This window comes from Tamandua tetradactyla, chromosome 3 (assembly GCF_023851605.1).
Source record: "Tamandua tetradactyla isolate mTamTet1 chromosome 3, mTamTet1.pri, whole genome shotgun sequence".
NCBI classification, from domain to species: Eukaryota; Metazoa; Chordata; class Mammalia; order Pilosa; family Myrmecophagidae; genus Tamandua; species Tamandua tetradactyla.
The window spans coordinates 19214579-19358757 of record NC_135329.1 but is presented as its reverse complement, the minus strand read 5'-3'; the positions used below and the strand labels follow the sequence as shown (position 1 = coordinate 19358757).

At 41.0% G+C, this 144179-nt stretch overlaps 1 protein-coding gene and 2 non-coding genes across 9 annotated transcripts; 2 read left to right on the top strand and 1 right to left on the bottom strand.

The window, feature by feature from the left end:
• Positions 1-59811: 59811 nt before the first annotated feature.
• On the top strand, positions 59812-143833 carry SH2D4A (SH2 domain containing 4A). Of its 7 annotated transcripts, XM_077152661.1 has the most exons (11): positions 60204-60277; positions 61985-62097; positions 64920-65304; positions 76687-76846; positions 78319-78490; positions 94928-95008; positions 98825-98936; positions 111511-111721; positions 114360-114493; positions 141825-142045; positions 142546-143833. In XM_077152661.1, the coding sequence occupies exons 3-11, from the start codon at positions 65124-65126 to the stop codon at positions 142636-142638; spliced, it is 1365 nt and encodes a 454-aa protein (XP_077008776.1). In that variant the 5' UTR covers positions 60204-60277; positions 61985-62097; positions 64920-65123; the 3' UTR covers positions 142639-143833. The 7 variants fall into 7 exon arrangements, with proteins under 7 accessions (XP_077008775.1, XP_077008779.1, XP_077008777.1 ...); XM_077152660.1 differs by lacking the exons at positions 60204-60277; positions 61985-62097 and adding an exon at positions 59812-59962; XM_077152662.1 differs by lacking the exon at positions 61985-62097 and having other exon boundaries at positions 60170-60277; positions 114363-114493.
• Positions 65599-65729, top strand: LOC143678581 (small nucleolar RNA SNORA42/SNORA80 family). Its single transcript, XR_013173362.1, has one exon. It is a non-coding gene; the product is annotated as a small nucleolar RNA SNORA42/SNORA80 family (small nucleolar RNA).
• Positions 101697-101803, bottom strand: LOC143678389 (U6 spliceosomal RNA). The gene has a single exon (XR_013173201.1). It is a non-coding gene; the product is annotated as a U6 spliceosomal RNA (small nuclear RNA).
• Positions 143834-144179: the final 346 nt, after the last annotated feature.

Here is a 144179-nt window from a genome sequence, read left to right as displayed (position 1 = left end):
TTTAAAAGCACACCCTACATCTTAGCAGGAAGTTACAGATTAATAAACAGCTGACAAAACAAACTGAATAGCAACCAGTGAATCAAAAGTAGACCATTCAACTTCTGTTAAGCAGAACTGAAGGAGAAACAGAATAGGTTGAAACTTCCCTTCTTGATGGAAGAATCTGCAAAGGTTCTGAAGGTTCCTGAGCATGGGGGCTCTGGGTATTTCCTTAAACAGTGGTAAAAATTCAGGTACAGGAAATGGCAAAAATAAAAATGCTGGGCTTTTTGTAAATACAGAAACTGCATTAATACCAAATTTGTGACCACAGAATGTCCACCACACCCTACCTCTTCCTCTTGAGTAACAAAGAGGCTTGGGTGGAATGTACCGTTTTTCAGCACAACTCCATGAGAATATATGGTGAGTTTTCTATAACCTCTATAAAAAATTCTGCAGCGGAACTGGGGATGGAGAAGAGTGGGTGAGGGAACTGATGTCACAATTTTTAAATTAAAAAAGCTCAGCTACCTGTCTTCATTACAGAATTAGGGCCTGCGCCCTGGGCGCAGTCTGGGTGCAGGTGATGCCTCCCACTTGAAGCATTTCTCTCTCAGGACACGCTAACATCCAGTGCCTAGGCAAGCCCTGACCCCTGCAGGATGGGCCTTTTCACCTGGAAGTTTGTTAACCCAGAGGAAATGGAAGGGTATCACTGCTGAGAGACTGGATATACAAAGGGACAATCGCCAGATCTGGTACAAAAGTAGAACTGACCCCTAACCTCTGCAGCAACCAGCCTGGGAAGCGGAGTCATACCATCTGCAGTAATCAGCTCAAACCGTGAGCCTATGACTGCCAGCTTCCTGAATTTGTGCCGGGTTGGGGACAAGGGGTGGGGGCACGAGGGGTGGCCCCTCTTCCGATTCAGCACCACCCGGTAAAAGTCAAATATGCTCTCCAAACACAGGATTCCAGGCTTCGAGTTAGCCACCTCCAGCTTCTCCCTGCCAACAACCTTCAATCAGAGCAGACTTGAAGCCTTTTTGTTCACATAAAGCTTTCCCATTTCTTTGCCTGCCTTGGAGTATCTGCCAAATGCAAGTGATGGTGGCTGACTCTCTTGCTCTAGCAAATTCTCAACAACTAGTCTCTACTTATTTTCATGTGGGTGGTCTTCCTTTTTCCAAAGTCTCTTTGAAGCATACCGGGCGCCTACCTCACGTGAAAGAACTTGGACTTGCATGGAGAGGTGGGAACTGGAATTGGAAAAATGGTGGGGGGTGGGTCCTTTAAAATACGGTGCAAGTAAAGGGCACCAGGGACTCCTTGGGCTGGGCCTTGGGAGCCGCTGGAGAAAGGCGGGGAAAAATAACGCCGCCCGCAGGGAGCCAGCCGCGCCCGGGAAAGCACTTCGGGAAGCCCGGGAAAGCGCCGGCCTCCGCTTCCCTCACGGAAAACGCCGGGGATGGTCACCCGCCCCGGCCGGAGCGAGGCCGGCGGTAGAAGCGCGGCCCCCGTGGAGCCCTGCCCGACCGCTCGGGAGCCGCGGGAGGGGGCGGAGGGGCGCGGCGAGGAGGCGCGGGGGCCGCCGGGAGACGCACGCAGAGCGCGGCCCGCGCCACAGGAGGGCGCCGTCGGCAGCCGCGCGGTCCCGCCGCCCTTTCTCAAGGCGCGCTGGAGCTGGCGTGGCGCGTCGCGGGGCTCCGACGCGGCCGCGGGTGAGGCGGCGGTTCCTGTCCTACGAGCCACGTGGGCCACACCAGAGTGTGTCCTCCCCAGAGAGGCGGAGATGGTGAAGGAGACGCACCGCCCCACCTTGCCTCCGGGTCCCCTGTGCTGGACCGCTGGCCTTGCAGGTCCTGTGACCGCGCAGGCGGGACTCCACGGGGCTCTGTTGACTTTGGGAACAGAAAGTGTAAAGAAAAGAGATTCTCAAGAGGAGCAGAAACAAAACTAGCCAAGAGCGAAGACAAACGCAGCAGGTTCAAACATTCCTGATGCCAAATAAAAATGATTTCTTCGAGCAAACCTACAGAGTTATCTGTAAGGACTGGCAGGTGTGGTTTGCTAAGGGCTCATCTTCACATTTGTCTCATTAACGTCAAACTTGTAATTCTGACTTTTGGGGCCTGGGAGAATAGTTGAACTAAGAAGTTGCAATTCTGTTTTTGTTTTTTAATTGGAATCGCACTTGGGGTAGTGGCTTTCCCAGAAGGTTCTCCTTTTTGCGGTTACTCTTTTCTAGCCTTATTCTGTATAAAAAATGGTGAAAAATCATAGCTTAGTGAGACTTTTGGATGTTTGTGAAACTGTGGAAAATGCCAACAATCATTTGCTCAGATAAAGCAGGAATATTGATTAGTAACAGAATGACAGTTCAGACTTACATTGGTGAGATTTATTTGAATGCCTTCAGATAAAACCAATGGATTTTTCAAAAATTAATTTGCTAGTTTCAGTTTTTTAGAATGGCTTAAAAACAATTAATGACTTTTTAAAAATCGATGTGGTAATGGAATTTATGTTTGAAAGTTTGGGAGAATCTTCAACTCATATGTCATGTAATGGGAAGTGCTTTACTATATGTATAGAGAAATTAAATCCATAATTTGTTTTTGGTTTCTGTTCAACGTGTCTGCTACTATTTAATGATTTATGAATGAAATAATTAACTTATGAAGTATCTTTTGAATCTTTTTATAACATCAGATTGTCAACATAGTAACCATGCTTCTTAATTATCCTCCTTGTGTCCAAAGAGGTGCTAGCACGACATTTTCCTGAGCAGGGAGAAAGAACTTCTCATTCTGCCTCTATGACTATCAGTTTTTCACTTCCTTCCCTAATCAGTACAGAGTCTAATGTCAAAGGAGGAAATTCTTCCCTGTCAGCAGCCCTCTACAGCAACGATGTCAGGCTACTAAGCCCATGACCCTTTGGCTCATCTGTCTACATCCTTTCCTCACCTTCCAGGTGTAGGAATCAAATCCCTAGTGGCCTGGCAATAATTTCAGGGAACTAGTTCCAGGCAGAAAAATCTCATTGGTGATAAAAGAAGGCCTAAGGCTCCTATCCACATGATTCTAATCCTCATTGTAACAAAGTGAATGGGACTGTCCTCTTTTTTCTCAGCTCTCTTCCGTTACTGAATTATGTTTGTTTTAACCTTTTGGTGTCCTTTCTCTTCTTTCCTCCTTCAGGGTTTAAATCCAATTTATTTCATGACATACAGTCATCTTGGAGGAGGGGACTTGGTGTCTCTGTGCCGTTGTCCTGGATGTGCCCGCTCTTCCTTGCCCCTGGCTCAGCCCCCCAATCTGCTGGGGAGCTCTTCTGGTTTGCCTCTGACAAGAATTTACTTGTGTCACTTATGGTGCGCTATAATCAAGTCCTTGCCAATAAGTTTAGCACAACAGAAAAATGAATCCCAGAAACACTGAGGTGGGACTAGTGGGGTTTTTGACAAAGAGGGATGTGTCATTAGCTTAACAACCCCATCTCACCCCATATATAATCAAGTATGCACCCCTTTATTAGATTGATGTTCCATAATAAGCCACCTTTCCTTATCCTTTCTTCAAAAACCCTCAGTGGGTCTTGTTTCCTCTAACACTAAATATAATTGAGACTTGGCTTTTAAAGCCATCCAAAATTACCCTGCCTCTCTACCTTTACTTCCCAATATTATGGAACCCTGAAGTAGAGTCTCATTTCTGTCTAAATCATTTCCATAAATTATCATTGAGCATCGACTTTCTGCCAAGCACTGCACTATGATGAAAATCTCTGCTCAGGATGTATCGGGGAGACATACAGTTATGTAAGCATAATGTCACGGCAGTAATAATAATTAATCACTAACATTATTAAGCCCTTTGTATATTCTAGGTGTCATTCTAAGCATTTCACACTCATTCTTTTAAACCTCGCTTATGATAGGTATCATTAGTGTCCTCACACAAGGCCTGCAGCTTCCATCTGGGCCCTGGTGACTTCTCTGGTTCCCCCTCATGCCACCGGCTGTTCTGTCTGGAAAGACACTGTAGATGAGTGAAGGAAACCAACTTGCAAAATAGCTTTATTAAGATAAACAAATGCCCTGAACGCAACAGAAAAATCACAAAGTACATGAAGAGCCAAGGAGAAATGACCCAGCCGAATGACTAAATCAAAACATTGGAAGGGACATAGAATACAGAACAACTACTCAGGGATATTTATAATGAAGTAAAGGATATCAGGAAGACACTACAAGAGCATAAAAAAGAGTTCAAAAGTTTTAGTAGAAAGATGGCAATTCACAGAGATGAAAGATACAGTAGACCAAATTAGAAATATACTGAAAAAACAATATAGCAGATCTGAAGAAGCAGAAGGAAGAATAAGTGGGCTAGAAGACAGAACAATTGAACTAGAGTTCACAAAAAAAATGGTAAGAAAGATATAAAAAAGGAGCTAGACCTTAGGGAAATGATAGGCAATAAAAGGAGTGCAAATATGAGAATTATTGGTTGAACCAGAAGGAGAAAAGAAGAGTAAAGGGCTGGAAAGATTAGTTGATGATATAATCAGGGAAAACTTCCCAAACCTTATAGAAGATATAAATATGCAAATCAAAAAGACTCAATGAGCCCCAAATAGAAGAAGCCCCAAGACACATACAAATCAAACTATAAAATGTTGAAGAGAAGCATAAAGTCTTGAAAGCAGCATGAGAAAAGTGATCTACTACATACAGGGAGAAATACATAAGATTGAGTTTAGACTACTAAACAGGCTCCTTGGAACCAAGAAGGCAGTTGTATGATATTTTTAAGATCTTGAATGAGAGAGACTTCCAGCCAAGAGTTCTTTATCCATCCAAGTTGTCCTTTAAAATTGAGGGAAAGATTAAAATCTTCAAAGACAAATAGAGAATGAGAGAACTAGACAGCAAGAGACCTGCCCCACGAGAAATACTAAAGGAATCCTGTCAGCTGAAAAAAAAAAGACCATGAGAGGGAGGTCTGGAGGAGGGCATGGAATTGAAGACTACCAGCAAGGGTAATTTAAAGGACAAAAAGAGAGAGAAGGAAAAATATGTATATAGATCTGACAGATAAAAGCCAAAGGATAAGATGGTAGATTCAAGAACTGCTTTTGCAGTAATACTTTTGAATATGAATGAACTAAACTCACCAATTAAAAGATACAGGTTTGCAGAATGGATTAAAAAATATGATCCATCTATATGCAGCTTACAAGAGACACGTCTTAGACCCAAGGATACAAACAGGTTTAAAGTGAAAGTATAGAAAAAGATGTCCTATGCAAGCTATAAACAAAAGGCAATAGGAGTAGCTATACTAATATCAAACAAAAGTCTTTAAATGTAAAGATATCATAAGAGACAAAAGGATACTACATATTAATAAAAGGGACAATTCACCAAGAGGAAGTAACAATCATAAATGTTTATGCTCCCAATCAAGGAACTCCAAAGAATATAAGGCAAATATTGGCAAAACTGAAGGGAGCTATAGATGTTTCAATAATAATTGTGGGAGAGTTCAATACACCACTCTCCACTATAGACAGGACAACTATCAACAAGGAAATAGAGACCCTAAATAATGTGAAAAATGAATTAGACCTAATACACATATACAGATCATTACATCCCCAAACACCAGGTATACGTTCTTCTCTAGTGCACATGGAACATTCTCCAGGATAGATCATATGCTGGGACACAAAACTGAGTCTTCATAGAATTAATAAGACTGAAATTATCCAGAGCCCTTTCTCTGATCACAGTGGAATTTTAAAGTTGAAGATTAATAATCACCAAAGAACCAGAGCTTTCACAAATATATGGAGATTAAAGAACACACTCTTAGATAATCAGTGGATCAAAGAAGAAATTGCTAGAGAGATTGATAAAAATCTGGAGATGAAAGATAATGAGAATATAGCATATTAGAACTAACAGAATGCAGCAAAGGCAGTGCTGGGAGGGAAATTTGTTGCCCTAGATGCCTATATTAAAAAACAAGAAGCAAAAATCAAGGACTGAACAGCTCCCCTGGAGAAATTAGAAACAGAATAGCAAACTAACCCCAAACCAAATAAAAGAAAAGAAATAGCAAAGATTAAAGCAGAAATAAATGAATTAGAGAGTAGAAAAACAACAGAAAGTATCAACAAAACCAAAAGTTGGTTCTTTGAAAAAAAAATCAATAAAATTGATTGACCCCTTGCTAGACTGAAAAAGAAAAAGAGAAAGAGATGATGAAAATAAAATTAGAACTGAGAAGGTGGTTGCTCCCATGGATCCTGAAGAAATTTTTTAAATCATAAGAGAAAACTTTGAAAAACTGTTTGCCAAAAAACTAGACAACTTAGATGAAATGGACAAATTCCTAGGAACACATGAACTACCTATACTAACCCAAGAAGAAGTAGAATATATCAACAAGCCAATTACAAGTAAAGAGATTCAATCAGTCATTGAATTATGAAAAATTTTTCTCATAAAGAAAAGCCTAAGAAGAAGTAGAATATATCAACAAGCCAATTACAAGTAAAGAGATTCAATCAGTCATTGAATTATGAAAAATTCTTCTCATAAAGAAAAGCCCAGGACCAGATGGCTTCACTGGGGAATTTATCAAACATTCCAAAAAACCTAATACCAATACTATTCAAACTATTCCAAAAAAAAAAAAACTGAGAAAAAAGGAATGCTACCAAACTCATTTTATGAAGTTAACATCACTGTAATACCAAAACTGGATAATAACTAGATAAAGAAAGGAAAACTACAGACCAATATCCTTAATCAATATGGATACAGAAATTCTCAACAAAATACTAGCAAATCAAATCCAATAATACATTTAAAAAAATTATGCATTACAACCAAGTGGGGTTTAGACCAGGAATCCAAGGATGGTTCAACACAAGAAATCAGTCAATGTAATAAAGCACATGAATAAATTGAAAGGGAAAAATCATACATATTGATTGAAATTTTCAATGTATTAAAATTTTTCAATATATTGAAAAATGATATATTGATTGATGCTGAAAAAGCATTCAACAAAATTCAGCATCATCTAATAAAAACACTTCAAAAGTTAGGAACTGAAGTACACTCCCTCAATATTGTAAAGGGTATATATGAAAAGCCCATAACCAGTACCATTCTCAACAGTGAGAGAGTAAAAGCATTGCCCCTAAGATCAGGAATGAGACAAGGATGCTTATGGTCACCACTATTATTCAACATGGTACTAGAAGTCCTAGTACTAGGAGTGACTAGACAGGAGAAAGAAGGAAAAGGTATCTAAATAGGAAAGGAAGAAGTAAAACTTTCATTATTTTCAGATAGCACAATCCTATACTTAGAAAATCCTGAGAAATCTGTGACAAAGCTACTTGACCTAATTAAAAAATTCAGCAAAGTGACAGGATACAAGATTAATGTACAAAAATCAGTTATGTTTCTACATACAAGTAATGACCTATCTGAGGAGACAATTAAGAAAAAAAATCCATTCAAAATAGTGACTAAAAGAATCAGGTATCTAGAAATAAGCCTAACCAGGGATGTCAAGTACTTGTACACAGAGAACTGCAAAACATTGCTAAAGGAAATTAAAAATGACCGAAAAAGATGGAAAGACATCCTATACTTGTGGATAGGAAGGTTGAATTTCTACCCAAATTGATATACAGATTCAATGCACTACAAACCAAAATCCCAGCAACCTACTTTGAAGATTTGGAAAAACTAGACATCAAATGTATTTGAAAAGGAAAGAGACCTTGAATAGCTAAAGATTTGCTAAAAAAGAAGAGTGAAGTGGGAAGACTAATACTTCCTCACTTTAAAGCTTACTATAAAGCCAAATCTGGTCAAAACAGCATGGTAATGGCACAAATAATACAGCCATCAACTAATGGAGTTGAGTCAAGAGTGCAGAGATAGACCACCAAATCTATGGTCACTTGATCTTCAATAAGGCCCCAAATCCACTGAGCTGGAATAGAATAGTCTTTTCAATAAGTGAGCATGAGAAAATTGGATCTCAATAGCCAAAAGAATGAAAGAGGACTCCTACCTTATATCCTACACAAAAATTAATTCAAAAATGGATTAAAGACCTAAATACAAGGGCCACTATCATAAAACTTCTGAAAATAATATGGGGAAATATCTTCAGAATCATTTAGGAGGCAGCTTGTTCAATTATTCCCAAAGCACAAGTAGCAAAAGAAAAAATACATAAATTAGAACTACTTAAGATCAAGAGTGTCTGTGCCTCAGAGGATTTTGTCAAAAAGATAGAGGCAGCCAATTCAATGGGAAAAAATACTTGGAAACCGCATATTAAATAAAGACTTAACATCTTGTGTCATTAAGAAATTGTACAGCTTGACAAAAATATAAACAACTCAGTTACAAAATGAGCAGAGGATATGAATAGACAGTTTTTGAAAGAGCAAATACAAATGGCTAAAAAGCACATGAAGAGATGCTCATTATCATTAGTTATAAGGGAAATGTGAATCGATTCAACAATGCAATATCACCTCACACCTGTAAGAATTGCTGTTATTAAACAAACAGACAACTACAAATATTGGAGAGGATGTGGAAAAATTGGAACACTTAGTCACTTTTTGTGGGAATGTATAATAGTGCAGCCACTGGGGAAGACATTTTGGTGATTCTTAAGAAAAGTTATGTATTGAGCTGCCCTACGATCTGGCAATACCATACTTGGTATATACCCAGAAGAGCTGAAAGCTGTGACATGGACAGACATTTGCACACTGATGTTCATGGCAGCACTATTCACAATTGCCAAAAGATGGAAACAATCCAAGTGCCCATCAACAGTTGAGTGGATAAACGAAATGTGGTGTATATATATTACACATGTATTATGCAGCAGTAAGATCTACAAAATGGATAAACCTTGTGGACATAATGCTGAGTAATAAAAGTCAGTCTCAAAAAGATACTGAATGATTTTGCTATTATGACTTTTGCAAAGGTAATCAATCTCAGAGGTTACACTGTAGAATATAGCAGACCTAGAGGTAGACAGAAGCTAGAAATAGGGGAAAGGCTAGCCAATGAGGTTGAACTTAAATGCAAGGAAATGGATAGAAGTAATGGTAACTAATTAGTGGGTTATAAGTGACATTGCCATATTGAAGGTGAATGTGATTGAAAGGGGATGTATAGTGCCATGCATCCCACTGATTAAATCTACAATTACAAATACATTCTTACATGAACTATTTCAAAGGTTTGACATTGGACAAAGCGTCATACTACAGGGGTATGGGGGGGAACTAAAAACACATACTATGGCCAACAGTGAACAAGAAGACCAACAGTATCACAGCACTACCAGGGGCAACTAATGCGGAGGAGGTGAACAAGTGATAAGGGGTAGTTTTGATTTGATATGTGGTGAAGCTGTATTTATCAGTTCTTTGTCACTAAGGACCAATGAAAACTGTTTAAAATTGAGAGTGCTGCTGACTGTACAACCAAGTGAGGACACTGTAATACATGGATTGTTTATTTTGAACATTATCCATGATGCCCAATAGATGGAGCCCAAGGGTACAATGGCTGTGAAGAGGACTGGTGAACTGTGATACATTTATTTGAAGGAATATGGTGCAGCTGCAAAAAGGAAGGATGTTGAGAGGCACACAACAAACTGAATAAACTTTGGAGACAGTGTTGGAGCATGGATTGTAAGCCCTTATAGTGGTCACACTTAGCCTGAAGTTATAAATGTATTCCTAGATTCTGAGACACTGAGCTATTGGCATATTAACTGATATTTCCCTGGAACTTTGAGTAATTCTGTGACACCTAAGATGCAGAAATGGAGGGCTGCAGCCCTGAAAGATAGCATAGCTCTAAACAGATACAGTTAGAGTAACTGCAAAAGAGATTAGGCCTTAATTAGGGATTAAAAAAAAAAAAAGTCAATCTGGCTGGGACCAAGGTATATCAGAATACAGGGTAAAAGATGATAGTGGTGTACCCTAGACCTTCATCTACTGTATGAAACCAAAGGCAGAGAGGTGTATTATATCTAGAACTAAATTTTCTGTAACACACAATGTAAATCAACCTGTCTGGATAGCTCATTTAAACAACCCAACCTTTGGGAGTCCAGAACGGGAATGAGGTCTTGTAATTCTGATTGGTTAATGTAATATCAGGATACATGTCAATTATGGTGGGCTAATAATTAAAAGTACTTGTAGAGTCCCTTGAGGGTCTGAAGAAAAATAAATATGTGGAACAATTAAAGTTTTCCATATGGGAAACCCCAGGGACCCTCTCAACCATTGGGGGATCACAAGAAAATAGGCCTAGCCCTTGATTTTGAGGTTTGCCCTTATGAAATTTATTTCTGTAGTGGAGAAGCTAATACTACCTGTAACATGGACTAAGAGTTGCTTCCAGGAAAACTATTCTGTTGCTCAGATGTGGCCTCTCTCTCTAAGCCCAACTCTGCAAGGAATATCATTACCCTCGCCCTACGTGGGGCATGACATTCAGGAGTAAAAGTCTCCCTGACAATGTGAGGCATGGCTCCCAAGGATGAGTCTGGCCCTGGCACTGTGGGATCAGCAACACCTTCCTGACCAAAAGGAGGGAAAGAAGTGTAATAAAATAAGTCATCAGTGGCTAAGGGAGATCAATAGAGTCAAGAGGTTATTCTGGAGGCTACTCTTATGCAATACAAGCTTCAGTTAAATGTGCTAAATGCCATGGTTTGCTAAATCCCAACCAGTATCACTCCTGTTAACTCTTAAGAGCACCTAGGGCTCTCACTGAGACTCTATAAAAGTTTCATGCATTAAATTTGCTTTCATGAAACCTATAGTTTCCAGATGGTTCCTAATTCAAATAAACCCTAAAACCCAGAGAAATCAGCCTCTCCAAGATTATCAACTAATTATATCTCCCTATCCTTTAGTGTTGACACACTTTTGCTATCCAGAGCCTCTGCTTAAACAGAACTTCCATGTCATGGTCCTGCTGGGGCTCCCGCCTTCCCAGGCATCAGCCTTATATGAGTGATCTCACACCTCTGCCCCTTGTGGGACTGGAAATTTTACCTCCTAGCCCTGGGACAGTATCTACTGAAACTCCTCTGATTTCCAGCACCCTTTTCATTCTTCATACCTGAGCTTACCCCTTCCTTTTCTGCGCACTACATTGACCATAGGAGATTCATTGCATGTATATTCCAACATATTCCACAACAGTATAAAAGACAACAGAACAGAAGAGTCCCACACTCACAGAGATAACAACCCCACAAAGAGATGCCACCATGGCCAAGAAAGGGAAATAAACCATGTCCAGTTAAGGTACTGGGGATATAGGACTGTCCCCATGTACAATATCCTGTAAATGAGAAGATTCTTTTTCAGATTTTCTAATGCTTTGAATTCTGCCAATTCAGCCAGTTATTCCATGCAGTTCAATTTGCAGGGGTCACAGTCCAAGGAAGGCCAGTGCACCTGAAGATGGCAAGTCTGTGCAAACCCAACATTGGGTTCGATTGTGGGCATGTGTTACCACTAAACCAGCTGTAGGAAGGCGTTTGATAGGGTGCTATGGGTGAAAAATAAGATGTTCATGGGTAACAATAAGGGGTAATTTCTGCTGATATAACAATACGCAAGCTAGAGTTCCATTGATTGACAACAATGTACCAGGCAAAGGAACATAATGGGAAGGTTTTAAATACAACATATTCTCCCCCTGCAAATTTTGAGAGTCCTCCACCATGGCATTATTCATTAGTCTAGGTCCAAATAGTTATATGTAAGATTCTTATGGGAATATGAGGCCCTGGATTGGTGATAAAAATTTTAAAAGAAAGTTTTTTGTGTGTCAGATTACAATGTTTTGGGTGACTCATATTCCTCATGGGCTAAAGATTCCCAACGACCATAGCGGCTTAGCACTGAGGCCAAAGGACCTCATTTTCCCCCATTTGCATGTCTGAGGCATAGGCAGCAACAAATTATTATTTTTCCCCCTTTTTAGTCTGTAAAGCAACTGGCACTTTAATTTATATTCTTAAACCTGAATACATCCTGCGTTAGCATTTCAATTGCAGCTGGGGCTGCAGCCTATGGCATTGCATTCAAGTGAATTAAGGCTTGATAGAATTTCTTAGTCCACTGTTGTGAGGACCTTTTACCTTCTTTTAACTGTTTCTTTAACAAGCCATTCATTCTTTCAGTAACGACTGCACCTATGGGATTGTAGGGCAGATGGAACATTCACATGATGTTCTGATCCATGGCCCAGGATTGGGCTATCTGCCCAGTAAAAGGGGTCTCCCAATCACTGTCTATCTGTGTAGGTAGGCAGTCAATACAGAATGCTCACTTTCTCCAAACATCTTAGGGTGGCCTGTCAGTTAGCCTTCCCCACCAGGAAAGCTATCAACAGTCTTATAGTCATGTCCACGGCTGTAAAAGCATACCTCACCCACTCCAAGAGCAAAAGGAGACTGATGTAACCTACTTGCACAGGGTCACTAGGGTCTGTGACCAGTGTGTCCCATATGGTGTGGTAGCCTACATTGTCAACTCAGGGAGCTTTAAAGTCACTCTCTAGTGGGCGGGCCGCGGTGGCTCAGCGGGCAAAGTGCTTGCCTGCTATGCCGGAGGACCTCGGTTCGATTCCCGGCCCCAGCCCATGTAACAAAAACGGAGAAACAGAATACAATAAAACAAGAAAATGTTTAAAAAAATGTTTCCCTTCCTTCCTTCCTTCTCTCTGTCTTTCCTTTAAAAAAAAAAAAAAAAAAAAAAAAAAAAAGTCACTCTCTAGTGATGTCCAATGGCTGCCAATGCCCATGATTGGTAGCTGGAACTTTTGTCATTGGAAGGCATCACAGATATCTTACCACAATTCTTGTCCCCAGAGAGGGGTGACTTATAACTGTCCATTGTTCCTATTTCCAGGTTGCCATCCAGGTCATAAGGCCTTTGTAAAGAGCCCAGCTCTCAGTACAGACAGTTAGCACATCTGACTCATGCATTAATACTATCCCTATTTTTCTTAACTTAGATCATTAAAGACTTTTCATAGCACCAGTCTCCCACCATATAGTGTCAGTACTGGGTTGTATTGCCGCAGCTATCCATGTGGAAGGCTTCCTGCTAGCAGACCCACCAGTGCACCAAGCAGACTTGGAACTGGTACCCATGCCTTATATAGAGTGCATTTCAACAGCTATTTCAGGTGCAATAACTTGAGCTGTTGAATAGGACACTGGTCGAAGAATCTCATGCAATTCTGCACTCAGAGGAGTAGTATTGGAAATGCTGCACTGTAGCAGGTAGGCTTTTCTATTTGGTCAGCATGCCCAATCGGGCACTGCCAGAATGTGGCTCAGAAACCATGTCGGTTATCTACTCCTAAAATAGGGATGGCTGTTTTCAAGGTGACGGGGCATCTGTGCATCAGTCCCTCCACTTGCAATAAGGCATTATATGCAGCCCACAATTGTTTCTCCAGGGGACTGTATCTCAGTTCTGCCTCTCCATAATGGTGACCAAAAGCCAAGTGGCATTCATTTAGAATGTTACCTCTGCTAGAGACCCCACCCAAAGACAGTATCAGTGCTGGCTACATTCAAGTCACAGGGCAGGTCTGGATTTACACCCCCCAGTGTTTTTCTGCCTGTGCTATTGCCCTGTTTGCCTTTTCAAAAATAGCCTGCTTGCGGTCCTCTCATTTCCAAGCAAGACTTTTTCTAATTAGCATATACAAAGGTTTAGCATATGGGTTAAATGAGGAACAAAAGATTTCCAATACCCCACAACTTCAAGAACGCCATTAGTTGTTTTGATGTATGTGGCATAGGAAAATATTTTACCTCATCAATGATTGCAGAAAGAATAATTTTTGTCTTACCCAACCATACAACATTTAAGAATTTAACAGGGCAGCCAAGGCATTGCAGTTTGCCGTGATTAATTGTCCATCCCCGACTGTCATGGTGAGATAGCAATGAGCCTGAAAACTTCTTTTAGTTCTGAAACAGAATTACTGGTTAAGATGACATCATCAATATATTGAAACTAGACTTTTCCACTTAGCCAAATTCTTTGCCATGAGGCTGTGGCAGATGGTTGGGTTATGTAAATAGCCTTGTGAAAGCACAAAAGGTGCTTTCAAAAGGTGAAAGCCTTTTGTTCTTCTTCCCAGGTGTGCCAGTTTGAAACTGGTGCATATCACTAAAAAGCTGTGTTCTTTAATCTTGCTTCAATATTGTTTGGGTAGGACATTTTCATTAATTTGTTTCCATGGAGATTTGGCCCACTGGATTGGGACTGGGATCCTTTGATTGAGTGGTTTCCATGAAGCTGTGTCTTCACCCATTCAAGGTGAGGTCACTTACTAGAGACCTAAAGAGAGAACCATTTTGGAAAAAACTTTAGAGCTGACACAGACAGAGATGTTTGGAGATGCAGGAAAAAAATGCCCCTGTGGAAGTCATTTGAAACAAGAAGCCAGGAGAGAAAGCTAGCAGATGTTACCATGTGCCTTCCCAGCTGACAAAGAAACTCTGAACATCATTGGCCCTTTCTTGAGTGAAGGTAGCTTTCTCTGAATGCCTTAGTTTGGACATTTTTATGCCCTTAGAACTGTAAACTTGTAGTTTAATAAATTCTCTTTATAAAAGCTAACCCATTTCTGATACATTGCATTTCCAGCAGCATTAACAAACCAAAACACCAGGTGAAGGCGAAAGCATGTTGACTGACCTTTTATAAAGGAATACTAAGGAAAGCAATAGTTAAATTTAAAACAAAGTGATAATGACACAACTGAGTACTAATTCTTTGTAGTAAATAGGTTAATATGCTTATTTATTTTCCAGAAAGTAACATTCCCTCTGTGCCAGTGTCCCAAAGACATAGTAGCCCATTTGGCAGGACTTCTTTAGATTTTGTCTGCATTGATTTCAAATTTCACGTAATTCAGTGGCAGTATAGTCCCACATGGTAACTAAGATCTTTTAGTCAGGAGAGGCTGCAGGAGCAGCCACAGTGGCAGCAGCACCCTTCGTGTCACCCTCATCTGCTGGGGGATGAGAGTGTTGAATATGTTCTGACTTAAGCTTTTGTTGGACCAGAAGATGAGCAAGCTTCCTTTCCTCATTTTAATATTCCAGTCAGACTATGGCTCATCATAATCTGAAGAGAAATAACAGAATCCCATATTTTAGGGTCCTATTCATGGGAAGTCAGGATATGCCTCACTTGCCCCTTGAGCAGTCTATGCCCTCTTATTCTAGCATACCAGCATGCTAATATTTCTAAACTCTTATTTACATGCAATAGCCTCTCATTCAATGTGTTTTGCTTGAAGGATGCATTGAATGCTTAGACTATATGCAAGTCCCTTTCTAACTTAAGTTCTTCTTTTAGGCGGCAAACTGAAGCTTTAGCAGCCAAGGCCTCTTCCATGGCCAAACATGCAGCAACTAACGTGGGCCATGCAATGGCCACAGTGGCCTGACGACTCTCCTTTTCCTCATGAAATCCTGTCTTGTGGCCTGCTGCCGGAGTACTAATACTACGAGGGTAGCCACCTCTCTCCACATAGACAATAGAGACCAACTTGGAATTTCCCCCATGGATTCTCCCTTATCAAGATTCATATCCACTATTGCTGGTGGTTCATTGGTCTCTAGGCTGGCTCACCAACAGTTCCAACCCAGTTTTTGGAGGGTTGGATCAGGGCAGCCCAAAGACCAAAAGACATGTCAGGCATGGAGTTAGACATGAATTTTAATTAGGATTTATGAACAGGAGAGGATCTTCCATGGGGCAGCCAGCTATGAAAAATGGGAGTTAATGCCCCACAAAGGGGGCAGGAGGAGTGCAAGGGCTTATAAGGGTTTAGGACAAGGGTGTGAGAACAGAGTTTCAGCAGGGTCTCATGACACAGGGGGTTGGTATTTTGTTATCAAAAGTGACCATGGGAGGGGAATTTAATGAGTTGTTTATGATACCATCTATACATTCTTCCATCCCCATCCCTCCCCTGAGATTTGATGCTTTAATTTCTGTTTCGGTTATTGTAGGCAGCTACATGCAGTAACGTATTCTCAATATGGAAGAGGGGCTCAGGCCATGAGTCTTCATAGACAATTACAATATACAGCACAGCACTATAAAGTGTTTGAAGTAGAAGGATTTCAGGAAATTTTGTCTTTTGTGTTGCATTTAATTGGAACACATTCAAACAACATAGACGTGTATAAGATGAAAGTCCACTCCTCCCGTGTCAGTAATATCAGTCTCTAGGGGCAATTAACCATTAGGAAGAGTTTGGTATTTTTTCCACCAGACATTTCCCTAAGCTTATACAGACCTAGGTGTTTGGGGGAGTGGTGAGAGAGGCCTGGATTCAAGATCCAGCTCTGTCACTAACTATCTACCTGTGCAATTTTGAGAAGAAGCATTGACTTCTGTAGGTCTAGCTTTCCCCTTTGGGAAATGAAGAGGTCAAGGGGCTATTACTCAGATGCAGTATTAGTAAGCTTATTGTCTCCCTGACTTCTTATTTAGTCTATCCTTTTTGGGTTTCTGTATTTGTATACTGTGGTTAGTTATGTACAATTTTCTGTAATTAAAAAGGGGAAAAGTAAGAGGATTCAGATTCTCTCTAGAGTTCTTTATAGCACTAAAAATACTCTCTGCTTCTCTGTCTGAATAGTCCTGATACCAAAGACAGGTAGTTCCCAAAGTGTCTCATGTCAAAATTGCCTAAGAACACTTGTTTAAAATGCAGATTCATGTTAAGAATACAGACCTTTGGTTTTGAAAAAAGAGCCCTAGAGGATTCAGATGTGCAGCCAGCTGAGCACTGACGAGAGCTCTGGCATTTGGGAATGTGGCCTTGCCAGCTGCACCTGGTTACTGCACAAGGTTGTTGTCTGCGTCACCATGTAAAATATTTTGCATTGTTGATTGTAAAGTCCCCAGGCTGACCTTGTCAAGATCCTTCACCTCCCTGGACCCCAGCTTCTACAAAATGAAGGTTTGGATTCTTTTCTACTCATTTAGAATTCAGCTGTCGTGTCCCATTGTACCAAAACCTTCTCTTGAGGGACGTTCCTGAGCCCGGGGCTGGTCCTCTGCAGAACGGCGAGGTTGACACTCATACCTTGTGTTCTCCAGGCAGGATCCAGTGAGCTCACCCAGACTCTCCCTTTTCTCCCTTTGCAAGAAAAGGTCAGGGAATGGCATTTATTCCAAGGAGATGGTCTGCCCTTCCCAGGAATGGTTATGTTTTCAAACAGGCCCTTAAGTATGGGCAATGTTTAACCTGAAGAAATAAATTATTGGTAAAATTAAACACCTGCTTGGTGGATACACAGGATGTTGGGAGGTAGGGGTGTTGCAAGTTATCTTTAGGACACACCCTTAAATGATCAGCCACATTCCCTGCAGATAAGGAAAGCCCTAACTGAATATGAATCTTGCTTCATTAATTCAGATATTCAACTAACTTTGAATGAGTCAGAGTACCTACCCCAGGGAGTTCCCAATCTAAGGAAGAGACAGGCAGTAAATTGACCACATAAATGGACCACCGAGATAGGATCAAAATGCTGGGGGGAGAGATAAGTCACCCCAGAGGAGCTGACCTTTGACTTTCTCTTGGAGGGTGTGGCAGAGGGTGTCAAATGGGAAGGGCAGAGGAAGTGTGGGGAACTAGCAGGCTTGTGCAAAGGCAGAGGGGCTGGCTCTTCTAAGCAGCTGACAGAGGCAGAGCCTGAGCGAGACTCCACCCCTGAGTGTTCAGACAATCAATGCCATTTCAGGGGCTCTTTTTCTAGTTTCTTCTCTTAAAAGTAAACGAAATTACTAATGTCTATATATTATTTTCTTCCTATTGCGAACAGACTTAATTATGCCTTTGAGGAGTCTCTGAGTCCCAAATCATTAAATAATTAGTGACTTAATAAGCACAGCTTTAAGACTCATTTGCTACTTCTTAACTTATAGAACGAAAGAGGCTCAATATTCTAATACTTGCAAAGCTTGAGGAAAGGACCATGTTAAACCCACTAAGGACATTGTTATATGATAATCGCTTACCGAGGAAAGCAAGGCTCTCAGCAATTGACGTCTCTTTCGTCAGCATAGTCACAATCCTTTTTATTTGGGGGTGGGCTGGGTAGGGGGTCCAGGCTTCTCATCATAGCTAAGGTCTAGTCTCTGGGTTTTGAGAAACGAATTAATCTCTGCAACTTGCCCCATTTTACAGATGTGTAAACTGATACAGAAAGCAAAAGCACATGCAGGTGTAACTTACAGGGTAAAGAATAATACAAATGAGCTATGTATAATCGTGCTAGATGCTAGATGCATAGATCAGAATCATCTATGGAACTTAACAAGATACAGATGCCCAGATGACCCCCAGACTTATCCAATCAGAGTGTTCAAGGATGGGATCAAGAAGTGTTTATTTTGTTTTAAGTTCTTACGGTGATTCTGACAAGTACCTCTGATTAGAAATCAATGCATTATAATATGCCTAGTTACATTTGGGTTATTTGATTTACATGGTTGGTTTATTTTTTCCCCTCCCTTATTCAGCTCAGTTTCTGTTGACATGGCGTATCTGAAGCCAATATTTTGATACTTCACTAGGACTATTATCAATGAGCCCTTTTGGCTGACTCACCCTTCTATTTGCTGGGCTTTTAAGCTTAGGGTGGCTGTATGCACCAATTTCCCATATGACCTCAATTTTTAGTCACATCTGTAAAAGGATCACACAACAATACTTTTGCATTCGAGGTTGAAATTTGGGGCAAGCAATTCTGTCCTTGGATGGTGTAAGAAAGCAGTGATTCCTGTCTGTCCATAGCCTTCCTCAGTCTTGGAGCCCAAGAACTCTCACAGCCTCTTGAAGCTTACAGTGACACCTGCTGGAAGGAAAATTTTATTTCATTTAACTTTAGAGAGGCAAATGTGGGGAACCCAGAAAACTTGGAAACGTGTGTCTTTTGTAAGGCTAACACACAAAAAGCAAATGCCATCAAGGGCCAGCTCCCAGAGTGGAATGCTACCAAAAGGAGAGGGAGGGAGGAGGAAAGGGAGAGAGGCCAGAAGGAAGGGGGAAAAAAATCCATGATTGCACTTTGGTTAGGAACAGTCTCTGCGTTAGGCGTCCTACGCGTGCTAAGTCAATCCACAACAAAGCAGCTTTATGAGATACCTAGAAATAGCAATGTCAATATTATGGAAAATATATGCCCATTAAACAAATACAACAAAAGCAAGACATTATAGAGCCCATGCGCTTGCTGTATAATGAATAAATACATCGTATGCCAACAGGAGGCTTGCAGCCAATCCAAACAGCTCTCGACTCAGTAAGTCTTGCTTCAAATGAGAATAAGGAAGTTACACAGCCCTAGGAACTGCTCCAGCTAGAAGCAAAAGTTAACCAGTGCAGGCAAGTCTGGAGGAGGGGGAAAGAAAGGTGCTATTTCATTGGGGGCGGGGGTGTCTGGGAGGCAATGACACCCCCATTTTACACATAAGAAAATTCTAATCTTGGAACAAGCCATAGACCTTATATAAAACACAAACAAGGAATCCTGCAAATCTTAGTCTGGGATTTTTCAGTTCTGTGAATATAGATGGACCTGGTGCTCCCCCCACCCCCCATGAGCCTCAGGCCACCAGGCACCCTTCCCATCAGCCCCATCCCCCACTAGAACTTTCTGACAATGATGATTCTGTGCACAGGGGAGCATTGAAAAGTGAAATGTGTTTACTTCCTTAGTCCACATCTAGTAAATTCCCTCTTCCTGTTTATTCTTTTTCAGTAGTGTAGATTTGTTGTTGGGGTACCACGGCAATAACAAAATCACCTATTAAAAGCAAGGCTGATACTGCCATCAACAGCAGAATGAGTTGGAGAGGGTGAAATGTTGGAATTTTTCAAAATGAAGGATCCTGAGCTCTCAGTGCACCCCAGAACAGTCTGAAATCCTTCAACAGTTATGTAGAGGTTCCACAGAGGAAGAGTCAGGGCCTGTGAGATGCCTGTACAGTCGGCCTCATCTCTATAGCCCCCTGCCTATAGGGGGCCCCTCAATTGCTCATAAGAACCTGGAACCCTCGTCAGGCTTTTACGTGACTTGGGACGTGAGGGTTGCCGGTGGCCTGGCAGCTCTAGCCTTGAAAGGAAAGGCAAGGGCAGAAAAGGAAAAAGCTTTTCAAAAAGTATAATTCTAGTGTTATTTTCTCTGCCATGCTTAGCCTAAAGTGTTCTAAAGTCCACATGGAGTGATATGAAGGAGATAAGCCTTGGAGTCAGGTCAACTCAGGTTAGAATCCCAGCCCTACCATTCATCAGCTGGTAGGCAAATTCTCTCAACCTCTCTGCGTGCTGGTTTCCTCGTATCTAAAATAGGAATACAATTTACTTCATAAATTATTCCCAACAAGTCATGGAGAGTAAATGAGAAAGCATGAGATATGCCTAGTCTCATGCCAAGCTCTTAGCAGGAGCTCAGAGAAGGAGATGTCAGTGGTCAGGAGGATAAGGAGTTAACATGGAGGAGGAAAGTGCCAAGGGTTTTCTTCCTCCTTCCTTGCAGGGCAGACATGGCCAAAGAATCAAGAGAGGGCAGGAAGACATACAGACCTTTGCAGACCTGGTCAGACCTATAAAGACGACCTATACAAGCTTATGCAGACCTATACAGACTGTTCTAGTTTGCTAGCTGCCAGAATGTGACATACCAGAAATGGACTGGCTTTTCAAAAGGGCAGTTTAGTAAGTTGCACGTTTATAGTTCTAAAGCTGTAAAAATGTCTCAATTAAAGCAAGGCTATAGAAATGTCCAATCTAAGGTATCCAGGGAAAGATACCTTGGTTCAAGTAGGTCGATGACATTCAAGGTTTCTCTCTCAACTGGAAGGGCACATGATGAACATGGTGATGTCTGCCAGCTTTCTCTCTAGGCTTCTTGTTTCATGAAGCTCCCCCGGGGGCATCTTCCTTCTTCATCTCCAAAGGTGTCTGGCTGCATGGGTTCTTGTGGCTCTGCTCACAGCTCTCTCCAAAATGTTTCCTCTTTTAAAGATTCTAGCAAACTGATCAAGACCCACTTGGAATGGGTGGAGTCATATCTCCATCCAATCAAAAAGTTAATACCCACAATTGTGTGTGTCACATCTCCATGAGATAATCTAACCAAAATATTCCAACCTACATTATTGAATAAGGATGAAAAGAAAAGGTTGCTCCGACAAGATTGGATCAGGATGAAAACATGGCTTTTCTAGGGTACATAATCCTTTCAAACCAGCACACAGACCGACACAGACCATACAGACCTGTACAGACCCAAAGTGCCATTCACTCTGGAAGCTGCTCACACAGAGCGAGGGCAGCAAAAAGTGAGATCAGACAGGGCGGCTATTCTGGCAGCCACATTAGCTTTCTGTTGCATCCCTGAGCCTCTTAGGGGTGCTGCATTACTGCAATACCTCTGTTCCTTGCTCTGAAGTCTGGTCTTTATCCTACATAGGCCAACTGGCCCCATGGCTGAGGAGGGAGAAAGAAAGACTGTGTTTCCAAAAGTAAAAGATCGGCAGAGTGCAGGATGATGGGAAAGCATGGGACCTTGGCAATTTGCACTTTACCGATCAATGCAAAGGGCATTATAGACATTCGGTGGATATATGTTGGAGGGATCCGTAGTTCCAGGGCACATGGAACAGAGGCAGCCAGGCCCCAGCTACTCTCATGTTTCCTTCTGTCTGGTTACTCACCATGGCGACTGAGGGCAATGGCTTCACACTCGGTCTGTACCCTCACTTGGTCATTTACCAGCCCTAAGGACCCCAGGCAGGTTACTTACACACCTAAAGCTCACTGCTCATCTGTGAAGCAGGTGGTACCCATTTTCTAGAGCTGTTGAAGGACTGAATTAGGTAATATAAATAAAACACACTGTCTTGCACACAGGGAAAACTTTAATACGTGGCAGCTGTTTTGGTTGTCATCCACATGACTATCCATATTGTCACCATTATTATTCTGGCTTCAGAGCTTTGTCCACTGTCTAACAACTGTCCCACTGGACGCCCAGTGTGAATGGTGGGCAAGCGCATTCTGTGGTCAGGTCATCCATGGCTCTCCTTCCACAATATTGTGTTTAGTCAAGGTTTCATCTTCCTGCCAATCCATTTTGGGCTACCTGAGTCACCGAGGTTTGAAATTGTACTGAAGTTACTGTGTGCACAAGCAGGGCTGGTGGAAAAGAGGCTGGGATTTACACAGCCCTTCTGGAAAGGGTCTCCCACAGAGAGACTGTTCTAGTTTGCTAGCTGCCGGAATGCAATATACCAGAAATGGAACGGCTTTTAAAAGGGGGAATTTAATGAGTTGCAAGTTTACAGTTCTAAGGCCGAGAAAATATCCCAATTACAATGAGTCTATGGAAATGTCCAGTCACAGGCATCCAGGGAAAGATACCTTGGTTCAAGAAGACCGATGAAGTTCAGGGTTTCTCTCTCAAGTGAGAAGGCACATGGTGAACACATTCGGGGCTTCTCTCTTGGCTGGAAGGGCGCATGGCAAATACAGCGTCATCTGCTGGCTTTCTCTCCTGGCTTCCGGTTTCTAATGAAGCTCCCTGGGAAGCGTCTTCCTTCTTCATCTCCAAAGGTCGCTGGCTGGTGGACTTCCGCTTCTTGTGGCTATGTCGTTCTGCTCTGCTCTCTCTGAATCTCTCATTCTCCAAAATATTTCCTCTTCTACAGGACTCCAACAAACCAATCAAGACCCACCCAAATGGGTGGAGACATGTCGTCCTTTAATCCAGTTCAACAACCACTCCTGACTAAATCACATCATCCAGGGAGATGATCTCACTACAGTTTCAAACATACAGTATTGAACAGAGATCCCTCTACCTTCATGAAATGGGACCTATACTAAAACATGGCTTTTCTTAGGGGGCATACTTCCCTTCAAACCAGCACAGAGACATTCTCTATCACATCTATAATTCATCCCATAGAGGCTCATTCCTTCCACATGGACTGGTTTTCAAGAAGGCACCATTACAAAGCAATGGTGCTTGGTGATCACACCTTCAGCAGCAGCAGCAGCAGAGTAGGTAATGTTTGTTACATGCCTCATCCCCTGCATGCCCAGTGCTGAGCCCTTTGGATACATTATCTCATTTAATTCTAACAACCTTGAAAAATGGTATTATTCTTCCCATTTTGTATATAAGGAAACTGAGCCTCAGAGAAATTAAGAAACTGTGCATATAATTAATAAATGTGGAAGCAGGCACTGTGATGTCTCTAGCATATTTGATATTCAGAGGAGGTGATTTTTAAACTCTCCCCTCCTCTATATGACATAGTTATATTTTTAATAATTATGAAATGATTCAAGAATAATAAGTATCTACTCAGAGGACTTAAGGGCAAAGACACAAACGGACATTTGCACACCAATGTTTATAGCAGCGTTATTTACAATTGCAAAGAGATGGAAACAGCCAAAATGTCCATCAACAGAAGAGTGGCTAAACAAACTGTGGTATATACATATGATGGAATATTATGCAGCTTTAAGACAAGATAAACTTATGAAGCATGTAATAACATGGATGGACCTAGAGAACATTATGCTGAGTGAGTCTAGCCAAAAACTAAAGGACAAATACTGTATGGTCTCACTGATATGAACTGACATTAGTGAATAAACTTGGAATATGTCGTTGGTAACAGAGACCATCAGGAGATAGAAATAGGGTAAGATATTGGGTAATTGGAGCTGAAGGGATACAGATTGTGCAGCAGGACTGGATACAAAAACTCAGAAATGGACAGCACAATACTACCTAACTGTAATGTAATTATGTTAAAACACTGAATGAAGCTGCATGTGAGAATGATAGAGGGAGGAGGGATGGGGACATAAATGAAATCAGAAAGAACGATAGATGTTAAAGATTGAGATGGTATAATCTAGGAATGCCTAGAGTGTACAATAATAATGAAATGTACAATGTACAAATTTTAAAAATGTTTTTGCATGAGGAAGAACAAAGGAATGTCATTATTGCAGGGTGCTGAAAATAGGTGGTAATTAATATTTTAAAATGTCACCTTATGTGTGAGACTAAAGCAAAAAATGTGTATTTGTTACAAAATTTATATTTTGACTAGTGCATTTCCTAATATAACTTATGTAGATAGTTTGATTGAACGCCATAAGTACTTGGAATCTCAGGTAGGACAGGAGATTTTGTCGGTTTGTCTAGAGTGATGCCCCGATGAATCCCAGAGTGATTCGATCAGTGAGTGGAAAAGTATTTGCAAAGCCCCCTTCGGGGAATAGTGAGAGTGGGGAGAAATTCAACTTCCCCAAGTTGAATTCTTGATATTCTCACAAGCAGTGTGGACAACCAAAGCTATAGGCTGAACCCCCAGTCTTGGGGTTTGTTCATATGAAACTTAACCCCACAAAGGATAGGTCAAGTCTACTTAAAATTTAGGCCTAATAAGTAGATATCACCTTGTTGTTCAAGACGTAGTGGAGAGGCTGGAAGGAACTGCCTGAAAATGTAGAGCTGTGCTCCAGTAGCCATGTTTCTTGATGATGGTTGAACAATGATATAGCTTTCACAATGTGACTCTGTGAATGTGAAAACCTTGTGTCTGATGCTCCTTTTGTCTACCATATCAACAAAAGAGTAGAACATATGGAATAAAAGTAAATAATAGGGGGAACAAATGTTAAAATAAATTTAGTTTGAAATGCTAGTGGTAAATGAAAGCGAGGGGTAAGAGGTATGGTATGTATAACTTTTTTTCTCTGTTATCGTTTTATTTCTTTTTCTGTTGTCTTTTTATTTCTTTTTCTAAATTGATGCAAATGTTCTAAGAAATGATGAATATGCAACGATGTGATGATATTAAGAATTACTGATTATATATGTAGAATGGAATGATATCATACTGTTTTGTTTGTTTGTGGTTAATTTTTTAAAATTAATAAATAAAAATAAAAATAAAAAAGAATAATAATGTCCAAAAAAGAAATATACAGTAAAAAAAGTTTCATTAAATCCATATATATTTATGGCATTTAAAAAGTTTTTAAATAAATGAAAATTGAAATGAGTATTAGAGTTACACAAAGGGAAAAAAGCAATAGATTAATACTAATTATATTCATGGATTTTTCTTAAAGGTGAAAAACTTAGCTTGATATAATAAATAACATTGAAGTTTAATGACAAATGAGAAAAGTAACAATTTCTTAAAGGAAGGAAAAATTTTAATTTTAAAGTTATTCAAGTTTGGTAAAAAATTTTGCTAAAATTTGGATTTACCAAACAAAAGTATTATAGCTTGCAGTTCACACTCTGTTTCACTCTTTTAAATTCCCAAAAACAAATAAAAATTCCTAACTTGTCCCATAGGATGTCAAGATTGAAAGACTCATGTTCTGTTTTGTCTTTACAATCCCCATGATATCTTTGTTTATATCAAATCTACCATCTAATTCACAAATGTATACTCCCACCAACGTGGGAAACACAAAGTATTCCCCAAATGAACTAAAATAATCCTGAACCATTAGGAGCTCATTCTGCTAACAAAAGCATGTAGCTGCATCCTCATGCATTGGGACCTGTTCTAGTTTGCTAGCTGCTGGAATGCAATGCACCAGAGACGTTTTGGCTTTTTAAGAAAGGGGATTTATTTCGTTAGTTCTTCAGAGGAAAGGCAGCTAACTTTCAACTGAGGTTCTTTCTTATGTGGGAAGGCACAGGTGGTCTCTGCTGGCCTTCTCTCTAGGCCTCTGGGTTCCAACAACTTTCCCCGGGGTGATTCCTTTCTGCATCTCCAAAGGCCTGGACTGAGCCGCAAGTGCTGAGATGAGGTATGCTACATTGTGCTACGCTGTGCTATCTCATTTAAGCACCAGCCAATTAAGTCAAACATCATTCATTGCAGCAGGCACGCCTCTTAGCTGACTGCAGATGTAATGAGCAACAGATGAGGCTCATGTCCACAGCAACAGAACTAGGTACCTTCACCTGGCCAAGTCGACAACTGAATCTACCTACCATAGGACCCAACTGTTTAATTGGTAGGACTGCCAAAAAAAATGCAGGACACACACAGGGCAACTAAAACTTTCACAGTTTACCTGAAATTCAAATTTAATTGGACATCTTGTATATGTATTTGCTAATTCTGGCAATCTTAACCCGGAGATCACTGCATTAATTTCCATGTAGAGTACGAGGGTTAACAAAGGATGAGAATGAAAATGTGCTAAATTGGAGCTTACATATATATTATTAAAATTCATTGTACTTCAACAACTATTTGGGATTTAGACCTAGAAAATAATTTTTCAGGCAAGAATATTTATCACTGATGTTATTTATAATAAATCGCAGAGTATGGTGACAATAAAAACAATGGACTTTTAGTGGGGTTTTATCATTGTTTTCAAATTCTCTACTGACAATGCACCCTTTTATTGTCTGCACTTGAGGCTGACCAGTGCCACTGCCCTGCCCTTGGTACATCACTGACTGGACACATTAAAAATCTTACATTAACATATTGCTTTACAGTTTATAACAGTTTATAAAACCTTCTCTCATAGCCATTATTTAATTTGATCCTTGCAGCAGCTTTTGGATAGGCAGAGCGAGTTTATGTGACAGATTCACCCAAAGCTTTGCACTTAGTAAGAAGCAGAGCTGGGACTGGTATCCCTGGTTTTTGACTTTTTCTCCTTGGATAATTAAGTTATATGGTTGGTTTTGCCACTAGCAGATGAGTAATTAATGAGTCAAGTCACATTACTTTTCTTGGTCTTGGTCTTCTCAGCTATGAAAAGGAAATGGGTGGCCTAGGTGATTTTCAAGATGCCTTCCAACTCTGAGCATCTACATCTCAGACCTGGGGCTGGGGACAGGTGAAGGCATTCATTTACCCTTAAGTGACCACAAGAGATATGGGTCAAGACATGACAATCGGGAAGTGAGGGGAGGGGTTGAAGCATCAAAGACAAATGTCACCTCCTTTTCTCCATATGGCCCTGGAGCAATGAAGTATCCTTTCTGCAAACAGTACACATTTCTCCCCTAAGCTAGAGAATAATGCCAAAGGAACTGGGCTGGCCACTCACCTCTCCTAAATTCCAGACTTTCAGGCAAACTCTCCCTTCGACACACACACACACACACACACACACACACACACACACACACAGGCAGACTCTTTTCAGGAATAGTGGTCTTCCGTAAACTCCACCACCACCTCAGTTTTGCCCATATACCTCCCTTGAGGATGCTCCACAGTTCTCGGCAGCCAGTGGACTGTGACTCTAAGCCCTGTCCATCTAGCTGCAGGGTTGGTGTCATCTAATGGACAAACATGCAAACCCAGTGATTCAGCCTCGAGCACAGTTTTATTCATGCCTGAATGCACTTGCTACCTCTGCCACTCCGTTACTGTGTTTAATTATTATCAATAGGAAGTGTTAAGAAGCTATGTAATGTCTTGCAGGAGAGGCGTGGAGGGTATGCTGTGCTGAGAAGAAGACAGGGGTGCAGGTAAGGGACCAGAGAGAAGATAAGAAGGAAAGCAAATGTGAGTAACAAGCCAGGGCCAAGGCACCCCCTTACTGCCTGCATCTGAGATTTTATGTATGTGTAGTGTGTGTGTGTGTGTGTGTTTATATACACCTGTGTGTGTCTGTATACCAAAATAATGGATGCAGACTGCAGCAATAATAAATGAAGCAATAGATGTATTTCTTAATTGCAAGAATGAATAGACTAACAATTTTTCTTCTCTCCAAGGTAATTTAAATATTCAATACAATTCCAGAGCTGGCAGTGGTGCTGTGAAGCAAACTGCCTCCTATACAAAATGGTGGCTTTGTAAATTGGTACAAATTATGACAAGTAAGTTGGCAACATGTGTAAAGAATGATACACATTTGGCCAATAATTCTACGTCTTGGACTCTATCCTAAAGAAATAATCCAAAACATCAGAAAAATCATGTGCTTGTAGTTGCTCGCTGCAGTACTTATAATGATGAAAAATTAGAAGCAATTTAAATGCTAATGGGGAATGGTTATGGTACATCATAGAAGGAATATTATGCAGACATTAAAATCACTGTGCAGGAAATAATTTTAAGGAACAAAGCATCACACAAGTTTCCATTGTTACAATTAAGTAAAAAGCTTAGAGGCACATATAAAAAAAAAATTGGGCTTTGTGAGTTAGGATAGTAGATGACTTTTTCTCTTTTCTCAATGTTCTGTAATTTTCCTGCTATAATAAAAAAAAAGTAAAAAGCAGGGCATAATTGAGAGGAAAAGTGTACTTTATTCTTTGTGACTTTAACTACATTAAAATGAAAGGTAAAGGCAAGGAGTTTGGGCTTGCCAGATATCCCTATTCACAGGATAGCTTTTTTTTCTTAATTGTAGGCCCCATGCCTAAGAAGAAAAAGACATTTCTGGAATATTAATCTTCCAAACCCAAACCAATTAAATGATAGCAAGCATTATATCTCCAGGGTTGCCCCTTGTAGAGCAGGCCACGCCACTCACCCCCTCCACATTAATTCCAACCACAAGACCTGCACCAGCCCCCCACCTGGAGGAATGTGGTGGGGGGTGACAGTCACAAGGAGACCTGTCTCATGGAATCTGAGACTCTGCGGTGTCACAAGAGGACCCGGTATAGAAAGGACCCAAATAAGAATCATCAATGAGATAAAGATGCGGAAGAGTTAAGGAAACTGTCAATATTTTCAATCTGTCACTATAATTTCCCTATTAAAAAAAAATCGCACTGTACTTGGTGTAGTTCTGTAAGCCATCTCAAATTGTCTTTGGAGCTGGATGGTTATCCACATGAATTAAAGACAGCCAGATTTAAAACCAAACCAAAAACAGCTGCGGGAATGGCCCATGTGTCCAGCAGTACAGCATCTGGGGTGGGGTGGTTAGGATTCTGAAACATGGTACCTGCCCTCAATAAGCCTAACTTCTGGCAGAGGCGACATGGGGGCGGGGAAAGGGGCAGGAGCATGGGCATGTGAAGATAAATCAAGAGATGAGAAGGTGAAGTCGAGAGTTCTAGTTGATGAAGAAGGAGACGATTAAAAAGAGAGAGAGAAGGGACAGGGAACTGAAGGACTGGAAGAGATACCAAAATAAAAGAGGCATGTAGGAGAAGATAGCCTCGAGCGTAGACCACAGAACTGCAAAGACGTAGTACCCCCACTCTAAAATAAACCGAGTTTCTGTTCAGCTTCATAGCCCTGCTTTCTCTTTGAGGTACCTGGAAACCCCATTTCAATTCACATCTTGTTCGTTTTGATTGATTTATCTGAGAGATTTCAATCAAATCTCTCAGCCTGGTAGAGTAGTCAGGGTGATGTTCCTTAGGAAGGGCTGAGTGATGGAGGAGAGCCGCAGACTTGGTCTGCTGCCAGCTGAGGTTCTCGGCAGCCCTGCCAGTTTTCGGGCAATCTTGGCCCCTGCCTGGCACTGCCAGCCTCGATTGTTATGTGGCTGCACATGGCTTCGGTTCAGGTCAAAAGATGATCTGAAAGCTTAAACAGATGCTGAAATAGTTCGTTTTTTCATTGCTTGAATGATGAACTAAGACATCATTCCTGAAGGCTATGGCCTAGGTTTTGTTTGTTTGTTTGTCTTGCCTGGGCAGGCACCAGGAATCGAACCCGGGTGCCCCGCATGGCAGATGACAACTCTCCTGCTGTGCCAGCATTGCCTGCCCTGGCCTAGGTTGTTATTACTATGCAGATAAGCTAAGGTTACTTCACTCTGCTGTCAAATTGAAAGACTGTTATCTTTTTATCTTTTCCAACAGTTTCACCTGATGCTGGGACAGGGATATCACTGAATATTTTACTGTAAGTTAAAGACAGATGGGGAATTTCTGTATCAATCAATCAGCAGCTAATTGGGCATCAACTTGCTGTGAACCACTATGCTAGATAAGGCAAGTTAAGAAATAGACAGAGGATGTAAGTCTTCTTTCAGAATGTTCAGAATGAGCTTTTTAGATCAAACAGAAGCTTTATGCCAGAAAAGAAAGCATTAAATAACAGTTTGGGAGGACACTGTGAAGTATTCAAGGCTGTAGAGTAGGCAACATCATTACTGTATAGTGAATACAAGCCCTACGTGATCTGCCACCCAATCACCACATCACTTCCCTGACCTCACCTCCAGGCCTCCCCATCCCTCTCTCTGCCCCAGTCTTTCCAGCCTCCTCCCTGTTCCCAGAGCATGTCAGGCACACTTCCAACTAAGAGCAATTGTACAGACTCTTCCTGATGTCAAAATGTTCTCTAAATGTCCACATGGCTTGCTCCTCTACTTCCTCATTTTACCCTCTGAAGGAGGCCATCCCCGGCCACCCTAGGTATATTTGCAGCCCCCTTCCTATCCTTATTCCCTGCCTTATTTTTGTCCTTAGGACTTACCGTCTAACGTAGTATATGGTTTACTTATCTATATTGCTTATTGTCTTTCTCCCCCACTAGATGAAAGCTGCATGAGGGCAGGGATCTTTGCTGTTTACTACTGCTATATCCCCAATGCCTGAAACAGTACCCAGTGCATTCATAGCCATCTAATGAACGAACACACAGCCTCTTGTGTTTCTCATGCTGTGCTAAGTCATCTGTGTAAGTTATATGTTTGATACTCTCAGCAATCACACAAAGCAGGTATTATTTGTAGGATCTCAATGTTAGTCCCTAAGCCCATGGTGATATTCTGGAGTCCTCAATGAGGTGAGGACAGTGGGGCATTTCTCACAAGACCTCATGGGATAGTATTATCTCTTTAGTAAATTTATTCTGGTCTAGGATGTGACCTTTCGCCTTGCAGGCTCAGAAACACTTGGCCAAGGTTTTCAACCTGTCAGTGTGTTCATTGACAATAAAAGACTGTCTCATGAGCAGGAATGTATATCACATGTACATTCTTTCTCTGTAGCCAGACCCACGTGGAAAGCCAAATCACCAGCAGAATCCCTACAACTCTCCTGCACCCATCCCTCCATTAAGGCTGCCCTACGCAAAGCTCATTTCACACTCGCGTGAGTTCAAGTCTCCCTCTGCCCTGGACAGCGCTTGGAGGGAGAGCTGATCACTCTGCTTTGCCGCTCAGTTTCCATGCTCTGCCCTGCTGTTCCCTGCCCTGTGCCCCAGGAGGTTGGCCTTTACAGCCTGCGTCACCCACGTGCCATAGCCCTCAGGCTTCTGGTCAGGTGCTGGTGTGAAAGGTGGGTTGGAAGAGAGTTGGGGTATTTCCCCAAACTGCCCACTGTAGGGCTATCGATTTGGCAGTGGCTGCTTTCCTCTATGGCCACAGGTCTTGCCAGGATCCAGTGAAGTCATTCCTCCCTTCAGGCCTAAGGCTGGAGATGGCTTCCCTTGGAGGCTTCCCATCTCTTGCTGGTTCTCTTGATCCTATCTGCATTTTTGTAAATAATCTCTTTATTAAATCATCTTCAATTAAACTCTTTAAAGGTGCTGTCTCCCAAGGACTCTAAAAAAAGATTTGGCTTGAAGATTCTCCATTGTCTGTACTTAAAGAGTTGCTCAACTGGCCAACTACCATTTAACTGTCCACCAATTAACTGGAGCTTTTCTAGATCAGCAGTGACCAATAGAGCCTGCTGTGCTGATGGCAACATTCTCTCTTTGGACTGTCTAACACAGTAGCCACTAGCCACATCGTGCCATTGAGCATTTGAAATATGTCTAGTAAGACTAAAGTTTTTATTTTATTTACTTTTATTAATTTTAATTAAGCTTTAAATGGCTACACATGGCCACCATATTGGACAGAATAGCTCTGGCCACTCAGTGAAGTCGGCCAGGTAGTTATTCTTTTTCCTTCAAATGTCATATTGGTGTTTTTATCTTTTATAGGAGCAAATATCCTAGTTTCCAAGTTCTTAGGGGGAAACCCACCATAGCCCCCCGGATTTACAATATGATGTCTGAGCAGTGAAACAACTTGCCAGAGTGAACTGTGTGACAGGATTAAATAAGGAGATCTTGGATTCTGGGGTCAGAGGGAAACTTTATCTTTTTTTTTTTCACATGGGCAGGCACCGGGAATCGAATCTGGGTCCTCTGGCATGGCAGGCAAGCGTTCTTGCCTGCTGAGGCACCGTGGCCCGCCCAGAGGGAAACTTTAACAATGCTGCACAGCAAATTGTTTCATGGGAATTCCTGCTTCTGCTGTTTCTGTTGGGGAAGTGGAACAAAACTTTACCCCTTCAACCAGAAAGAAACTAATTCAGAAAATAGATAATAATAGTAAGTTCAGGCAGGAGGAGTAACTTATTGACTGTGAATTAGGGAGAGGAACTGGACGTACATAGGAGCAGCCACCTGTGGGCAGCGTGAACCTACTCTGCACCTCCACCAGTAACTGGTACAGGGCAGGCTGCAGGGGGAGAAGCCTGAACTGACCCTGCGGGAAGATGTGTCTAATTCTAGAGCTCAGTATCAGAAACCCATCTTGTCAGTAGATTCAAACTATGCCGTAGCATTTATTCATGATAAAGGAGACTTTTGGGTCTTCCTTCTACCTTACTCTTTTGTTTTATTTCTTAATTGGTTCAGAACCTGGAAAAGAGAGTGGCACTATTTATAGGAACTTTTCAAATGCTTCAATTTAAGAGTTTGGCCAATTTCATTGTGATAATGAAATGACATCTGATCTGGTAAGGAGACTATCTAAGGAATAACACTGCCCCAAGAGGGGGCTCTGTGAAATGAAGTGTGTACAGAAAAAAAATGCAATAGCAAAAGAAACACAAACAAAAACCTAGACTTATCATCATGGGTCTGATTCAAACATCATTTTGATTGTTACCTTATCAATTAAGTATGTAGCTCTATGACGGCAGGCACTTTGTTTTGTTCATTGCTGAATCTTACTCACAGAGTTCTACTTGGCACATAGTTGCTCAATAAATATTTTTTGAATGAATAAATACAACCCACTAGCCAGGGGAAGAACCACAGCCTTCCCTTACAGGTGAACTCACTAAAGCCGAGGGAATTCCTTGTAGGCAGCAGAACCAGCCTTCTTGCCTCCCACTCCCATCCTCTTTCCATATCAACACACTGCCTCCCCTACTCCAAGCTACCTCCCATCTCCAGGCCTAGACTGATGATCTCACTTGAATTTGTCAGTATTTAATTCACCCGAATGCTTTTTAATCTCTAATTTTATATTTTTGGATAGCCATGCAAGCCGTTGCTCTCCCCAAAGCATGACTTGTTCACTTGAACTTCTGAGCCTTTGTGGGGCCATTCCCACCACCTGGAGCAGGCAATGCCTTCCATGCCAGGTCCCATTAAACCTCTTCACATCTTCTTGCCTCTACGAGCCCCCTCCTGATCAACCTTAGTCAGCTTTACGTGTACCAGCAAAGCATTTATTTTACCTACTTATGTAAATATTCTGGAAAGCTATAGTAGTTTAACTTCAGGTAGAACTGGGAGATATTGGCACAGCTGCTCAGCTCTCAGCTATGTGCCTTCTCTGTGAACTGCTCCTCTCCACCTCCATTCCCACCCAAGACACAGTACAGGCCCCAACAGCTATGTTTGTGCTCTAAGATCAGTGAAAAGTGATAACCCCACTGAATTGTATGCTTGGGAGGGGGTGAGATGGGAAAGTTTATGAGATATATATATATATTTTAGTTTGCTAACACTGAAGAAATGCAATATACCAGAAATGGGTTGGCTTTTACAATGGGGTTTTATTAACTTACAAGTTTACAATTCCGAGGCTGTGAAAATGGCCAAACTAAGGCATCAACAAAATCATGTATTCTTCCTGAAGAAATGCTTCTGTCACATGGAGAGGCACATGGTGGTGTCTGCTGGTCCTTCTCTCCCAGTTTTCACTTCTTTCAGCTTCCGGCTGCTCTCTCAGCTTCTCTGGGGCTTTTTCCTGTTTCACTCTCTTCTTGTCTTTTATCTTCTTATAAAGTACTCCAGTAAGAGGATGAAGACCCACGCTGAATGAGGTGGGGCACATCTGAACTTATTAAGGTCCTCCTCACCAAAAGATCCTACTCACAGTGGGTCCACACGCAGGGGATGGACTAGCTTTAAGCACCTGCTTTCCTGGGGCACATGCAGCTTCAGAATACTACAATATGTTTCCACAATTTAATAAAGAGAGTCAGAAAGTCTAAAGAGACACTGGCAGTTAAAGGCAATACTGAATCTAATAATGGAGGAGAAAATGCCCAAAGAATGTTACTGGGGCATCTGAAAAAAAATTGGATTATAAACTGTAAGCTTTATATCAATGCAAAATTTCCTAACTTTGATAACTGTATGTTGGCTACAAAAGTGAATTCCTTATCCTTAATAAAAGTACATGGAAGTGTTATGTATTCAAAGAGTATGATGTACACAACATTCTAAAAATGTTTAGAAATCATGTTGACAGATAGACAGGTAGGTAGATAGATGATAGACAGAAATATAGATAGATAGATAGATAGATAGATAGGAAATGACAGGGCAAGTGTAGGAAAATGTTAAAAGCTGGTGGATCTAGATATTTGGGTAGAGAATATGTTAAAGTTCTATGTATGGGTTTTGCCTTTTTTCTTGCAACTGCCCTGTAAGTTTGAAATTACTTTGAAATAAAAAGTTTACCAAAAACATCCTGTCTACCAGGTCATAGATGATTAATCCAGGCATGGATAACTGATCCAAACTAGGCTAAGAAGATTGTCTCTCCCAGAAATTGGAAATTTGGTTTGCGAGACACAGCTCAGAGCTGAATCTTGAGCAAGGCATTATTCTAGAGAGAAAATCCACAAATACAGCCGCTGAGCTTCCTGGAGCTTTATTGGTCCATGTTACTTCTGAGATGTGCTTCCCAATCCTTCTTTGGATTCTATATACCCCAAGAATATAGAATCTTCTTATCTCAATAAATAAAATCTTGTTTTTGCATTCCAGCTAGAGTGAGTTCCTATGAGTAGCTGTCAAACTAAGAAATAATCCAGTCTTCTCATTTTGAATATAAGACTAGCACCTGGAGATGACTTGCTCAAAGTAGCTTTCTTTTGGGGGTGGGTGGAGGGGTGGGGGGGACCTGTCCTTTCTCTCCCATTTGCCTCTTTTTTATCTCTTTTATCTCCCTTCCACCTCCCGGTCCCGCGTGCTGCCTGCCAGGAGAGCGTGCTACGTATGGCCAGTGCTGGACTCTCCTTCAGCTCGATGAGCTCCGTCTCATCCCTCTCCCCACCTCTGTTGCCCTGTATGCTATGGAGATCCAGAAGCTGGAGATGATTATATAAGTATGTTTAGTATTTTGAGTGAATGGTATCCTTTATGCTCATTGACAATTTAGCCATATAAAATAGGACGTCCATTCAATGAAGGGAAGAATTATGCAACGACTCTAAAAACTGACATGTTTCATTAATGATCTCTTTATTTAAATCAAAGAAGAATAATTTTCAAGCCGAGTTTCACAACCATTATTCAAGGACGTTAGAAAAGTACAGAGATGCCTTAAAAAATTATTTCTCTGCATGATGTCAATTGAAAAACCAGTTAGACAACTTCATTTCCAGACACGTACAATGGCCTGGAAGGTGTAAGCACCAACCAGATAGACACTTATGCCGTGAATGACTCAGGGACGTGCTTGTTGGTTTGTGGCAGGGGAGGCTGGCATTGCAGATACATCAACTTCTGCGGATGCCAAGTATACTTTAAAGATTGCAACTCGATTGACTCAAATGCAAGAGGAATATGAAAGTTAACAAAGACAAATCCCAATCTATTTTTTCACTCCAACATAGCAAAATGTTTAGTGGTTAAGGAATCTAACTTGGGAGTCAACCTGTTGGATTGTTATCTTTGATCTATCACCTTTTAGCTGTGTCATCTTGGGCAAATAACTTCTCTGCTTCAGTTTACTCATCTATAAAGTGGAGATAACGAACGGTTTACTGTGATGGTTAAAATAATTAAACATGTAAAGCACTTTGTGCCAGGCACATAGTAAATGCTCAATCAATGCAAGCTTTTGTTTGTTTGTTTTTAAACAAAGGCCACTAAAGGTTTCTTAAAACATGCAACAGTCCACATAAGGTCACAGCCAGTTGTATAAACCATCTGGAGAAAAGAGAGGGCAAGGAATGAAAAAGTCTATGTGAATATGCCATTTCTATCTGCATGTACACCTATATTTTCGTGCATATGCATGCTATGTGATTTAGAACCACCCAAGTTACAAGGTCAATAACCTCCAGGATGGAGGCAATGAACTATAGCAATTTAATCCATTTTTTCCAATTTGAAGATATACAGTAGGCAGAGGATAAAAATAGAGCCAGGCAAAGAGGAGAGCATAGGACCCTAAACAGGGTGAGGCTCTCAGAGAGATGAGGAAAGATGTTACCTCATCAGTACTTTGAATATTAAATCCATCGTGTGACATTTCCATGGCCACAGGGCCTTTCAGGGAATGACTTATAAAAGAGTAGCAGTGACCAGGTCACATAAAGGTTGAGTGATCTTTTTATGGAAATGATCCTGGTCTCTTGATATGGGATCCTGGTGGAAATCTACTGAAGACTTTGTTAGGGTGGTCTTGAGAATGTTCCCCTTTCCTACTGGACTGTAAACTTGAGGGACCAGCCTTGTCTACTGTGGTCCCTTCCATATTCTCCTATGTACTACTGTGTTTAAAACATGCTCACACACAGCACATATTTTTTTATTATTAGAAGATCCTAGAAACTCGTAGTTGGGAAAATAGTCCAAATAGTTCAGCCCACATGGATATCCATGCATTTTTAATGCAATTTTATTGAGATATATTTACATACCTTATAATCATCCAAAGTGTATAATCAAGGCTTCACAGTTTCATCATGTAGTTGTGCATTCACCACCACAATAAATTTTTGAACATTTTCATTCTTCCAAGAGCATAAAAACAAAAATAAAAAAAAATACCCAAAACATCCCATACCCCTTATCCTTCCCTTATTTATTTTTTGCCCTTATTTTTTTCTCATCTTTCCGTATACTGGATAAGGGGACTGTCAGCCACAAGGTTTTCACAATCACAGTCACACTATAAAAGCGATAGAGTTACACAATTTACTTCAAGAATCAAGCCTGCTAGAGTACAGTTCAACAGTTTCAGGTATTTCCTTCTAGCTATTCTAATTCACTAAAAACTAAAAAGTGATATCTACATAAGGCATAAGAATAACCTCCAAAATGACATCTCAACTCTATTTGAAATCTCTCAGCCACTGAAACTTTATTTTGTTCCATTCTCTTCTCCCTGTATCACTCATTTTTGAAGGGTTGAAGAACAAGCTTGCGAGACATGCCATAGATCTGTAAAGGCCATCCGAATCTCAACAAGGGTGCTGTTCTTGAAAGCCTCATACTTCACCAGCCTCTCCTTAATCATCACTATATCATGGGAACTGGATCTGACATCATTTGATCTTTGGCATATGGCAGAGTACTTTTGAAATGCAGCTAGATGAATCACCATGAGAAATGCTAGGAGGACCTCTCCCAGAGTCTTGTTCTTAGTGAGGCTCCAGCAAAATGTCCCCTTTGGTAATTTTTTACTTGACAAACCAATAACTAAACATAACTGGCCTGCTTTTGAATTTCAAATTGACCTTTAAGAATTAAGAAAGTGTTAAATGGGTATAGGAACACGACTTTAGTACTACTGACACAACCAGAATTTCTAGTCTTGAATCATTTCACACTCAAACCTCTAATCATTTGTTGCCAGATTTGTGAGAGGAAAAAAACAGATTGACAACTGGATAATTCCTGCTATGGGCTGGAAGAATCAGACTATTGTCATTTTCAAAATCTTTCTCATTTATTCTTTATTACAAATGTACATAGAATATTTGTTGGAACTTGGAAATTTTTTGCATGTGCCTTTAATTACATTTAATTCAGATCCTCAGTATAATTCATGACCTGATTCCCAAGAGTCATGGAACTGTAGAATTCTGGTGCTGGAAAGGAATTTTAGACTCTTTTCCTTCTAAGTCTCTCATTATGTAGATGAGGATTGATTGAACTAGTCTGTGTAAGTTGTATTAGAGCCAAGAAAAGACTCCAGGTACTCCACTCCTTGTGCCATCCTCTTTCCATTTTTCAGTTGTTCATTATTTGGCTCCACACTGTCATCTCTCTTTCAATTATGAGTCATCTCTACAGAAGAATAGATTTCAGTCAATAAGGACTAATTTCCAAAAGCATTAGTAATAACGAATTCTCTGCTTCTAAAAGTGGGAAGTGGGGCTACAAAAATGTTCTTTTGTCTTCTAATGAAGTTAGCTCCATGCCAAAGGACACAACCACACTAGATGGGGGGAAACAGAAGCCAATATTCCAATGCTGCCTATTGCTATGCTTAGACTTACCTAGAGAAGAAAGGAAGGTTCCCTAACTGGGGATGAGGACAGCATTACAGTTCCTACAGTGCTGGGTAGGGTATAGCACATGCTGATAATGCAGGAAGAAGAGGAAGGTAGGATTAGGCCAACAGGTGGCATGTCTCCGGGCGGGGGGAGAACAGCATTTTTACCAGGAGTTTCAACAAGTTTATCAGAAACAGCATGAAACTGAGTGTACATCATTTCACAGGCTGCCCTAGAAAGAGAACCAACCTAAGGTCCCCCTCTCTTATGAGGCTAATGGATGCAGCCGTGGATTTTATTAGAAGTAGCCAGTCAATTATGAACTTCATGGCACATAGATAAATCCTTTTAAATTACCTTAGTGAAAGCCAATTATATGCTTGCAATCCAAAAGTAACATTTCTGGCTAAAAATTTATACTACTGCATTGCCATAAATTTTGTCATATTCATTATATTGTAATATCTACAGACTGCAGGCTCTAGAAGGGGACAGTTTATTAAGTAAGGGGAACAAGTCTGTTTACGTGGTAACATTTGCTTGGAGAGCCTAGATTCCACCAATAGGCAGATTTCCCCTAGAGACCTACAACAAAACAGATGATTCATGAAAATAAGTAACTCAACATTTTCCTTGATTAAGATCTAAGGAAACATATCTACTACACATTACCATTTCATTCCCCACTCCCTACGTATGCATCTATCTTGAAATTTAACAACTGATCTTTCAAACTCTCGCCAGTTATAATTTCAGCCCAAAGTTTGCAAGACATTAGATATTTGACTTTCCTGTGGCATGGTCTTCCTTCTTATTTTGCCTTCCAAGTGTGGACACTCTCATTATTAGGTGAGGTCCACAGGTCAGTGTTAGGGTTGATTCTTAATTTGAATCAATCGTTGATTAGACAATTGGCAGTCTCTATTCTGCCGTGCTTCTGGTACTGAAAGTGCAACCATGTAAAACAGTGTTTAAAGTGCTTTTAGGAATGAGTGGCAGTGGTCTTATAAGCCTTAACCATAAGATTATTAAAGGGCAGACCCATTGTTCCTATGCTATCAGGGTGGTGTTAGGAGAAAATGAGAGGGTTAGCAGCTTGACACCACAACCTGACTCCAGACTTTGTAAAGGATTATCTGTTAGGCTGAGTCATTTGTCAGATGTTAATAAAGAACCTACTAGATTCTAGGTACTTTACCCAGTTCCTGTTTCACAACAAGGAATGAGACAAATTTTGCCCTTAAGAAATTTATAGTCTAACAGGGCATAAAGATCTATTAAAGTTGATGTTATAAAACATAAGCAAGTGCTTTGAAGAGTACATAACAGCCATCATGGGAGCATTCAGAAGGAGTACTTGCTCTGTGATGGAGAAGAAAAGAGCTGAGTATTAAAGGATGAGAAAGAGTTAGCTGGGTTTTCCTTTTGAGGGAGGGGGATAGTGCAGAGGGGGAGAAAAGCAAGAGAATTCCATGCTGCTGAGATGGCATGTAGAAAGACAGAAAAGCCAAAATAGCATAGAGGTGCAAGCAGCTGATAAATTATTTACTGTTGTTGAAGCCTAAAATGTGAAACATGTAGTGTAAGGGATACAGTTTGGGATTAGAGAGCTTTGACTTTAGCTTCTCTGTGATGGGTTTTGAAATACAATAAAACATTTGGTTTTAAATTGTAAATATATCCCTTTCGTAACTATGTAGAGAGAAGATAGATTTGGAGAGGATAAGATGGGAAGAAAGGAATTGGTTAGGTTTTTGCAGAAATTCAGAAAGAAGTGTTGACAACTTGTTCCAATGGCAGCAAAGCTGGAGAGGCTCTGATTTTGTTTGAGAAATATTTTGGCATTAGAATTCACTTTGTCTAATTAGAACTGACATGGGATGAGGGGTATAAAGGAGAGGGAGAAGCCAAGGATAATTTGAGAGACTGATTGGCATAACTAGTTTGGAATAAAGGAAGAGAAAATATGAATTCCCTGTGTGCTATGTGGAGTTAACATTCAGGTGGGATGTTCAGGTAGAAATGTCCATCATGTGGTTTATTATCCAAGTCTAAATTTCTGAGAAAAGATCTGGACTAGAGGTATAGATTTAGATCCATCAACATGGATGGATGTGAAGTCAAAACATGCAAGTAGATGACGTTACCCAAAAAGAGCCTGGAGCGTCGTCAGATGCACAGGAGTCCTGTACTGAAGGACAGTGCTCTGAGGAACCCCAGCATTTAAAGGAAAAGTGGACAATGAACAACCCATGAAGAAGGCAGAAAAGGACTTCTCAGGAAGGCTAAGAAGACTAGGAGAATAGGGATTCACAGAGGCTAAAGGGAAAGTGTGTTTCAAGACAAAGGAGAGAGCTGTAGGGTTAAAAGCAGTGGCTAGACGTTATGAATTAAGGATTAATCCATGTTCTATAGATTTGACAAATTGATAGTCATATGTTTGCCATAGTAAGAGAAGTTTCAGTGGGGATAGGGTTGGGGGAATTGAGTCATGGGCAAGAGTTTAATTACAACAGGTCAGGGATAAATAGTGGCTGAAGAAATGGGAATAGTTTATTATTTCAAGAAACTAATCTGATTGGGAAGGAGAGAGAATTGAGGAAGTCTAGGGGGTAATTTAGGAAGGGAAGGGGTATAGTATATTCAATGCTGAGAATAGTCAAACCAGTGAGAGAAAAAGAATATCGGGAAGAGGGGATATGAGAAGTAGATTGGTACATGGAGGAGGCAGAAAGGGGTAGAATGAAGTGTAGGAATGTAGAGGTTGAACTTCCACAGAAGGCACTTTTGACTGATGGAAGTATAGGTGGGTATAAAGTTAGATGAAATTTTAGGTAGGGGCTTAAGAAGCTGAAATGCATTGCAGGGGACATTTATAGTGTTTGTAGCTCCCAATCATCTTTTGAACATTTCTCCTATATTTGGAGAGCTTTCCACATTACGAGACTCTTGCCTCCCCCAAGAAAAAAGCAGTATTCATTCTCCTGTCATCCTTTGCCACTAAGGTGCAGGCATATAACCTAGCTTCCACCATGAGATTTTGACCTAGAAGAGAAAAATGTGAGGATGTAGGCACATGTAGACTCCATACTTTGGAAAGTGATGGGAAGTGTTTATTTCTCCAGAAGGAAGAGAGTAGAAGAGGTCTCTGGAAATAAAGGGACAGATATATGCAATCCATGTAATAGGATGGGTCATCCATTTACATAGACGGTGAAATTCCTCAGGAGGATGACGGACTTTGTATCAAGTCTCAAAGTCTTTATGAATGAGGGACAATGTTTGGGAGTTGGATAGATGACAGTGGTGAAAATGCATGAATGGTATAGACTGATGATCTGAAACACAATGTGGAAAGGACTTTCATACAAGTATTGAATAGGAAGAAGAGAAGTAGCAGTGGTGGAGGATGAAAGGATATAGAAAGGAGATGACCCAGGAGTAAAAATGATGAAACACAGTGCAGTAATAAAAGGAGGAAATGGCTGAGAAAAGTTGGAGGTGGTGGGGAGGTCCTGTTTGTCCTTCATTTGGTAAGTAATGATACCAGAAGAGAGATGAGAGGCATGGTTAACAGTAACTGATCTCAAATCTCAAATGACCTAATTTGTACAAGTTTTTTTTAGTTCAAGAACTAATTAAGCCATGCCTGAGACCATGCAAGACTCCTTTAGATATCTGAAACTCCCACGTGCCCCCAAGCCTTCTTTTATTTAGGCCAAACTTCCTTGGGTCCTTTGACTATCCCTCTCTTAACTTATCATTCTTCTCTTATCTTAACATTTTCTCTGGAACAGCTGTGCTTGGTTGTGATTGATGTCATCTTAAAATGTGGCACTTAAAATCAAATACAATTCTCCAAAGATAATATGACCTAGGAGAATACGGTGAGACCATCTACCACCTTTCTTTCTGACAGCCTGAAATGGCCTCAATTGAGCCAAGGAAAGAATCTGACGTCACTCTCTGTTGCCCTCCTTCCTCTCTCCATCCCCTTCAGATGTACTTGTGCCTGAAGTACCTTGCTTACTGAGGACAAGGCAGAAAATAATGTGGATAATGAGGAGGTTGATGATGAAGTTTAAAGCAAACTGCAGGTGACAGGTGTCTCATGAAGCAGCACCAGCACTCATGAGGTACCTAATGAGTAGGCTGTTTTCAATCTGTACCTTATATATAACAAGGAATATGTGACTTGCTCAGGGACCAGTTATCTTAGTGCCCAAGTTAGTTTCTGGCTTAAACCAGGTAGCACAACTCAGGTGTTAATGTGGCTTCCAGAGACACCTAGTTTATTCTCATTTAATGGCTTATATATTCTACTCATCTAAAAGGCATAGCAGAAAACACTCAATATCCTGTTCCTATTTAGAGGTTATTGTTTATTATATTACACCCTTAGGCTTTGTGAAAAATAAAATCTATAAAAACATACTTTGAACTCACTTATGTTTATAGTTTGAGGCTTGTTGGAGGTGAACTGAAGTCTTCTTTTCTGAAAAACAATCCAAATGATCATATCTTAGATATGGTCTCATAGTCAGAATACCAGCTAAAACAAGTTAAATAATAGTTAATAACAAACAAGAAAATACATAGTTTGGGGAATGTGACTGGTTTAGTGCTGCATGATCTGGTTTGATGGCCATTCCTCTTTAGTGTTTTTACTAGTTCATTTAATGTAAAACACAGTAAAAATGAAACTATGAAATAATGAGGAATTGTTCATAGCATCGAAAAGTAGAGGAAATACCAAATAAAATAATTAGAAACATGGAAAACCACATAAAATGATTTTCAAATATATAGTTTAAAATAAGTGAATATGGTGAGAATATCCACAGGGGATTAAGAGGAAGACAGCATGTGGAAAGATCACTAGATTGGAATCTGGGAGTTCTAAATTTTAATCTGGAATCCCCACAGGGAAGTCCTTGCCCGTCTTGATCTTCAGTTTCTCCATTTGTCAAATGAGGGGTTTGGTGGGGCTAAATCCTAATACTTGGCTCAAATATCAAATGACTCCATGAAAAGACAGCAAAAAGAAAGGAGGGAAGAATGAATAAAAGAAAGAAGAAAAAGCCACACATGGGAAGAACCAGGGTGGTTTATTCTCATGTATGATCTGTTCACATACTCCATAGCAAACATATTCAGAAACAAGATATCCCAGGACGCAGGAGAATAAATTCCTACATAACCCTGAGCTCACCTGGACATGTTGCCAACATTCTGGGCCATGTGGTGGAGTTTTTGTGTTCCTGGAAACGTCTAGCTTTCATGTGAAGAAGCTGGTCTAGCCTCCTTGGGAACACGCAGTGAGAGGCTCGGCCATTGTAGCTGGTCCCATCTGACCCACAGAAGGCAGCCCAGGCAGGACCAGAAAAAGAGTCACTGAGCCAAATCATAGACTCATGAGAAATAGTTAAGTATTGTTGTTTTAAGCCATTGTGGCTTTTTTTTCAACAATTTTACTCACATATCATAAAATCCATCCTAAGTGTACAATCAGTGGTTGCTTGTATAATCACATAGTTATGTGTCCACCACCACAATCAATATGAGAACATTCCCATTTATTCTGGAAAAAAAAAAAGAGCCCCATACCCCTCCTTTATAACTCCCTGTTACTGATATTTAGCTTTGGTATAGTGCCTTTGTTAGAATTAATGAAAGAATATTGCAATGTTACTGTTAACTATAGACCTTAGTTTGCATGTATTGCATTTTCCCCCATATATCACCCCATTATTAACACCTTGTAACAGTGACATATATTTGTTCTGGTTCATGTAAAAACTTTCTTATATCTGTACAATTAGCCACCATCATCATGTACTCCAGGTTTGCTAAGTTATACAGCCCCAGTTTTTATCCTCTAGTTTTCCTTCTGGAAATGCACATAACTCTAGCTTTCTTCTTTCAGCCATCCTCACACTCAACTTTGTTAATTATTTACAATATTGTGTGACTATCACACAGTATTGTGTTATCCATTTCTGAACCTTTACATTCAACCTTATTAAACATTCTGTATCCTTAATCATTAATTGCCCAATCTCTACCCTCTTTCTACCTCCTGATAACCCATGCTTTTGAATTTAATTCTCAGAGCTTGCTCATTATAGTTCGTTCATAGTAGTAAGAGCACATAATATTTGTCCTTTTGTTTTTGACTTCTTTTGCTCAACATAATGTCCTCAAAGTTCATTCACATCACTGCATGCATCATGACTTCATTCCTTCCTGAGGTGTACAGTACTCCATCGTATGTGTACACTGCAGTTCACCCATCCACTCATCAACTGATGGACCCTTGGGCTGCTTCCATCCATTGACAACTGTGAATAGTGCCACCATAAATATAGATGTGCAAATGTCTATTTGTGTCCCTCCTTTTAGTTCTTCCAAGTATATACCTAGCAACAGGATTGCCAGATCATATGGTGATTTTATACGTGACTTCCTGAGGAGCCGCTTGGTCCCTGAGCAAGTCACATATTCTTTGTTATATATAAGGTACATACTGAAAACAGCCTACTCATTAGGTACCTCATGAGTGCCTTTATGATATGTGAATAAAATTGTTAAAAAAAAAAACCCACAATGGCTTAAAACAATAACACTTTAATATTTCTTCCTTCCTTGACTAGCCTTCCTTTAATAGCCTTCCAGAGTGGCTGCACAATTCTCCTTCTCACGGCTATGTCGTTCTGACATATGTCGCTCTCTCTGAATCTCCTTCATTCTCCAAAATGTTTCCTCTTTTATAGGACTCCAGAAACTTATCAAGACCCACCCAAATGGGTGGAGACATGTCGTCACCTAATCCAGTTTAACAACCACTCTCGATTAAATCACATCTCCAGGGAGATGATCTGATTACAGTTTCAAACATACAGTATTGAATAGGGATTATTCTGCCTTTACGAAATTGGATTTTGATTAAAACACGGCTTTTTTAGGATCCATATAGCCTTTCAAACCAGCACACCATGCAAGTAGTAACCAAAAGAGAGCTGGGTAGCTATACTAATATCAGATGAAACAGACTTTAAGTAAAAAACAGTTATGAGGGACAATGGTCATTATGTACTGATAAAGAGAACAATTCAGCAGGAAAATGTAACAATTATAAATATGTATGACAACAATTATAAATTTATATAATATAAAAATTATAAATATATATATGAGAGTCCCAAAATATATGAAGCAAATATTGACCAATGTGAAGACATAAATTGACAGCTTTACATTAATAGGACAATTTAACATACCACTCACAATAAGCGATAAAACTCTAGTCAGAAGATCAGTAAGAAAGTATAGGACTTGAATGATACACTAAACCAACCATCCCTAACAGACATATATAGAACACTGCACCCAACAAAAATAGAATACACATTCTTCTCCAGTGCTCATGGATCATTTTCCAGGATAGACCATATGTCAGGTCACAAAACAAGTCTTAATAAATACAAAAATATTGAAATCATACAGTGTATATTCTCTGACCACAGTGGAATGAAACCAGAAATCAATAGCAGAGGGAGAAACAGAAAATTCACAAATACGTGGAAATTAAACAACATACTGTTAAACAACAAATGAACTAAAGATGAAATCAGAAGCATAAGAATTAAGAGCTCAGAAACCAATCCTCACATTTATGGCCAACTTAGTTTTGACAAGATGTCAAAGAACACTCAATTGTGAAAGAACAGCCTCTTGAACAAATTGCGCTGGGAAACTGGATCTTCATTTGCAAAATAATAATAAAAATAATAAGGAAGACCCCTACTTTACACAATATACAAAAATCAACTCAAAATGGATCAAAGACCTTAATATAAGAGGTAGAACTATCAAATTCCTAGAAGAAAAATAGGGAAGCATCTTCAGGACCTTGCGTTAGGCAATGGGCTCTAAGAATTTACACCCAGAGCAAGAACAACAAAAGAAAAAAGATAAATGGAACCTCATGAAAATTAAAAGTTTTTGTTTCTCAAAGGACGTTATCATAGTAAAATGACAACCTACACAATGGGAGAAAATATTTGAAAACCACATATCTAATAAAGAATTGATATCCAGAATATATAAAGAAATACTTCAACTTAACAAAAAGACAACTTAATTTAAAAATGGTCAAAAAGCTTTGAACAGATATCATTCCAAAGAAGACATGCAAATGAGCAAAAAGCACATGAAAAGATACTCAACATTATTAGCCATCAGAGAAATGCAAATCAAAACCACAACAAGAAACCATTTCACATCCATGAGAATGACTGCTATTTAAAAAATGGAAAATAATAAGTGTTGGAAAGGATGCAGAGAAATAGGAACACTCAGTCATTGCTGGTGGCAATGTAAAATGGAATAGCGGCTCTAGAAGACAGTCTGGCAGTTCCTCAGAATTCCAGGTATAGAACTACCATATGACCTGGCAATCCCACTACTAGATAGATACCCAAAAGAATTGAAAGTAGGGACTTAAACAGACATTTGTACACTGATGTTCATAGTGGCATTATTCACAATTGTCAAAAGATGGAAGCAACCCAAGTGTCCATCAGCCAATGAATAGATAAATAAAATGTGGTAAAAATGAATGAAGTCCTGATACAAACAACAACATGGATGAACCGTGAAGACTTCATGTTGGGTGAAATAAATCAGACACAAAAGGACAAATACTGTATGATCTCACTGTTTTGAAGCAATTAAAATAAGCAAACTCATAGAGTCAGAATCTAGAATACAGGTTATTGTCCAGCTTGGCAAGTGGCCCCTAAATTCTGGAGAAGAATCATTTCATATATCAACGAGGAAGTCAGACATTCAAGCAAAAATGAGAGAAATAGCTGCAGATGATCACATGGCAACTCACCTGTGCTGCCTTCAGTGGTCCTTTACCCCAAATGCAAGGACGATGAAGTGGCTTATGATGTTGTAAAAGAGCCCTCTACTAAATTAACTTAAAACACATGAACTAAAATGGTTTCCCCCTTCTTTCTCCCACTGGGCCTCTCTCCCCATTTCTAAATATAGTACAGAAGCACAGCAGCTCAAGCCGCTAGTGTCTTTTGCACTCTTCTCCTCTTTTCCATTCCTGCTAACCTAATTTAGACTCCTATTTCCACTTGTTTTTAACTGTTTACCCTGCCTTTAGTCTCTTCCTATACTTGGACATATGCTGCCAGATTCCTCTTCCAAAGAATTCCCACTAAAAGCTCTTCAATAATGAAAACAATTCTAAGACTTTTACCTTGTATTCTTGGCTCACCTTAGTCTAGTTCCAGATTCCCCTCTGGCCATATCATCCCAACTCCCCATCTTCACATAAGATCCACAATTCTCTCTGTAAGGTGGTCTTTCTCATTTTCAGGACTTTCTTCTCAGAATCTCTTTGCCTGCAATACTTTTGCTTCTTATTTCTGCATGACTCCTTTGAGGCCAGCTCAAATACCGTGCCCTCCAAGAAAGCACCACTGGTCCCTCCCTCCAAGCTTCCAAGTTGGAGTAATTAGTTTCTCTTGGAGGTCCTTTGTGGTGTTTATTACTTACTCTCCCTTTATTAGAAGTATTATACTTGTTTTCACTGGTTTTACTCTGGCTTTTCCCCTTGGGCACTATTATTGTGGTCAGGGACTATTTCAGTTCATTATCCCCCAGCAATAACGGTCTTCACTACTTGTCTGATGAGCAATCAAAGCAATCGTTCATTTTTCTTTCACTTTGTGAAATTTTGTATTTGTAGGGTTTAAATATGTTTTTGAATAGGAAGAGAAGGAAGACCAGGAGAGCCATGTGTGGCTTCTCTTCTTAATTTAAATAGCCTAGAAGTAGCCTCCTCAATTCTGTTTTGTACCCTAACAACAAAAAGTTTCATTACAAAAATATGTAACTTTTTGGAAAACCATGAGAGATTTAATAAAACAGAATTTTATTCTAAGCACAATATCTGCTAAGTCGGATTGATGAAAATAAAAACAAAATAAAAAATTCCCTCATGAGCATTTTCAAACTACACTAAGGGCTGCATCAAGGGAATACTACATTCTTTGTTTTGATTTTTCACAGAAATCCATTTTTGGGCAGTCAGTCCCTCATTAGATTTGAGGGGAATATAAAATAAATAAAATGTGCAAGTCTTGATCCAAAGGAATTTTCAGTCTAGTTGGGGAAGCAAGAATGATGAAAATATTGAGTAACAATTCAAAATCGTGTATTACTAAAATTGCAGATCAATCATGTAAACACTAACTGTACTGGGTCAGAATTCTAGAAATGCCCAATTTCAAAACTATAGTTACTCAAACATATGCCACTCACATCTTAGAGACAAAAGATTTATATCATTTCATGTAATGAATGATAATTTGAAAAAGAATAGAACTTCAAGGGAGAATACACTAAAAATAGAAGCATATGATTCTACGATAGACTCATAATGTAATTCCCAGGAGAACTCATCACCGCCTTTCATGCAGAACAGCATCTCATCTCAGAACATTCAAGTAACATGAGCCATTCTTTGGTTAAGATAATTCCTCAAAACATATTCACAATTTTTTGGCTCTAAAGCCACTTAAGCTTAATTTCCAAGAGCTTCAACCCGTCAGGGCCTGAGAAAAAACTAACTTATTCAGATCACTCAGAGAGGTGCTGATTCCCTCTGGACCATCCTGAATTTGTCTTCATTAATTTCTTCAACAGACATGCATGAGGTACCTACTACATAGCATGCATGAGAGTACATTCTGGGAATATAAAAATGATGAGAAAATCTAGTGTTCATGGTACATTCAGTCTAACAGAGAGAGATGGTCAAGTGCCAGAGTAGTATGGTATAGTGGAAACAGCTTTGAATTCAAAGTTAGAAATCTTATGTACCAACCATGGTTAAACCACTGAGTTATTGTGTAAACTTAAGGTAAAGTTATTGAATGGCCCTTAGCGTCTTCATTTGTCAGTTAAGATCAATAAGGTCTACCCCACCAAACATATTGTGAAATCTGAATGAAAAAATAGCTTGAAAGTACTTTGCAAAACTAATCTGCACAGATTTATGGTGTCATTACCATTTATAGCACATTCATGGGCTAGAAACTAATTATACCTGACTGTTAGGAGTCATTTCTTTAGTGACATATGTTACCTCCTTGGAGTCTAAATAGGAAATATTATTTTAAAAACAGCATGATTTGTCTTTTTTCCCTGGACATTTAATTAGACTTCCTATTCAGCCAATTTAGGAAGGCCACCAATCACGTGCCAAAACAATAAAATTCATGCTTTTTAATTTTTCTATAAATCTATAACTTCTCTAATTAAAAAATAAATGGGAAAATTAAAAAAATTAATGCTTTAAGCTCAGAATTGAATACAAATTCCTCTTCTGCCATTAAAGATTTTCACAGTCATTTCTAGACTCCAGATATCTTCTTCCTTCATCTCTTGTGTGAACAGTTCCTCTGTGAGAAAGCAGAGTGGATTTCACGGGAAAGCCATTAATGACAAACTAAAGCTCCCTTTAAAAAATCAATTATTACATATTCATTAAAAAAAAAAACAACACTTGCATTCTCTCCATCCTTTGGTGTTGATCTCTTTATCCCTATTGGTTTCCCCTGTCCCTCCCCCTTCTCTTTATCCTTCCTCCCTCAGCATTTGACCTAAAGAAATACTCAGGATCGATCTGTTGTTGTATCAATACCTACTTATGGTATTTAAAGGAAGTCACGGGTCTGGCTTTGTTTCCTCCAGAGGAGGCGGGGAAGCGTGATGTGTGACTTGCATGTCCACTGTGTCATGAGCCCAGCACTGCAGCAGAGACCCAAGTGGCCTCCTACACACCTCACTGCTAGCGTCTCACTGGTACAGTCTTCAGGATACCCTGTCTGCCTCTTGAGCAAGTAACCGTGGTTTTCCATTAGGAGAGAAACACAGAGGGTGCTTTTCTCCATTTTTAACTCCTGAATTCAGCAAGGGAAATGAACTAGTTAATTTAATGTAGCATAATTACTATATAAGCACTAAGACCCAGTTTTGTTTTAATTCTCGATATGCTACTAACTAGTTCTGAGACATTTAACCAGTCAACTAGCTTTCCTTTTCTCCATTATTTTAGCTACAAAATGAAGGCCATCTGAACTGGTTTGAAAGGACGTATGTACCCTAGAAAAGCCATGTTTTAATCCTAATCCCACTTTGTAAAGACAGCTGTTTCTTCTAATCCTTATTCAGTACTGTATGTTTGAAACTGTAATTAGATCATCTCCCTGGAGATGTGATTCAATCAAGAGTGGTTTATTAAACTGGATTAGGTGGAGACATGTCTCCACCCATGCTAGGTGGATCTTGATTACTTTACTGGAATCCTATAAAAGAGAAAACATTCTGGAGAAAGCTGGAGATTCAGAGAGAGCAGAGAAGAATGACAGAGCCACGAGAAGCAGAGTCCACCAGCCAGTGACCCTTGGAGGTGAAGAAGAAAAACGCCTCCTGGGGAGCTTCATGAAACAGGAAGCTGGGAGAGGAAGCTAGCAGATGAGGCCATGTTCGCCATGTGCCCTTCCAGCCGAGAGAGAAGCCCTGACTGTGTTCACCATGTGCCTTTTCACTTGAGAGAGGAACCCTGAACGTCATCGGCCTTCTTGAACCAATGTATCTTTCTCTGGATGCCTTTGATTGGACATTTCTATAGACTTGTTTTAATTGGGACATTTTCTCGGCCTCAGAACTGTAAACTAACAACTTATTAAATTCCCCTTTTTAAAAGCCATTCTGTTTCTGGTATATTGCATTCTGGCAGCTAGCAAACTAGAGCACCATCTAATGTCAGATTCCTCCTTGACTTAAACATATGATTTTTGTTTGTTTGTTTGCTGTATGGCGGGGTCACATTTCATTATTTTTCCATGTGACTACCCTGTTATTGCAGCATCATTTATTGAATTTTTTTGTTTGTTTGTTTTAGTTTGTTTGTTTGTTGGGAAGTCCATAGACTGGGAATTGAACTCAGTTCTCCTGCATAGCAGGTGAGAATTCTACTACCGAACTACCCTTGCACTCTAAACGTATGATTTTATTGTCTTTTACTAGGTATTCGTAAAGATGCAGTGTGCGTTCCCAATAACCATTGTCAAGTGGGGCTATATAAATTCTGTGTGGATCTAGAGTCCTCTCTGCAAAGGCTCCAGGGGTCTGCTGTCTTTCTCTTTATTCTGTTTGCAGAGAATGATCTGTCACTTATTGACAATCACTTTCCACTAGAGGCTGTAGCAGCTACTGTAAACATTCCTTGGCCTTAAATTATCAACATACCAATTAAATCAACTTTCTGTCTCAAGCTTAAAATTAACAATGAGACTCATGATTGAGACATTAGCTGGTTCTTAACTCAGACATACACTTCGAGGAAAAGGCAAAGTGGCTCAACTTGATCCAAGGATAGTATGAATTTCTAGTTGGAGAAGAGACTTCAGGAAAATTAAGTATAGCGGAAATAAACGGTTCCATGGGGAGGATATGCATTCTAAGGGTTGGACCTAGCGCCACCTCCAGGAAAGACAAGGAGGAGGGTGAGAATACCTGGAAGAGTGAAGTGTCGATGGGGGAGTCTTTGGGGTCAGAGAGGGAAGGGATTTCATCATCCAAAAGGTCAGAAGGAACATCTGGGTTTCACAACCAAGAAGCAGTGAAAGGAAGAAAAGCAGTAGAATTTATATATGTTAGACTCTACATAAGACAGATCTTATTTAATTCTCGCCATATTAAATGATCGGCTGGTCATATCTCCATTTTGTAGATTTGGTAGACTTCTTGAAGACCAGGGAGGTAGCCCAAGGGTATCAGCTATGCATAGAACTCGAAATCCCACCAATTCCATAATGGCACCAACACATGTTTAATTTGGGCAAAGACTAGAAGGTTGGTGGAATATTCATCCCAGACTACGTTATGGGACTTACTTAAGACCTGAATCAAGAAGTCAAATCTCTAATCTCATTTATATTTTAGAAAAGACCAGGACCTGCCATTATTACTCCTTCAAAAATTCTCATAACCAGTTAACTTTATTTCTGTACATTGCAATGTTAATATTAACTATTCCAGGACGGCTTTGTAAAAAATACTAATGTCTGTGTTCCATCTCATATCAATCACATAGGAATGTCTTGGGAAAGGGGGAAGAGAGGCAAGTGTGAAAAAAAAAACCCTCATGAAACCAAGAGGATAGATAGAGGATAAAGACAGAGGCAGCATACTTCAGGAATGCCTAGAATGGACAATGATGGTGATTAACTGTACAAATAATAAAAAAATGTTTTTACATGAGGGAGAACAAATGAATGTCAACATTGCAGAGTGCTGAAACTATTTTCTGTTTATGGGAAAAAATACAATCGGTGCAAACCGGGGTCTATAGTCAACAGCAACATTGTAATGTGCTTCCACTGAGTGTAACCAAGGCATGATGCCAAAACTAAATGTCAACAGATGGGTGACATGGGGGACGGGTATGGATTCTTTGTGGAAGAAAAGTAAATGCCTTCATACAGATTATGGTGGCGAAAGCATGTCTATACACTTAGGTTGGATGGTATGATGTGTGAATAAAACTGTTTAAAAATGAACAGAGAGAAACAAGTGCTAGAGGAAATATAGAGAAAGAGACGTACCCATTCGCTGTTAGTAGGGAAGACGAGAGGTGGTGCCCCTTGGTGGGCAGCATGGTGGTTCCACAGGAGGCTAGGGGTGGGGTTGCCACATGACCCTGAAACCCCGTTGCTCAGTATATACCCAGAGGAACTGAGTGTGGGGACAGGAATGGACACGTGCAACACTGTCTGAGGAATGGAAGGGGGAACTATGGTGTATACACACAATGGACTACTAAGTGGCTACAGAAAACATGAAGTCATGAGGCATGCAACAAGGTGTATGAACCTAAAGGACTGTATGTTGAATGAAATGTCAGAAACAAAAAGACAAATATTATCAGGCCTCATTCATATGGACTAACTATAATCTAAAAACTCAGTGAACAGAATTCAAGAACATGGGTTATCAGGTTGGGGCCTATTGTAAAGAGTCCTAGACTGTAAGTTTTTATAGCAGTCACCTATATTCAGGAGTTGTAACTGCTATTTCTAAATTCTGAGGTCCTGAGCTGTTTGTTTATAACCGGGTCATTCCCCGAAACTCCGGGTATTTATGTGATACCTGAGACTCAAAGTCGGAGTTCTGAAGCTATGAAAGTCAGCAGTACTCCAGATAGGAGCTGTTTAAAAAGTTGAAAAAGTGATCAGACTTTGAGCAGAGATATGAATGAAGCTGATCTGGATAGGACTAAGGTAAATCAGAATACAGAGTAAGAGATATGTTCCATATTTTAAAACTTCTGTGTAAGACCAAAGGGAGAGAAGTTTATTTGGTGCCAAATTTACATTTTGGGTAGTGCATTTCCTAATTTAACTTTATGGTCAGTTTAGTTGAACACCATAAGTACATGGAATCTTGAACAGGGTGTGAGATCTTGTCAGTTTATCTAGACTTGTGTGATGCCCCCATATATCCCAGAGTAATTTGGGCAGTGAATAAAGAAGTATTTGCCAAGTCCCCTGGAGGAGAAAAGAGGAAATATTCGACTTCCACATTTGGGGAATTTCTGATATTCTTATAAGCAGTGGGGACAACCAAATCAATAGGTAGAACCCTCGATCTTGGGTTTTACCCCTATGAAAATTGTTCCTGCAAAGGATAGGCTAAGCCTATTTAAAATTAGGCCCAAGATTCACCCCTAGACAATCTCTTTTGTGGCTCAGATGTGGTCTCTCTCTTTAAGCCAACTCAGCAGGTAAACTCACTGCCCTTCCTCCTAAGTGAGACATGGGATATAAATCTTGGGTCACATGGGACAGAAATCCTGGGATGAGCTGGGACCCAACATCATGGGATTGAAAAAGCCTTCTTGACCAAAAAGGGGAAGTGAAAAATGAGACAACAGAGTTTCAATGGCTGAGAGATTTCAAACAGAATTGAGAGATTATCCTGGAGGTTATTCTTATGCATTATATAGATATCCCTTTTCAGTTTATGGTGTAATGGAGTGGCTGGAGGGAAATACCTGAAACTATTGAGCTGTGTTCCAATAGCCTTGATTCTTGAAGACGATTGTATAAAGATAAAACTTTTACAGTGTGACTGTGTGATTGTGAAAACCTTGTGTCTGTTGCTCCTTTTATCCACGGTATGGAGCGATGAGTAAAAAAAATATGGATAAAGAATAAATAAATACATAATGGGGGGACAAAGAGTAAAATAAATTGGGTAGAAAAATATTAGTCATCAATGAAAAAGAGGAGTATGGAGTATGGTATGTATGAGTTTTTTCTTATTTCTTTTTTGTGGAGTGATGCAAATGTTCTAAAAAATGATCATGGTGATGAATACACAACTATGTGATGATATCGTGAGCCACTGATTGTACATCATGTATGGAATGTATGTGTGTGAAGATTTACCAATAAAAATATATTTTTTAAATCTCCTTACGTGATTTTAACATGCACTTGAGGACTAGTGCTCTATCACTTGCAGTAAATCCATTATACAACTAAAAATGAATTTGTGTGATTTTTGCAAAGATTGTGGGTAAGGAAGAAGTTCTGGATCTGATCCAAAAAAAGAGATGAAACTTTGATTTTATTACCCTTGAGAGACCCACTCAGAGCTGCCTGGGAAGATCAAGGTATGCCAGAACATTAGAATAAGTTTGCTTCTGCTCCTTCCTCACAACTCTGACCAGTGAAAAAGCCCTGGCTACCCCAGGCTATTCTAAGATGCTGTATCACTCGGGGTAGAGGGTTGTCCAATTTCAGCCTCAGCCTTAGGACAGCAATTCCTCTGGGCCACACGTTGCTTCCACAGCATTCAAGTGATCAAGAGCATGGATTTGGGGGAAATAATTCTATAAATGTAGCTTAAGGAAAAACATTAAAAAAATCAGAGTAAATGAATGGACTCAAAGATGAATATATAGATCAAGAATTTATTTTGGCATTCATAAAAATGAAGAAATAAAGGCCAGTATAAAATCATAAGGGAATGAAAATAGTTCATACTAAAATCTACCACCTGGTAGAAAGCTGAAAACATGGAAGACTGTCATTACATTTGTTATGGTTGATGAATTGAGTGCGGTCTATTTTGAGATTTGATCAGTTTTTAGTAAAGTTTAAATGCTTTCATTCTTTTCCTTTCATATCCACCTCACACTCACTGCGGAACAAGCATTTAACTTACTTCCTTGAGTTAAGACTTTAAAAAGTGGGATTTCTGACCTTGACAGCAAAAATGATATTGGTGCATATCCTATTTTCCTTTATAAAGGATAAATGTGAAGAGAACCTTCATTTTCAGTAGAACTTAAACCCAAATTGACCTTTAATTTATAAGAGCTGAAGAGCTGCTTCTCTAATCTTTCTGGCAGCATCAGAGCTGCTGTTTTGTACAACTCCAGGGGGTGCCTCACATATCAGAGTCTCTACGTGTGGTCCCTCTAGTGACCCAGTGCCGGACAAGACAGCCCTGGGCGGCATGGTTCCCAAACAACATTCTAAAAGGAACGCCCAGAAACATGACAACTAAAATTTGTCATGGTGTCCATTACTACAGGTAATTGACAAAAAATATTTAGTGTATAGTAAACAATATTTTTAGCTTTTCTCTTTGAGCACCAGTAGTAGATAGAGGAAGTACTCCCACACACTTGTGTGGTGACACCCATCTATACATCTCTGCACTGCCAGTACTGCCCAGTCTTCAGGAGAGGCTCAGTGCCTGTCCCCTGCCCAGGCCCTGGGTGCCCAGACCCCACACGGTATGAGTGTGGCTGGCACGTGAACCCCTCATCCTTCCCCACTCCTGTGACTTTGCATCCAAGATCATTGGGTGGGGAACTGTTTTCTCCAGAGAGCCACTAGTCCAAAGTGAGTGGAAAAGTAACTAACAGCCACACCAGGAAATAAAAAGGCAATTCGCTTTCTTTTGGAGTAATATAAAACAACCTTATTGCCTGCTTTTGGAATTATATTTTAAAGTATTTTTTGATTCCAGATTATGTCAATTAAAAGAGGGAATACTAGGAGATGGCAGAGGAGACTGGGAAACAAAGTAAAGATGATGGAAAAAAAATATGGACATAAAAGACGAGGAAAGAGTTAAATATAGGAAAGGCACATAACATGGATGAAAAGGGGACAATGAGAGAAAAGGAACAAGAGACTAGGCTCCAAATGATTGCTCTGTTTCTGTACAGTCTGCATTCATTAACACACAGTTATATGCACAGCAATCATTCATTGAACACCTACTCTGTGCTTGGGCATGGGTAGATTCAAACTTCCATAGGACATGGTCCCTGCCATCAAGAGGTTTGATTTCAAAGGGCATAAAGCATACACATAGCTAACTTTGCATGACAGCGCTGCATTGCAGATGGAGCAGGGACCCTGCCTGTCTACTTTTCTAGATCCCAGTCACAACAGAGCCTGGTACCCAGTAGGTGTTCACTAAATGTTTCTTGGATGTATGAAATGCTAAACTATGATACAAGTGTTATAACCCTATGGGAGAGGGAAGGACCATTTCGGGCTGGATTTGGGATAGTCAGGAAAGATTTCCTAAAAATTAGAGTTTGAAGGGCAGGTGGAGTTTTCATAAGCAAAGTTGTGAGGCAAGACATTTTAGACAGAGGGCACAGTGTGAAGCTGTGGGATCTGTGTAGGTTTAGGGTCTGGAAAATGCCAGGTTATCTGAATGTAGGGTTTATATTAGGAAGGCGATAAAGCTTAGGGAGATTAATGTCAGATTGTCTTGGTGCTTCAAAGTTTGTAAGCAGTTTAATTTTAATTCTTTGGGAAAGAGATGGATCAGAGTTAACATTTGAAAAGGTTGATTTGATAACTGCATTCACAAATTTCTGACCTGAAGAACCTAAAGCACAGTTCCTGAATGCATAATCTGCCGCTCCATTTTAAGCCCAACCACCCAGAGTGCTGCTCAGAATGCAGATGTTGGGGCCCCACAAATGTATATTTCCTAGGTCTTGAGGTCCAGGATCTGCATTTAAATAAGCTGCCCACATAATTTTTCCTGTACACTAAAGCTAGGTAAAACTGGCTTAGAAACTAGAGGTGTATTAGTTATCTATGCTGTGTAACAAATTATCCCAAACTTAGCGTCATAATACAATAAATAATTATCTGAAAAAAAATTATCTCACAGCTTGTAGGTCAAGAATTGGACAGTGGATTGTTAAGTGGTTCGAGCTCAGGGTCTCTCATGAATTTGCAATCAAGCCGTGAGCTGATGCTACAGTCACCTGAAAGCTGGACTGGGACTGCAAGAGCCTCTTCCAAAGGCTGTAGGCAGGAGTCTTCAGTCCCTCTCCACGTGGACCTCCCCAGAGGGTTGTTCATGAGATGGCAGCTGGCTTCCCACAGAGCAATGCTGAGAGAGTCATTTATAATCTATGTCAGAAGTGACATATCATCACTTCTGCCATGTTCTATTGCTCACCACAGACCAACGCTGGTACAATGTGGGCAGAAACTATAGGAGGTAGAGATCTTCTGGCTAATTTGGAGCCTGGCTACCAAAAGAGGCAAAACCCATAGCCTAAGTGTGAGGCGATAGGAACTTGAAATTATACTATGTAGTACGGAATAAAATGAATTACATGTATTATTTCAATTAATGCTCATAACAACTCAATGAGAAAAGTACTGCAATTATTCAATGGGGAAATCGAGGCACAGATTTGTTATGACAAAGGGAGTTATTACACAGATGGACTTCTCTGGATGCCTAGGGAGATTAATGTGTGGAGGAAGGGAATTGGCTGTTACCGATGTCCTATGGAATTTATCCTGGCTAATGAAGTCCGTTAACCGTTCAATACATCAAGTTTTAGGATTTATTTTCAGACGGCCACAACAGCTAACCAGGGGCAACTCACATTTCAACCTAAAGCACTCCACAGGTCATTCATTTAATAAGCAATGGGAACCAGATCTTAGACCAGAAATTCTCCCCAGACAGGATCCCTGGAATGGCCTGTTAAATAGTTGGGTCCTGTTTGCTGACTTTACCCAGGATTTGATCTCTGCCCCAAGCTCTTCTAACTTCTGCAGTCTGGAGAGGCTGGGAATTAGAAAGTTATTTTTAAATCCTGCAAATCTGGCTCATGAATATATCTGGTAGGCTGTGTAGACCAGCACCTGAGAACACTCCCTGTTTATTACATCTCTTCCCAGCACAGAGGCAAGCTGAGGTTCGTCAAAGCAGGCTGTTTTCTCCACACATTTTGAATGCTGCTCTACAATGGAAAATGCCTTCCAAACTTTCCATTCTGCTTTTGCTGAACTTTCCTCCGAGGTTTCCTCTTTTGTAGTCAGTCAGCACCTCCCTAATATTCTCATGAGCCACCCTAACCTGTTCTTGCTGAGAGTCAAAAGACTTCATGACCTTCTTTCTTTTCTCCAGTTTTGTTTCATTTCAACTCCCTTTGTCTTTTTTCAGCGTTCCTCCTTTTGCTTTGTCCTCCTTGAGCTTTTCCTACTCAACCACACCTATAATTACAAGTGCCCAAGAGTTTGATCACTTACTTAATGTCAACAACAACACAAGTAAGTTCCGGAGCTGCGGGAGCAGAATGCAAGAGGGTGAGCCGACTGGGCCGGTGGGACCGGGCCAGCGTACCTGAAGCCTCCAACCCCCCCCCACCCCCAACTTGCCAAAACTGCGTTCTGCAGTGGCCAGACCTGCCAACATTAATAAGTTCCGAAGGACCCAGAGAGATGCAAGACGTCACAGACTGCAGATGTCATTCCCCAATTAACTAAGAGTGGAGAGTGGAGAGTGGAGGGGGAGGTGGCCCTGTCGCCCGCCATCCCTCGCCCCGCCCCCCGGCCCCGCTCCCAAGGACCAAAGAACCTCGGGGTCAGCGCGCCGGACAAGCCGGCCTGAGATGCAGCGGGCAGCCAAGCCTGCCCGGCACTGGTGCCTCTCCAGGCGCCCGGGTGGGGCCGCGAGCGCCCAGTCAGGCCCCGGGCATGCGGGCCGCGGGTGGGGCGGGGCGGGCGGGCGGGTCAGGGCTGAGGGACGCCGTTTGCCAACAAGTTGGCCTGAGTGTTTGTCCAGCCAGTCTGTGCCGCTCGCAGGCGCCTCAGCCTCCTTCTCCCTTGCTTCCCCAACAATTTCTGGCGGCCCAACTGGACCGGGCTGGTGCTCGGGTCACCCAGCCCAGGCAAGCTCCGGGCTCTAAACAGGTAAAGGCTGGGGTGGGGTTAAGAGAAGGGTGTGTGGGGCTGGGTGGGGGTGTCCCCCGGGGGGAAGAGTGGTAGGTGCAGGGGACTGCAGGGAGGCGGGGCGGCAGAGGGAGGGCCGGCCTGGCGAGGCCTCGGTCCCGGGCGCCGCGCGCCCCTCCCCTTGCCCAGCTCCCCCTTCCCCTCCCCCGCTCCCGCCCCGTCCCGCCCCGTCCCGCCCCGGGCAGGCTCAGGTGTGGGGTTGAGCCGGGCGAGCGCGGCCGCGACGGGCTACCGGTGTCCGATGTCGGGTGTCCGATGTCTGGAGCAGGCGGCTGGGTGAGCGGCGCCCCGGAGGCCCGGGGACTTGTGGTCCTGGGGAGCAGCTGGAGAGGGAGGCCTTCGGGGGAAGCTCTGGGGATCCCCGCGGGGATATGCGCGCCCGCGGAGTTGGGGCGGCCTTGGGGTTGGCTGCGTAGGAGGGTCTTGTGCTCTGCAGCTTCCAGGCACACTTCTGGGGCGTCAGCCGGGCCTCCGCCACCTCCGCCAGCCCCTGCGCGCTCCGGGACGCCCGCGCGCTTCAGCCCGCCGACTTGGCGGCGCCCACCCCCACGGCCGTGCGGGCCAGTCGCACCCGCATCCTCCGTGTGGGTAGTACCGGGTGGACTTCCTTCCCAAGGAGCTGTTCTAGAAAAGTCCCGGGGAGGCGGTTTTAGCCCGCGCCGCACCCCCGCTGTGGCCTCCCCGCGCGCCCGCACGCAGGTGCGCCTCCACGTGGGGTGGGGCGAGACGCGCCCCGGCGCTGCGGGTCCCCGCGGCCGCCGCCCTCGGGTCGCGGAGCTCAGCCGGACCGCGCGGGAGGCAGACCCAGGCTGTGGCCCCGGTGTACTCCACGGTGACCTTCCTCACCTAAGTGGGCACCCTGCCCGCAGGACTCACGCGGGCGCCGGAATGGGGGTGGGAGACGCAATGAGCAGTCAGAATCTGTAAGTTAGCTCAGGGTTGTCTGTCCCTGCCAGGAGAAGAAGCAAGCGCTGCGCCTCTTTCCAAACTGAGATTCTCTTCATCTCACAAAAGGCTTTTATTTGATTTAGGAGAAACAACGGCTTGTTTAACAGAAACAACGACTTGGACGAATATGATCATTTGTAAAAAGTGAATAAAAAATGAAAGATATAATGTGGGCACTGATTTGGCATGACTGGAATTCGTTCCATAAATCTTGTGTTACAGTAAATTTAAATTTCTGAAGAATGGTGAATGTTTATAAAACAACTTACCAAATTACTGTCACCTCTGGTAATTAGTTTTGTTCTCAGAATGAGTCCTTTCGCAGGATAGAGAAGTGACGATTGTCTTCAAAGAATTAGAGTTCAAAACTATATTCTTAACATGAAAGTTTTACTGTCCATGTCACAGTATTTATTTGAAGTACCTCGGTCCCTTTGGGTGGGGGGAGCTCAGTTATTAAAATTAAAAAAAATTAAAGAACAGTGGCTGTGGAAGGGGGGGCATTGTGGAGAACTAAAAGGATCCTGTGTCTCCTTAGAAGTTGGTTTTGGGGATAAATTGCAGGGTTGGATTTGCTGCTTATTCTTTTTCTTGAGCAAAATGCTATACCAGAAGAAAACCAAGTTAATTAACTAAACTTTAAATGTTTTGGATCTTGACTAGCTGGAAGTTGCTGCACTAAATGTCTTAGGGATTAGATAACTTTGGTTAAATAACTTTGAATCAGTATCAGCAATGATTGTTGTGGGGAGTGAAAGTAGGAAAACCCCTGCTGAGTTAATTTCCTCATTTCCATTTTCTCTACCCTGGCTCCACTTGTCTCCATAGCTTCAAACTATATTATATCACGGAGTCTACAAATTGTGTAGGTCCACAGCATGAACTGGCTGTCATTTCACAGATGAGAAAACCGAGGCCCCCGGAAATGAAGCGTGGGCTCAGTCACACCGTTCATTAGAGGCGGAGCCGGGTCCCAGGCCCTTGCTTGTTGTCCTTATCAGCACACTGTGCCCTGGTTATTTTCCTTCCGGGCAGCATGAACACCTGGGGGAGAAAGCGTGAATCTCTACAGGTGAACCAGCAGCAGCAGAGGCATGCAATACCGTTCAGCAGCCTGAAGCCACATATTTGATCAGCTGCGTCCCCAGGTATTCTCTGAGGACCTGATAAAACCAGTGTCTTTCCTTTAAGATCTGCTGGTTAACTTCAATGCCAGAAGTGCGTGCTTGGTACAGAGCTTCGTAAAAAAGCTTGAGCCTTTCATCACAGCAGTGGGGTAGGACCCATCCCATGCGTGAGACGCCTACTGTGTGCTGCCCTTGACGGCGTGTGGGATGGGGAAATGCGGAAATTCTCTGTGCCTGTGACAAAGCTGGCAGATGGTATGCACGCCTGGGCCAGCATGACAGTTCCTGTCCTTTCTGGGGAAGGGTGATTTCAATACTGGCTACCTCTGCAAGCGTATGTATGACCTGTCACGATGAGGCTTTGCGCTCTGAGTCCTGTGCCTTCATTCAGTTTAGCATTTCTATTGCTGCAGGAGTTTCTGGTCTTTGTTCTGAAATTCAGACGTGCTGCCCCGTGGTGAGGTTTTGATTCGGGGCTCACAAACTCACAAAGAGGCCTCTGTGTCGTAGAGTACACTAGAGCAGACTCTCCGCTTTCCAGCCTCTGTGCCCCATCTCCTTCTGTGAAATGGAGGGATTGATGGACCTGACTCTAAGGGTTATTGTGAAGATTAAATGAGTTGATGCATGAAAAGTGCTTAAGACAGTACCTGTCCAGGTAAATGTGAGCTCTTACTGGTCTTAGGGGACAGGAGGGAGAATGTGGATTTGGCACTTCGAGGCTTTTCATTTTTAGTCTTGACCCACCCCGTCACTGTTGCTATATATTTGCCCCATTCAAAATGGGGAACAAACTTGAAACCTCAGGCCTCACTGAACTGCTCCTTTTCTGCCATGTTTGCCGTGTGAGTCCATCATTAGTCACAGTGTGCCAACATAAGGACGTTTACTGGAATGCCAAGGACGCAATGACTTAGGTTTCTTACCACTTCATCTCAGAGCAGTGGAGTCGGATGTGCTGAGGAACCACGTGGGCTCTAGACAATAGCCTGGCCTCTTGAAGCTTCTCCTTCATGTAGGTTATATTGGCCCCACCTCTTGAGAAACTGTTAGAAACAAAAAGAGAAGCAAGCATCACACCTCACTGCAATGTGGCTGCTACCTTAAAGCACAATACAGAGTTAGCCAGGAAGCATGGGAAGTGGGGAGCCTTTCAGAGCTAGAGTCAGTGACATGCTTTTAATTATTTGTAAGTTTTCTCTTAATATTTGGTTCCGCTCCAGTTCCTGTGGTTGAACACTGTGGGAGATTATAGGTTTTGGAGTTTGTGAGAATAGTTTTAGCCACAATAAAGGCCCCTACCACCCAATGAGTAGTTGGTGAATTTATATGCTGTGTTTGCAAAGCATTTTGTGGGACCCAGGCTGTCTGGGCATGCATGTCTAAAGAGGCTGGGTGTATGCTGAGAAACAACTTTGCAAAGGAAGAGGAGGGATGGGGGAAGCTGGGGGGATGCCTGGATGGTGAAGGGAGCATTACAGACCTAGCTTAACAATGCTAAAGTGAAAGAAGTAAGAGCAGCCAAGACTATTGTGGCCATGGTGTGACTAGTCTGAAATTTGAGCGTTTGAACTGAGTGTGGAGAAACTAGATATATGAGAGGGGCATGCTAGAGGGTGAGATTATTGAGGCATCGTAGGCACCAGATTATTAGTCAACTTCTTCCAACATTGGTGTTGGAAGAAAAGATACAGAGTATGTTTTTTTTTAAATATCTTACTGTATTTGAAGCAAATTCAGAGTATTTTTTTTCAAATTGGAAATGTGTATCTAATTTCTTTCTTAATACAAAAATATGCAGGTTTGCTATTTAAAAAACCAACCAAATTGAAATGTATAAATGCAGATGAAATATCCATGGAAATGACACCCCTGGACACAACTGTTAAATCATTTGTGCATATGCAAGTTCATAGCTTATTATTATTATTGTTATTATTTTGCATGGGCAGGCGCCGGGAATCAAATCCGGGTTTCTGACATGGCAGGTGAGAACTCTGCCTGTTGAGCCACTGTGGCCCACCCTGTGGCTTATTTTTAAAGGAGCCCTCTAATAATTTCTTTTTAAAGCATGACACTTTTATAATGGACCTGGTCACTTCTTTGTTCCCTCAGTTCATCTGTTGCGTAAGTTTGGATTTTATTAAATTAGGTTATCTGGAAGAGGTAGGCCTAACACCTGGTGACCTTCCAGAACGTGGGTGAATGTTCTCGCCGGCAGCCACACTGTTTACATGGTCCTAGCAGGTTGACTGGAAATTACACGGTCCTTTTGTGAAGATGAAAGTATGTACTTGTGTTTAAGTGCTGCTTTTAAGGAGAAAATGCAAAAATGGTGGTTGCAGCTTAATTTTTATTTCTTCTCTCTTTCTCAAGCAGGGCTTTGATTTGGTTTGCTTTGGGATGGATAGCTCTCTGAAATCTCAGAAATAATAGCTTCTTTTGAATCGTGTTTGGAGAGAGCCTTAGAATTTCTTCTTCTGACCTCTTTTTTTTTCTTTCCCCCAGCCATATAGTTGTGGTTTGTTAGGCTCTGACGTAATATGTTTGCTTAGTTGGGAGAAGGCCAAATGCTGTTAATTTTTTTTTGCTTGTTTCCCCGAGATTGACCTGTATAAATTTAGGGTTTGTTTTGTTTCTATGATAAACTATCTTTGGAAATTACAGGACAGAGGTTACACAAACTCTTATCAAAGCGTACCTCAGCTTTTCCTCCTCTCTTTCCCCCTGAAATGAAAAAGTGAACTTGTGTTTCCTCTAAGCTAGAGTCTCCTTATGAATCTGTCTTTGTCCCACTTCTGCACCTTTTAATGTGCCTGCTTTTTGTCTGTTGCTCTCTGTAGGTTTGGTGAATGGCACTTTGAAAGGACCTTTGGTGCTAGATCCCAGAAGCTGCTGTGTGGAAAGAGTAGGTCAGCGTTGTGGGGCTGTGTGAGTCTCTGCGAGGGTTTGTGGGCACACCCAGGTACCAGCCCAGGTAGAGGCACGCCTGGAAGCCGTTTTCAGGACCTTTTGCCACAGGTGTAAAAGACTCCAGAACTACGAAGATGCTGAAACAGATACTATCGGAGATGTATATAGATCCAGATCTATTGGCAGAGCTCAGCGAAGAGCAGAAACAGATCCTATTCTTCAAGATGAGGGAGGAACAGATCCGACGATGGAAAGAAAGAGAAGCAGCAATGGAAAAAAGGGAGTCCCTGCCAGTGAAACCCAGACCAAAAAAAGGTAAACTTAGCCATGACTCTGCTGTGAATGTGTGAGTGGAGGAGCTGCTGGTTTGTTTTAACATTTCACACTAGTCACAGGCAAGCCGGGTGTGAATTCCAATTTGGTTTATTGGTCTTGAATGTTACTGAGATTCTGATAGTGCAATTTATCAACTTGAAGCCCACACACACGCACACACACACACACACACACACACACACAGCAATTACCATGGAGTTGTATAGCCTTAAGTAAGTCTCTTAGTTGAATTCAGACCTTCCTTAAGGTGATTTAAAAAGTCGCCTTCTGGATGCATGGGTTTGGATTTATGGCAGGTCCGTGTTCCTGGGCCTCTCATAGTGTCCCCTGCCACAGCAAGCCACAGCCCAGAACCATTGCCTGGCCTTGACCTAGACTTTGGCACGGAACTGGGTTGCACAGTGAAAAAAACAGTCACTATGGGGTTTGCTTTGAAGGGTATTAAGGAAGATTTTTATCCCACTCGTCACAAATGCCTGCTCTTGTACTACCAGCAGGTAGAGTTTTTTTTTTATCAGCATCTTCATAGCAACAGTATCAGCATTTCTTAGGCCTTAGGGAATTTTTGAGTTATCCTTTTTTAGGGAAATCCCTCTTAAAATGCAAATACTGCTAGATAGGAAAAAAATATGTTAATACCAATCTCTTAGTTTGAACCAGTTTTTTAGGTGTACTTCTTCACAACTGAAGGAATTCCTGGTAGTTTGAGAGGGCCCTTTGAAACCATGGTACACCAATCCTTAGACATGGACATGCAGCTACCTAGAAAAATACATGCGCCCCCACTCCCACCCCCCGAATCTTCACACATTCTGTTGGGGTTGGATACTTAAGTTGTTAAAGAATAGCACAAGTTTCAAGGTCGCTCATATGGAACTTCTAGACCAATTTCTTCTCGTTTTTCATTAAACCAGGAAAAATAAGTTTGATGAAATCATTCAGGGTTGTTAAGATTGAAAAAAGTGAATCTTACTTGCATGTTTGGTATAGACACAAACCAAAAATGGAAGTTAATTTCCTTATACTACAATTTTAGTAAAAGAAAAATTCAATTAATAAATCACAGGGAAATAAATGCCCGTATCTCATTTTTTATTGTTGTTCTTGCTGATTATCAGTAACAGCTATTTGTTAAGTACTTGCTGTGTCAGATGCTCTGCAAAGCAGTTTTACATACGTTATGCCTGATATAAAAGTTCTGCAGTGTCAGCATTATTTATCCTTTTTTTTTTACAGATGAAGAAACTTAGGCTTATGAAGCAATTATGTAGTATATTCAAGGTCACACTGCTAATATGTGCTCAGATCTGTTGGATTTCACGTTATTCTACACTATCCAAAATGAAATTTTCCCTTAGATAAGTAACATGTCCAAACTGAAACACAGGTCCTTCATCTTTCTGAACTGGTTTGTGCATCTCTTTGCATTAGTTCGAGTTTATCACACAAAACTGGGCTTCTTCTGGTGACCATTTTCATTGGTCACTATTGGTGTGGTGAAATGACTCTGGAGACTGTCGATCGCTGAAGGATGCTTACACCTAATGGTTATGTCCCCGAATCTGTTAAGCTTCCGGCTTCTTGTGTTTGCTGAATTGGTCTCCTTGTATTGATTTAGACAAGAATATAATTTCAGTTTCTTTACTCAAAAACTCCTTTTCCAGTTTTGAATCTACCTTTCAGAAAACCTGTATAACTCTATTAGTTAAATAATCATAGAAAGAAAATGTTAATATACATGCTGAAAATTCTATCAATAATTCATGACAGAGGTTTATTACCTACCTCCTTAAATTCAACACTTGGAAAAATAAGGTCTGTACTGGATTAATTTCTCTTCTGAATACAGAAAAAAATGCTTGAGAGTCTTTCTCCCACTTCCCCTGAAAAGATTGCTTTTCTCTTTTTTTCATCCTGATCTGTCTTTGAAGATAAAGCCACCATAGTGTAAGGTAAGGGTTATAATGGCTGTTTCTAACCAAAAGTGCTCACTGTGCTGCAGACCTACTAAGCCTCCAGCTCTTACTTGTGCCCTCAGTGTGTGCCTATTTTCCTTTAGGCCTGCACTCCTTGCCATCCCCCCCACCCCCACCCCCACCCCAGCCTTGTACTGAACTGATTTAACTGTTGCTTGTTTTTAGCAGTTCTTAGTTAGGCTGTACCTTTGGGGATTGTCTTTCATTTGGCTCTTGACATGTATCTTATGCCCACCCCTTATACTTTTACTCCATTCTAGCTTATCACTTAGCAGTTACGTTATTGCCATCTGGTCAGATTTCCTCTATGAATATACAGACAACTGTAGCGAGTTTTCAGAGAGTGTCACTTGTGTTTGCGTATCCCAGGAACTTACTACCTTTTAGTAATCTTAATAAGGTTAAAGTAGGAGGGGCTGAAAGACAGATAGGGTGAGGCAACGGTGGTGCAGTGGCAGAATTCTTGCCTGCCATGCCAGAGACTGGGATTCAATTCCAGGTGCCTGCCCATGCGAAAAAAAAAAGGACAGAAGCATGGACTTAACCTTGTGACAGATTAGAAAGTCTTTTCAAATATAGTGGGAAAAGATGGTTCCTAGAGGGAGGGGGCACACCCAGGTCTCGGGCTGTGCGTCTAGTGCAGTAGCCACCAGTCACAAGTGCCCATTGTTCTGAATCAAGGTGCACTGTTAGTGCAAATGACCTGATTTCAAAGACTTGTTACAAAGAAAATAATGTAAAATACTGTATTAATACTTTTACATTGATTTCAATTATTTATCAAAATGATATTTTGGCTATCTTGGACAAAATAAAATATAGTATTAAAATTAATAATGTAATTTTTAATGTGGCCACTAGAAAATTTATAACTATATATGTGGCTTACATTTGGATAGCACTGCAATTGAGTATCATAGTAGCATGCATCAGCATTTATTAAGCTCACTGTGTGTCAGTCCCTGCGCTAAGCACGTAAATATATTCCTCCATTAAATAATCAAAGCCACGCCCTGAAGCATGAATTATTATTTACAGTTTACAGAGGAAGAAAGTGAGGTTGAGAGACATTAATTAACTTGCCTAGGGTATACTACTAGTAAGCCATAGAGCTGGAATAGACCTTCGCTCTGATTTTCCCAAAGCTTGTACTGTTAACAAATACGCTCAATGTCAGGCTTTGTTGGAACTTCATAAGTTACAATTGTCTGAAATTGCCTTGCACATCTAAAAAGTATCCTTGCATTAGGGATCTGCTATGGAGCTTGAATTCTGTATTATTTTATCCAGTAACATAAACAGAAGAGGCTTACTCTTAGGAGAGCATTGCCCAGCATTTGTTTCTTGGGTGTCTGTCAGACTAATGGAAGCCTAATGTACAGTCCTGGAACTGGTTGCTGTGTGGTGCAGGATGGGCCCCTTTTGTCTCCTGGGAACAGACTTGGACTCGTGAAATTTATTTTGCTGGATTCTTACGTTAGCCAAGTGGGCTGTTATCTACAAAGCCTTCCCTTTTTGTGAAGTAATGAAAAAGATATTTCCTCTCCTCCCTTCTCTCTTTAGCTTACTGCTTTCAGTAAGACTGGCAGTGACTCCATTGCTGGTTTCAGAGTTCTTACCTTTATCGGCTTTGTCAGGAGCTGTCGTGCAGCGTCTCTGTTTGTTGTGTCATTCACTCGTTTGTGGTTTTCTAACTGTTACTTTTTCACCTTTGCCCTGCCTGCTCCCTAAATGTTCATGTTTCCCATTGTGTTTGATTTCAGACTCATTCTACACCGGTGGTTTGTAGCCTTGATGTGAGATGGGGGCTCATGGACTCCTTTGAAAATTTACTGAAAGCTTGGAAATGCACATAGACAGTGTTTTGTGTGTATAATTTCACGATTTTCACCAACTCCCCAGAGCTCAGTCACAGACCGCCTGGGGTTCTTAGATCCTAGGTTAAGAATCCCTGTCTACATTATGTTCCCGGGGTGACTCTGCTACCTGTTTAAGGGTTAAAACCACCTGCGTATATGCTAGTTACCCAAACTCCTATTTGCCTGAGCTTCACACAGGTAGTGTCGATTCCTGAATGAGCATCTCCACTTAGCAGACCCAGGAACACTGCAAGCTGGATGCAAAGCTGAATTCACCCTTGTCACCTCCCCCCTCCCCACCCCCAAGCCTGATTCCACCTTCCTGCTCTGCCTGATCAGTTGGGCTGCTCTCTCCCTCACCTGAGCCGTGGGAACTGCCTTCGTTCCTCCCCATCCCGCAGCCCCACACCTGGGCACTGAATCCTGTAGCTGTTTCTTTCATCTGCTGCATTGCAAAGAGCTTTTCCTCCACCAAGGTATTGATCTGTTAGCGTGGGCCATTACATTTGTTATTTAATTTAATTCTCTCATAATCTGGTGATGTAAATGTAGTCCCTATTTTACAAATAACTTAGAGAAAGTATATGATTTGTATGAGGTCGGTGATTGCTCTTGTCTCCCAAAGCTGCCAGAATGCAACACACCAGAGATGGATTGGCTTTTAATAAAAGGGGATTTATTTAATTAAAAATGTATAATTCTTCAGAGGAAAGGCAGCTGATTTTCATCTGAGGTTCTCTCTTACACGGGAAGGTGCAAGGTGATCTCTGCTGGCCTTCTCTCCAGGCTTCTGGGTTCCCACAGTCTTCCCCTGGGTGATTGCTTCCTGCATCTCCAAAGGTCTGGGCTGAGCTAGGAGTGCTGAGCTGAGGTATTTTGAGCTGCTTGGGCTGTAGTGCATTGAGTTCTCTCTTTTAAGCTTCCCATGAATTAAATTAAACAGCACTCACTGAGGAAAGCACTCCACTTAGAGAATGCAGATGCAGTCAGCCATAGACGAGTTTCACAAGCTAATGATTTCAAAGCCACCGCAACAGAACTAGGCACCATCACCTGGCCAATTTGACACCTGAACCTAACTACCACAGTGATAGAGCGAGGATCTGAACTCAGGTCCAGCTTAATTTCAGGACTGTTTCTGAACCCCTAGCCCTGACATCCTGCTCTTCTGCCTTAGTGTCTCTGACCCTAACCCTGAGTGCTCTCGTTTAAGTGGGTTTGGCTTCTTAGATGCCTGCAAGAACCTTTTTATGGGTCATAACCTTCCCCCTCAAGCCCCCTGGCTTCAGCTGGTCTCTGCTTTCTAATTTTTGTGCTTTTGTCTGCTTTTCTGACTGAATTTCTCTCTTACTTATACCCCTATCCCCTTCCCAGGACTTTAGTACAGTGTAGGTTCCTCAGCTCTATTTGTGTCTTTTCATCTCTAAAGCAAGCATAAACATCCAGTAAAGTTTTTTTAGATGGACTTTTGTTAGTAGCTACAGGATTTTTATCCAGGTTAATAAAAATAGTAACAATGCAGAAAGCAACAGTTATAAGGGATTTCAGGAAGTACTGCTAGAACTTGCTCTTGTTTTTCATTAAAATGAGTGTGGGTTCAGTGGTAAAATGCTCGCCTTCCATGTGGGAGGTGTGGGTTTGATTCCCAGTCCATGCACCCGCCCCCCCCCCCCCCAAAAAGTGAATGTGGCATTAGATTTAGAGTTTTATAGTCCCCAGTCCTGTGACTCATGCAGCCTGGTTCCAATCATGCCGACTGGTTCTAATCAGTAATCTTGGGCAAGTTACTTAACTGCTCTGAGCCTCAACTTCCTCATCGTAAAATAGGTTTAACAGTAGCCCAGGGGGTACTCTAACATTTAATGACAGCCCTGTGCAGACACCAACCATTCAGAAGGAAATGGCCCAAGCACAGAGTCCTAGATGCCCCTGCCAGCCAGGCGTGAATCTTTTAGTTTCTGGGTGGAGGGGTCCGGGGGAGTGTCCTGGAGAGGTAAGAATGGTGGGAGAACAGGACTGATTGTAAAAATTCAGAAATGGATAGCACAGTATTACCTGATCATAACACAATAATTTAAGTTCATTGAATGAAGCACAGTGTGAGTATGATAGAGGGAGAAGGGCTGGCTGGGGGCACGTATGAAACCAGAAGGAAAGATAGAGGATAAAGACTGAGATGGTATAACTTAAGAATGCCTGGAGTGGACAAAGATAGTGATTAAATTACAAATTAGAAAAAGAAAACCGTTTTTGTATGAGGGAAAAAAAGGGTGGTGGGAGGGACTTGGGAAGTTGGGGCAGCAGTTGATGGAAGCATCTCAGCATTTTAGCAGCCTGAGTATTGGTGGGCCCCTTACATCAGCCCTGATGATACCCCTGGTGTATTTAATATTTAATACCTTGCCGGAGTCTCTGGCACATCCTGGGGGGCCCCTGGTGTTGATTCTCTTCTGACTTCTAGTCACTCAGTCCTTGGTCTTCTGAGTGTGGGGACAGAGTACATAATTCTCATCTCTCTCCCCCTCCCTCCTCCCTCTCTCGTCCTCTCCTCCCCGCCCCCCACATCTTTGCTGTTACGAAGTCCTTCCGACTTTGATGCTGTTGGGATGGAGACCTCATGCTGCTCTTGGAAGCATGGAGTCTTGGTGCTCCCTTAGAGATGGCATCACCGTTACCTGAGGCGATCTCTCCATGGACGTCCCCAGCCTCTACTACTTCCCCCTCGGATTGACCTTGCCACGTGGGGATAAAGCAGAAGCAAAACAGTGTTGTCAGCAGGTTCACCTACAGTATAAGACTGGAATAAACCTGGCCATTTCCATGCCCAGGATGTGTGGCATCCCCTTTTTATACAATATTTTTCAGCAGTGCCCCCTAGTTGGAGGTTTTAGATGGGCCCCGAGTCGGGAAAATCTCTCTCAGACTGGAAGGCGGTTTCCCTGCAAATGAAGTGTGGTGGTGCCCCTGTCCTGGAGGCTCTTTCTGATATGTACTGAGCAGGCCTGATCCACTTTCCTAACTTGTTTCAGAAAAGTTGGTTCCAGAAGAACTTTTCAAGAATCCCTGAGATAGCAAATGTAAAGAGTTTTGCGGTATATAAACGTGATTGAAGGACTGGGGATAAAAACATATAATTAAAGGGAAGTGCTATAAAAAGACCCCTCCCACGCTGTCCTCTGATTAAAGACTGCCCAATTTCAAGGTGAAGTACACAGAAAGTCCAGAATGCCTGAGCGGGATTGAAGTGTGCCTACATCTAATGCAAGCCCCGTTAGGGACCCTTAAGCTTCTGTCTTGACCTTACGGAGGTACATTGTGGGAGCAGAGCTGTAGTTCTATGTATATCAGTTTTCAACTCTTCTCTTACCAAACAGGAGCTTTCCTCCTTTCCTTGTCAACAAGTTCTGTCTTCACCTCTCCTCTGCCCTCTCCTCTATGATCCCCTGACCTGGTCTTTAGCATCCTTACTCTCTCTCCTGCCAATGACCCAGCTTTAAAACCTGCCCATAGTTCCCCTGTTTAAAGAAAGCTCTCAGCCATCCACACATTTAAATTGCTCTTTCCATCACATAGGCTTGTAGTGCCTGAAATTTGGACAGTGCTCAAGAAATACTTGTCGAACAAATGACTGAGTCTTCTTCTTTGTCTTTTTCACAAAGAATCTTTGCCAGAATATGTACTTAACTGCCTCTGTCAGTTCTTACCATCCTCTCTGTCCTCTGCCTTTGTACCTTGGCCACACCTCTCTCCTTAGAATTCCTGAAATCAGAGACTCCCAAGACCTCGTCCAGTCCTCCTTCTTGCCACTGTCCATCTCAACAGCCCTTTTCCTCTCCTGCCTTCAAGGTGGTATGTGCTCCCCGATCTCCTAAGAAATTTGGATTTTCTTTTTCCTCCTGTTTCTTTTCCCTTCTGAATAAAGCACGTGCTTTTCCAAGGCTCCCTTCTAGACTTCTTTCTTTTCGTGAGCTTATCTATGCCAGCGGCTTCAATGATGACCTCCACACATGAAGTATTTCCCAAACTCATCCTGCCGCTTCTCAACTCTAGGCCGTAGTCCAGATCGGTGCTGAAATCTTACCTGACTACTCAAGAATAAGTTATTCTGTGTTTCTAGATGAGCTCATTATCTTACTCTTCACACAGATTTGTTTTCTTTATGTCTTTATTTCTGCTTCGGCCCCCTGTACCTTCCCAGTTAGTGAGTCTCAAAATTTCGGTCTCCTTGAGTTCTTCCACGACTCTAGCCACGTACACTTTACCGCCTCTTTCCACTGTCGTTTTTCTGACCACCGCCTCACCCCAGGCCCTGGTCACCACACTCCTGGTCTCTTCTTCCACCTGTCTCTCTCCACAAACACTGAGCGCCACTTCATGCTGCCCCGACCCATCTTAATAGTGTTGTTAGATGGAGCTTCCAGAATCACTTCTCTGATCCTGACACCACCTGTTCAGAAACATTCATGGGTTCTTCATTAGTTCTTCAGACAAGGGATGTGGAATGGAGACTTTCTGAGCATTAATCAGTTGAAAGGCCTGTAAGGTAGGACTTAATACCTGTGTTTCACCAGAGAGGGAAGCTGGACTCAGAGGTACAGTGACATGTACATGGCCACATAATTAAATAGTAGTAAAATGGGAATTTTCATGCAGCTTTTGGGCTTTATTGCATTACAAGGCCTAATTTAAATTCTTTAGCTAGGAGTCTGGGACACTTTGCTGTGTGGCCCTCTGTCCCCTCCATGGCCCTCAGCCCATGCCACACATGTCCAGGTGACTTTCAGAGTCCCCTTTGGCTCTGCGGCTGAGACCCTAATTTTCTGTTCTCTATAGCCGCCTACCCCTACTTGGTTCCTTTCTCTGATCTTAGATCATACTTTTCTTTGTGTTCAGCACAATAACTACCCTTACTCTCTAAATTTCTTATCCATCTTTCAAGACCGAGTACAAGGAACATCTTATTTCTTCTCTCTCCTCCTAGAACAATTTCCCCTTCCTCTGAATCATTACTGTGCTTTAAAAAAGATCTTGCTATTTACTACTGTGGTTATAATTTATACCACCCCGAACCTCCACACTAGGTTAATTCTTATTCCTAAACATTCCCAAACCACTCTCTGCCCACTTCCTCCAGGTTGTATTAGTGTTATAATTAATTGTCCAGTATCTCCCTCCAGTTAGAGTGTAAGTTCCATGAGAGCTGGGACTAGTCAGTCTTGTTTATAAGTGTTTACTGCATCTAGCTTGGTTCCTGGCACATAGTAGATACTCAGTAAAAATTAATTAAATAAATAAGCCTCTTGTGGACTGTGGGTTATTTGCAGGGGCTAGCCACCTAGGTTTCCTCTCTGTATCCCCTGCAGCATCTAGTGCTGTATCTTGTGAAATAAATGCTTGTGGAATGAACTACAACTAAGGATTGATAATCATCTCTCATCCTGGTTTGAAGTTGAGGGTATTAAAATGAACACTCTTTATACTAGAATGATTGCTCCACCATCCCACAGCTTTGGGGAGGTATGTGGCTCACTTACGGCCCCTCCAATCTTTTTGCTTTCTGACCTCATTTATAAGTTCTTCGCGGTGAGGAGTAAGTCAGAATAGAGATTTCAGTCAGTACCACTCTGCCAAGAGCCCATTTTATTGCATGTGGCTAAATCTAGCATTTTGCATCTAATTCTTTTCTTTTGAGAGTCACTGTTTCTTTCTTTCCATCGTCACCCTCATCACTCACCTCCTCTCTCTTGGCTAGTCCTCTCTTAGCACTCTTTTCTAAGGCTAGTTGCTAAGCAGCCACCTCTGTCCACATGCAATGTTGGGATTTTTGTCCTTCACCTTGGAGAATTGCCTCCTGCCCCTGAGAGTCATTGTCCACTCTGCTGCAGACTGCAGTGCTCTCTGAGATGACTTTTTGGGGAAAGAATATGTAGCACGGTACTGTGCTGAGCTGCTGGCCATCTCTGGGCTCCTCTCTGCCTCCCCTTGGCTCGCTGCCCCTCATTCTCTCTGGTATCGTACCTGTGCTGTCAGGAATAATGGTAGAGAGTTCCTTAGGCGAAGATTGAGAAATGGGCATAGTAAAAACTATTATTAATTGCCCTGAGAGATTGTAATAAAGGGGGTTTTATGAGGTATGACAGCTTTCTAAAGTTAACGAACCATTTGGCATTTCCTCAAATGGAGCAAGAACTCGCCAGGGTTGGCACTAAGTACCGTCTCCGCCAGGGCACACTTAGAATTTATCTTCCCTTAGTAACAGACTGACAGTTTTGCTGCTTCTCCACTTGTGGAAATAGTGTCAGATCAGTTTCCTTCTGAATGAGACATTTGACTCCTTGTGTGGTGGAGACTGTGATTCTGTTTTTCTTTATTTCTGAGTATCTATTTAGAACTTGTTATGCTACAGAAAGAGTTCATTGCACTGAGACGAGTTTAAAGTGCCAAAATAAAGAACAAGTCTGCTTTGAACAGCCTGCTGTTTAATGTATCCTGAGGCAATAATATGAAGTAGATCAACAATACATGCACAGAAGACACTTTAATTGGAAACCTATTTGCTGTAAGACGACAAGAACCCAGTGTGGATTTCTCACCTAGCGTGGTGTCCTCTGTTTCCTGTGTTCAGTCAGATGTCCTGTTTCACACACTCAGCACCACTGGCTTGTCTGGGGTTCTTCAAGTTCCAGAGAACTTGGTGGAAACAGCTTTGGACTTTAACGGGCCTGGGTAGGTGTGCCTGGGGAGCTGGTGTCCTTTAGATTTAGGAACTGTACCGCTTGGCCTCTCCCACCTTCCCCACGCGTTAGGGAGCAGTAGCACAACCCATTAGACTGTTTGTAAATAAGGGTTATGTAAGTAGTTTAACTAGGTATCACAGTACCAGGTAAGGTTATCTTCTCACAAACTGGTGTGAATCTCTGAGGCAGTCCTTTAAGTAAATAATAGGATCATGATGGCAGCGTTAGCTTCTGTTGAACTCTTGTGTGGCCGTGTCTGGGGACGTGCTTGGCACACCTGGTCTGCTTAATCCTTACAGCAGTCCTACGTAGTATGTGCTGTTATTCCCATTTTACAGATGAGGAAATTGAGACTTAGAGAAATTAATTTGTCCATGTCACACAGCTAGTAAGTGGAAGAGCTAGGGTTTGAACTCAGGCGTAACTGTAAAATGCGTTTTAAAGACAGCGGAAACACCAGCCAGACTCTTGAGCTGCTGTGTAATTCTGGGCTACAGAGACATTCTTTGATGTAGACTTACGATGTAAAGGGGTCTGATGCTTAGCTCTGTTTACCCTCAAAGACAATGCAAACAACGTGTACTTTCTTCCCATCTCAAATTCTTCATTTTCGGGATGGGCGTGTACAAAAACCAAGTCCATTGTAATATTTAAACAAATATTACCACCGCAGCCACTGCCACTGTCATTGCCACCTGTTAATGCTGCTTGACCCTACACACTTTACTTATAGGAAACATCGCAACCCATGGCTAACGCTGTCTGTTCAGAGTTTTGTTTTGTTTGCAGAGAATGGCAAATCTGTTCATTGGAAACTGGGAGCTGATAAGGAAGTCTGGGTCTGGGTGATGGGGGAACATCATCTAGATAAACCCTACGATGTGCTCTGCAATGAAATTATTGCTGAGAGAGCCCAGCTGAAAGCAGAACAGGAAGCAGAAGAGCTCAGGTATGAGATGTGCAAGCTGGTGAGAGACTGGAAAGATGTTTCATTCACTAGCTCGTTGGGTAATGGCAGGAGGATTTGAGGGTCAAAAAAATAATTTTATATCTGTTTAGAAAGCTCCTTGAGAGTTTTGGTAATTTCCTTCATTCTGCAATGCTATTAAATCAGCTATTTCATTTTCCCCCTTTGTATTCCAGTTTTGATCTGGAGTGTATGCAAGTTCCCCAGTGATCACTGGCTTCCTTAGAAGCATTTTAGAGCAGTGCAGGCCCACATAGCTGGACCTGAAGAATATAAGTAAACTTGAAGAGTATCAAATGCAGCAACAGTTCAAGGTTCAGACCAAAGAAGATTACTTCGACAGGTGCAGCTGAATAAGCAGGCCATTTAAGTGCTTACTCTTTGCAGACACTAAGAATTCAACGAATTCGGGGAGCTTACAGTCTAGGAAAGGAAACAGGCTGATATACAACTAGCTGCAGCCTACATAGGCTGTGTGTGTACTATAATTCAGGTATAAACAGCATTAACTGAGCACAGGAAGGCGGCTGTCATTCTGGTTCACAGAAGAGGAGAAAGTTAAGTAGAACCTTGAAGGATAAGTACAGTTTTCCAACTATAGGAGGTTAAAAAGGAAATTTGAGTCAGGGCACAGCATATCTAAGAACGCTTGCCATGAAATGCGTGGTTTTTTGGAAAGCAGTGCATTCTTCTGGATGCTTGGGGTATACCTGGGTAAGTAGAGGGAGACGAAGAACGGTGCTGTGAAACTCCTCAAGGGTTGATTTTAGGAGTTTGGACCTTATTCTGTGGACAGTGAAGAGGTTTCAAATAGCGTGGGAATGCCATAAATAACTGGAAATACAGGAAGGTAACCTGGGTGGAAGCAGGGGAGTAAGGATAATTCCCCTCTACTGGGTGCCCCATGGCCTCTGCAAAGCCCATTCCCTCTTGGTGTCCCCTCTGGCTTTGGGCAGTGGTGTCAGCAGCCCTACTGTAAGCTGGGATGGAGATTGGAATAGACATGCAGACCTCAGCTCACTTCTTTAAGGGCTGGTAGTACTGCCCACCAGCCCCCGTGACACTTAGGCTATAAATGGGTACATGGCCATAAAGGAAATATTTACCGACTCAGATCATAGGATGGCAATGTGTTCTAGTAGTTTAGAACCCTAGCCAGGAGTTGGACAGACCTAGGTTCAAATCGTGACTGTGCCAGTGTGGTCTTGGAAAATTTATGTAATTTCTTTGAGCCTCTTCTACTAAAACAAGAAAAAAATGCCTTCCTCATAGGGATCTTATGAGGATTAAGTTAATGTATTTAAAGTGCCGAGCAAAGACATATTTAAGCATTTGGTATATGGTATCTATTAGTATATTACTGTTTTTCACGTATTTCAAATATACGTATTTACTTCAGAAAAACTGTTAATGTTGAAGGATGTTTTTTATAATTTCACTTTATTTCTGTTCAGAAAAACTCAGTCTAGAGAATCCACCAATAGCTTGAAAACAAAATCTCAATACTATGATCTGCAAACACCAAATAACTGGGAGACTCAGGACATCTGTAGGAGAGTGGCAGAAGAGGAGAAACTGGGGCAAGAATCTGGAACTGCACCAGCCTTTGAAGAAGAGAAAATCCAAGTGAGTCTTTCATATCCATGTATGCCCAGAATTTCACAACTGTGGAGGGTAAAGATACTGAGACCACTGTGATGCACATAGCCTGAGCATCAGCATATTAAACTGGCTTTCCTGGGAAAAACTCCCAGCTCTTAAGTTCTCCTCTTCTCTTCATTTGGGGGGATTTGTCTCATCTCTTACATTATGTGAAAGAGAAAGCATCCCTTTGCCTGGGATTGAAGGTGCTAAGGGAGAACTCCAGGAATAAAAATTGGCACTGTAAAGATATGTTTGTGCTCTTTTCCCCTGTTAGATATATTCTATAAAGAGGGTTGGCAGACTTCTTCCGTAGAGGGTCAGATAGTAATTAGTTTAGTTTTTCCAAGCCTTACAGTCTCTGTTGCAATGATATATAAACAAACGAGCATGGCTGTTTTCCAATAAAGCATTACTCTCAAAGGCAGAAGGCTGGATTTGCCCCTCAGGCCATAGTTTGCTGGCCTGTGCTCTATAACGCGGGCACATTTGTGGTTTATGTTCTGCTGAGTCTTCCCCTTTTTACTGGATTGTCTAAACATTGGTTCTCTTTGGCTTTACCAATTTGCTTGTAATGGTGGGGTCAGTTATTTCGTGAACGCTAAAGAATTTTATACTCAGAACTAGTATAAATTTTCTTGTTTCAGATGGTTTAAAAGGCTCAAATGTAATTTGCTGGGTTGGAATATAATTTGGGAGAACAATAGTACTATATTATGAAACACCTTATGCTGCCAGGGATTTAATTATGCTGAGAATCAGCAGGGGATTTGAGGTTATATGACTTCTTTTTGAGTCACAGCTCTACCACACTGGCTGTGTGCCCCCCCCCTTTTTCTTTTTTTTAAAAAGCAGTTGTTTGGAGACATATTCATATACCATACAGTCCATCCAAAGTGTATAATGAATGGCTTTTAGTGCAATTACAAAGTTGTGCATTCGTCTCCACGATCATTTTTAACACTTTCATTATTCCAAAAAGAATAACCCCATACCCCTTAGCAGTCATCAGATGGGGACAGTCATCTGTCCCCTCTGCTTCACGGGCTTGGTAATACTGTGTGGACAAGCCCACTGCGGTGTATCTGGTTTAATCTCCACATGGACTAGGGACTGTCTGTGACCGTCCACTTCACAGGTGAGGACCCTGAGGCTGGGGTGTGGTTAAGCAACCTGTCTGAGATCTTACACCCGATAAAAGACTGAACTAGGATTCAAGCCCAGGTCTGCCAAACTCCAAACGTTATACTCAAAACTGTTGTACTCTTTTGTCTCCTTAATATGAGGAATAAGTAACATAATGTGAAGAAGCTTAATAAAGGGCTGTAACTATGTGGTGCAAAATATTTAGGGGTACAGCATTTTTAAATGGGGTTTTGTCCCAGGCTTAGGCCTGAGCACCTTCTCCATGTCCCCAGTGAGGCACCCAGGCTTCCCAGGCCAGCTTTGCTTAATACCAAATTTCTTCCAAACACCTCCCTTTCTAACACTCTGAAAATTAAGAACCACCACCAAAAATACCTTCCCTCAAGAGAGTTAAGTCTGCGTGCTTATCTTAGTGCTTAGATTAAAATAACCTTCTCTAGGAAAAAAATTTCCAAAGTAGGACAAAAGAATGAAATGGAAATTGAACTAGACACCGTGATTATTATTCTTTTACCGTATCATAAATATTACAGAGAGAGTGTTATGGCTCCTTCTATTCCTTAGATTTCTGTTAAACTGTCACATGAAAAGTGATAAGGGGAGAGGACAACACTTTTAAGTACAGGGAATATGGAAATAAGTGAGAGTAAACAGTTTTAAATCTGCTTCTCATCTTCCCCACATCAAATAAAAAGCTCTCCCATGACATTTGATGAGGCTCCCTCTGACAGTTGGAGGCACAGCCAGGAAGTTGATTCTCCTGTCAATAGCAAACCATCTTCTACCACCTGTACTATCCACTTAATGGTAGATTGATAGTTGTAATCTCTGGGTTATGTGTAACAGCTAGTACACTTTCTCAGAAATGTCTGATCATGCTATCTTAATTATGGAAATAGTCATTAACACAGAGAGGCTTTCATTTTCGAGAGACTTAATACACCTTTGGGAATACCAGAAGCAGTTCTCCCCCATGTACTAGTACATTTCCCCATTTATGAAAAAAGGAAAAATAGTCTTTTAGGATGATGGCCCCTGAATTTGGCCACATCCTAATTCCTGGGACCCATGAATATGTTGCCTTTGTGGGGGAAAGGGGGCTTTGCACATGTGATGGAGGTTAGGCACCTTGATATGGGGAAATTATCCTGGACTGTTCCGGTAGGCTCACGTGCTTACATGAGTCTCTGAAAGCAAAGAGGTCAGGGTGGGGGAGCTGTGACTGCAGATAGATATTCCAAGAGGTAGCTTGCTGCTTTTGAAGATGGAGGAACGGGGCATACTTGAGCAAAGCAGAGCAGGTACTTTCCAGAAGCTAGAAAAGATGAGGAGACAGATCCTCTCTGAGAGCCTCCAGAAGGCCAGCCCCTTGGTTCTAGCCCAGGGAGACCATGTTGGAACTATGACCTGCAGGACTGTGAGATGGAAAATCCGTATTGGTTTAAGCCACCAGGTTTATGGTGATCTGTTACAGCAGCAAGGGCAAACTAGCACAGTCTGGTAAGATGTTGTGATGAGTAAATGAGATTAAAAAAAATATACAAAGCACCTATTTTAGTGCCTGACATATGCAGGCATTTGGTTAGCTCCCTATCCTTTTCCTCGATCATTTTTTAAATTTAAAAATATGTATGCAGTCAGTGAGGAGAGGATCCCAAGATTGATTGACTTACTCATTTCTTTAAAAAGTAGTTCATTGAGTTTGGAGTGAAAACAGAGTCACTGCTCTCTTGAACTTTAGAGTTTGGGAAGAGGGGGAGACTTCACATAAAGTAGCAAATGCTTCCGTTGACAGTAAGTGCTCCAGGGAAAGGTATACGTTTCTGTGCACCCCCAATATATGACAACTTAGGTAGTTGCAGGGGTCCTGGAAGTCTTCTGGAGGACTGGAAGCTTGAGATGGCAACCAAAGGACTGGTCGCTGTAGCAAAGGAAAAGAGTATGTTCAAAGGCTTTGCAGCTGGAGGGAACAGGGGGCTTTGGAGGAACTGAAAGAGGCTGGTGTGGCCGGAACACAGGAGGGGAGGGGGAGGTGGACAAGGCCAGACCGAGCAGGACCTTCGGATGTCTCACCGGCTTTGATCCTATTTTCAAGAACATTTGGAAATTGCCGCTGAGTTTTAACCAAGGGATTGTTCTGATCAGATTTACGTCTTGAAAGGAACGATGGTTCTTGGGTCAGGGTGGGTGAAGGTGCTAGTTTCCAGTACAACCCAGGTGTCTCAGTTTGGATGCCTGGACGCATGGAGTGACATCAGCACACCCGGGAGCTGCTGGAGCTGGAGTTCCCCATGGGACTCAAGACAGTCTGAATTTCACATGTAGTAGTAAAATGCATGCAATTTGACTTAGAGCTCACAAAACTTTTTCGCATATAATGATTTCATACTTGCAACATTTTCCTGTGAAGCAGACAATACAAGTATTATCATTTCTATTGCACAGGTGAAGAAACTGATGCTCAAAGAGATTGTGATTCCCCCCAAAATCACAGTTAGACTATCTAGTCCTCATTTTTGTATATCTACTTATGTTCCCACGCTCATCATAACTTTGACAGCCTTAAAACATTCGTCCCCTAACCCCAGACCTGCTCGTTTGATGAGAAACTAAGGCAAGAGCTTTGGGAGTTATCCAATATGTTTCCAAAATGCAGTTCAGACCTGCACAGTGAACATTTCTGAGTTTCAGCTATAATGTATTTTAACTATGATATCTAAAATAGATATTGCTGCGTCTTAAAAATGCCATTGTCTATATAAAAACCTAAAATCTATTATAAAAAAGACTTCGTGCAGTTTTTATTGAAGTCAGTGATCATAATGCTTGTCTGATTTAACTAAAGAAGGATTTAAAGAGTAGTGTTTTCAGGAATATGAACAATATTCAAGGGAAATCAGCTCTAGATTCTCTAAAGTAAAATGGTTTTGTTAGATTTTTTAATACATTTCCACATGACAAATCATCACCAGAAAATGATTCCCATATTCTAAAAAAGTACTCCAGGGCTTAATCAGAGAGACTCCTTTATGGTTTTGATCTGAAATCTCTGAAATGCTACAGAGAATAAAATTAAATTAAACCCAGATAGTCAGCATTGTGGAAGCTCTTGTTACTTAGAGGAGGTCATGCTTCTAGTTAATGATGATGCCCCTTATATTTGCACTGAAGCATAAAAGTGGATTAAATTTCTACACTTCTGTCAGCCATTGATTTTTCATCTCTGCTCTGATAATCTTATGAAAGGATTGAGACAAACGTGTAGTTGGTCCCGATATGGTCTGACAGGCTTGGGGTAAATCCCGTGGCTATTCTTTCCTGATGCTCTGCCTTTTCCTGTGAATAATTTGAATAAAATGAAATCAAGTTAAAATAATACCAAGGCCAGCCTCGTGGAGGAAAACAACAAATTATAAGAGCACGACTGAAATATTGTTTGGTGGAAAAGGGCAGGTGTGCTTTAATGGTGGTGGGGACGTGTTTGGGTGAAGAACTTGACATTTTACGTATCTGTGGCCCCGTACAGCTTTCAGTGACTTCCATTCTATTTGACATTATCTCACGAGCTGTAGGGGGTGTGAAATCCTGTTCTCTGGGCAGGGAAATCAAGGACTGTGGCTTATGCCTTAATTAGCGGTGGAGCTGGTCCTCCAACCAGGTCCTCCAGCTCCCGACCAGAGCTTTCACCTCTTTCTCTGCCGCAGGGAGGTATTCGCATCTGTATTTTAACAGTCGTGCTGTTGGGATTAGAGGTTTACTCCCCCACCCCCATCCCTTTAGCAGGAAGGTTCGAGACCCAGACATTATTGGCTTTAAAATTAAACAGAATAGGGTACACGGGTAGTTTAGTGATTAGAATGCTTGCCTTCCATGCGGGAGACCCAGGATCAATTCCCAGATCATGCACCCCTCCAAAAAAGAAAAAATTAAACAGAATAGGGTGCATGGGTTGTTCAGTGATAGAATGCTCACCTTCCATACGGGAGACCCAGGTTTGTCTCCCAGACCATGCCCCCCTCCAAAAAAAATAATTAAACAGACTAGCTTTTTAGATAAGGAAACACAAAAGAAAGAGAAATGGAAGAGAAGAAACAATGGCTGAGCAGGTAGGAGGCCACCTGACTTCCTGGAAACCTTGAGGCTGTCTGATCTTGCTGGTGGCGTTTCTCCAGGACTCACTGCCTCCCTGCGCTGCTGGTGCTGCTGCTGCTGCAGTGGCCTCTCTGCGAGAGTGAAGTTAGTGTGGCAAGGGTCACTGCCTTGGGACCATTGGGACCCTCTGTTTTCTCATCTGTAGAGACTGGAAATTAAAACAAAAACAAAACACCTACCTTGTTTATCTCAAAAATCAACATAATGTATTTGGGAATGCTTCAAAAATGGCAAATCCCAGGACAAATCCAAGAGTTATTTTCACTGGAAGCATGAAATGCACTGCCTGCCCTGCCTGACAGCCTCCTGCGCGGAGGCTGCACTTCTTAGCCCCTTGCACTACGAGGCTGATACGGCTGAACCAAGCATTCAGTGTGTGACTGGCACATTGACAAGTATTATGGAGTTTTACCAGGAAGGCATATGGCAGCGTCTTCATCTTCAGGAGTTCAAACCCCACTGGAAAGGAAAGAAGCTGTTAGACAGCACTGTGTGAGGCAAGCTATGGACAAGTGCCAGGTGGGTGGGGCTGGCTGTACTTGTTTGTAGATAGCAGGGATGGGGGTGGGTCAGGTTAGAAAGGCCAAACGGAGTGGGGCGGAGAGGGAATCTCCAGTTGTGGTGCACAAAGTGTAAGTGGTAAAAAATTGAAAAGCATCAAGCATCATAATAGGTGGGGATACAGGGGGAGAGCAGCCTGACTGGAGTACTGTACTTTGGTTGGGGTTCAGGAAGGTACACTGGAGTTGGTGTTGAGAGGCCAGATTATGGAAGAGAAATCAGGCTTGTTCCGTGTTGTAGTTTTCTATTGCTGCTATACCAAATTGCTATAAACTCAGTGACTTAAAATAGCCCCCATTTATTATCTCACAGTTCCGTGGGTCAGAATTCAGCATGGCATGGTTGGGCTCTCAGGTTAGTGTCTCACAAGGTTGGGATTCGAGGCCTGGGACAAACTGGACTTTTATCTGGGGGTTCGTGGGGAGCACAGGGAAGAGGGAGGAATCTACTTCTAAGCTTATTCTGACTGTTGACTGAGTGAACCAGCTGAGGGCCTCTTCCTTGCTGGCTGTCAGCTGAAATGCTCTGAGAGGCTGCCCATGTTTCGTCTCCTGTTTTCCACCCGGACCCCTCTAGCGATGGTGGCTCAGTCCCTCGGATGCTTAGAATCTGTCTCATTTCCCCTTCTTCAGCATCTCCCTGACTCCAGCTGGAGAAAGCTCCCTGTTTGTAAGGGCTCATGTGATTAGTTTAGTTGGATAATCTCACTATATGATAAAGTCCATTAACCTTGTAATTATCTTCAAAGCCCCTTTGCCACGTTCCAGGGATTAGAGCGTGGGCATCTTTGGGGGGCCACTTTACCTACCGTACCCCAGTGGGCCATGAGTTCATAGTACAGGCTTGCCATCCTTTCCTGAAACCCTTGGACCCCAGTGTGTTTCACTTTTTGGATTTTCTGAGTTTAGAAAGGTAATACTGCAAAATACCATATGTTATATAATGCCTCCAGCAGGAGTTGGGACAGCACTCTGTAATTAGGTGTTATAAGTACTGTAAATGACCTTATGTTGGTTCCAGGCAGGTGTGTGCCTTCCATGTGAGTTCTATATTTTCACAGCTTTCTGGATTTCAGAATTGAAGATAAGGAGCGGTGGACCTGTAGTAGGTTTTTGAGCCATGGAAGTGTAATAAGAGCAAGTATAATAAATATAGCTCAAAATGGACAAGGAGTCAGAAGTACTGGATTTTCATTCTGTCTCTGCAGGACTTCATTTTCTTTATTCAAAAAAAAATGAGAGTGTTTTGAACTGTTTAGTAACAGCAGAGCCCAAGTGTGGCTGCTTCCCAGGCCTGCAGCTGGGGCAGACTTCACTGAGTGATCCTAGCACTCTCTCCTGATGCGTGGGGACATGACCTGCGTCCTTCTAACAGAGCGCGTTCAGGCAGCCACTGCTCTGTCCTAAGACAGGGCTGCAGGTTGGAATCTCTGCTCAGTTGATAACTCGTAAGTTTCCTTCCATCTCTAAACATCTGTGTGAACTGAAGTAGAGTATTTTCCCATAAGAGGATTTCCATACAGGATCAATAAATAAGTCATACAATAAAGGTTCATCTTTTCAAACAGCAAGTAGGCAGGGGAATGATGTACAAGCCAAGTAGTACAAGGTTGAGTTGGCTCCATCTCATTTTTGTAAATAAAGCACAAATAATGTATTCTTCAGTTTAAAAACAGTTCCATGGCAGTTCTACCCTGAGCTGCTTTTCACCACAGCCCTCCAACTCCCAGACTCAAAACTTTATCTCATGACCTACCTGGGAGATAACTCATCTCACCTGAGAAAGCCATACCCTTCCTTCCCTGGTACAGTTTTTGCAGAATTAACCAGAATACTATACAGTTAAATCTGAGATATTTGGATTATTTTGCCAGTGTACCTCGAGGGCAATAAGAAAATACGCAATTTATGTTTTTATTAGTAAATGGCTGATCTTGTGCAGAACAATGGAAGATTTGCTCCAGTTCTAAGTGTAGAGAATTTCTGTTTTAACCTTTGAGCCACTAGAAGCATATCTGGGGGGTTTTAGAAGACTTGATTGGTCCTTGCTTCAGCATCCTGTCTCAGAGGACCTCAGTTCTACATGCTCAAGATAAATCTTTATAAAAGATTTAAAAATAAATTGGTTTTAATTTTTTTTAGTTCACAAAATAGCCGAAAGTAAGACTGCATTACCCCCAGATACCTGGAAACTGTACTTCTAAGGCTTCATTCCTTAGAGGCAGCTCCAAGACTTGGTCAGTATCCTGTAAGGATCAGTTCCATCTAAAAAATGGCAGTACAATTAAATTAGCATTTAATATTCTTTATAATTTCTTTATAAAGAAATCTCTTTTCTTTATAAAGGAAGCTCAGAAAATTTATATTGTGAGATACTTGCCCAATATATCTTCTGATGGAAGCTGTAAGAATTGTTCCCTGAAGTTCTTCCATTTTAAGAGGCTGTTCTTATCACAAGCCCAGTCTTGGTTTGAATATGCTGAATTTTTTTTTAAATACTTATTCATCTCAAGGTGCTATTGCATAGCAACCAAAATTTTGGTTTCAGTGTAGGTGGCTTGGGCTTTCTATTTTAAGAAGCAGCTCCTTAAGGTGATTAAAGTGGAGGGGAGGGAGCTTGGCAGTAGTAAACGCGCCCCAGAGTGGGCCACCTGTGTCTGGGCTTGCTGGAACCCTCTTGGTGTGGCCTGGTCCTGTCTGCCAAACTCATTTTGTCCATCCCTAAAAGGGAGTCAGAGCTGCGCTTATGAAGAGGGATCCTACTAAGCACAATGGGAAAATGTGTTGCTGAAATGCAAGTTAGATTTAGCCTTCGTCCTCCTGCATTTTCAGATGAAGGGTTGGAGGCTGGGTGTTGGTCCAGGCTGAGAGAGGGGCTGAAATAATGCCTAGATTAGAACTGAGTGTGTGGTTTTCATTCTGCAAAGCCAGTGGCCCTCTATTTGCCCTATCCTTATTTTTGGCATTGGTAATCCAGCCTGGGAAAGCCAGTAGATGATGCTCTGTTTAAAATTAAGTGAGAGCTCTGTGGCTCTCGGGGGATCAGCGTGACCACTCACCTGTCACTGAGCCAGAAGTGATGGTAAATATCAGAATTTAGTTGTCAACCAGTGAGGTTCTGAGATATGCAAGTTGAGAAGCAGATGCCATTTCCACACAAAGACAAGTCTGATGGAGAGTTAAGAGGACCCAGAGAAAATGACAGTGGCGTGCTGTATTAACAGAATCACCCTTCCTGGGGGGGCTGGGTGAGAACTAGGATACCCCGGGGCTGGGTGGAGATCCTTAGGCACCCCCAGGGTGGACAGCCTCTGAATGCAGAACTTCTTTTTCCTCTTTACTCACCACTCCTGCAAGAGAATTTAGGAGTGAACAAAACAGCTCCTGAATGTGGTTGGGAGCAAAATTTGGTAATCCAGAGATAAGCTCCTTTGTGCTTCTCTGCTTATAAGTAATTTGTAGGCTGGGAGCTCATTAATCAATAGACTGGCTGCCCTTGCCCCTGAAGGGGACCTTGGATAAAACTGTGTCTGCTCACTTTCAGATTTTATCTTCAGAGAATTATTCATTGTTTCTATAGAGATGGCCTTCAGCGTGGACTACACTGCAAAGCAGGAGATTAAAAATTAGAATACAAACATCTTGGATTCAAAGCATTAAAAAAAAAAAAAAAGGCAGACCTTGCAGCTAACAGATTAAAAAGGTCTGATTTTCCCTCTTCATATCTTCTTAAACCCAAATGGAGTGAGAGATGATACCCCTTGCCCCTCCACCCTCAACACACATGCATGGGTGTGTACACAACAAGGCAGACACACACACACACACACACACACACACACACTACTCCGAGGTTCTGCTTTGAGGAAAAGACTGATCCCTGCTTTGTAGCCTTTCATTTCACTACAAAAACTAATAATATTTACAGAAACTATTGATAACAAAAATACTCCACTAAAATGTACATTTCGATTGTAAACTTGGCATTTTAATGCCTTCATGATTTTCATTAATATTTTTAAGTATTACTAACTCATAGCATGATGTTCCCATTAATAGCTAGTGGTTAAGGAGCAACTTGTAAAAAAAATGATTTTAAGATCTAATGAACAAACTTCTATCTCAGTTTTCCTTCTTCCATACCTTCCTTCCAAACCAAAGTTAAGTTGTCTATTTTTAAACCAGCAGTTCTGTGAATCCTTATCTGTTTCCTTTTATAAAGGAAAAATTCAGAAGTGAGACACTAAGACCAGATCCTTTCTTTGAAAGAATAGAAAAGAATATTCTAGTCTATCATTTTTCTATTTTATGCTATTATTAAGTTCCTATTTTCAATTGTATCAAGACTTTCCAAATCAATCATGTTTTTAAGACCGAATATTCTTTTAAAAATCCTTTATTACTTTATACTTAACACTGTACGCATATTGTTTTATATCTTTTGCTTTTGCATCTGTCCCACATCAGGCATCTCCCTGGGTGAGAATTTAAGAGCAGCCATTGAAACTCTTTCATATCTGAAACTCTCTGTCCAACCACCCTTACCAGCACCTCCGCATTATTGTGTTTTCCCAGGATGTTACTGCCCGGTTCTGCCATTTGCTCAGAGCTTTGTGGGGTGCCTGGAGAAGGTATGACAGAAGTAGACAGATGTTCATCCATTATGACATTATGATGCTCTAATACATTCAGAATAAATTCGGACACTGAAGAAAATCTGCCGTACAGTCATGCATCATATTAGAGCCTATTGTGCTTTGACGTCAGGGTATCTAGTAGTCTGTGTGCATAGATTTTGTTGAGAACAATTTTAGAGAAATGGGTAGAAGAGTCCCTGGGGTCTTTGTTGTCCTCATTTATGTTTAAGTAAAATCAGTCTTCAGGGAGAATATAGTGTATTTCCAGCAACAACATTTATCATACCGCTTTTCCATGTTGTTAGCCTAGTTGGCCTTAAAACTATCTCAACTCTTTAGATATTCTTATTCTTTTAAAATTTATCAAAGCACAGTTCCATTATTCTGCCTTTCCCGTTACTTTAGAAACAAAAAGCTAACTCCTGGAATGCTCACAAGCTTAATTCCCTTTTTAATTAAAATGGCCAGGAACAGGAAGAAGTGGTTATTTCAGTGTTTTGATTAGCAAAATGAGTGAGTTATAGACTATTGATTTTCAGAGAATTAGAATGCAGTCCATCTCGATCAATATTAAAACTTGATAGAATATCTTTTACTGACTGAGAAAATGTTTCATGAACTTGGGGTGCCTTCATTCATTCACTAAATATTTATTGGGGTCCTGCTAAGTGCCGGTCACTGTTCTGATTGCTGTCATTCAGATGACAATGAATTAAACTAGCATGGTCTTTGCTGTCATGGAAATTATTATTCTCACCGTCGGTCCTATTAATAAATACCATGGATTTAAGAGACATGAGAGAGCATAATAAGTAAAGATTTAATCTATTAATTTTGAAAAATAAACCCTTGATTTTAGCCTAATTCATCATTTTAATCATTACCATAAAAATTGAGTGCTAGAAACGTTCTGTGTATTAGAGATATATGGTTTATTTGGAATTATAAGGCACTTGGCGTTTGTTTGATTACGTAGTCCTACTTTTAAATGTAGTGAATATTAGTTTACTATCTTAGAAGCCAGGATGAACTGCTTTCAAGCTGGTTTTAAAAATGAAATATAATTAGAATTATCCTTCTCATAACTATATCATACTGATGTTGCTGGCAGCTTCTTTTTACAACTCAACTGCCTGTGTAGATAGGCTGTTTTTCTAAGTTGAGCAGCAATTGTGTTTTGCGTGCAGGCATTTGACCAGCCTGGGTGGGCTGCACTCCTGGAATCTGATCGGGAGCGGCACTGAGGAGAGATGATCATTGTGACTAAGTCAGCGGGAAGTCCACCAGCTCCTGATGTCGTTAGCTTTTAATTTCTTTAAACATTTTTTTTTTGGAGATATGTATAAATATTCCGTTACAGCTTTTATTTTTAAATAGGGCAAGTGCAAGTAGGTAAGATTGCTTTAACTCTCTTTCTAGAGAATCAGCAGGTGCAAAAGCCTCAGTGATGTAGCAAATAGAGATCACTGCAGGGGTTTCCAAGCCTGAGAGTATAAATGCTCTCTCTGGGAAGCCCCATGGAAGGAGCAAGCTTCAATCATGGTGATGGTATGAGTGTGAATCTCTGTTCTCCAATCTATTAGGTCACCTCACCTCTTTGCTAAGGGGACAGTACCTACTTTCGCACCCCCACCACCTTAATGAGAAGGTTGGGTGATACACTGTACTTGACAGTGTTTTGTAAGAAAAAATGATACCAGTAGGTGGGTAGTTTTTCTTTCTTTCTGTGTCTGTCTTTCTTTCTCCTTCCTTCCTCCCTCCTTCCCTTCCTTCCTCCCTCCCTCCCTTCCTTCCTCCCTCCCTCCCTCCCTTCCTTCCTCCCTCCCTCCCTTCCTTCTTCCCTCCCTAGTGAGAATAAATAAAGAGTGCATTCCCTTGGACACAGTTCATACAGGAAGCTTCAGAGAGGATCTGCTAGCCACTCAAGAACCCTCTTTGTCTTCGTCCTGGGAATGCGCAGAGAGGCAACATTATTTCTAAAGTTGCTTCCTTCTGGTAATGACTTCATACATTATCACTTTTGAGTCCATTAATTTGGCTGGTTTTTTAAATAAAGAATATCCCTTTTGGTGGAGGGGATTTTTCAAACCATTACATTGTACTTGGTTAATGGTGCATTTCATGGATTTATAGAACCATATAAATGTATCTAAATGAACCTCCTTTATGTAAGCCTTAAGTTTTTCATATTATTGTAGTACTTAGGAATTATAGCATCTTGGTTCATGTGGAAAAGGAAAATTTTTATAAGTTTGGAGCTGGTTCTTAGTATGTCTGAATAGCTTGAGAGTTTACAATATATTTTAGACAATATATTTTATCAGAAATATTGATTTCTGAGGTGATGGATAAACTAGTTGGTTGTTTATATTAAAACGTTTCTATTAAAAACCTTTCAGCTTGTGTGAGCTTTGGTATACTGAAAAAAAAAATCCAAAGCCAAAGACTGCCTCTAACTGCCGGAGTAGGCAGTGTCAGCTGTCACAGTTGTCGTTTGGCTCCCCAGTATGTCAGCTTATTTGCATTGTCTGGCGCGTGTGTCTGTGCTTAGTTTGGGCTATTCGAAAAATGTTGATAAACCCCATCATGTTTGATAAGTGCAAAATCAGAGAGCATTTTGAAAGTGCTTGTAAGAAGAGGCATAAAGTGATGATTGAAGCACGATCTTCTCAAAGTAAGTGGGAAGAAAACAATAAATGTTGCATGTGTGGATAGGATGAAGTAATCGACGGCAGGAGTTATTCCAAAGGACATAGAAGAATTCATACATTATGTTTTAAGTGTTGTACCCATGCCTATGTCTGTATTTGCAAGAGAGATGAAAATATGTTGAACAAAGCAGACAGCAGTTTGGAAAATATTGGTTAGAAGATTAACCAATATTAGCCTAATGCTAGTTCAGGAAGCAGCTAGAAGTTTAAGAGTTTAAAGGCTGAATACGGTGAAAGTGCTACTGACAAAACCTTGGTCCAAAGTTTTACCAGTTTCATAGCTCCAGATCCTTCTGGAACAAATGAGAGTCGAGGTTAGAAACAAAAGATAGCATAGTTGGAGCATTATCTGTAATACTTGAGGAGTTATCAGTGGAGGATGGTTTCTTGCTGCTAATTTTTAACACTGAAGAAACTGGTTCCTCTTCCAAAGTGATGTCCCAGAGATCTCATATTAGTGAAGAAAAGAAAAATGATCTTAGTTTTAAAGCTCACAATCTACCTTATGGTAGAAATGCATTCAGGGAAAATAGACTGTAAACACAAGTTCTTCAAAGTTATCTTGGACTTTTGAGCTGAAAGACTTAAACAAAACCTTTTGAAATGGTTCTAATCTGTCTGTAAATAGAGGAATTGGTTATAGGACTCTGCTATTTTAGAGGAGGAGCAACCAAATATTCTTCTGTAATGTTAAAATTAGAAAAAAATATGAGACAGACTATGACAAGTGGCAAATTGTAAAACCTGTAGGATCTATTACTTTGCAGAGTAATAAGCATAATAAATATTTTGATCTATAACTCAGTTTCCTAGCAGTGTAGTTATGACAGAGTGGAAAAAGCATAAAGTATGGAACAAACTGGCTTTGTGATCCTAAGTAAGCTATGCAATGACTAACTCAGTTTCTTCACCTGAATGACAGGTATTACATTGCCCATCCAGCAGAAATGTTGTGAGCACTAAAAATAATGCATATTGAGTAACTAGCACAGTGCCTGGTCATAACAGGCTTTCAGTGACCCATAGCCGCTAGTGGAATTAGCATTAAGAGCACTCGCTAGAGAACTTGGTACCTGTCACCAGCAATTATTGTGGCCAGTTTTTATTTGTTGCAGTAGACTAAGCTTTTCTAACAAGTAGATCACAAGTGCAAAGGCCTAAAAAAAAATAGAATTTAGTTTTTCTCTCTTACAACAGTCTAGAATGGGTGTTCTGGTTCAGGTGAACTCAGGTACAAAGTCATTCAGGAACTCAGGCTTTTGGTGGCCTTGCTGTCTTCAGCGAAAGGGTGACTCCAATCATGTTCCACCACAGAGAAAGTGGAAGCAGCATGGAGGAGCAGATGAGGAAGATTTTAAGGGCTGGAATGGAAGTGGCAAATTCCAGTTATCACCTGTGTTATGCTGGAGATAATTTATTCATATGGGTACACCTAACTGCAAGGGCAATTTGGCAGTGCAGTGAACTGGATAGCCATATGCCCTGCCACTGTGAAAGAAGGGCAGGATTGCGGTATCTGACAGTCTCTGCCACACTGGATTATTATATGACATAACGGTGAACCTAAAGTACTCTCTATGCACAGTACTGATTTTGAATGCTTGCAGAAAATTTGCTAACAATTTCTGATCAATGCTGAAATACGAGATTATATCCTCTGGTACAAGGCATGTAGGTCATTGTGGTTAGAGTTGTTTGGTTACTTAGGGCCAGAAGGGAAGAAAATGATGCTGGGACTTGGATCAGGCTCTGCAAGTAGGTCTGGGACAAGCAGTGGTGTAACTGTGTAGCCTGGTCTTAGGTATATGCCAGTTCAGGCAAGTGCCACAGGGGTTGGCGTGTGGCAGGCAGGAGTAACTTCAGAGAATCCAGGCAGTAGATTTGGAAATCCTATTGGCAGGAGTTAGCTTCTAGGAAATCCATCTAGAACAGCAGAAACCCAGATAACTGAGCTAGGTAGTTGGGGAGGAGGTGGGGTCCAGAGATGAAGCAGGGAGGGAGTGTGACCCAAACAGGGAAAGTGGGCAGAACTCCCAGGTACCAACGGGTTCCTAGAGGGGAAACAATGCATTGTGCAGAGTTCCATGTCAGAGATTAAGGCATGTGCCTGGTTGGAGCTAAAACAGGGTTGGGATAGAGCAAAGATTAACAGAGGAAGAAGAGAATTTACAATAGGGAGTAATGCTGTGTTCTAGTTTGCTAGCTGCTGGAATGCAGTATACCAGAAACAGAATAGCTTTTAAAAAGGGGAATTTAATAAGTTGCTAGTTTACAGTTCTAAGGCCAAGGAAATGTCCAAGTTAAAACAAGTCTATGGAAATTTCCAGTCTAAGGCATCCAGTGAAAGATACCTTGGTTCAGGAAGGCTGATGAAGTGCAGGGTTTCTCTCTCAAGTGGAAGGGCACATGGCGAGCACAGAATTTCTCTCTCATCTGGAAAGGCACATGGTGAACACGGTCAGGGTCCCTCTCTCATCTGGGAGGGCACGTGGCGAACACGGCATCATCTGCTAGCTTCTTCTCTCCTGGCTTCTGGTTTCAGGAAGCTCCCCGGGAGGCATTTTCTTTCTTCATCTCCAAAGGTCGCTGGCTCGTGGACTCTCTGCTTCATGGTGCTGCAGCATTCTCTGCTCTCTCTGAATCTTTTTCATTCTCCAAAATGTTTCCTCTTTTGTAGGACTCCAGAAATTTTTCAGGATTTGCCCAAATGGGTGGAGACGTGTCGTCACCTAATCCAGTTTGACAACCACTCTTGATTAAAATCACATCTCCAGGGACATGATCTGATTACAGTTTCAAACATACAGTATCAAATAGGGATTATTCTGCCTTTATGAAATGGGATTTAGATTAAACTGTGCTTTTCTAGGGGACATACATCCTTTCAAACCAGCACATGCTGATGTCTAGAAATCATCCCTTGTGTCCCAGCAAGGCACACAAACCCATTTGTCATGACCAAGCCACCATCTCTTGACTCTTGGGAAAGAATCCATTTCTAAATGCTGTTGAGGGGGGATGCTGAGGCTTCAAATCCTGCTGCCTTGGTCCAGATGTCTCAGGAACTCAGGTGTCAGTGGGAAACTTTGGTGAATCTAGAGTTCTAATATGGGGTAGCATTAGGGAAAGTTGAAACATGGGAAACCTGAACAGATATCTTCTGAAATTGGACTGATGATCTAAACGTTAATAAGTGTGTTTCATTTAATTTGTTAGACACCTTCCAGTTCTTCAAGAAATATTCAACAAATGTTGGCAGATTCTATTAATCGTATGAAGACTTATGGATTTCACCAGGTAAAAGGTTTACATTCCATCTTCGGGGGGCTTAATACATATCTATTTTCACTAATGTTTTATAAATGGGCAAATTAGTTTCATGCAGAAATGAAATTAAGCAGCAGAGCATGAAATCTGTCTTAAAAGCTGGAATACAGCTAGCTATTCATCTTTACCCATTTTTCTGAAGTTGGGAAAGTATTGAGTATCATGGAAAGAACAGATGCTAAGACTTGTCTTCTAAACTCCTCAGTGAAGATCTGAAGTAGAGATGATTTCCTGGGCTGCTGCAGTCTGAGTGAATCGTCCAGTGGTTTCAGAGAGCTATAAGTGGTGGATTAAATTCGTCAGGACAGTAGTGAATTAAGGTTATGGTACTTACATGTTCGTTGTTTCTTTGAGCCTGTCCTTTCTTGAGGAGCAGCTCCTAGCACCAGCCATGTCCACTGTGCCAGAAAGTCCTTCAGACACACCCTCCCAGACAGTGAGAATCTCCCGCAGGCCACACTCCACTTCCTCCAGTGTGCCAGATTGTTATTATATTGTACATTGCTCAAAACAAATGAGGTGTAGACTAGGGCTTGGAAATGTAGAAAGATTTGACCCATAGAATGTCTGCGAAAGCAGGGTAAGACCTAAGGCTGTGCAGAGAAGGTCCTGAGTGTCCGAGGCCTGAGTTCAGAGCTGTGGTGGACACCGGCCAGAGGCCTGTGTTCCTGTGGACAGTACGAGCAATTCTGCAACTTCTCTGTAGGGACACATATGAACTGGGGCCGCTTCCATTTTTGAAGCTTCAAAAAAGCATTGCAGTCCCCATATGTAACCTGCTAATATAATATGCACCTCTTTCTAAAACAGCAATGATAGAGGGTCTCAATGAGTTTTGCGGTAATGCTGTCCAGAATAAGTTCTATCATTTTAATAAGATGACAGTTGAGAAAGATGAAGGATTCATTTATTCATTTAGCCAGCATTAAATGAGTGTCTCCTATGTGCTATGCAGTGTTATGAGAATTGGAGATAGATGCAAGAACAAAATGAATATAGTCCCTGCCCTCAAGGAGCTTCGAGTCTGGATGGGGGAACAGATAATAAGCATGTATATGAAGTCAGGTGATCATCAGTGCTGTGTAGAAAAAGCAGGATAAGGGAGCCGAGGGACGCTGGGCTGAGTCTGGGCCAGGAGTTTTATTAAGGTGCCAGAGAAAGTGATATTGAAGCAGAGAATGGGGGAGGGAGCCACGTGGATGCTCGGGGTAAAGTGTTCCAGGCGAGTGGCAAGGATAAAAGCACAGAGGCTAGAGCCCCCTTGAAGTGGTCAGGGAACAGGAGAGAGTTCAGCATGGCTGTAAGGAAGTGAAGGAGAAGGCAGCGGAGGGCAGGGAAGTAATGGTACCATCAAAAGGGATTCGGTATATAAATGTTTACTTAAAGCCATGAGATTTGAGATCATCTAGAAATTAAGTACAGATGGAAGAGAAAAGAGGTCTCAGCTGTGAGGCACGTAAGTGTTTCGACCAGGCCTGGGTTTTTTTTTTGTCTCTAACTAAGGCGGTTGGATCTGGGGTTCTCAAATATGTTTAGAGATGACACACGTCAGGCTTGTGCAGTTTCCACACCCTTCCAAGAGAATACTCCAGGTCCTTGCCATTCTGCAGCTTTTTCTCTAATTTAGAAGATATCAGCGGATGGGCCACGGTGGCTCAGCAGGCAGAGTTCTTGCCTGCCATGCTGGAGACCTGGCTTCGATTCTCTGTGCCTGTCCATGCCAAAAAATAAAAGTAAAAAAAAAGATACCAGAATGTGAGAATGAATGAGCATGTCATTTACCAAGCTTTTCTGTAAGATGAAGGTAATGAAACAGAGTTTTCCTACTTCGTGGGCCAACTGTGGGAAACTGGAGGGAAGGTATTTCCATCAGTGGGCAGGGCAGGAGGCTTATCTGCAGGAGATGGACCCTGCCTCATTTCCCTCCTCCTCTCTCTGCACACGTGACGTGACGGCTCGCCCTGCCCTGCCGCAGCCTCCGCCCCTCGTCTGCCGTGGCTGGACCAGTCTCTAGCCCCAGGCCTCCGTGCACACCTCTTACCTTGAATTCCCACGCTTGCCTCACAGTCCTGAGTCTGTGACCTCACTTCCAGCAGGACACTCACAAAGACAAAATGATGGTTTTCTAAATAGAGAAAGGAAACATAAATTTTTAAAGATTTTGTTGAAAGTAAATTTTCTGGAGGAAATCTTGGACAATGCACTCAGTGCATGTTCTAAAGTTTTCTATGTTGTAAACAAATATAACGCTCAGGGCCAGACTCTGTGAAACTCATTAATTTTATCTCCTTTACCAACACTCCCACACATAATTATACTGCAGATTAAAAGCAATATGATTTACTAAATATAGCATCCTCAGACATTCGAGTATCATCTTCTTAACCAAATACCACCTTTATTATTTACTTAATATTTTTCCTTAAGTAGACTCACTCTTTTAGGATATCCTTGCTTATCCTAAGCAGTAATATCTATTATATCATGGTTTAACATCATAATTATATATTTTCTAATCATATTAAAATAAATGCCTGTGCATGTGGAAGATGAGCTGAGCGTTTTAAAGCTTTTACTATTTAATAGTAGAACTATTAGCAGCACTTTAATCTATTTCAAGCTGGTAACAGCTTCAAATTGTAAGGAGATGGCAAATTTTAATAAATAAACCCAAAAACTTATTTGTGGTTTTAAAAATATGAGCATACAAAGGAAGCTTAGCTCTAGAACAATGTAAGAAAAAACAAAACAATAAATGCACCAAAAGTTTAGTTTCATAGAAGGCAAAGTACAATTTGTGAATTTTCACCATCTTCTACATTAATGGCGATTTATGGCTTCCCCCAGTGATCTGAAACAAGTTTCATAATGTTAACGTTTATATTTGAGTTGTAGTGAAATAATTCCGTGGCAGGAAAATCTTTTTCTTTTTTAGGAAAACCAATAGAAACAAAACAAAACAAAACAAAACAAAACTCATCACATCTGCGAAGGGAACAAAGCATGGTCAGTCTGTCTTGACCCTAGTGGCTTGTTTCATTAATTAGGTAACCAAGGATTTTATTTAGCTCACCAAGTGTAAATTCAGTTTTGTTATGAATACTCACAAGGCTGTACTAAATAAACAAAGTACTTTTTAGATTTAAGTAATTTGGTTTGTCAGTTTCTCTTTAGTTAAAGGGAGACTCATGTTTCTTATATCTCCCTTTCTCAAAGAAGGTGCTTTTAAATATCTTTGTTTGTTTTTGATAAAAATATTTCTTTTTGAACCCTCTAAAATGGTAAGTACCACATTTTTGGACACACTGTTCAAGAGATACAGCTGAGATTGCTCTAGGAAAGTGCGGTTACTCTGTGACACCTGTCAGGTACTTAAAGAAGTGTTTATCTTGGGACCATGAAGTAGTGTTTAAACATTACTTCGGGGAATCAGAGTTGAAACAGACAAGTGCTCTGTTTAGAAGGAGATTAATATTCACTGAGTTCTTACTCTGTGCTACGCACTGTGCTAGGCATTTTTTAAAAAATATTTAATCCTCACTGTAACCACGCGAAGTACTTTTTAATTTCCACCCTTGACACGTGGGGAGATGTCCTGAGAGCATTTTAGTGACAGGTGCTGGGTGGTGTCAGAGCCGGCTCCGGGCTCCACTGCCTCCCAAGGCCGGCATTTCCCACCAGCCCAGACCCACTCCCCCGGGGCCAGAAATCAGCACGCCCTCCTTCCCTCGGCCTCCGGAAGAGCTGGATTTGCTCTCTAATGCTTGTTCCTTGTTTTTTAAACAGAAGAAGGAGTCCACGAAGATAAAACAAGATGAAGAAATAAAACAAATAGATGAAGAGAAAACCAAGCAGATTTATAAGAGCTGGAAAGAGGATTCTGAGTGGCAGGCGTCTCGTGAGTACAGGCGCCTCAGGGGCGTCCTCCTCTCTCTAAGCCGCCTGTTCACGCGATAGAATGATGAAGCGCTTCCTGGTGGGTGGTTGAAAGATGCTGTAGGACTAAATTATTAATCACATGCTTACGTGCTACTTGTTGAATGGAAGAATGGCTCTCAGTTCATCTTGGTACCATCAAAAGTATGATATAGCTGTATGATGGGATGGTTTATAGCTCTGAAATTCGTTTTCAAAGAGTTTTTAATGACCTGGGAGGATATATATGATACCTTCTATTTTATATAATTATTCTACCTTATTCTTATTGTATTGCTTTTCTTTTCTTTTTTTTTTTTTCCTTTTTGCATGGGCAGCTACCGCAAATCAAACCCAGGTTTCCGGTATGGCAGGCAAGAACTCTGCCTGTTGAGTCACCGTGGCCTGTCCATTCCATTGCTTTTTTTTTAATTAATAAAAACAATCAACATACAATATGAACATTCTTTCTTTCATCACATAATTGTATATTCATCATCATGATCATTACTTAGAACATTTGCATCAATTCAGAAAAAGAAGTAGAATACAGAAAAAAATTCATCCATACCATACCCCTTACCCCTCCCTTTCACTGATCACCAGCATTTCAATCCACTAAATCTATTTTAACATTTGCTCCCCCTATTATTTACCCATTTTTAATCTATATGTTTTACTCATCTGTCCATAAGGTAGATAAAAGAAGCGTCAGACACAATGTCCTCACAATCACAGAGTCACATTGTGAATGCTGTATCATTATGCAATCATCATCAAGAAACATGGCTGCTGGAACACAGCTCTACATTTTCAGGCAGTTCCCTCCAGCCTGTTTGTTATGCCTTAACTAAAAAGGTGATATCTATTTAATGCATAAGAATAACCTCCAGGACAACCTCTCGCCTCTGTTTGGAATCTCTCAGCCACTGACGCTTTATTTTGTCTCATTTCTCTCTTCCCCCTTTCAGTCGAGAAGGTTTTCTCAATCCCTTGATGCTGAGTCTTAGCTCATTCTAGGATTTCTGTCCCATGTTGCCAGGAAGGTCCACACTCCTGGGAGTCATGTCCCATGTAGACAGGGGTAGGGCAGAGAGTTTGCCTGTTGTGTTGGCTGGAGAGAGAGGCCACATTTGAGCAACAAAAGAGGCTCTCTTGGCAGTGATTTTTAGGCCTAATTTTAAGTAGGCTTAGCCTATCCTTTGCAGGGTTAAGTTTCACATGAACAAACCCCAAGATTGGGGGCTTGCCTATTGCTTTGGTTGTCCCCACTGCCTGTGAGAATATCAAGAATTCTCTACTTGGGAAAGTTGAATTCACACACCCCCCCCCTTAACTATTTCCTCAAGGGGACCCTGCAAATACTTTTTTATTCACTGTTCAAATCCTTCTGGGATTTATTGAGGCATCACTCTGGACAAACCTACAAAATCTCATGCCTTACTCAAGGTTCCACGTACTTATGGCGTTCATTCAAGTTGTCCACATAAGTTACATTAGGAAACGCACTAGTCACATTAAAAATTCTGCACCAAACAAACATTTTTTTGCTTAAGCTCACACATAAATTAAAGTTTCAAAATATTAATGACCATCTGTTTTCAGCACCCTGCATCATTAACATTCTTTTGTTCTTCCTCATGCAAAACATTTTTAAACTTGTACGTTTAGTCACTATCATTATGCACTCTAGCATTCCTGAATTATACCTTCTCAGTCTTTATTGTATATCTTTTCTTCTGATTTCATTTGTGCCCCTAGGCCTCCTCCCTCTATCATTCTCACGTTCAGCTGCATTCAGTGTTCTAACATTATTGTATTACCATTAGGTAGTATTGCGCTATCCATTTCTGAATTTTTACAATCAGTCCTGTTGCACAATCTGTATCCCTTCAGTTGCAGTTACCCAATATCTACCCTATTTCTATCTCCTGATGACCTCTGTTCTTAACTGAAATTATCCAAGTTCATTCGTTAATGTTAGTTCATATCAATGAGACCATACAGTATCTGTTCTTTTATTTCTGGCTAATCTCACTCAGCATAATGTCCTTAAGGTCCATCCATATTGTTACATACTTCATAACTTTATTCTGTCTCACTGCTGCATAATATTCCATTTATAGTATATACCACAGCTTTTTTAGCCACTCATCTGTTGATGGACATTTGGACTGTTTCCATCTCTTGGCAATTGTAAATAATGCTGCTATAAATGTTAGTGTGCAAATGTCCATTTGTGTCTTTGCCCTCATGTCCTCTGAGTAGATACCTAACAATGGTATTGCTGGGTCATATGGCAATTCTATACTTAGCTTCCTGAGGAATTGCCAAACTACCTTCCACAGCAGTTGTACTATTTGATATTCCCACCAATGGTGGATAAGTGTGCCTCTTTCCTCACATCCTCTTCAGCACTTGTTGTTTTCTGTTTTATTGATAATGGCCATTCTTCTGGGTGTGAGATGATATCTCATTGTGGTTTTGATTTGCATTTCCCTAGTAGCCAGGGAAGTTGAGCATCTTTTCATGTGCCTTTTGGCCATTTGTATTTCCTTTACTGAGAAGTATCTTTTCAAGTCTTTTGCCCATTTTGTAATTGGGTTGTCTGTCTCTTTGTTGTTGAGTTGAATAATCTCTTTATATGTTCTGGATACTAGACCTTTATCTGATATGTCATTTCCAAATATTGTCTCCCATTGTGTAGGCTGTCTTTTTACTTTCCTTTTTTTTTTTTTTTTGAAAAAATATGGAACGCTTCACGAATTTGCATGTCATCCTTGCACAGGAGCCATGCTAATCTTCTCTGTATTGTTCCAGTTTTAGTATATGTGCTGCCAAAGTGAGCACTCTTTTTACTTTCTTGAGGAAGTTCTTTGATGCACAAAAGTGTTTACTTTTGAGGAGTTCCCATTTCTTTCTTTCTTTCCTCAATGCTCCTGCCTCAGAGGTAAGGTCTAGGAAACTGCCTTCTGTTATAAGATTTATAAGATATTTCCCTACATTTTCTTCTAACAGTTTTTTGGTCTTAGATCTAGTATTTCGGTCTTTGATCCATTTTGAGTTAATTTTTGCGTAGGATGTGAGATATGGATCCTCTTTCGTTCTTTTGCATGTGGATACCCAGTTCTCTAGGCACCATTTATTGAAGAGACTGCTCTGTCCCAGGTGAGTTGGCTTGACTGCCTTATCAAAGATGAGTTGTCTATAGATGAGAGGATCTATATCTGAACACTCTATTCAATTCCATTGGTCAGTATATCTGTCTTTATGCCAGTACCATGCTGTTTTGACCACTGAAGCTTTGTAATACATCTTAAAGTCCGACTTCATTTTTCTTTCTCAGGGTGTTTTTAGCTATTCGGGGCACCCTCCCTTTCCAGATAAATTTGGTTATTGGTTTTTCTGTTTCTGAAAAGTAAGTTTTGGGATTTTAATTGGTATTGCATTGAATCTGTCAATCAATTTAGGTAGACTTGACATCTTAACAATATTTGGTCTTCCAATCCATGAACATGGTATGCCCTTCCATTTATTTAGGTTTTCTGTGATTTCTTTTAACAGTTTCTTATAGTTTTCTCTGTATAAGTTTTTTGTCTCTTCAGTTAAATTTATTCCTAAATATTTTATTCTTTTGGTTGCAATTGTAAATGGAATTTTTTTCATGATTTCCCCCTCAGATTGTTCATTACTAGTGTATAGAAACATTACAGATTTTTGAGTGTTGATCTTGTAACCTGCCACTTTGCTGTACTCATTTATTAGCTCTAGTGGTTTTGCCGTGGATTTTTTGAGGTTTTCGACATATAGTATCATATCATCTGCAAAGAGTGAGAGTTTTACTTCTTCCTTTCCAATTTTGATGCCTTCTATTTCTTTTTCTTGTCTAATTGCTCTGGCTAGAACTTCCAACACAATATTGAATAACAGTGGTGATAGTGGACATCCTTGTCTTATTCCTGATCTCACGGGTAAAAGTTTTTAGTTTTTCCCCATTGAGGATGATGTTAGCTGTGGGTTTTTCATATATTCCCTTTATCATGTTGAGGGAGTTCCCTTCTATTCCTGTCCTTTGAAGTGTTTTCAACAGGAAAGGATGGTGAATTTTGTCAAATGCCTTTTCTGCATCAATCGAGATGATCATGTGGTTTTTCTGCTTTGATTTGTTGATATGGTATATTACATTAATTGATTTTCTTATGTTGAACCATCCTTGCATACCTGGGATGAATTCTTCTTGGTCATGGTATATAAGTCTTCATTCCATTGCTTTTTAAATTTAATTTTTTAGTTACAGAAGTTGAAGGTTTACAGAAAAATCATGTAAAAAATGCATTCTTATAAACACCACCCCCTTATCATTAACACTTTGCATTAGCACATTACCTCTGTTACAGTTGACGAAAGACCATTATAATTGTACTATTAGCTACAGTCTATAGTTTACATTAAGGTGTATTTTTTTTCTCAATATACCACCCTATTATTAACACCTTGCATTGGTGTGGTACATTTGTTACAATTTATGAAAGAATATTTTTATAGTTGTACTATTAACTATAGTCCATCATTTACAATATGTTTCACTGTGTTGTATAGTCCCATGTTTTTAAATTTTTTTCTAGTGACATATATATGACCTAAATTTTTTTTAACCATATTCACATATATAATTCAGTGCTGTTGATAATGCTTACCATGCTGTGCTACTGTCACTGCCATCATTTGCAAAAAAAAACTTTATAATCAACCCAAATAGAAATGTTGTACAAATTAAGCATTAATCCCTCATTCCCTACCTCCAATCCAGGCCCTGGGAACCTATAGTCTAGATTCTTATTCTGTGAGTTTGTTTATTCTAATTATGTCATATCAGAGAAATCATACCATATTTGTCCTGTTGTGCATGACTTATTTTATTCAATACAGTGTCTTCGAGGTTCATCCATGTTGTCACATGAGCCAAAACTTCATTCCTTTTTAATGCTGAATAACAATTTCACTGTATGCATATACCACATTTTGTTTATCTATTCATTGGTTGATGCACACTTGGGTTGCTTCCATCTTTTGGAAATTGTGAATAATTCCACTGTGAACATCACTGTGCATTTAACTGTGTAAGTCCCTGCTTCCAGTTCTTTTAGGAATCTCCCTAGTAGAGGGATTGCAGGATCATATGGTAATTTTATACTTATTTTTCTGAGGAACTACCAAATGTCTTCCACAAAGGCTGCAACATTTTACATTCCCACCAGCAATAAATGACTGTTCTTATTTGTCCACGTCTTCTCCAACACTTGTAATTTTCTTTTTTCTCATAGTAGCCATTCTAGTGGATGTGAAATAGTACCTTGTGGTTTTGATTTGCATTTCCCTAATAGCTAATGATGCTGAGCATTTTTTCGGGTTTTTTTTTTAAGCATTTGTAAATCCTCTTTGGAGAAAAATACATTAAAATGTTTTGTCCCATCTTTTAATTGGGTTGTCTTTTTATTGTGGAGCTGCAGGATTTCTCTTTATATTCTGGATATATATTGTGGTTTCCAAATATTTTCTCTCATTGGGTGGGTTGTTTTACTTTCATGATAAAGTCCTTTGAGGTATAAAAGCTTTTCATTTTGATGAGGTCCCATTTATCTGTTTTTTCTTTTGATTGGTAAAATCTAAGAAACCATTGCCTAACATTAGGTCCTGAAGATGCTTCCCTACATTTGCTTCTAGGAATTTTATAGTTCTGGCTCTTTTGTTTAGGTCTTTGCTCTATTTTGAGTTGATATTTGTGTATGGTATGAGGTAGCAGTCCACGTTCATTCTTTTGCATGTGGGCATCTAGTTTTCCCAGCACCATTTGTTGAAGAGACTATTCTTTCCCAGTTGAGTAGACTTGGTATCCTTATCAAATATCAATTAGCCATAAATGTGAAGGTTGATTTCTGAACTGTCAGTTTGATTCCATTGGTCTTTATGTCTGTCCTTGTGCCAATTCCATGCTTTGTGGTCAAATCTTTATAATAAGATTTAAAGTCAGGAAATGTGTGTCTTCTTTTTCAAGATGTTTTTAGTTATCCAGGGCCCTTATCCTTCCAAATAAATTTAATAATTGGTACCATTTCTGCAAAGTAGGCTATTAGAATTTCCATTGATTACATTGAATCTGTAAATAATTTTGGGTAGAATTGACATCTTAACAATATTTAGTCTTGTAATCTATGAGCGTCAGATATCTGCCAATTTATTTCAATCTTCTTTGATTTCTTTTAGCAAAGATTTGTTGTTTTCTGTATATACATTCCTTTACCTCCTTAGTTAAATTTATTTTTAGATTTTTTTATTCTTTTAGTTGCTATTGTAAATGGAATTGTTTTCTTGATTTCCTCCTCAGATTTCTCACTCTAATATACAGAAGCACTTGTTCTTTTTGCATGTTGATATCATATCCCACCAATATGCTGAACTCGTTTATAAGCTTTAGTAGGTTTGTTATATATTTCTTGGAACTTTCTATATATAGGATCATGTCATCTGCAAATACTGAAAGTTTTACTTCTTCCTTTCCAATATGGGTGCCTTTTATTTCTTTTTCTTGCCTAACTACTCTAGCTCGATCTTACAGCACAAAGTTGAATAACAGTGGGGACAGTAAGCATCTTTGTCTTGTTTCTTAGAAGGAAAGTTTTAATGTTAGCTGTGGGATTTCATAATTGCAGTTTATCATGTTGAGGAATTTTCCTTCCATTCAGAATTTCTAAGTGTTTTCATTAAGAAAGGATACAGGATTTGTCAAATGCGTGTCAGTTGAGATGATCATATGTCTTTTTCCCTTCATTTTGTTAATGTGGTGCATTACATTAATTGATTTTCTTATGTTGAGCCACCCTTATATTCCTGGCATAAATCCCACTTAATTGTGCTGTATAACTTTTTAAATGTGATGTTGGATTCAGTTTACAAGTATTTTGTTAAGGGCTTTTGCATCTATATTCATAAGAGAAACGGCTTGTCATTTTCTTTTCTTGTACTGTATTTAGCTTTGGTATGAGGGTATTATTGGCCTCATAGAATAGGTAGTGTTCCCTCCTGTTCAATTTTTGGGAAGAGTTTGAGCAGGCTTGGTATTAATTCTTCTTAGAATGATTGGCAAAGTTCCCCTGTAAAGCCATCTGGTCCTCAGCTTTTCTTTGTTGGCAGGTTTTTGCTGACTGATTCAGTCTCTTTACTTGTAATTGGTCTGTTGAGATACTCTTTTTCTTCTGGAGTCAGGAAAGCTTGTCTGTGTGTTTCTAGGAATTTGCCCATTTCATCTAGCTTGTCTAATTTTGTTGGCATAGAGTTGTTCATAGTATCCTCTTATGATCCTTTTTACTTTTGTGGGGTCAGTAGTAATGTCACCCCTCTCATTTCTGATTTTGTGTCTTCTCGCCTTTTTTTCCTTCTCAGTCTAGCTAGGGGTTTGTCAGTTTTATCGATCTTTTCAAAGTATAAACTTTTGGTTTTGTTAATGCTGTCTCTATTGTTTTTTTATTCCAAATTTCATTTATTTCTGCCCTAGTTTTTGCTATTCCCTTCCTTCTGCTTGTTTTGGTTTTAGTTTGCTATACTTTTTCTTGTTCCTCTAGGTGTGCAGTTAAGTCTTTGGCTGTAGCTCTTTCTTACTTTATAATGTAAGTATGTAGGGCTATGCCTTTTCTCTCAGCACTACCTATGCTATATTCCTCAAATTTTGAATACATTGTGCTGTCTTTTTTAATTCATCACAAAATGTTTACTGATTTCCTTTGTGATCTCTTCTTTGACCCACTGATTTTTTAAGAGTGTGTTATTTAACTTACATATATTTTTGGGTTTTCCAGTTCTCTTCTTATTATTGATGTCCACCTTCATTCCATTACAGTTAGAGAAAATACTTTGTATAATGTCAATATATGTAAATTTATCGAGACCTGTTTTGTGACTCAGTATGTGGTCTCTCCTGAAGAATGATCCATGTGCACTTGGAAAGAATGTATATCCTTTTGTTTAGGGGTGCAGTGTTCTGTATTTGTCTGTTAGGTCTAGTTCATTTATCATATTATTCAAGTTCTTTGTTTCATTATAGATCTTCTGTGTAGATGTTCTGTATATTGATGAGGCTGCTGTTTTGAAGTCTCCAACTACCATTGTGGCGGTATCTTTTTTCCCTTCAGTTTTGCCAGCGTTTGCCTCAGGTATTTTGGGGCACCGTGATTAGAGGCATAAATACTTAATTGTTATTTCTTCTTGGTGGACTCCCCTTTTTATTAGTATATAGTGTCCTTCTTTATCTCTTGTAACAGCTTTTGACTTTGTCAATTTTGTTTTTTGGTTGTTATTTGTCTAGAGTGTCTTTTTTCCTTTCTTTCACTTTCAAACTTTTTGTGTCTTTGGGTCTTAGGTGAGTTTTTTGACAACAACATATAGGTGGCTCATGCTGTTTGTTTTTTTTTTCTCCATTCTGCCAATCTGTGTCTTTTGATTGGGGAGTTTAATCCATTAACATTTAGTATTATTACCTTTAAGGCAGTATGTCAGCCATTTTGCCCTTTGGTTTTTAAATGTCATATCTTTTTTTTTTCTTTATTGCACCCTCCTTTTCTATATGGTTGATTTTTTTTTCTGATTTATCTGACTGATCCCTTTCTCATTACTGTTTCTGTATATTTTAAAAATATTTTCTTTGTGGTTACCCTGGGATTTGTTTCATACAACCTTCATCTATGGCCTATAATTTGAAGAGGTACCAGCTCAGCTTCAATAGCATACACCTTCTCTGCTCTTATATCCCTCTGTTTTTATATTGTTCTTGTCCCACAGTACCTCTTTCTATTTCACATGTCCATTATCAGAAAATATGCCTTTTTCTTGTTCAGTTGTCTTCTGACGCTTACAGAAATTAAAGAGTAGAGTTGTATATTGAGGATACAGTACTGTTCGGCTTTGCATTTTACCCTTTTAGTTACCCTTACTGAAGAGCTTCATTTTTTCCAAGTACTCTAAGCCACTCCCTCCTGCCTTTTCCATTCAATCCGTGGAAGTCCCTTCAGTTTTTGCTGATGACTGGGCATCTGATTGTCTTCTGTGTTAACTCTGAAGGCCTGTTTCTCCTTGATTAGGGTTTTATTATAGACTGGCTTTGTGTTAAGCCTCTTCCTTGACACTTGGTCCAACTTCTTCTGGACTTTTAGAGTAGCCCAGGTTTAAGTGTTCTGACTTTCTTAGCTCTTCTTTATGGGATTCTTGCCCTGGGTATGCAGTACGATTCGGTTTTTAAGATTGTACTTGTGCCATTGTTTCACCTCCAGAAGAAAGCTTCCTTTCCTCTGTGGGAATCTTGATATGTTCTGTTTGTTTTTGTACGGAACTTTCTCCTCAGCTCCTATGCTTTCTTACACTTTACAGTTCTGTGACCTGACCTATTCAGTTTCTCTCCACCTCCCCCCCTTTTTTTCCTTTCTGTGAAGCTGTTCTGCCTCCGGTTTCTTCCCTGTTGGGGTGTCTCGCCTGGCGGACCAGATGGACTTCAATCCAGAAAGGTTCCTCTTGCGTTCAGGTGTCCAGCAAACAAGGCCGGCCCGGGAGTGCACACCTCTCGACAATAGTCTCTCTTTCCCCCCCTGGGGTCCCTTGTGTATGTAGCGTCCTGTGCTCTGCCATGGGTCTCTGTGGATTGGGCTCCTGTGCCCTGCCACATGGGGGATCCTAACTCGCTGCTGTGAGCGGCTCTCAGGTCTGCGACTGCGGCAGTGGGGACCGGGCAGTGCTCATGGCACCACTCCCAAGCTGCGTGGCTGGCCTGAGGGGAGGGAAGCCTCCCACCTGATCTTGGACATTATTTTTGTTTCTGCGAATTAATGTCTTTGGAGTCCTTTCTCAGTCTCTGTCATCCTCCAGGATTCTAATCAAGTGGGATTTGTCCTTCTATTTGTTGATTCACAGAGGAGACTTTTCCAAGGTTTGTCTTAAGTTACCATGTTGATAACATCCATGTACGATATCGTCTTAGCACAGAGAAAAGAAAACATTGCCAAATAATGTGAAAAATATCCCTATTTTAAGATGTTTAAAAGGTATATGGGGTGAGGACAGGCCACAGTGGCTCAGTGGCAGAGTTCTTGCCTTCCACGCTGGAGACCCGCGTTCAGTTCCCAGATCCTGCCCATGTAAAAAAAAAAAAAAAAAGTATATGAAGGAAAAAGACTGGAAGACTATATAACATCTTAACGTTAGTTTTCTGGGAGAGGTAGGATTAGAGACTGTTTATTTAAACTTTTCTTCTTTGTTGTTCCATGTTTTTTAAATTTTCAACAGAAGAAATCAATGTAAATGAAGGCAAAGCAGGGAATGCTCAAGAAAGCTAGAAAAAGTTACATTGTAACTTTGCAAGCAGAAATACACAGTAGTAACCAGTTGGAAATTAACATCTGTACTGATCCTGTAACTCAAACCCCTGAATCTTTTATTTTAAATTTATTTTTATTGGAGAAGTTGTAGGTTTACAGAAAAATCATGAAGAAAGAAAAGTTACCACATGCCCCCTTCTCACATACACAGTTTTCCCTATTATTATCACTGTACCTAGTTTGGTAACTTTGTTACAATTGATGAAACAATATTAATATAATTATACCACTAACCATAGTCCGCAGTTTACTTTAGGGTTTGCTGTGTGGTACAGTCCTATGTTTTTGTTTTTGCTTTTGTTTTTAATTTTTATTTTAGTAACATAAATACAACCTAACATTTTTTTCTTTTAACCACATTCAAATATGTAATTCAATGATGTGCATTACATTCACTGGTTTTTGCTACCATCACTGCCATCTGTTACCATTGATCATCCCAAACGGAAGCTCTATATCCATTAAACATTAACTTCCCATTCTGACTCAGTGAATTTGCTTATTCTAATTATTTCATAACAGTGAAATCATGTAATATTTGTCCTTTTGTATCTGACTTATTTCACTCAACATGATGTCTTCAGTGTTCATCCATTTTAAAGCATATATCAGCGCTTCATTCCTTTATTTTTTTTTTTGCATGGGCAGGCACTGGGAATTGAACCTGGGTCTCCTGCAGAGCAGGAGAGAACTCTGCCTTCTGAGCTACCGTAGCCTGCCCAGTGCTTCATTCCTTTTTATGGCTGAATAATATTCTATTAATGTATCTAGCACATTTTATTTATCCATTCAGCAGTTCATGGACATTTGAGTTGCTTCCATCTTTTGAATTGTGGTTAATGCCACTGTGAATATTGGTATGCAAATACCTGTTTAGGTCCCTGTTTTAAATTCCTTTGGGTATATACCTCCAAGTGGGCTTGCCAGGTTATATGGTAATTCTATCCTTAGCTTTTTGAGAGACCGCCAAACTGTCTTCCATAGCAGCTGCACCATTTTACATTCCCACCAACAATCCCTGACTCACTTTTGAATTAGTGCTGCCAGAAATAAACCTCATAGAAGAAGAAATCAATGCAAATGAAGGCAAAGCAGGGAATGCTCAAGAATGCTAAAAAAAATTCATGTTTGAAATAGGATTAGAGTTTCCTTCTAACTCAGGACACTGAAGCCTTTCTCGTCAGATCTCTTGCCACAGTTTGAACAAGGGAACGTAAGTGGCAATATTTGCAGGATGTTGAGGATCCTAAATTAGTTGCAATCCCATTACAAAAATGCCATTAAAATGACAATTTTTATGAAATGAAAATATTTGCAATATCCTATCAGTAGGCTTCCTGTTCTGCACTGTGAAATCCTAGTATAATGGAATATTATTTGGCGCCTGTTTGGATTTTACCAGTAATGCCTTCAGTTAATATACTTAATAAAAATCATTTTACATTACTGTTTTATATACTGCAATGGAGTCCTTTAACACTATCTTGCTAACAAAAACAAAAACAAAATCTCTATTTTACAAAGCAATATTAAATATGTACCAGCATTTTAGCATAGTTTACAATTGTCTGTGGCTAAGGATTATTATTATTTTTTTTTTCTGGCAGACTAATTCACATTTGGTTCAGCTCCTGCTAGGTTCCCGAGTCTAATCTCAGGTGAGCTGGCTGCTCTTTCACCCAGTTCATAGCCACGTGCCACCGGATTGCCTGGTGTTTGCTAGTGACTCAGGGTACATTACATCCTGAATACCAGTGTGTGAGGGATGTAACTGTTACCTCTTACTTAAATGCCCCTGTCAACTTGAATCCTCCCCCTCAGGCTGTGACTCATACGGTCTTGCCAACTGCAAACAATTCTTGCACACAGTTCTCCACTTCTGTCATCCCTTCTTCCTCCTACTTCTCCCTCTCAGAACCCCCCACCCCATTCTCCCATATAAAGAGGAATTCTGCAGTGAAAGCTGAGCAGTTGTGAATCTGCTGCCTTAACTATCTGAACAATAGGTATTGACAGTGATTGTTCATAATAAGCAGATGACTAAATCAGCTGAGAGCCTGCTTTGTTCACTATCGTGCAGTTCTGATTCTTCTAACCATCTCTGTGGATTGAAGCCTCTTATCCCCCTTGTTTTTCTAGTGCGAAAATCCAAAGCAGCTGATGAGAAGAGACGCTCCTTGGCTAAGCAAGCTCGGGAAGACTACAAGAGGTTATCCCTGGGGGCCCAGAGAGGAAGAAGCAGTGAGGGGCTGCAGAGCCCCTCAGGTGCTGTGCAGAAACCAAAGAGACCCCCCCTTCCACCCAAGCCTTACTTCCTAACCTCTGTGGGATGCTCTGGAAATCCTCTTAGGTGAGGAGCCACACAGATGACTTTAGGATACCTGTTGAGATGGGTTGATTAAGGACACACTGCATGACTGGCCGTGGGGAAGGGAAGCCAGCTGGTGCCTGTGTATTTAAATTCAGCCCCACCTTGACCACCACCTTCCTGAGATTCTTGGTCTGGAATTCATTCCCTTTTAATCATTGAAATATCCACAGGTGTAATAGTTAAGATGACAGTGCTGTGTCTCCTTTGAGCTCCCTCCCTCCTTCTGAGCCGGTTCACTGATTATTAACAACTCCCTGTGCCACACTGCACCCAATGGTGTCACAGGTGAGCTGCTGAGGGGACAGAAAGAAACCCTTGGTTTTCAGCAATACCAAAGATCACGTGGTAGTTAAAGACTATCAAAGGAGGAACTCAAGGGCTTGCTGACTTTCCTGTTTTTTGTGATCAATAGGAGCTACATTCTCATTGCTATGAGATTGAAGGGTTAATGGTAATTCTCATTCTGGGATACATAGCCAAGTTAATCATTTGAGAATATGGAAATGTTCCTTTTTTGAATGCACTGTTTATTTGGTGACAATAATTCCTTTGACTCCTAGGCTATTGGGGAAATTAACAAGAATGATTTGTTTTAGCAAATCCCTACAGAAAAGTATGGTGATAGCACAGCAGAAACCCCTATCCCTTATTTTTACTGATTGTAAAATTGTAGTCTTCCTGGTTATTTGTATTATGTCATATTTTCATATTTAAAATACAAAGATCTATTTAGAAAAATTTAGAATCAAATATTGATTGAATGAAGCAGAATGGTCTAAATCCTTAACTTCTGAAATAAAAACTCCTAAAAATACTTCTCTGTTGAGTCTGGAGAAATGAAAAGCAAAAAATCTCCCTTGACTTGGAGTCGGTAATTATCTTCCAGGTTTTTTTTTTTTTTTTTTGATAACAGGAATTATGACCTAAGAGGGAAAGTGAAGGTGTAACTTTTTGTTTGCTGTAATAATTTCTCCTTCTTCAGTTGAAAGGTTTCATTTTGGAACTTAGGGCCAGCACTAAGTGACCATATTCTATAATGTAAGAATGTTTGGGCAGTGATTTTTTTCTTATGGACCACACAGTAAGAAAGGTAATCAGGCAATGGATGGTCTGTACAGTTTTGTGACCAGGTCACAGAGAGGTGCGTGAGTCTTTTGAACATTTCTCCAGCATAGATGCTGGTCTGGTCTGTAGACACCTTAGTCACAGATCCTCAGCACAGCTGTTTTCTGGCAACTCACTCCTATTCTCTAGCTTCTTCCAAGAGTATTATGGAAATACAACTTGTGGTATGTCTCTGTCCCACAATATTTTTAGAGGGCACTGTATGATTGACAGCAGTGAAGGTGGCTTTTAAAAGGGTAATTCTTATTTATAAGTTGCATTGAACTCATTTTTCCAGCTTAAGACACTTAATGAAGTGCTCCTTGTGAGTCGGCCAGACTGGATGTTTTTTAGTTTTGGGAATTTGAAAAACAATGAACAGAGTCAGCTAGGAGCCAGCCTAGGAAAAGACAGAGACTAGCTCTACTACTGTGTTTGCAGTTTTGCTTGATCTCCGAGCACTTCCCAAAGAAAAAAATGGATTTGGAAGCTAGCATGTAAACTTACCATAGGGTCTCACGTGTGTGTAATGTCTGCTCCCCAGGAAAATAGGAATGTTTAGGGTATTTTCCCCAAAATGCTCTGCAATAATGAGGGATTTTATGTGTGGGGGAGAGAATGAATATATACACCATATGTAATTCATGGTACTATATGTTACCTAAAGAGCCACAAGTTACTACACACTATGGGGAATTCCAGTAAGTCATCCAAATTCTTTGTTGTTTTTAAATTGAATTCTGCTCAAAATCTGTGGGATGTTGAGTAGAACTTGTAAATATGTATATTATATTGCAATGTTACGTTTTGTAATGGAAATTGATTTACATCCCAGAACTTGTTTTGCTATTGAACTCATTTCAGAACTACTCTACTACCTATATCTTTTTCTTACCAATCTCCTAACACTCTTCTTTCTTGCACCTTATATTTCTGAGACTATCTTTTAGAAGAAATACAACTCTTCAAAGGGTGAGAGAGAAGAAAGCAAGTCAGGCAGGTTAGTGGAAACAGAAAGATGAGAAAATCAAATAATGAAAATAATAGGAAAGAATTTTTTCCTATTATATTTGATTTATTTTGTTTCCAAATACATGCTCTCCAGGAAAATAGTGCTGGGGTTATATTTCACTTCTTAATGCTTATTTCTCAGATTTTAATTGAGAGTTTAATGGAGCAGCTAATTAATATTTAAATTAATTAAAATCCATGTGTTAACACAGCAGTAGCTCATACCCGTGACTAGCCCTGTAGGACTGGAAGTTTAACTAACAGATTTATGTTTCTTCCTGTTTATTGCCCTTGAGTTGTTTGATGATGGTGGTGCCCAAGGGTCCAACCTCCCATTAGCTCAGCCCGGGTAATTAAATCACGAAATGTCCATTTGTATAGATGTGTGTTTGCAAATGTGTGGGTGTTCTTATGTGTGTATGTGTGCACTCATAAAAATATGATTTTTGAGAGCATTATTTCCAAATTGATTAAATCTAATTAAAAACTGTTTTACAAATAGCAGAAAGAAGGGAGTTATGAGGACAGCATCCAGCCCTGCCCAGGAGGACATCATCCGATGGTTTAAAGAGGAGCAGCTACCGCTGCGAGCAGGCTATCAGAAAACCGCAGACACCATTGCACCCTGGTTCCATGGTGAGTGCAAACATTTCCTTAATGGAACTTGGTCTGATGGCAGATGAAACTGTCTAATCCACCACAATGCACAGAAAACGAAAGCTTTCTTTTGAGCTGCCTTGGAAGAGGCTTTCAGGTTTACTTCACAAAACAGTATTTTCAGAGGTTTCTCAAATGAGCTGCATTCTTGGGACCTATGTAGAAAGCGGTCGGCATTCACACACCCTGTGTCTGTTTATCACCTCAAATAAAATGTCTCAGGGTGGGCAGGAAAGCAGAATTTCCAGTTGACATGCCTTGAGGGCACTTGATTATGACTTGCATCAAATGGCAATTTCTTGGCGACAGTGATGGAGAGTCACTTATGGGTGTTTGGGTGTGGTGGGGATGGCACTGGCTTAGCGTCAAAGAGTCAGAGATATTAGAACTAGTTAACTAGTTGAGTGGTCTTGAGCAAATCATTTTCTCTGTCTGAGCCTTATTTTCTGTATCTATTAAATGCTAGCATAGAACTTTATTAAATGATAGCATTGATCTTTAATTTGAAGAGTCTGTGGTTTTGATCCCTTGTTTCAGTAGATAGTTAAGGCTGCAACATGGATTCATTAGTTCCTGATGATAGCTAATATATTTCTGTATTTGACCTAAGAAACTTGATTCATTCCAACCCCTCTCACTAGCAAGGTCACACTTTATTGACCTCTCAGTTTCTTTGATTTCAAGAATAGGAAATTACTTCTTGCCTCAATTGCCTTCCATAGGGTCTTTCGTTGAACTGGACTAATTTGCTGCATATATGACAAAAGGTGCTTTGAAATGAAAATAAAGTTTTCTGGCACAGCCTGTTTGTTCTAAGGATACCTTTGTTTGAATTATGTTTAAGGCTTCTCCCTTTTACATAGTTTCATCTCACACATAAACATATTCCCAAATTAAGTTATCAGAGGCACAGTGTGTGGAAAACTCTTCCAAAAAAGACAAAATTATTTGCGCTACACTCTGCTAAAGAGCCGCTTTTTCAGTCAGGGTATTACAGCAGAATGTTCTGGTTTTCCCTGAAAATACCTGTTCTTTGGTTTTTGATAATTGTTCACTGCCAGAAGAGTCCCTTCCCCCTCCAGGGATGACCAGGTCATATGCTTCTTTCATTTCTGTTTAGATCTGAAGATGTTTAGAGAAAGAATGATACCAGTCTCAAAAGATAGAGAATACGGGCCAATTCTGTGTGAGCTGCGGCTATTTCTGCTGTCTGATACGGGCTTTTTGAGAAAATCAGCTACTGTGCCCTCTCTGTTGTTGGGTGGAAGATGCTGTCACCCTTGATTACAAGGCTGGTTGTTTAGTTTGAAATTGGAAATGTTAGTTGGAGTTATTTTAAGTCCTAGTACTTTAACAGGCAGCTGTTTGAAGTATTTGCTGAAAACTAGGAGGACGTAATTGGATTAAAAATCCACTTGCAGCTTTGGTAAAAAAAATAACTCTTGAGCCTGAGATATCATGATTTATTAATGTGCCATTGTAATAGATTCATTATCATTTATTCAAACACTTATATCCATAATATAAGCAAAATAAATAAAGAACACAACCATGTATGTACTCAGTATAATTATTATCTTCAGTTTTAGAAATATAATAAAATTTCACTTCTTTCTGTGATGAAGAGAAAATGAATCACGTCTTATCGCTTTGTAATATAACTCAGGACCCCTGTTTTGAAATATTGGTGTGGTAGCTTTTCTTTCCTTCTTTAGCATCTTTCTTTCCTTTGTCTTATACTCCATGAATTATACTTCTTAAAGTTACCATTTTGGTCACCTAATTTTTCACCTCTTGAAAGTTCATACTTTTACCCTTTTCTCTTAATTAAGCTTTCTATAAAGTCCAAGTAGTAAAATCTGACCATGTATAAAATTTGGATAAAATGGACCAATGATTCATTTTACCTTGTATGACTCCTTAAGATGTTGAGGATTTGAAGATAGTTAATTCATAAAAGAATATACCCTGGACTGTGCCAGGTGCCAGGGTTGGGCATGGGGATGGAGGACAGGAGAACAAAAGTGATTCCTGATGGCAGCAAGTTTGTAGTGCATTCAGGGAGTCAGGGTCGTTTAGTTAGAGAACCTTCAAGTGCTGTGATTACTGCTGATGAGGTTTGAAATAGAAGGAGCATATCAAGCTGTTTGGAGGCATTTCACCCCAGCAAATGATCCTGTATGAGTTGGTATTTACTTTCCAATTAAAGTTTTAGGTACTTCCCAAGGAAAGGGAAGAGCGAGACACGTTGGAATGGAGGAGGTCTTTGGGTTGTATTGAATGCTGTGGCATTTACATAATAAGGAAGAGTACCCTTATTATCCAGAGTCGGTCCTGGTCACCAGATGGAGCATCTGCGCTCCCCTGTGAACACCCTAAGGACGTACAATTTGTGGTGTAGACCAGGTAATATGTTTTCTGGAATTAGAATAGCCCCATCAAGTGACTCCTCTATGGAAAACTAACCATGTAGATTTGGGGAAAATGACTGTAATTCTTCTGACATTTTTTTATGAGATTTCTTGTACAGCCTTGGGCAAGTCATTTAGCATCTTTGGTCCTCAGTTTCCTTCGATGAAAAATAAAGAAGTTAGGGATTTTATTTCTTCTGTCCTTTCTAGGTTTAATATTTTATAGTTCTAAAATGCTGGCTAATCCCAAATTGATTGTTCTGTCTAGAACTCATGGGTCAGGGGTGTCTTTAAAACTCAGTGTTTTCAAAGAAAATAGCATAGCATTATCTGGAGTCTGCAGTGATAGCTATTCTAGGGAGTGCACAGCCACATTTGTAGGGAAGAGGAGAAGCACCAAAACCATGGCTAGACTGATAGCAGAGGACTTTTAATGTCACAAAAAGAGCAGGGCTTTTACATCAAGGAATATAGAATTATATACTGCTCTGTTCTTGAGGCATAGAAGACCATTGCCTCAATGCCACCAGTCACTTTGTGGCTTAGCACTGACTACTTTTATAAAAAAAACCTCAATAAATAATTTATTTCCATCAAACGATACCAGGTAGTGAGTCATCAGGCAGTGATGGAATTCTAGGAAGCAGGGATCTGTAAACAAATGCATGATAAATGCATTTACATGCATAAGGTCTAGCAGCAATTAATGTGTCTGTGTCAGTGTCAGGAGGGGACATTAGAAGATGTCTGCAGAAGAGCTGGATTTGTAGAATGAATGGAAATCATCAGGTAGAAAAAGGGAAGACAGTAAGCAATGCGGAAGAAGGATTTGAGGATGGAATTTCTGGCAGGGTGAAACCAGAGAGGAGACGATACAGAACCCGTGCACTATTAGGTGACGGCCTGAACGCAGGTCGTGGCAGTTGGGGATAAATAAGAAACCAAATTGATAGGACTTGGCAATTGGTTTAGTTCAAGGAGCCTAGGGGTGGTGAGGGGAGGCCAAAGGAAATGTAGGCCACTGGATCTCTGGCTTTTGTGACTGGGTGGAAGGTAGCCCTGCTATCAGCTGGAGAAGGAACATAGAAGGATGAGAAGATTTAGGGAAGCGGAGCAGATAATGGAGGATAGTGATCTCATTTGGGGATATAAGCTTGAAATATATTTGGGGCATTCATGTGAAAACATTAATTTAGCAATTGGATAAATGGATCAATGCTAGAATTAGTAGATCAGAACCATCAGTATGGGAAGTGATTAGATGTTCCAGGGAGTGGGTTAGGAAGAGGGATAAGAGAAGAGGAACAGGAACCAAACCATGGGGACCACCAGTACTCAGTGTGGCGGCAAAGAGCATTCAAAGGTGCTGCAAAGACCGAGCAGCAGAGATCCCAGATCTTTGTCTCAGTTCCCCATTACCACTTGGGTTCAGGATGAGGCAAAATGGTATATAGCTTCTAAATATCCTGCCATGCCTTGTGGGTTTCAGTTCTGTACTCAGTGAAATAAGGTATGGTTTCTGAACTGTAGATGATGGCAAGAATTTGACTTGTGTTTTCATAGAAGCCATGGTTCTCAACTTTCTTTGTCTCAGTTCCCCATTACCACTTGGGTTCAGGATGAGGCAAAATGGTATATAGCTTCTAAATATCCTGCCATGCCTTGTGGGTTTCGGTTCTGTACTCAGTGAAATAAGGTATGGTTTCTGAACTGTAGATGATGGCAAGAATTTGACTTGTGTTTTCATAGAAGTCATGGTTCTCAACTTTCATGGGGCTTTTAGTCTCACTGGTTATGAAGGTCTTGTGCAAGATCCTCTTGACAAGATGCTCAAGTTCTTTTTTTTTGTTAGTTTTCCTTAGAGCCAAAGCACATTTCTAGCTTTCGCATGGATTCATTCATTGTCTAGAACTCAAGTCCTATGGAATGATAACAAGTTTCTCCTTTTCCTCAGAGATTCATTGTCCATCTCTTGGCTTCTTCCTGTATCCCCAAAGGGTTGGGGACCTGGGGCCTTGTCCTGGGTTGTATGCATTGCTTCCTTCCCAGGAGCTTTTCCATCTGCTCCCTGTGAAAGACCCCCCAGTGCATTTGTAGCCCAGCTTCCTACACTGCAGCCAAAGAATACATGGATGCCCCAACAGTTTTGGCAGAGGGCCTTAGGAAGGAAATTTGTAGTTAGTATCTTTTCAGAATTGTTAATGTTTTGCAAGTATAATTAATTTCATTTAATATGTAAGTTTTATACACAGTCATTTAGGAGAACTGTTGAGAATACTGCAGTGTCTATCCTATAGCATCTTGCGTTGCCAACATCCTTCAAAGGAAAAAAGTTCTGGACCTCACCATAATGTAAACTGGGATCACCTAATCTCTCACCCGGCTTCCTGTATCACCCTCCCCACTGACTCCATCTTTCCCCTCCTGCCCCCCGTTTTCCACAGAATCCAGCTGCAATGAGAATAAAACCCGATCTCCTCCTGTAGTTCACAGGCACCTGTGTGATCTGTCCTGTCTGCTGCTTAAAACATTTCCCCTGCCTCCGTCACTGCTTCCCAGCAGTGAGTGCTTCCTTCCTGTCCCTGACACACCGTAGCTGTCCCCACCTTACAGCTTCGGCGGTTGCTTTTCTAGCAGACCCTCCCACGGCTGTCTTCTGCCTGTCCTTCAGGCATCAGCTCACACGGGAGGCTTTCCCTGACCACCCACGTCCCGAACCCTCCGCCCTACAGCGTCCCCGCCGCCCGCTCCCTAATGCATAACCTGTAGCTCGTCTCTCCTTCTGAAACTATTCCTTTACTTGTGTTTTATTGTCTTGTTTCCCAAACCCTATGAGAACTTCACTCTGGCCTCTCTGGTTTACCACTCTATCCCCAGGTCCTGAAAAGTTCCTCGGCACATGGCATTACTCCATATTTACTGAATAAATAACAATTTCTAAAAGTGGAGATATTAATCATACCCGCCTCCTAGATGATATGAGCAAAATTCCTACTTCATAATAAAGTACTCGAAATATGTTAGCTTCTATCATTATTATTCATTTGTTCATTCAGTCGACACATTTTTATTGAGTGCACACACATTGTACTAGATGTCACTGAAAAAAATAGCCAGTAATATCCATCCTGGTGAAGGTTATATTCCAAGTGGGAAAGACAGACAATAAAAATAAACTTTATAGTGTATCAGAAACTAAGAACTGTGGGAAAATTAGAAGGAAAGGGGGAAACAGGAATGCAAAGGATGAGCATGGCACTACAGTTTTAAATAGGGTATTCCTGGTAAGCCTATTTGAGCAAAAACTTGAAAGGGGAGAGGGAGTTAGCTATGTGGATCGCTGGGGAAAGAAAGTATAAGGCAGAGGGAACAGTCAGTGCAAAGGCCCTGAGGCAGGAGCATGCTTCGATTCTCCAAGGACCAGCACAGCGGCCTATGTATCTGGTCTGGAATATGCAAAGGATGGGAGAGCAGGAAGCAATGAGGTCAGAAGTCTGCTAAAGGGGCCAGGGGACTTTAGTGTTTGCTCTGAAAGAAACGAGGGGCTTTAGAAGGTCAGGAACGGAGGGGTGAAAAGATTGGATTGATGTTTTAACAGGATTGTTTATTATTGTTGCTGTTGTTATTATTTGGGAATTGTACTATTTCTATCATACATTTCTCCATCCCTTACTCTTGAAACTGAATGCCAGATAAGCTTTTGGAGCTTGCAGAGCAGTTATCATATTGGTACTGATACGCATTTCTTCTGGAATGTGTTTTTGCTAATACCCTGGCAGCCTTCTTGATAAAAATCATTAGCCTGCAGTAATAGATGACATTCAGATTAGGGTCATCCATTGTACAGAAATCAAACCTGGGCTGTCAGAGTGTGAGCAGGAACAGTTATCTAAGAGATGCTCAGAACAAAGGGCATGGAAAAGATTGGACAAACTTAGTTTTCCCTTTCCTCATTTTAAAAATGATTTTTCATATGATAAAAATTTTAAACATAAAGGAAGTACAGAGAATAATGTAATTAACAGCAATTACATAACAAAGGTTATACCTGATCTGTAATACATGTTAACAGCAAGAATGTATTTCTTATTAAGAAATACAACCTGGCAAAATTAAGCCCTCCTTTTTTGACTCCCTTTTTTTATCCCATTTCCTTCTCTCCTTTCCCAGGGTTAAACCACTCTTCTGAAGCTGTCCTTTCCATCCATATTTTAACACTCTTTATCTATCTATCTGTCTTTCATTAAGACACATACAGTATTGTTTTTCAGTGCAGTTTTATTGAGTTATATTATATGATATAACTTATATTCACATATCATATAATCTTCCAAAGTATATAAGTGGTTCACAGTATATTCATATGTCTGTCATTCATCATCACAATTGATTTTTGAATATTTTCATTTCTCAAAAAAATAAAAATAAGAGTGAAATAGAATACCCAAAATATCTCATCTTTTTTTTTCCCTTACTCATCTATCCATAAACTGGATAAAGGGAGTGCCAGTCATAAGGTTTTCACCATCCCACAGTCATACCACACGATAGTTATTCAGTCATCTTCAAGAGTCGAGGCTATTGGATTATATTTCAGCAGTTTAAAATATTTCCCTCTAGCTCGTCCAATACATCAAGAACTGAAAAGGGGTATCTATATATTGCATAAGAATAGCCTCCAGAATGACCTCTCAACTCTATTTGAAATCTGTCTCAGCCACTGAAACTTTATTTTGTTTTATTTCTCTTTCCCATTTTGATCATTAAGCCTTCCTCACTCCCACGATGCCAGGCTCACCTTCTGGAGTCAGGTCCCACATTGCCAAGGAGACTTACGCCCCGGGGGGTCATGTCCCATATAGCTGGAAGGCTGTGAGTTCACCTGCTGAGCTGGCTTAGAGAGGCCACATCTGAGTAACAAAAGAGGTTCTCTGGGGGTGGCTTTTAGGCATAATTCTAAGCAGGCTTGGCATCTGCTTGACAGGAATAAGTTTCATGAGGGCAGGCCCCAAAGTCGAGGGACTGGGTCATCAAATTTGCAGTCCCCAATGAGTGTGAGAATATGAAGTCTTGTCAGGTGGGGAAGTTTAATATTTCCACCTTTTCCCCCCAGTCCTTCAAGAGGAATTTGTAAACACTTTTTAATCTTCTGTCCAGATTCCTCTGGTATGTATCAGAGCATCACACCAACTTGTGCAAACCAACAAGATCTCACTCCCCACTCAAGATTCCACGTACTTATGGTGTTCAAATAAGCTGACCATACACAGTAAATAGTGTGCTACTGAAAGTATAAATTTTGCACCAAATAAACATCTCTTCCTTTGGTCTCACACAAAAGTTGAAGCTTTAAGATATAATCAGTATCATCCTTTACCCTTCAGTCTGATATATCTTACTCTTACCCAGATCATCTTCATTCATATCTCTAATTGAAATCTGATCACTTTTTCAGTGTTTTTAACAGTTGCTATATGGTGTAATGCTGACTTGCAAAGCTGCAGAATTCTAGATCTTGAGTCTCAGGTGTCACACAAATACCCGAAGTTCCAGAAACATCCAGGTTATATACAGATTTGCTCAGCATCTCAGAATTTAGGACTAACAGTTACAGCTCTGGAATAGATGTGACTGCTCTGAGAGTTTACGGTCTGGGAACCTTTAAAACGGCCTTAACCTGATAACCTATGCTCTTGGGTTCAATTCTCAGAGTTTGCATATTATAAGTTAGTCCATATTTTTGAAAGGCCAATATAATATTGTGTTTAACATTTACATAAGTGGTGTCATGTTATGTAAATCTTTCTGTAACCTGTTCTTTCTCTCAACATTATGTTAACTGGATTTTTCCTTGTTTATAAATTTCACCTCTTGTATACAGTGTTTTGTGTTATAAATTTATTACAAATTTTCACCCCTTCTTCTATTGGTACATTTTTTCTTCTTGTTACCAAAAACGATGCAGTATACACCTGTGGAAACGTCTCACTGGGCACACGTATGTTCATTTCTCTCTAGTATGTATTTAGAAATGGAATTGCTAGGCATCTTCAATTACACTAACTATTGCCAAATGCCTTCTAAAGTAATTATATAAATATTTACTCCCACCAATATTACTAGAGAATTTTTTCCCAAGTACTTGCTAATACTAGGTATTATTGGACTTTTATTTTCTGTTAATCACATAGGTACACAGAGGAATCCTACTCTAATCTGCACTGATTTGTGGTGAGGTTGAACATGTTTTCATACATTTATAGGATAGTTGGGTATCTTCTGTAATTACTTGTACATAACTTTTAACCATTTTTCTAGTAAATTGTTTGAGTTTTTATTGATTTGTAGGATCTTATGTATTCTGGATAGTAATTCCTTGTCAATTATATGGGTTATATATCATCTCCTAGTCTGTGATTTGTCTTTTAACTCATGATACATATTGATGGCACAGAACTTTTCCTTTTAATGAGATTGAGGTTAGTTATCTTCTCTTTTATGATTTTTCCTTGTTATATTTTGTTCAATAAATCCTCCCTCAATAGAATAAAGATATTTCTTTATATGTTTTTTCTAAAAGTTTTAAGTTTTGCTTTGCACATTTAAGTCTTTAATCCACTTATGATTTACTTTTGTATATGATATGAAGTATAGGGACCTAACCTATTCCCTTTCATATAAATGGCCAATTGTCCCACATCATTCATTAAATTATCCATCCATTTCCCACTGATTTATAATACTACTGTTGTTGTATGCCAAGCTCCTCTATATAGGAATTACTGTATATTTATAGTAAATCTTTATATCTAGTAGGACATGTTATTGCTCTTCCTACTATGTAATTGTCTTAATTTTTCTTGGCCCACTTAATACAACCTTGTGGCTTATAGGAGGAACTTGCCAAGTTCTTGAAAACCTTGTTGGAATTTTGAATAGAATTGCATTGACTCTTATTAAGTCTTTCCATCTATAAATATGGCATATCTTTCCTTATATTTCTTTTTCTTTTTTTGCATGGGCAGGCACTGGGAATTGAACCTGGGATTCCAGCATGGCAGTGAGAATTCTGCGTACTGAGCCACTGTGGCCTGCCCTATATTTCTTTTTAAATCATTAAATTCTCCATACAGCTCATGCACGGTTTTTATTACATTTAATCTTATATGTGTATAAATTTTTTGTTTCTATTGTGGAAGGGATTTTTTATTATATAATTGGTTTTGTTGATATGAATACTTTATTTTAACGTTATCCTTGAATCCAGAAGCATTACTGAGTTATCTTATTAATTCTAATTGTATGTTAGAAGATTCTGTTGGAACTGTTATTTTTTGATGGTCTTATATGTGCCAAACATTATATTGAATTCTTTAAAGGAGGTAACTTTTATTCCTACTTTATAGGCTAGGAACCTAGGAACTTAAGTATTTTTTCCAGACTACAGCACTAGTGGTGGCAGAATTAATATGTAGACCCATATTTATCTAACTTCAAAGCTGAGACTTATCTGACCACTTACACAGGTGGGAACACCCTATCAAGCTTTTTTATTTAATTTGTGAAATTTGAATCAGTGAACAGCGATTTGTTTCTTCAATATATATACATGAGTTCACAAAATAATCAGTCTCGTGAAGTGTGGGAGTGCCAAAGAGACCTTATTTAGCATAAGTTTTGCCTCCTTCCCATCTCTGAGGACGGGAAAAAGGGCACTGTTGTTTAGAACGCTGTTTTGCTCACTCCCAGGTAGAATTCCAAAAAGCAGACACCCGACATCCACATTTTCAGAAAAATGTCCCAAGGCCACAAGAATTTAGGGTAATGGAAATGCAGTTCATATTTTGATGGTGATAGGAGTTCCCCAACTGTATACCTTTGTAGAAACTGATCAAATTTTATTGTATGTAATTTATATCTCAAGCAAATTAAAAAAAAAAAAAAAAAAGTAGTGCCCCAGAGCCACACATAGTTTCCTCAGCCCCTGGCATGGAAAGGTAGCGTGGTATAGGCTATGAGCAGGAGTCCACAACCAGACGGCCTAGATTTGAATCCTGTTTTCTCCCTCTTTAAATGGAGAAAAATAATATCTGCATCAAAGGATTGTTTTTATAAAGTGGCTGCACTAACATATATAAAGTACTTAGAACAGAGCCTGACACACAGTGCTGTGTTATGGCTTCCCAGATCTGGGCAGTTTAAGAATATGTTCACCCTTTCTGTGCTCTTTATCTCTTTTACATAATCTAACCGGGACACAAAATATCATCTTGACAGATACAAGGAATAAGCAGCACCTATGAAAATGGATCCTAATTACTGCAAAGACTATCCTGAGCTATTTCCACTCTTAATTCAGTTCCGCAAGTATTTATTTAGGGCCTATCCTTTAAAAGCCAAGATCCCAGTAGGTCATTTCAGAAGACGACAGTAATTCAGAAAGACAGAGACATTCAGAGGAACTGGAAAAGGACAACAGTTCTACCAACAGAGAATGGGGTCCCTGGGAAAACTTTGGGAGGACATTGCAGAATAAGGTTGAGCTTGGTGGAGAGACAGTGCAAGGAGATGGGCACAGATCTTAGAGTTGCTAAAAGTAATATCCTCTGTTTTCTAGATTTATAATCTTCTGTTTACCATATTTGATGACGTCTATGTGGTTTTGTTTCCATAAGAAGGATTGTTTTCGTCTTTCTTTGTCACACTTTATCTCCTCCCATCCAGTTGCCTGAGCTTCAGTTTTTGGTTCAGGATGGCTTAACCCTCTAATACAATCCTTGTTTTTTGTTCTTGTATCTGGTCACCTAATTACAGCAGTCTTGAAAGCAGACCCATAATCTGCCATGTTTGTAGAGTTAGTGATCAGTGTTGGAAACCCTCCTGCTTAGCCAGACTTAACCTCCTTTTGGTTGAATAGAGTCATTTTAGTTATTCTCACTCCTGACTATGACCCTTCAAATTATATATATTCATAATTAATTTGACACACTAACATGCGTTTAAGCTTCCTGAGAGAAAGGCCAAAGAATAAATAATATGGAAGTTCAGATATCTTCTAGAAGCACACAGATTTATTTTTTTATTCCGTCCATCAACATTTTCCTGCTCCTAGTGAATATAAAATGGTATACAGGAATATTACTGTACTGAAGATGAACCAGATCGAAAGGGGTTGAATAGACCTACATGTCCCACTGATTAAAACTAGAAATATGAGTTAACTCTCACAAGAATTACTTCAAAGATAGGATTCTTGTACAAAGAGTGTTTCAAGGGGAAACTGCTATTACATGCTCTGAGGTATGTTCAAAGGAAACCATCAGCACTACCACAGCAACAGCAGAGGTAAATAATGGTGGAGGGACAAGAGTTAAGAGGAGGTTTAGATTTCCTATTTGGCGAGAGTGTGTTTATTGATTTTCTTTCTGTTGGGAACAATGAAATAATCTAAAATTGAGAATGTTGATGGACGGACTTTGGGCCCTATACATGATGCCTGATGAATGCATGTGGCTGAAGGATGCACTGACAGAGTGGATTGATGAATGATGGTGTATACTTATGAACGAAGGTTGTGATGCTCCAAAAAGGAACAAAGTCATGAAGCATGCAACAATGTGAATGAACATGTGGGACATTTGGTGAGATAAAATAAGCCAGAAACAAAAGAAAAAGAATGGTATGATCACCTTTAGAAAGTGCTCATAAGAAAACAGGGGCCTAGATTGTAAACCTTTAGAGCAGACACATTAAGTCTGGAGTGGTGATTAGTATTTCTGGATTTTGAGACACTGTTTTATATATGTAACTGATATTTAGAGGTAAGAATGAAGCCAAACAGATTGGGGTTAAAGTAATTCAGAACAGTAAAGAAGACAGTGTCTATATTTTAGAATCACACATACTCTTTGAGACCAATGGAAGAAAGGTTTATTTGGTCTGGAACTGAAATTTTCTATAATGCATATCCTAATTCAACCTATCTGTGTAGCTCATTTGAACTATTGAAACACAGGGCAGGGAGCAGAGAATAAGAAAGAGGTCCTTTAATCCTGTATAGATTGGAATGCCTGGATACATCCTAGAGTATATTAAGCAGATAATCAGATAGTATTGGCAAAGTCCCCTGAGGAATGGGAGAAAGATACGAAACTATTAAACCTTACCATCAGGGAATCCCCTGATACTGTGTCAAATTTTAGGGACACCTAAATCAGTAAGCCATGCCCTCAATCATGAGGCTTACTCTTGTGAAGCATATGTAGGTAGCAGAGAAGCTTAGACTACCTATAGGCACACCTAAGAGTTAACTTCTGGAGGACCTCTGTTGTTGCTTAGATGTGGCCTCAGTCTCTTTAAGCCCAACTCTGCGAGTGAAATCACTGTCCTCCCCCTACAGGGGTGAAACACTCCCTGGTGACGTGGGAGATGACTCCCAGGGTTGAATCTAGACCTGGCACCATGGGATCAACAATTTCTTCCTGGCCACAAGGGGAAAAAGAAGTGTAATTAATGAAGTGTCTGTGGCAGAGAGAGTTCAAATAGAGCTGAGAGGCTACTCTGGAGGTGGCTCTTACACAAGCTTCAGTTAGACTTTGCTACCTGTTATAACCTGCCAACCCCCAACCAGGACCATTCCAGCCAATCCTAAAGAACACCTAGGGCAATATATAAGACTCCACAAGGGTTCCAGGCACTAGAGTAACTTTCCAGAAATCTACAACCTCCAGATGGGTCCCTGGTCCAAATAAATCCTGAAACCTAGCCCAGCCTCCCCAGAACAGCAGATAGGTTCATCTCTCTACCCCATATTAGTGACAGACCCTTCCAATATGAAAAATTTAGAATGGCCATAGTCCAAACACCCCTAAAGAGAGGGATGGAAAGATCAAAGGTCATGGTGGAGTTATACAGAGAAGATGAACATGAATGCTGAGTCATTAAATTGATACCTTTCTTAGTCTAATATTTTAGAGCAGCTAGAAGTAAAAACCTAAAATTGTGGAACTGTAATCCATGTCAAACTCTGAAATATATTCTACAACTAACTGTGGGGCTGTGCTTTGAAATTTATAGATTTTTTGTATATATATTATTTTTCACAAAAAAAAAGAAGGAAAAAAAGTCAGTTGTGATGATAAAAAAATATTGAAGCCCTCTAGCCTCCTATATTCTGGAGCAGCTAAAAGGAAAAATCTGAGAGGATCATATGGTAGCCCATGACAAACTCTGGGATCTGTCCTGTAACTACTTGTTGAAGAGTGCATTGAAAACTATTGCTTTTTTATTTCTTTGCTTTGTATATATGTTATACTATATTATAAAAAAAAAGTATGCAGGAACTTAGAAAGTAGCAGAGATTAGGAGTGGGAGTGGGGGTAAAAGGGCAGAACTACACCAGTAAACACATTACTATTTGGGAATTTTCTATTCGTTTCTGTTGTTGGAGAATTCACGTTTGCTTTATGCATCACAGTTGACCATGATTCTCTGAAATGTAACTGACATTTCCTTATTTAAATGTGGATATAATTGCACTGCTGATGATTTGTTTCTTGGTGATATCTTTTGTTATCATGGCACCTGCCCTCCAAGGACTTTAGTCCCAATATTTTATATTTTAAACTATTTAAAATGCAAATCTCTTTTTACATCTGTGGGATACCAGGATAGTTCACACTTTAGCTATTTTGGTTGTCTTCATCCCTCCAACTTTTCATTCTCCATGGTTTGGGGGTGGGTGGGTAGGGGTTGTAAATCTGTCCATTTCTGTAAAGGCTGTTATTCCCTGGAACTTAAGTTCCTTAAACACCAAAGTCCACGGGGAGTTGTGTGTCCCTCTCCTCCAAGCAGTGGGTCACCTCTCAGATACCACGAGGGACTACAGCCTCAGTGTAGGAGACTATATTGAGAAAGGCTCCCAGATGCCTCCCAAAATTTATTTCAGGGAAAATCTTAAGTAACTTGTGAATCAGTGCCCAAAAATGATAGTCTGTCCTTTGACGATTTTGCCAAGGAGTAGAGATTCCTTAATCATGGAGCCATCAAAATTCCACCCACCCATTGCAAAGGAAGTTTCAGGCTCCCGTCTTCACTAAGCACAAGTTACTGATTACTGTGACTTTTGAAACTTTTCTGTTTCTAGGCCACCGATGGATGTATACATCCTGCCTTGTTTACATGCGTGACTCACACATTTCTTGGAGTGGGACAGGCTGCCCAGCAGCAAGAACACGTCACTGCTCGCGTGGCGCAGTGCAGAGCCGCTGGGGTCCTTCCCTGGTGGTCACTGCCGTGCCATTGAGAGGAACCAGCGGGACTCCTAGCCCGAGGGCGTCACCTCCATTCATAGTGTCAAAGCGTTCAGAGTTATTCTCCGTAGTTCTCCTGTGTGGTTCCCTAATACTAGTACAGATTTCTGAAGTAACTGGAGAAGAGGAAACATTTTAAGAGGCTGAGGCTACACACGTTCATTCAGATGTGGGAAGAGCTAGCTTTTCTGTAGGAAAAAAACTATGACTTGCTGTGTTTTTTCTGGGAGACTCTTCTCATAAATTACTCGGTCTGGCAGATTACCTACAAAAATGTTAGTGTATTTTTCCATTAATTTGACCCCAAAGTCCTCTCTGACGTGGAGTTTTTGCAGATGATGCCCTTGAGTCCTCACCTGTCTCTGGCAGGCCCGGGGTGTCTCTGGGCTGTCTCTGGGAGCTCCACACTTCTCATGACAGATGCCCGGGGCTCCAGGCACACAGTTTACACTGTTTTGGGAGTCCTGAGGTTATCCAGAGCAGTGCCAGAGGCAGGGGGCAGGTGGAATGGGTGGATGAGGGAATCAAGGACAGTGACTCTACTTTGGAGTTCTCCTTAGGAGTTTGTTTGGACAGTGGGCACTGCATTTGTGGAAGTGTTATAAAAAAATGTTTTTGTCTCCTGAAGATGCTGGACGCTATTACTTTATGCCTGGGGAAGGGAGGCAGTAGAGTGGAGTGGTTACAGAGCACATCTCTGAGGCCAGATGGCCTGGGTTCGAATCCAGCACAGACACATGCACGCACACGTGCACACACACACACACACACACACACCCTGCCAAGTAGCTGTGTGGTCTTAGGCAGTCGCATAACTTCTGCCCTCCTGTCTCTCACCTGTATGACACAGATGATGATATCCCTATCTCAAAGAGTTGTTCTGAGGCTTAAGTAAGTTAGATATGTAAAGCACTTAGAACTCTGTGTGGTCCATGATCATCGCTAGTTAATGAGTGTTAGCTATGAAGGTAATGAAGTGGGAATGAACCATGCAGTTCTAATCCTTGAATTGAGAAAACATTCTGAATAACATTTTAAGAGCTGTGACCATTCTGTCCTCATCCCTGCAGTGGCCAAGGTCCAAGGCCTGGGGGAGATGCGCACGGTCAGTGCATCTCCTGTGAAGAGATCCTAGCCCAGGGCCCCCAGCGCCCCCAGAATGCTCCCTTTCATTACGGAGAGGGTTAGAGCATGGCGTAGCAGTGGCTGAAGTGTAAAAACATAAAGGTGTTTCACAGGTTTAAGACTTGCAGTGGATAACGTGTACACCTTTAATCTGCCAGGGTTGATCTTTGAAAAGAAGGTCTTTAAAAAATCAGGGTTTTAAAATACACCCTTCTCCCTGGGCAGATGGTGGCGTGGGAATGAGGTCACCGTAAGCAGACTGGGGTTCCTTGACCTAGTACCACGCCCCTCTCTCCACCGTATTCTGGGCAGCCCAAGAGGGCGAGAGTGGAGGACAGAAGGAAAGAAGGAACGATCAGAACTTCGAGGGGCAGCACACAGGGCACCAGCAGACCTGACGCATGGCTCAGAGGACGCGGAAGTGTAAGTACCCGGGAGCCTGTCAGTTCTCAGGGCAGGGGTCCTTGGAGAGGTTGCCAAGGTCAGTTATGCCTCGTTCCCACTTCCAGCCAGACTTCACAGTCATTGGAAAATACGCCCTCTGTAAGGGGTCCAGGTGAGAATGAGTACCTCTTTGTGAAATAAATATTTATGTATTTTTTCAGCCAGCTTCAACATGAGTGCCCCTTGGAATTCAAAACAAAACAAAGCCTTAGAGTGACAGAAAAGAGACTGGAACCATCACTAATCCTATAACCTTGGGCACTTATCTTTTCTGTCTCAGTTTTTTATAATCTGTAAAAAGGAGATAATATCAACTTTGTTTATTTAGTGGTGTTTGAGGATTAAATGAAAAACAATAAATGGAAGCGCGTTAAGAAGTATGATGTGCTAATATGCGGGGGGCATTAGTGTTAGAGAAGTGGAGGCGAGCACAGCCTCGGGGGGTCGGCCTGCCTGGGCAGTCCCTGTGCTTCTCAGTCCCCAGCCCAGTGACCCTTAGCAAGTCACGCAGCTCTCTGAGCTGCCGATTTTCTCATCTGTCGTCTGAGAGTAACACCACCACCTCACTGAAGGGTTGCTGTGAGGTCAAATGAAATAGCAAACACGTTGCAGAGTGTTTGCAGGCAGACATTAAGAACTCTGAGGGCTTTTATTATTTGTTTATGCTCATTTGGTGTTTTTTTTCCATGATAAATAATATTTTAACACAATATTTAAAAACCAGAATTCATGCAAAATACCCATGATGATTGGATATCATTGTTTTGCTTTTATTTATTTATTTATTTATTTTAAACTTTTTATTTTGAAATACTTGCAAACTTACAGGACAGTTACAAAAATGAAACAAACTCCTTGCAGAGAAAAACTCTAAAATACCCTTTTTCGTCCTGATATCCAGATCCACCAATTTTAACATTTTGCCACATTTGTTATATTACTCTACCTTTCCATCAGTCTGTCAATCCGTCTGTCCATCTGTCTGTGTGTATCTACTTATCAGTCCATTTTCTGAACACCTGAGTGTAGGTTATAAGCATTATACTTTTAAACACTTAGTACTTCCATGTGCATTTCCTGAGAATGATGATACTCACTTACGTAGCCATTGTGAATGCAGTTATCAAGTTTAAGTAAGAAATCTAACCCTGATTTTAAGCTTACAGTCTGTATCCCATTTTCTTTTTCTTATGCTCCAATAACATCCTTTCGAGCCTTCTCTCTTCCCTTGTTAGAGTCTGTCCAGGACCACATATTACCTTTAAGTGTCCTTGTCTTTTTAGTTGCTCTTCCCCTTTTTTAAATTACAGAAACATTTAGACAATAGAGACCTTCCCATCGCAACCATACTGTTCAGTGGGAATAATTACAGTCGTTATGTCGCGGCACCCTTGTCATCTTCCACTACTGGAACTTGCCCATCTCCCCAACAGAAACCCTTCACAGGTTTTACATTAACTTCCCATACCCCCTGCCCCACGCACCCTCAACCCATACTCTAATGAGCTGCCATGTGCTCGGATATTTTCTTTCTTGTTACCGTGGGGCTTAAATTTAACATCCTAAATCTGTGGCAATCTCACTTGCTTTGCTACCAACTTAGCTTCAATAGTTACACAAACTATGTCCCTATACCCCTCCATTCCCCCACCTTAGTGGTTGTTGTCATGAATTATGTGTCTCCCGCTGCTTTCTCACTGCATTGTTTTCGTTTGCCTTTTACGCTCTGTAGAAAGTAAAAAGTGGAATTACAAACCCAAAATACAGTAGTGTCGGCATTTATATTTACTCCCTGTTGTTATCCTACAGGAGATCTTTATTTCTTCATGTAGCTTCAGTCGACTGCCTAATGTTCTTTCCTTTCAACATGCAGAACTCCTTTTCTGTCGCTTATAGGCCCTCCCAGTCCAGTGATATCACACACTTCCTTACCTTTAGTTTACTTGGGAATGTCTTAATCGCGCTCTCATTTTTTAAAGACAGTTTTGCTGATTATAGAGCTCTTGGTTAGAAGTTTTTTTTGCTTTCAGCACTTTAGATATGTCATCTCACTACCTTCTTGCCTCCACGATTTCCAATGAGAAATAGGCACTTGATCTTTTTGAGGCTGCCTTCTGTGTGAAGTGCTGCTTTTCTCCTGCAGCTCTCAGAATTCTCTATCTTTGGCATTCAGTAGTTTGATTATAACGTACCATGGCCTGGGGCTGATGGGTGTAGAGTTTGTTGAGCATCTTGGATGTGCATATTCATGTTTTCTGTTAAATTTGGGAAGTTTTCAGCTATTATTTATTTGAATGTTCTCTTTGCCCCTTCTCTCTTCCTTCTCCCTCTAGGACCCCACAGTGGGATGTGGGGGTGCTTGGCCACGCCCCACAGCTTCCTCAGGCTCTGTTCTTGTTCCTTCACTCTTTCTTCTGTTCCTCAGACTGGATGAATTAAGTTGTTTTATTTGCACAGTCACTGATGCTTTCTTCTTCCTACTCCATTCTGCTGTTGAGCCCCTCTAGGGGATTTTTAATGTCTTGTTACATTAATGTCTGTCTGCTTCCTCTGAATAATTTCCATCTCTCTCCTGACACTCTTTTGTGTTTATCTATCAGTTTCCTGATTTCCTTTAGTTCTTTTGTCCATGTTTTCCTTTAGCTTTTCAAGCATATTTAGGACCATTTTTTAAAAAGTTCCTGTCTAGTATATCCCAGGTCTAGTCCTCCTCATCGATGGTTTTTAATTCTTTAATTTTCTCCTTTGCATGGGCCATCACTTCCCTTTTCTTTGTATGTTTTGCAATCTTTTCTTCAAACTTGGGAATTTTGATGTTTTAATGTCTGATCACTGGAATTTAAACTCTGAGGCATCTGTTTAAGCTTACATCCAGCTAGTATTACAACAGGGCTTTCCTTGAATGCCAGGAGCTAACAAAAAATTAGAGAGAGAAAACACCTTTTCCAGTCTTTGCAGATTGACCTGTGTCCGTACTCTCTTCAAGGCTTAACCACATAAATGAATTCAGAGAATAGCTTCAGGCCAAAGCATAGGGGCCTCCCTGGTTCTTGCTGTGTATGCATCTTGTCTTGGGCATGTGCAAGTGGCCCTAGGGATTCCCTTATTTAAAAAGATACAAAGGTTCGCTGTTCCCCAGGAAACGGGTTTCCTCCAGATTCAGGCACTGCGCTGTATGTTGAATAGCTGACAGTTCCTTGCCCCAGGCACCACTTGACTGCTCTCCCACAGCATTCTGTAGGATTGCTCTGAGCTGCCTTCTAATCGTAGGGCAAGTTCTGGAACAGCGAGTCGCTGAGACCACCACAGGTTTCAGCCAGGCATACGTGCTCTCAGTATTTGCATGAGGGTGACTCTGTTCCCTCCGGAACCACGACCAGCGGTCTGCACTGGGAAGAGTGGGGGAGCGCCAACCAGGGCGCCTTGGGATCCTACCACTTTCACCTTGGTTTGGCACTCCTCTGATACTGCAATCCCGTAGCTGTTTTCTGGAGCTTTGCAAAAGATGTTTCTGCAAGTTTGTGCTGGTTGCTCAAAGCTTCTGTACAGGTGGAGCCCTGTAGCATCTCAGTGCCATCTTGATCAGGCGGGACCTCATTTGGTTTTGAAACACTTTTTTCTTTTTTCTAAATGTAGATAGTAGGTCATACAGACATACAATTTATAAACAAAATTAGGGCTGATGGTGCGTCAGAGAAAAGTGAAGTGTTTCCTTGTCCTTGTCCTTAGGATAACGTTTCTTAAGACTAGAGGCAGTGGCTGCATAGAAGTGTCCGAGAGAAGGAGGTTTTTTACTTTATTTAGTCATTAGACCTCTTCTGGACACCATCTGAGTGGCAGGTGCTGAGGGTGCAAGAACAAATAAAATGTGATAGTTGTGCTGTAGGAGCTCACATGGAAGGGGGAGGAGAGAAACAGCCGTGACACCATGTGCTGTGACTACCAGTGTGCCCAAGAACTGTGACCCGGGGGACTTCCTCAGGTGGAGGTGAGAGCATAGACCAGGTGACCGGGTGAGTGTTCAGGCAGAGGTAGGAATGGGCGAGTCTCAGATGGACACATGAATCAGGCGTGTGCTTAGAGTAGTCCAGGCTGGTGCTCGCTGGAGGTGGGGACCTGAGACTTACTGCTCAGGGTGAGATCAGAAAGCTTCAGGTCCTTGAGTTGAACATTAGAGAATGGGTAGTTCTCCAGCAAGAAACTGCAGAGAAGCACAATCCCACCAACTTTTCCTGTGGGGAAGTCAGAACCATTTGGATTTTCAGCTGAAGTCCTGCTAGCATTTTCAAACTACGTGATGTCTCTAGGGCTCTGTTTACCCACTCCTGTGCAAAACATCGCTCTCCTGGACCTGTCCTGGGCCAAACTCTCACTCCAGAGAGGTTCTGAAGCGGCCCTGCCCAGTACAGCAGTCACTAGCCCTGTGTGGCTATTTAAATTAAGATTAAATAAAGTAAAAAACTGAGTTCCTTAGTGGCATTAGTCACAGGGACAACCTTTGTATCGTCACAGAACGTTCTCGTTGAACGCACTGTCCTAGAGGGAGCCCAGGAGTCTTGCAGAGAGAGGAGGGTTCTCTGCCCAGCCTCACCTGCAGCTGTTACTAACGTCCGCGCCGGGGTGTTGGGCTCTCAGGAGTTACTGTCCCAACTCTGCCCCGGCCCTTCAGAGCCTGGCGCTGTCCAGCGCGGCCTCACTTCCATTTGCCCTCGTGGACTGCCCTCGTCCTACTCCCTGCCAGCCCCCCTGGACTCCGCGCCCAGGCAGGCAGCCCATTGCCCAGGTGAAGAGCTGACTCATTTATAAATTGAGGAAATGAAAGAAAGCTCTTTATTTATCCCTTTTCACCTGCACAGCACCCTCCTCTGACTTGTAACATATGTGAACGGAGCTGTTCAGAGGAGGGCAGCATGGAAATGTCATGCCCTTGTGGGGGCCGCGAGGAAGACGACCGCCTCAGACTTCTAAGGGTTGTGTGAGGGGGATGGTGAGTACTGCAAGGAGACTGCCCACGTCCAGGGGCCATTAATATCTGCCATTGTATTTTTTTAATGTGTCTCCACATGTGTGTATTTCTATGTATCTGTACATACACTCACACACAGAGCAGGTATGTCATATGTATAGCATAGGGAATTTTGTTCACCATCTTTTTTTGGAGGGAAGGGTGGGGAATCAGACCTGGCTCTTCCACATGGCAGGCAAGAGTTCTGCCGCTGGACCGCCTGTGTACCCTGCCATTGGTTTTTTGGTTTTTTTTTTTAACTTTTTTATTGAATAGTATAATATATATACAAAGTAAAGAAACAAAAAAAGCAATGGTTTTCAAAGTAACTCTTTAACAGTAGTTACGGGACAAATCCAAGCGTTTGTCATGGGCTACCATATGATGCTCAGATTTTTCCTTCTAGTTCTTCCAGAATATAGGAGGCTAGAAGGCTTAAATATTTTTTATCATCACAATTGCCTTTTTCTCCTTCTTTTTTTGTGAAAAATAACATATACACAAAAAAGCTGTAAATTTCAAAGCACAGAACCACAATTAGTCATAGAACATATTTCAGAGTTTGACATGGGTTACAATTCCATAATTGTAAAGTTTTTACTTCTCACTACTCTAAGATACTGGAGGCTAAAAAAGATATCAATTAACGATTCAGCATTCATATTCATTTGTTATATCCTATCTTCTCTGTATAACTCCACCATCACCTTTGATCTTTCCATACCTCTTTTTAGGGGTGTTTGGACTATTACCATTCTCAACTTTTCATATTGGAAGGGTCTGTCACTAATATGGGGTAGGGAGATGGAACTATCTGATGTTCTAGAGAGGCTGGGCCTTCTAGGTTTCAGGACTTACCTGGTCCAGGGACCCATCTGGAGGTTGTAGGTTTCTGGAAAGTATGGAACCCTTGTGGAATCTCATATATTGCCCTAGGTGTTCTTTAGGATTGGCTGGAATGATCCTGGTTGGGATTTGGTAGGCTATGGTAGGTAGCAAGGTTTAACTGCCGCTTATACATGAGCAACCTCCAGAGTAGCCTCTTGACTCTATTTGGACTCTCTCTGCCACTGATACTTTATTAGTTACACTTCTTTTCCCTCTTTTGGTCAGGATGGAATTGTTGATCCCATGGTTCCAGGCCCGGATTCATCCCTGGGAATCATCTCCCACGTCGCCAGGAACTTTCACCCCTGGATGCCATGTCCCATGTCGGGGGGAGGGCATTGATTTCACTTGCAGAGTTGGGCTTAGAGAGAGTGAACCTGCTATTGGATTTTTTTTTCTTTTTTTTTTTTTATTAATTAATGGAAAAAAAGAAATTAACCCAACATTTAGAAATCGTATACCATTCTACATATGCAATCAGTAATTCTTAACATCATCACATAGATGCATGATCATCGTTTCTTAGTACATTTGCATCGGTTTAGAAGAACTAGCAACACAACCGAAAAAGATATAGAATGTTAATATAGAGAAAAAAATAAAAGTAATAATAGTAAAACAAAACAAAACAAAACAAAACAAAAACCTATAGCTCAGATGCAGCTTCATTCAGTGTTTTAACATGATTACTTTACAGTTAGGTATTATTGTGCTGTCCATTTTTGAGTTTTTGTATCTAGTCCTGTTGCACAGTCTGTATCCCTTCAGCTCCAATTACCCATTATCTTACCCTGTTTGTAACTCCTGCTGGACTCTGTTACCAATGACATATTCCAAGTTTATTCTCGAGTGTCGATTCACATCATTGGGACCATACAGTATTTGTCTTTTAATTTTTGGCTAGACTCACTCAGCATAATATTCTCTAAGTCCATCCATGTTATTACATGCTTCATAAGTTTATCCTGTCTTAAAGCTGCATAATATTCCATCGTATGTATATACCACAGTTTGTTTAGCCACTCGTCTGTTGATGGACATTTTGGCTGTTTCCATCTCTTTGCAACTGTAAATAACGCTGCTATAAACATTGGTGTGCAAATGTCCGTTTGAGTTTTTGCCCTTAATTCCTTTGAGTAGATTCCCAGCAATGGTATTACTGGGTCATATGGCAATTCTATATTCAGCTTTTTGAGGAACCGCCAAACTGCCTTCCACAGTGGTTGCACCATTTGACATTCCCACCAACAGTGGATAAGTGTGCCTCTTTCATCGCATCCTCTCCAGCACTTGTCATTTTCTGTTTTGTTGATAATGGCCATTCTGGTGGGTGTGAGATGATATCTCATTGTGGTTTTGATTTGCATTTCTCTAATGGCCAGGGACATTGAGCATCTCTTCATGTGCCTTTTGGTCATTTGTATTTCCTCTTCTGAGAGGTGTCTGTTCAAGTCTTTTTCCCATTTTGTAATTGGGTTGGCTGTCTTTTTGTTGTTGAGTTGAACAATCTCATTATAAATTCTGGATACTAGACCTTTATCTGATATGTCATTTCCAAATATTGTCTCCCATTGTGTAGGCTGTCTTTCTACTTTCTTTGATGAAGTTCTTTGATGCACAAAAGTGTTTAATTTTGAGGAGCTCCCATTTATTTCTTTCTTTCTTCAGTGCTCTTGCTTTAGGTTTAAGGTCCATAAAACCGCCTCCAATTGTAAGATCCATAAGATATCTCCCTGCATTTTCCTCTAACTGTTTTATGGTCTTAGACCTAATGTTTAGATCTTTGATCCATTTTGAGTTAACTTTTGTATAGGGTGTGAGAGATGGGTCTTCTTTCATTCTTTTGCATATGGATATCCAGTTCTCTAGGCACCATTTATTGAAGAGACTGTTCTGTCCCAGGTGAGTTGGCTTGACTGCCTTATCAAAGATCAAATGTCCATAGATGAGAGGGTCTATATCTGAGCACTCTATTCGATTCCATTGGTCAATATATCTATCTTTATGCCAATACCATGCTGTTTTGACCACTGTGGCTTCATAGTATGCCTTAAAGTCAGGCAGCGCGAGACCTCCAGCTTCGTTATTTTTCCTCAAGATGTTTTTAGCAATTCGGGGCACCCTGCCCTTCCAGATAAATTTGCTTATTAGTTTTTCTATTTCTGAAAAATAAGTTGTTGGGATTTTGATTGGTATTGCATTGAATCTGTAAATCAATTTAGGTAGGATTGATATCTTAACTCTATTTAGTCTTCCAATCCATGAACACGGTATGCCCTTCCATCTATTTAGGTCTTCTGTGATTTCTTTTAACAGTTTTTTGTAGTTTTCTTTATATATGTTTTTTGTCTCTTTAGTTAAATTTATTCCTAGGTATTTCATTCTTTTAGTTGCAATTGTAAATGGGATTCGTTTCTTGATTTCCCCCTCAGCTTGTTCATTACTAGTGTATAGAAATGCTGCAGATTTTTGAATGTTGATCTTGTAACCTGCTACTTTGCTGTACTCATTTGTTAGCTCTAGTAGTTTTGTTGTGGATTTTTCCGGGTTTTCGACGTATAGTATCATATCGTCTGCAAACAGTGATAGTTTTACTTCTTCCTTTCCAATTTTGATGCCTTGTATTTCTTTTTCTTGTCTAATTGCTCTGGCTAGAATCTCCAACACAATGTTGAATAATAGTGGTGATAGTGGACATCCTTGTCTTGTTCCTGATCTTAGGGGGAAAGTTTTCAGTTTTTCCCCATTGAGGATGATATTAGCTGTGGGTTTTTCATATATTCCCTCTATCATTTTAAGGAAGTTCCCTTGTATTCCTATCTTTTGAAGTGTTTTCAACAGGAAAGGATGTTGAATCTTGTCAGATGCCTTCTCTGCATCAATTGAGATGATCATGTGATTTTTCTGCTTTGATTTGTTGATGTGGTGTATTACATTAATTGATTTTCTTATGTTGAACCATCCTTGCATACCTGTGAAATCTCTGGGTTCTGTTTTTCTTATCCTGCCCAGTAGGTGGCGCTCGTGGCACACGCTTGTCTCACGTGTTTGGAAGGGATCCCCCCCCGGTCACCGTTCTCCGCGGCCTGGGGATTTCCGATCCAATTCTCTCAGTTGGTGCGGGGGGCCGCGTGTGGTGGGGGCGTCAGCCACCGCGGCTTGAGGGGACCCTGTGGCTCCTATTATTAATGCCCCTATTGGTGTTTGGTTGGACCCAGTCCCTGCCACTGTCGGAAATTCCCTCCTCTCCCTGGAGGGGTGCCGGTCGCCGGCCGCCGCGGCCTGAGGAACTCGCCACCGGACCAGGAAGCCGCCCGCAGGGGAGGGGCGCCGGTTGCCGGCCACCGCAGCTTGGGTAGCCCTCTGATCCGAGACTCGTAGCCGGTCCAGGAAGCTGCCCGCAAAAGAGGGGCGCCGGCTGCCGCGGCTTGGGAAACTTGCCTCTCCGAGACTCTCAGCTGGCCTGGGAAGGAGGGAGGGAGGTGCTCCGGCCGCCAGCTGCCGCTGCTCGGGGAAACGCGCGCCGCTCGGGGATCTCACCGCAGCAGAGTCTCGCAGTCAGTCTAGCCAGTCCAGACTGGGGTACGCTGTGTGTCCATTCCCTGCCGTGGCCACGGGAGCTGTTCTGCACTGTTTCTGTTTACCTAGTAGTTGCTCTGGAGGAGGAACTAAGACGCGCGTATCTTACTAAGCCGCCATCTTGGCCGATGCCCTGCTATTGGATTTTGACTTAGCATGCAAGAACTCTGTCCACGCAGGCAAAGCTCACTGTTTGGCAGTGACTACAGCCAGGCAATTCTAAGTGCATCCTTTGCCCTTGATGGATTCATGACAAATTGGACATTGACCTGTATCTTTAGATGCACCAGGAGAATGCCTTTTTAAGGACTAATAATCCCCTTGTGAAGCAGAAAGAACCAGAAAGAAAAACTATCCTCTTGCATCATTCAAAGCCAAGCCTTCATACTGACTTTTTGAGCCTGCTCTTGTTATCACTGTGCACAGGGAATCTCCATTATGACTTGTAGTGTGCCACAAAACCCTGTCATTGCATTCTGGTGTCTAAGGAGATTAGATAGTACCAGATCTGTGCGTAATGGGTAATAATTACAGAGGTTAAGAGCCTCTCAGGCAGTTTGATTACAGCTGCTTTCTGACCTGATTTTAGAAGGAATATGACCTTCATCTAAGTTTGGTTATAATTTTCCAGAATAGTTATCATTTTAGGAATACAAACCCATCTGGATAACATGCAGATGTTATAAATTATAACAGCTGTCCCATTAGTTGAAATACTCGGAATTTCAGAGGTTGCCTGTCAGTAAATCTGGGAGGAAAGAGAGATCTTTTTCCAGAATGTCTTTTCTCCTTCAGTCATGGTTTATCAGCCCCTTGGTTCTGAAGGGGACTTTTCAGCATCACTGAAAAATATCTGTGGTTTCATACACAGTATAATACAGTATCTTTGAACCTGTCATGCATAGTCCCTGGGTAAGCTGATTACCTGTTGGATCTTACAGTTGTCATCTGTGATTTATCAAGGGGACCAGTATGTTTAGAAAGGTAAAGCAGACAAACAAAAGCAGCAGTCCATATCTGTTGAGAGCTTTTTCAGGCATCACTTGAGTATGTCAAATAGACAGGGCAGCATCTGAGCCAAGAGACCCCTGCAGCGTCTGTGCTGCCTGCAGTTTCCAGTGGACTCCATTGGGGCAGGGCTAGGGGGCCGACTGGCTGTGATGCACGGGGCATGCAACGTCCCCTGCTGGGTATTGATGGCAGTGGGATTGGGACCCCTAAAAGGAAGCCCAAGAGCCATCTTCCCTTTCAGGATCTTTTCCTGTCTGTGAATGGAGGAAACTGCCAAGGTTTTCCCCCACTCCCCAGATCTTCACCCCAGGACGTCCCCCATGCACTGGGACTCTGCAGTGCTGGCCCTGGAAAGGGGGCCCCCTGAGTGGTGGGTGTGAGATCTCGGCTGGGGAGAATAGGTGATTTTTTTTATTCCTCCCCATTATAAAAGGTCTAGTTATAGAAAATGGAATAGAGATACAGATTACGCTGCTGTATGCAACAGAGGAGAATTTTGGAGATTTAACTAAAATATTTGCTTTTCTGTCCTACAGGAATTCTCACGCTAAAGAGAGCAAACGAGCTTCTGAGCACATGTGTGCCAGGCAGTTTCCTGATCCGGGTCAGTGAAAAGATGAGGGGCTATGCCCTGTCCTATCTGTCCAAGGATGGCTGTAAACATTTCCTCATAGATGCCTCTGCAGACTCCTACAGCTTCCTGGGCGTGGACCAGCTGCAGCACGCCACCCTGGCAGATCTGGTAGAATATCACAAGGTGAAACCATTTATAAAATGAATGTGCTTTGTGAGTTATTGTCCTGTTAGCAGCTCTAACAATGAAAGGCAATCGCAACAAAAAAAGATTGAGGCGAGGTATGATGGTGTCATTTGTCTTTGATAGCTCCTTCCAATAATCAGAAGTCTTAATGGCATTTTCTTTATTATAAAACCAAGTTCCTGCTCAGATATCCAGGGAGATCCCATAGGGCGGAGAATACAGGAGATGTTAAAAAAATAATCTGTGCACACACCAGTCACCCCAAAGAACAGTCTTAAGTTAGAACTTGAGCCCAGGAGGATAAGAGTTTACATGGCAGTTTGGGAATAAGAAAAATCTCTTTGAAGTTGTCATAAACCAGTAAAGCTTAGTGGACATCAAGGGCCTTCAGGGAAAGCCATCGTCTGTGGCAGGAAGGGCGTGTAACTGTTATTTATACTATCTCAGCCACCTGCCCACCTCCAGCCCAGCCTGATACTGTGCCTTCTGGTTAACAGGAGGAACCCATAACTTCTCTGGGGAAGGAGCTCCTGCTTTACCCCTGTGAGCAGCAGGACCAGCCGCCCGATTACCTGGAGCTCTTTGAATGACAGACTCCACCTGTGTCCTCCTGCACCTTCCCCTGGACAGACCCCCTGAAATGGACATTTGTGTGTGGAGCCAAAATCACCCTGCAACAGAGCCATTACCGACCAACTGAAAGTAACCTTGGAGTCTGGATTGAAATCTCTCTTCTGCACTAACTCTGGAGTTTAATGTTAAAAGGAAATTACCTCTGCAGTGTATGTACTCAAAAGGAAAGGGCCAAGATACCCAGTTTCAGCAACTAGTTAACATGAAGGACACAGCCTTGATCCACAAGATGAAAAAAGAAGAAACAAACCTTGTATGAATTAAGGTGTATTTCAGGAACATTAGCTGCGTGAATCCTGACGTCTATGTTTCCTCTGTGGGTCATCGTAAATGGGCTTGGGATTCTGTTAGTTGAAGTGCAGTTCTGGCTTCAGATTGCTGGCCAATAAAAAAGCCTTTTTTGATGGCCAAGTTGATCCTCAAAGCACTTCCGTTATTGTGCGTGTTAGAGAAATAGGACAACAGAATTTGCAAATATAAAGTGAATGAGAAATTATAAAATATAGGATGAGATCCTTAAAGTGCAAAAAATACAGATTGTAGGAGAGTCAGTAAACACCTGTGAGTTTGTTTCTTCATGGTAGAGGACGAAGGAGAGAGCGCTCGCACATGTAAGGTATTTATTAGTGGTGCATAGACAAGAACAGAATCATCAAGCTGTGTGGGTAATAATTTATGTAATTTTAGAATCTGACATGCATTATATACCCATTTGCTACTGTATAGTTCTCTTTCCTCATAATGAAATAAATAGGAAGTTGAAAATCATCTCCCAATTTGCTGCATCTAGCCCCAGAACAGATATGTTTGGTCAGGAGTCTTCTGCCCTCCTGGGCACGCACCCTTTCCCCAACCTCCAGCGACTCTCAGGCCAGATCCAATGAAGAAAATAGCCTCTGGACAGTGAGCACGGAGGCTCTGAGCCTTTGAGATCATTTTATTCTGGGAAGATGCAGATTCAGTTGTACTTCAGGCCTGACTCCTGTGTCAGCGTTCTTTTAAAGTGCCTCTTAAAGATAACAGAGTGATACATCAGCTTGTTCAAGAGGGTGTTGGCTATGTAAAATGCTCGTTGACAGTGTAAAATGTAATCAGAGGAGAGGGCACTGTGTGTGTATTTCCTTTCTTTTTTTAATAAAAAAAACTTTAAAAGATAAATCATTGTTAAAGGTTTCTTACAATTTTCCACGTGGTCTGTATTGTTAAATTGTTGTGAAAAGAACTTGTCTCTTAGCTGTGTTTCAACAATCATGGCATTATAAAGTAGCAGAAATAGCATAGGATATAGCACAGAAACTTGGATTCTGTTACCAACTCCTCCCACCATTAGCTGTGCAATCTTAGACCTCCCACTTTACCTCTCTGAGCCTGTTTTCACCTCTGAAAAAAATAAAATGTTTGAATTAGGTGATTTTTAGTATTTTTTATCATTTTTTGAAATCTTAAGTTTCTTATTGATTGGAATAAATAGAAAAATACCCTACAAATAATTATGAAT

What these genes read in the sequence shown, in the direction of transcription:
- SH2D4A (XM_077152660.1), top strand. Translation starts at nt 65,124, where the DNA reads ATGCTGAAACAGATACTATCGGAGATGTATATAGATCCAGATCTATTG. An exon ending in TTGAAGAAGAGAAAATCCAA is followed by an intron (nt 78,491 to 94,927) that starts GTGAGTCTTTCA and finishes TTAATTTGTTAG; the next exon opens with ACACCTTCCAGTTCTTCAAG. An exon ending in AGACTTATGGATTTCACCAG is followed by an intron (nt 95,009 to 98,824) that starts GTAAAAGGTTTA and finishes TTTTTTAAACAG; the next exon opens with AAGAAGGAGTCCACGAAGAT.